The 144,179-nt window shown below is 45.4% G+C and overlaps 3 protein-coding genes and 1 long non-coding RNA gene across 4 annotated transcripts in view; 2 read left to right on the top strand and 2 right to left on the bottom strand.

Moving 5' to 3' along the window:
• Window positions 1–2,026, top strand: part of FIGLA (folliculogenesis specific bHLH transcription factor) — a 17,657-nt gene extending 15,631 nt beyond the window's left edge. The window contains exon 4 of the mRNA XM_061211259.1: window positions 1,760–2,026. Within this exon, the coding sequence (XP_061067242.1) occupies window positions 1,760–1,818 (59 nt within the window). The 3' untranslated portion in view covers window positions 1,819–2,026. The remainder of the gene's footprint in view (window positions 1–1,759) is intronic.
• Window positions 2,027–30,855: 28,829 nt separating this feature from the next.
• LOC133074722 (uncharacterized) lies at window positions 30,856–77,944 on the bottom strand. Its single transcript, XR_009697218.1, has 4 exons — window positions 77,848–77,944; window positions 65,024–65,118; window positions 32,128–32,229; window positions 30,856–31,082 (listed from the first exon to the last, which is right to left on the bottom strand). It is a non-coding gene; the product is annotated as an uncharacterized LOC133074722 (long non-coding RNA).
• LOC133074703 (kelch domain-containing protein 10-like) lies at window positions 49,290–64,637 on the bottom strand. Its single transcript, XM_061168652.1, is given in 3 exon segments — window positions 49,290–50,310; window positions 50,312–50,526; window positions 64,605–64,637. Coding segments are annotated over 3 exon segments (1,269 nt in total).
• ADD2 (adducin 2) lies at window positions 71,958–115,503 on the top strand. Its single transcript, XM_061168663.1, has 15 exons — window positions 71,958–71,970; window positions 77,821–78,037; window positions 79,767–79,905; window positions 86,798–86,949; window positions 87,398–87,478; window positions 89,364–89,513; window positions 90,786–90,929; window positions 92,893–92,991; window positions 97,388–97,564; window positions 101,351–101,608; window positions 102,996–103,115; window positions 103,945–104,034; window positions 105,986–106,133; window positions 107,813–107,938; window positions 114,417–115,503. Exons 2-15 carry the CDS (start codon window positions 77,855–77,857, stop codon window positions 114,722–114,724), a joined length of 2,175 nt encoding a protein of 724 aa, XP_061024646.1. The 5' UTR covers window positions 71,958–71,970; window positions 77,821–77,854; the 3' UTR covers window positions 114,725–115,503.
• The last annotated feature ends 28,676 nt before the right edge of the window (window positions 115,504–144,179 follow it).

Genomic DNA, 144,179 nt, shown 5'->3' with positions numbered 1-144,179 from the left:
ACTTCTCACAGTTCTGGAAGCTGGGAAGTCCAAGATCAAGGCCTGAAGAGTTTAGTTTGCTTTTCCTGGCTTGCTGACAGCTGCCTTCTCTCTGTGTCCTCACATGATGGAGAGAGGGAGCAAACTCTGGTCTCTCTTCCTCTTCTTATAAGAACACCAATCCTATTGGATTAAGGCCTCACCCTTATGACTTCATTTAACCTTAATGACCTCCTAAAAGCCCTATCGTTGAATACAGTCACAGTGAGGGCTTCAGTGCATGAATTTTGGGGGAACACAGTTCAGTCCATAGCATTCCACCCCTTACTCCCCCAAATTCATGCCCTTATCACATGCAAAATCCATTCATTCCATTCAAACAGCCCCAAAAGTCTTACCTCATTCCAGCATCAACTCTGAAGTCCAAAGTCCCATCTAAATATCATCTAAATCACTTTTGGGTAATACTCGAGGTATGATTCATCCTGAGGCAAGATTCCTCTCCAGCTGTGAACCTGTGGAACCAGACAAGTTATGTGCTTCCAAACTATAGTGGTGAACAGGCATAGGATAGACATTCCCATTCCAAAAGGGAGAAATTGGAAGAAAGTTGTGATGGGTTCCAAGCAAGCCCTGAACTTAGCAAGGCAAATTCCATTGTATTTTAAGGTTTCAGAATAATCCTCTTTGGCTCAGCGTCCCACCTTCCAGGTCCACTGGGATGGCAGCATAACCCCACACAGCTCTCTGCAGTGGCCCTGCCCTCTGAAGCTAATAGGAAACAGACTTGCCCTCTGAAACTAACAGGAAACAGACTTGCCCCCTGGGCCTGCGGTCAGAGTGGCAGCCCAGATGCTCTCTGAATCGCCTGTGGATCATTCTTCCCTTTCCTTGAAGAACAGTGCATGTTTGCCACTGAATAGCTCTGTGGTCTTGTCCTGACAACCTTCCTTCATTCTGTCCTGCTTTATCTTTCCCCTTTAGTTCAAATTGGCAGTGTCTTTGCTGCTCTTAATCCCATCTCTCTTCCTGGCCTCTGCTGAGATAGTTGATTAAGTCTATGAGTTGCACCCATGATCTCTTTATCAAACGGTTGTTCAGCCACACCCTTAGTGCTCTCTTCAGAGCAGGCTTTCTCACCTTTTGCAATGTAGATAGGCTGAGAATTTTCTAAATTTCTAAGTTCTGGTTCCTTTTTGTTTAACAATTCTTCCTTTAATTTATCTCTCACCTCTTGCATTTTGCTGTAAGCAGTAAGGAGGACCCAGGGTGCACCTTCAATATTTTGCCTAAAAGTCTCCTCTGCTAAATATCCAAGGTCATTACTTTCAAATTCTACCTTTGACAAAACAGTAATACACAATTTAGCCAAGTTCTTTGCCACTTTATAACAGGGATTGCCTTGCCTCTGGAGTCTGGGGCCTCTCCACAACACTCGTGTGTGGTGCCTCCCTGCCCTGTGTGGTTCTTCCCTCATGTGGGTGGGGTTACCGTTGCTGGTGGCCTCATTTTAATCAGTGATAATGAAACTGAGCAGGACCCTGTGGGGCTCCTGGGCACGGAAGTCTTTCCGTGTTCCCCGTTTCTTGTAGGGAACAGACTCCAGCCTCCAGGACCTTCCCTGAGTTCCAAAGGGCAGATTCGAACAGTTGGTCCTCCAGGAAGGGAGGGGATGCAGAGACAGGGGAGGAGCAGCTAAGAAACAATAGTGCAGCCTTGGGGCAGGGTCCTGGTTCCACCTCAAGGGATACACATAACAATATCTTTAAATTCTTTATAGAATTAAAACCCAACAAATGGAAGATGTCAGCATTCTTCATACCAGAGAAGACCACCTGAGGCCAGATCAAAGGAACCAGAGAAGCTCATCAGGAAGATTACCTGAGACCAGATTAGAGGAGTGCAGGCCTGGCACACACCCTAATCTTGTCAGCAACCCCACCCTTGAACTATTGCTGTAAAACTCCTCACTAAATCCTCCTGGGTTGGGACACATAGTTTTGGAGGGGCACGAGTCCACTGTGTCCCCCTTTGCCTGGCAAAGCAATAAAGCTATTATTTTCTACTTCATGCAAAACTCTGCCTCTGAGATTTGATTCGGCACCAGTGCACAGAGGCTGAGCTTTTGGCATCAATAATAAGACTGTAAGTACTTTCACTTGTTGTCCCATTCGGTCTCCATGACAACCCTGGGTGGTAGGAGACTATTCATTTTCTAGGGCTGCCATAACAAAATACCACAGACTGGGGGGCTTGAACCACAGAAATTTGTCTGAGATCAAGAGATGGAGGTCAGCAGGATGGTTTTCTTGATGCCTCTCTCCTTGGCTGTAGATGGCTGTCTTCTCCCTGTGTCAGTCTGTATCCACATTTCCTCTTCTTAAAAAGGCAGCATCCTATTGGATTAGGACTTACTCACATGACCTAGTTTTTTAATCTCTTAATTGTCTTATTAATTTACCTCATTGTCTCTGTGAAGACCCTAACTCCAAATACAGTCAGTCATATTCTGAGGTACTAGGGGTTAGGATTTCAACATAGGAATTTGGGTTGGGGGGCTCAAGTCAGCCCATAACAGAGGGCAAGCGCTGTTACCCTCACTTTACAGCTGGACCCGGGGGTCAGAGTCTTTACTGAGGCCACACAGTCCATGGGACCAAGACTGGAGTCCCAGGCCCTGGACCCAAGTTTCATTCTCTTTCCACAGCAGGCCTCAGCCATGGGGTTGGCTGACCTTTTTCTTGTTGGGAGAGTGGTGTCTTCAGGAGATCTAGACTTAGAATTTACCATTGGTCTTGCTTTGAAAGCCCTGTCTTCCCTGCTCTCTCCTGTCTTAAATTTGATTTCCATAAATGAGGCCATAATTTATAGTTTATCTGGGAGGCAATTCCAGGAAGTACCAATAGGGGAGTGGGAAAATGATATAGGGAAGAAGAGCCAGACAGTGAAAGATGCATGCTGAGCAGGTGATGCTGTGGGCAGCTGGGGCTCAGTCCTGCTGGGGCCTGCTGGGAGACTATGCACAACACGCCTCAGGGGGTCCTCCCCACACTTACAGAGGAGGGAGCCGGGCTCTTTATCCACTAACTCCTGATGGTCATAGGTTGAGAGCCGATTCCCCGGGGTGTCAGCTCCTCCAGCACCTCCAGCATGCCCTGGGGAAGGCCGTTGATAAGAATGTCTGGCCCTGGAGAGTGCTAAGGTCCTGTGTTAGTTATCTATTGCTGAGCAACAAATTACCCCAAACTTTGCAACTTTAAACAACACATTTATTATATCACAGTTTCTGTGGGTCAGAAGTCATGCTTGGGCATGGCTTAGCTGGGTCCTCTGCTTCAAGGTCTCTCTCAAGGCAGAAATCAAGGTGTCAGTCTGGGCTGGGGTCTCAGCTGAAGTCTTGGCTGGGGAAGGATCTGCTTCCAAGCTTATGTGGTTGTCTGCAGAATTCATTTCCTCTAGGACTTCTGGACTGATGGCCTCAGTTTCTAGCTGGATTTTGGCCAGATATCACCCTCAGTTCCTTGCCACATAGATCTGTTAGACACTGCAGGTGTCTGTTATACCTGCTCTCCTTACAAGTTATTGCTGGCTAGAAACATTTTTGTCAAGAGACTTGGAGATTAGAAATAATTTTACTGCCTAACAGAAAGTCTAATTTTATCTGGCTATTGGAGGCTAGCCAAATGTGATTTTCTGGGTCTGACATGGAGTCTCCTATGCTCTTCTGTCCCTTGTCAAGGGCCAGGCAACTCGAGCTTTCTGCAAGTGAGAACTTTGAATTCTGATGATATTTGATGGAGCCAGCTAGTTCTGGTTCCTTCTGTTGGATTTCAAAGTGAATCTGGAATTGAGTGAGAACTTCTGGAACTTCAACTAAAATTCCATATAGGCTATTAATATGGAAATTAATACAATGAAGTCTTGTTTCCCATCTGACATTTAAATAATTCCTAAAGCCACAGAATGGCACAACTCTTCCCAGCACTCATCATATTCAGATGGCATCCGGGAGAAGCTGGAGGGATTTTTTTTTTTTAAGATTCTGTGATGGCTAGAAGAGCAAAATCAAAGCAGAATCAGTTTTTTCTTTTTTTTGGTGGGGGGGAAAGGAGAGTGTATCAGCCTTATGGACTTTATCAGTGTCTTGTACTAGTTCTGCTTTTTAAAGTCAAATTTTTTTTCCCCTCTGAGAGGGCATGGGCAAGGTAATAGTTAGAGCTCAGCTCTGGAGCCATGGTGCTTAAGTTTGCATCCTGGCTTTGCCACCCACTAGCTGTGCAACCTTGGGAGAGTTACCTAACCTCTTTGTGCCTCAGTCTCTTCATCTATTAAATTGGGTAATAATATTTCCACCCCATAGAGTCCTTGTGAGGATTAAATGAGTAAAATGCATGTAAAGCTCTCAGAACAATGGCAGGAGCCAAAATGAGTTGGCTATTATTAGTCTGAGAATGCTTACACACCAGGAAGAGAAATTTTTTTTTTTAATTAATTAATTAATTTTATTTTTTTGGCTGTGTTGGGTCTTCGTTTCTGTGCGAGGGCTTTCTCTAGTTGCGGCGAGCGGGGGCCACCCTTCATCACGGGTGCGCGGGCCTCTCACTGTCGCGGCCTCTTTTGTTGCGGAGCACAGGCTCCAGACACGCAGGCTCAGCAGCTGTGGCTCACAGGCTTTGTTGCTCCGCGGCACGTGGGATCTTCCCAGACCAGGGCTCGAACCCGTGTCCCCTGCATTGGCAGGCAGACTCTCAACGACTGTGCCACCAGGGAAGCCCAGGAAGAGAAATTTTTGAGAGATGGTGATGACCAAGGGGATTTATGAAACCTGCTATTTCTGGACTAAACAAAAATTCTCTATTCCCTTTTTGGGTTCTATTTCAGAAAAGGGCCTACCATACCTGTGATTTCAGGGCCACAGAGAAGGAATTTCCAACTTCCCACATATTATCACTCGGCACCAGTAGTGCACAGTTGCCTGAAGTGTCTCCATAAACATATCATTTCCTGGTTCTGACCAGACAGACCTCGGGTCCTGGTGGCTGAGCTACTTGTAATTCTAGTGGGTTTTGATGGGAGAATGGGGAGAGGACTTATGGACTCTGATTCTGAAGATGAAGTGGGAATGGATGAGGAGCTCTGAGTGGGAAGGATGGGTAGAGACCAGGGGATGGAGGGCTGGGGGAGCTAGAGCAGAAAGACAAAATTTACTCCGGCATCTGAAATGAAATGCCTGCCAGGTGTCCTAGGGTTGTTGTGGTGGGCATTTTCTCCTTTTCTATGTCAGTAGTAGCTTGCATACAGTGGCATTTCTTATATGTTAGTGTGCAAAGGAATCCCTAGGAATGCTTGTTAAAAGTATGGGCCCACCTCCAGGGATTCTGATTCTGCAGCAGCACTGTGGTGGAGTCTGGTGACTTTTATGGGACTGTGGTACCCCAGAATCTCGAGGGAGCAGAGGGGCTATGATCTGGTTGGGGGTGGTGACCAGAGGATTTTCTGGAAGCTGTACTTGCCCTGTCATCACATTTAAAAAAATACATAGTGTAACACATACAGACTGAAAGTGAGGGGATGGAAAAAGATATTCCATACAAATGGAAATCAAAAGAAAGCTGGAGTTGCAATTCTCATATCAGACAAAATAGACTTTAAAACAAAGACTATTACAAGAGACAAGGACACTACATAATGATCAAGGGATCAATCCAAGAAGAAGATATAACAATTGTAAATATTTATGCACCCAACATAGGAGCACCTCAATACATAAGGCAAATACTAACAGCCATAAAAGGGGAAATCGACAGTAACACAATCATAGTAGGGGACTTTAACACCCCACTTTCACCAATGGACAGATCATCCAAAGTGAAAATAAATAAGGAAACACAAGCTTTAAATGATACATTAAACAAGATGGACTTAATTGATATTTATAGGACATTCTAGCCAAAAACAACAGAATACACTTTCTTCTCAAGTGCTCATGGAACATTCTCTAGGATAGATCATATCTTGTGCCACAAATCAACCCTTGGTAAATTTAAGAAAACTGAAATCATATCAGGTATCTTTTCCGACCACAACGCTATGAGACTAGATATCAATTACAGGAAAAAACTGTAAAAAATACAAACACATGGAGGCTAAACAATACACTACTTAATAACCAAGAGATCACTGAAGAAATCAAAGAGGAAATCCAAAAATACCTAGAAACAAATGACATTGAAAACATGACGACCCAAAACCTATGGGATGCAGCAAAAGGAGTTCCAAGAGGGAAGTTTATAGCAATACAATCCTGCTTTAAGAAACAAGAAACATCTCAAATAAACAACCTAACCTTACACCTAGCAATTAGAGAAAGAAGAACAAAAAACCCCCAAGTTAGCAGAAGGAAAGAAACCATAAAGATCAGAGCAGAAATAAATGAAAAAGAAAGGAAGGAAACGATAGCAAAGATCAATAAAACTAAAAGCTGGTTCTTTGAGAAGATAAACTAAATTGATAAACCATTAGCCAGACTCATCAAGAAAAAAAGGGAGAAGTCTCAAATCAACAGAATTAGAAACGAAAAAGGAGAAGTAACAACTGACACTGCAGAAATACAAAGGATCATGAGAGATTACTACAAGCAACCATATGCCAATACAATGGACAACCTGGAAGAAATGGACAAATTCTTAGAAAAGCACAACCTTCCAAGACTGAACCAGGAAGAAATAGAAAATACAAACAGACCAATCACAAGAACTGAAATTGAAACTGTGATTAGAAATCTTCCAACAAACAAAAGTCCAGGACCCAATGGCTTCACAGACGAATTCTATCAAACATTTAGAGAAGAGCTAACATCTATCCTTCTCAAACTCTTCCAAAATATAGCAGAGGGAGGAACACTCTCAAACTCATTCTACGAGGCCACCATCACCCTGATACCAAAACCAGACAAAGATGTCACAAAAAAAGAAAGCTACAGGTCAAGATCACTGATGAACATAGATGCAAAAATCCTCAACAAAATATTAGGAAACAGAATCCAGCAGCACATTAAAAGGATCATACACTGTGATCAAGGGGGGTTTATCCCAGGAATGCAAGGATTCTTCAATATACACAAATCAATCAATGTGATACACCATATTAACAAATTGAAGGAGAAAAACCATATGATCATCTCAACAGATGCAGAGAAAGCTTTTGACAAAATTCAACACCCATTTGTGATAAAAACCCTCCAGAAAGTAGGCATAGAGGGAACTTTCCTCAACATAATAAAGGCCATATATGACAAACCCACAGCCAACATCATCCTCAATGGTGAAAAAGTGAAACCATTTCCACTAAGATCAGGAACAAGACAAGGTTGCCCACTCTCACCACTATTATTCAACATAGTTTTGGAAGTTTTAGCCACAGCACTCAGAGAAGAAAAAGAAATAAAAGGAATCCAAATCGGAAAAGAAGAAGTAAAGCTGTCACTGTTTGCAGATGACATGATACTATACATAGAGAATCCTAAAGATGCTACCAGAAAACTACTAGAGCTAATCAATGAATTTGGTAAAGTAGCAGGATACAAAATTAATGCACAGAAATCTCTTGCCTTCCTATACACTAATGATGAAAAATCTGAAAGTGAAATTAAGAAAACACTCCCATTTACCACTGCAAGAAAAAGAATAAAATATCTAGGAATAAACCTACCTAAGGAGACAAAAGACCTGTATGCAGCAAACTATAAGACCCCGATGAAAGAAATTAAAGATGATACAAATAGATGGAGAGATATACCATGTTCTTGGATTGGAAGAATCAACATTGTGAAAATGACTCTACTACCCAAAGCAATCTACAGATTCAATGCAATCCCTATCAAACTACCACTGGCATTTTTCACAGAACTAGAACAAAAAATTTCACAATTTGTATGGAAACACAAAAGACCCCGAATAGCCAAAGCAATCTACAGATTCAATGCAATCCCTATCAAACTACCACTGGCATTTTTCACAGAACTAGAACAAAAAATTTCACAATTTGTATGGAAACACAAAAGACCCCGAATAGCCAAAGCAATCTTGAGAAAGAAAAACGGAGCTGGAGGAATCAGACTCCCTGACTTCAGACTATACTACAAAGCTACAGTAATCAAGACAGTATGGTACTGGCACAACAACAGAAATATAGATCAGTGGAACAGGATAGAAAGCCCAGAGATAAACCCATGCACATATGGTCACCTTATCTTTGATAAAGGAGGCAAGAATATACAGTGGAGAAAAGACAGCCTCTTCAATAAGTGGTGCTGGGAAAACTGGACAGCTACATGGAAAAGAATGAAATTAGAACACTCCCTAACACCATATACAAAAATAAACTCAAAATGGATTAAAGACTTAAATGTAAGGACAGACACCATCAAACTCTTAGAGGAAAACATAGGCAGAACACTCTATGACATAAATCACAGCAAGATCCTTTTTGACCCACCTCCTAGAGAAATGAAAATAAAAACAAAAATAAACAAATGGGACCTAATGAAACTTAAAAGCTTTTGCACAGCAAAGGAAACCATAAACAAGATGAAAAGACAACCCTCAGAATGGGAGAAAATATTTTGAAATGAAGCAACTGACAAAGGATAAATCTCCAAAATTTACAAGCAGCTCAATATCAAAAAAACAAACAACCCAATCCAAAAATGGGCAGAAGACCTAAATAGACATTTCTCCAAAGAAGATATACAGATTGCCAACAAACACATGAAAGAATGCTCAACATCACTAATCATTAGAGAAATGCAAATGAAAACTACAATGAGGTATCACCTCACACCAGTCAGAATGGCCATCATCAAAAAATCTACAAACAGTAAATGCTGGAGAGGGTGTGGAGAAAAGGGAACCCTCTTGCACTGTTGGTGGGAATGTAAACTGATACAGCCACTATGGAGAACAGTATGGAGGTTCCTTAAAAAACTAAAAACAGAACTACCATACGACCCAGCAATCCCACTCCTGGGCATATACCCTGAGAAAACCATAATTCAAAAAGAGTCATGTACCAAAATGTTCATTGCAGCTCTATTTACAATAGCCAGGACATGGAAGCAACCTAAGTGTCCATCAACAGATGAATGGATAAAGAAGATGTGGCACATATATACAATGGAATATTACTCAGCCATAAAAAGAAACGAAATTGAGTTATTTGTAGTGAGGTGGATGGACCTAGAGTCTGTCATACAGAGTGACGTAAGTCAGAAAGAGAAAAACAAATACCGTATGCTAACACATATATATGGAATCTACAAAAAAAAAAAATGGTCATGAAGAACCTAGGGGCAAGAGGGGAATAAAGACACAGACCTACTAGAGAATGGACTTGAGGCATGGACATATATACACTACCAAACGTAAAATAGATAGCTATTGGGAAGCAGCCGCATAGCACAGGGAGATCAGCTCGGTGCTTTGTGACCACCTAGAGGGGTGGGATAGGGAGGGTGGGAGGGAGGGAGACACAGAGGGAAGAGATATGGGGACATATGTATATGTATAACTGATACACTTTGTTATAAAGCAGAAACTAACACACCATTGTAAAGCAATTAGACTCCAATAAAGATGTTAAAAAAAAAAACATAGTGTGAATGTTGATTTAGGTGAGCTTTGGGGAGTTGATGGAGATTATGGGGTCTAAAGTCTAAAGACTAAAGATTATGGGGCCTAAAGTCTCAAGCTAGCACTTGACATCCCTACTTTCTGAGGGCCCCACACTGAGAAACACTATCAGAAAGTAGAAGTGGGAGGTGCCTTAGGTACACTGTCATTTTACAGAGTAAGACAATAAGGCCCAGAGAGGTTAAGTGACTTCATCAGGGTCACACAGCTAGTTAATGGCACGTCTGGGACGTAACCAAGTATTCTGGTTCTCCATCCAGTTGCACGTTCACCAAACACCTGTTCCCGCTGGGGTGGGAGACTGTGGGAGGGGAGGGGGTGAGAGGAGGAAGTCGTGAGAATTGGAGGGAGCTGGGCCCATAACCTCAGAAGGTAGGGCAACAACAAACATTTTGCCTTTGTGGAAAATGGAGTCAGCATTAGAATAGGTATGATTTTGGCTTGGAATTCAAATGGCCAAACAATTGCTATTAAAATTACGAATAGAATTAATCTTCTAAAGCAAGATGTCCTTCCTAGACAAAAAAATATTACAAATACAAGACTTTGCTTCTATTTAATCCCAAGGGGATACAACCTCTATCGGAGCTCAAGTTTCAGATTTTCTTCCTAGTAACCACATCCTCACACTGGCTCTTGGCTGTTCCGGTCAGCTCGCGGTGCGGAAGTGGCGGTGGGCAGAGGGACTGGGCGGCGGGACTGCGGCAGCGCGGGCGGCGAGGCTGCGAGCGGGCGGGGGCACTGCAGCACCGCGGCCCTCGGGCGTCCGGGCAGCGGCCCGCTAGAGGGGGCGCTGTGGGCACCTCCAAGCGTCCTTTTGTCAGCGCACAGGGCCCAGAGAGCTCTCATTTCCTCCTAGCCTCGTGCTGGAAATGGATTTAATTCTGACATCAGGGCTGTAAGGGACGAGCGGGAACGAAAGCCTTTTGTCAAGGAGTAGCAGTCTCTGTTGTCTGTAATTACCACTGACGCGGAGAAGCTGCGTTGCTGGTGGAATTCCAGGCAGCTCTGGCAAGTGCGGGGCTGCAGGATGAGTAGAAAACATTGCTCTGCCGATTAGCTGGGTGCATTTATCAAGCAGCTCCCAAAAAGAAAAACCAACCAACAAAACAAACCCCCAACAACCCGCAGCGGAAGACCAGAGATGGATTAGATGCCTTGCAAGAGGTAAGCCCGTCTTGGGAATGGGCGCCATGGGCTGGCCTTGGTTTTGTTTATTTTAAGAGAATTTGAGACCCCCCTACAGCATCCTTCTACCGAACGGGAGCTGGTTGGTCCAGATCGGTGAGCGTCTGTTAGTGAGTGCGTCTGCGATGCAGCCCTTCCCCTCGTCTGTGCTTTATGCCTAAAGGTTTCTGTTGCTGATGTAACATTGGAGGTTCTTTGGAAAGCGGGCTGCCAAGAGCTGGCCTCTGCCTGGGGAAGATCGAACCCACCCGCCCCGAGCGCAGCGCCTCACAGGTGGGGCTTTCTTCTCGGTCCCGGCTGGCTGGCGGGCGGCAAGCCTGGCCTCGCGGGGCCGCCCCTCCCCTCCGCGCTCCGCCGCCGCCCTCCCGGGAAGCCGCGGGACCCGCTCGGCAGGGCTGGGCGCGCTCCCCGGGCCTCGCCATCGCCGTGGCGCCGCCGCAGCTGCGGGGCTAGCAGGTGCGGCGTCGGCAGCAGCTTGCCTTGGGAGGAGGGCCGCTGGCACGTGAGCGGACCCCAGGGGGTTTGAATTTTTATGCGACTCCACCACTTTGGAGGGAAAAAAGGCCACTGTCCCTGAGGAGATCGGGCCAGTCTGTTCATCTCTTAGATTTCGTCTTCCCTCCCGTCTCTTCCCCTGTCTCCCCTCCCCTCCTGCACCCGGGAGGAGGCCACGCTCCACCCGCGAGGCTGGGGCCATCGTCTGCTTGTTTTGAAATCGCGACCACAGCCAGCCTACCTAGTGTTGGGGGGAAGGGAGGGGCAGACTGCTTTAGGATGCTGATCGGGCGCTCGGGTCTGGCCTATTGTCTTGCCTTTTCTCCCCCTTTCTTTTCTTCTCTAATCTCCACGCCCTGACAAAAAAGAAAGAAAAAAAAAAAAAGAAAGAAAGAAAGAAAAAAGGGGGGTGGGTGGGGAGAGATAGAGAGAGACCGAGACAGAGAGAGATAAGAAAAGAGGGAAAAAAGCCCCCAAGCCCATACCCTATCAAATTCTTTTGAAAATTGTCCTTTATCTTTGACACATGATTATTACCCATCTGTTTCTTCACGCCTACTCCTCCCTCCTCTTGCAGTTTGTCAGCTAAGATTCAACTGACTCATTAAGAGCCTTATTAATACTAGAAATCAAATCTCAGTTTCCTAAAGGGACGTTTTGTGCTTTCTGACTAACCCCAAATGAGGGGTTTCCGGCGTCCTGGCAGGAGCAAATGATGCGGAAGGTGGACTCCCTCCTCTCACATCTAGGGTGTGGATCTGGTGGAGATACAGGAGATGTTGAACTTGTGCGGTGAGGTATGTCCTCGTTAATGGGATGTGAAAATGATGTTTTATTTTAAGGGAAAAATAGTTGGTAACATTTGAAGTGAAAGTGCTTTAAATTTTAAATGAGTATGACCAGGGAAGAGAGCTGTGAAGCTTCAGACTTGCAAGTCACCCCTCTCACTGACATATGATGAGTATATGTTACAGATTTTAAAAGGGGCTAGGCCATTTAATATTTCTACTTTATAATGTTCTACCTTCATTCTGCCTGTGGACCAAGATCTTGCTCAGACCCCCCCACTTACCTTCACTCCCCACCCCCCCCACCCCTAGAAGGGCACAGTAAAAGCAAACTTTTCATTATTAGTATGATGTCAATACATTTGGGAGAATCACTCTTTGATCCAAAATCCATACCATTTTTGTAGCAAGCCCTGTGCTCTTTCTTGTTCACCCAATTGTCTCGCCTGATTAGAAATGTGCTTGTCACATACAAAGTATACAACACTGCCAGAAATGATGCACTGCATGTGGTTTCTAGGTTTGAGTTGAATTTACTTTAAATATCAATATGGTGCTGGAATTAGTAAATCTCAGCTATTCTTAAGAGTTTACAGGTGATCAAGTGTGTTTGTTGGCAGAGGGTTTAGGGTTAAGATTTTAAATACATATAAAAAAGACTGATAAATATATTTATCACCTACTGTGTTCTACAAGGGATTTAAGACAGTTTACAGGGATTCATAAAATATAGCAAGGCAGACTAAGAAGTAGATGGGAAGAAAAAGAAAACGAAAGGTAGAGACATAAAATTGTATTAAGAATGAGGCTATTGCAAAAATACAAACATATGAGAGGCAACCAAATCCAGCTCTGAACTTTCTAGCAGCTCATACAAAAAGGGAAATTGACCAGCCTACGGTTCATATGCTTTATTTATTCACTGACTCATTCACTCACTTGTTCACTCAAGAAACATTCACTGAGGACCTACTCCGCACAGATTCTGTGAGGGGTGCTGGGAACAAAGGGGTGAAGCAGACAGACATGGTCTCTGCCCTGACAACACTTACAGCCGAACGCAAGAAACCGACAATCACGAAGCAGTCTCGCAAATGAGTGTCTGATTACAAGTTGTGATAAGAGCTGTGCGGAGTTCATGCAGCTCATTATTAAAAAACAAACAACCCAATCCAAAAATGGGCAGAAGACCTAAATAGACATTTCTCCAAATAAGATATACAGATTGCCAACAAACACATGAAAGAATGCTCAACATCACTAATCATTAGAGAAATGCAAATGAAAACTACAATGAGGTATCACCTCACACCAGTCAGAATGGCCATCATCAAAAAATCTACAAACAGTAAATGCTGGAGAGGGTGTGGAGAAAAGGGAACCCTCTTGCACTGTTGGTGGGAATGTAAACTGATACAGCCACTATGGAGAACAGTATGGAGGTTCCTTAAAAAACTAAAAGTAGAACTACCATACGACCCAGCAATCCCACTGCTGGGCATATACCCTGAGAAAACCATAATTCAAAAAGAGTCATGTACCAAAATGTTCATTGCAGCTCTATTTACAATAGCCAGGACATGGAAGCAACCTAAGTGTCCATTGACAGATGAATGGATAAAGAAGATGTGGCACATATATACAATGGAATATTACTCAGCCATAAAAAGAAATGAAATTGAGTTATGTGTGGTGAGGTGGATGGACCTAGGGTCTGTCATACAGAGTGAAGTAAGTCAGAAAGAGAAAAAAATGCCGTATGCTAACACATATATATGGAATCTAAAAAAAAAGAAAATGGTTATGAAGAACCTAGGGGCAGGACAGGAATAAAGATGCAGACGTAGAGAATGGACTTGAGGACACGGGGAGGGGGAAGGGTAAGCTGGGACAAAGTGAGAGAGTGGCATGGACTTCTGTATACTACCAAATGTAAAATAGATAGCTAGTGGGAAGCAGCCGCATAGCACAGGGAGATCAGCTCAGTGCTTTGTGACCACCTAGAGGGGTGGGGTAGGGAGGGTAGGAGGGAGATGCAAGAGGGAGGAGATATGGGGATATATGTATATGTATAGCTGATTCACTTTGTTATAAAGCAGAAACTAACACACCATTGTAAAGCAATTATACACCAATAAAGATGTTAAAAAAAAAAAAAGAGCTGTGTAGGAAAAGCATGAAACACAAAACGTCACGTGTCCAGACATAAAAACATAAAATAAAAACTTCTTTAGAGAAGCACAACAATTCTTGATTCTAAGAGCAGAAAGGAACTTTTTTCAGATATGATGCAGTGTTTGGAAAGATGTCCTAAATCATGCCCTCATCAGACACATGGGTTTCACTCAGCCTTTTTTAGAGTGTCCCTTAGTGTGAGGGATCCTGCTGTTACCCCACAGGTCTCTTGGACCCCTGGGGTTCTGAGAATGTATGTATTTTGAGAGGTCTGTGTATTCCCTAAAATTCAGTGGTTTTATTTCAGTGATAATCTTCAATAATAGATATTAAAACCATGTTCTGGATCATTTTGATGGCAACCTCCAAAGCAATGCTGGGGCCTCTGTTTGCCTCTGTATCTTCCCATGTGGGCCAGGAGCAGGCCTGGTGGCTGGGGCCACAGCACAGATGAGGGGGAGGGGAGTTTAAATCGAGACACGTGAGGAGAGTGGTGAGTCCACCCAGGGCACAGGCTCGCCAGACTCAAAAAAGAACAGCATCTGGTGACCGCTGCTATACAGTCAAGGAATGAAGCTCTTGGGCCAGCTCCACCTTTGTATGCACCAAGTTGCAGCAATTTATTAGCAGCAGGTGTTGTAGTAAAAACACAATGAAAAAGTTGCTTTTGCTGGTTTTAGAATACTTGGATTAGATCTCCATTTAGTGCAGATTTAGCAACCTCCCAATAAGTACCTTATGTCCAAAGCAATGAGACAGGCAATTTGGTGTAATGGTTAAGTGGAGCCAGACTGCCTGACTTCAAATCCATTTTTCCACTTACTAGCTGTGAGACTTTGGGCAAGTTACTCAACCTCTCTGTTGCTATGATAATATATGGATAAATATGCGTTATTGATTTCATAGTAAGATTGTGAGGATTAGAGGTATTACATGTGAAATATTTGGAGCATATCTATGTTCAATAAATGTTAGCAATTAATACTGTTTCTATTAGTGTGAAATGGCACTTCATTTATGTAGGTACCCCAGGATGGTTTGATACCAGCATTTTAAATTATGATATCTGAATTATCTTCAAGTAGCAAACACGTTTTTGAGGTTATTAATATTGTTTTGCATTGTTTATGTATTGTTTGCATTAGTATGTTGAAGTAAAAAATTCAGATAATGGTAATATGTAGTAACTAGACCTGCAGCTACATCTTTCTATTGTTAAACCCAAATGGTATTTTAGTTTCAGCAAAACAATATTATCTGTTGCAGTAAATTAATTTTATTAACTTGACCTTTTAAAGTTGGAGAGTTGTATTTATTTGCACATTTGTTTTGGCCTTCTAATTTTATAAAAGTTATAAAGTGTAAGTATTTGAACTGGTCTTTATGAGTGTACATACTTAAGTTATATTTTAATAAAAGTGACTTAGGTCAACCCTCGGTCCATGAGATATTTTTTTTCCTTCAAAAGGGATTTCTATATAGTTCAAGCATTTTGAGCTATATAATTCAAGCATTTTGACAGACCCAAGATTCTTGGAATAGAATTTTGAATCTCTAGACGAGAGATTGCAGCCCCAAGTTTGACTCTATATACCTTAACTGCCATAGATTTAGTCTGAAAGAATTTTAAGGCAGTAATACCAAAACTTGCCTCTGTCTTCAACAGCAATAGCAAAATCCCCTGGACTCAAAGAATGGCAAGCTTCCAGCAAAAATTCATCCTGGTCTATCTTCCAGGATAAGCTACAAATGAAAGGTTTGCCAATGTTATTGAATGAAGTGAAAAGAAAGCCTATTCTCTGTGGAGTACAACGTTTGATTGTATGGACTAAAACAAGTTTACTGATTATATTGTTCAAATCTGTTTTAAAATTTTCTTTGTACCTAGGTGATCTGTCAGAGATTACAAGAAGTATGTTAGTCTCCCACTATAATCATATTTTTGATTGCTTTCCTTTTGATATACACTTATCATAGACATATGCATGTATATAGACACACACACACACACACACACACACACACACAGAGTTATTTGATGGTGTGTTACTTAGGAACTGGTTGCCCAGGACTGGTGGGTTTCCTGGGATGGGGGCTTTCAGTGCTAAAATTGGGACAGTGCCAGGCAAAGGAAGACAGATCTATTTTAGTTTTAGAGAACAGCAAGAGAACAGACAATAGGCTTATATTCTTTAAGAAGAAGATATGGTACAAATGGTGCCAACCAACAACAGCCAGCCCATGATTCAATAAGGAACTCTCCTGGGAAGAGGCAGGTGTGTGCTTCCAGTTGAGACCTAGAATAATCCTTAAGCTCCAGGCCTGAAAGGCCTGGAAGGGCTGTGATGTGGTCAGGGAGAGGGTGGGTGTATAAATCAAAAGGCTCTAGGAACTCTTTCAGCACCTTCCACCTTGAGTGCCTGGACCCAGTCTTGACATGTGCCCAGGGAGCCCCCAGTAAAGCTTCAAACCAGGTTGGTTCAAGTCAACCCAACAGTTGTGGCTAAAAATAAAGATACATTAGTATATAAATAAATGCCACTTGGCCCACCAGTAAATACCCCTAAAATACTTGATCTGACCCAGGACCTCAACCGTCAAGCAACCCAAGCAGGACCTGGAGGTTAGGGAGTTTAGGAATGTGGTAGCCAGAAAACAAATTTCAGTGCTCTATACAATATTTAGAATGGTCTTCCCTGGGCCCAGCCTTGAAGTGGCTGGAAAGAACTTATCAAGCCAAGTAGCAAATCCCTCTGGCTTCTGTGAATGGCAGCACTAAGGACCACTGGACACCCTCCACCCCATCCCCACACACAGACAGCTGATTGGGCCAGGCATGAACCTGTGAGGACTTGGAACCTCAGGGCTGGTAGCCATATTAGGCCAAACAGGGGAGGGCGTTAGGGTGAGGATAGATCATGGGTCATCCCCCTACTCCCCTCGCCAATTTAGAGAAGCCACTTGGCTCCCTTGAGGTGGCCACAGTGATTCCAGTTCTAGTAGTTTCCATGAAGTCCAGCTAGACCTTGGTCCCTATGTTGATGAGGTTGCCCTCCATCCTGCTAGTCTAGTTTGCTTGGTCTCCTGTTTCAGACAGCCATAATGTCCGGCTAGAACTCTGGCTTACTCCAGAGCTTCCCGCTTCTCTTCCCTACATGGAGCCCAACCTCCCTTCATCCATCCACAGTGATCTTTCCAAAACAAAAATTGAATCTTGTCACTCCTCTGCCCTCAGGATAAAGCCGAAATTCCGTACCTACCTCTACTGCTTTACATCTCCTTCCTTGGAGATGTAGGCTGGACCATCTTTCTGGACATTCCCCCTCTCCACAACAGACAAACTTTTAGCAAGCCTTATTAAAAGAAAAACGAAAAAAAACAAAACAACACTAGAGATGATATATGGAGTGAAGGGGAGAAGAAGAGATTTGAAATCATAAGAACACTATGCATTATTGTATCCTAACATGTGAAAGTCTTGATGAAATGGACAACTTCCACAGAAAATAGGAACTACCAATATTTACTCCAGAAATCGAATGTCATGTTCCTGGATGGGAAGAATCGATGTTACAAAGATGTCGATTCCTCACAGATTCTGCCGCGTGGATTGCAGTCTTTCTGGTAACCAGAAGTGATGCAGATTTGTTCCTATTTTTATATTCCTGCAGTAATTTTCTGTGGAATCTTGAAAGGGGTAGTTAACTACATATGCTCAATTGTGAATCATTTTATTGAAGGGAAAGCCAATACATGTGCATTTAAATGTCATTTATAAATTGTTTTTCTCGAAGAACAAATGAAGTTATTAAACTTTGAAATGCATGGGGACTTTATGGAGACAGAATTTCATTTAATGGACATGATTTTCCACCCAAATTATTTTATTGAGTATGAATTTCATCGTGTTTGCTTTCTTTACTCTGCATGGTGCCGATATAAGGATCTCTTGGCTTTTACTTGTAAAAATCTATGGTGAAAAGACACTGGAAAAGTGAGGGCAGATTCAGTTCTTTCCACCTTTATTTGTGTCAGGTGACAGAGCATCTATCCTGGTTATCTCAGCATTCCTTTATTTAGAATTTATTCTTCTTCCCTTTTCGCACCACCTTTCTCTTAGATCCTTCCAACACCCTCATTTGTGTCCTAAATTAGCTACATCTGTTACCATAGTTATGCAGCATCCAGCTTAACCCATTCCATGCTTGTTCCGACCATATATTGTGTAAGACTTCCTTTATTGTATTTCATAAAACATACCATTATTTTTCCTTCTTCGTCACCTGTCCCCCAATTTTTATTGTTTTTAAGGCAACGCACGTGAATAGTTAAGAAATCAAATAGGACTGAAGGGCTTCTAACAGAAAGCAACAATCCCTGCCCTGCCCCAAATGCTTTCTCCACAGGCGAACCAATTTTAGCTGTGTTTTCCATTCTGCTATAGTTACTTTTGTATCTCAAAATAATATGTGTGTACTGCTGTTTCTGAATTTATAGACTTTGATCATCATCTAGTGACTTTCTGCCATGAAAGTCAAGGATGTAGTTTATTTACACCACACCTACATTCCTTCACTGCCTTCTGGTCATCCCTGCCACACCAGACAATGCATTTATTAAAACCAGATTTCTCATTCCATGGACTGTTGGTTGGGTCACTTGACTCTACTCTGTAAGATAAGGCTATACCATCACCTCTCCTTGCCTGCTTCCTCCTTCCCTCTAGCTGTACATTTACTTTTGCATTATCAAAATTGATAAAATATTCATTCTGTTCCATAGCCATAGTTGGTTTCTATGATTAGTCTATAAGGGAATTCGAAATGATGAAAACTCTTAATGTGCTCATTATCCAACTGGGTTGCTGTTTTTCACTGTTCACGGTAAATAATATGCTAGGATTTCATATCCTTCTCAGGGGCTCCAATATCTCAACCTTTGGACCACTAAGTGGAAAATGCTTCCAGGGTGAAGTTCGAATGGATTCTGTTACCGTGAGGGCACCGGCACTGTCAGAGCTGCTCTAGTTCGCCCCCTGCAGTGCACGCAGTTTCTCTAAGAAGACTCACCCAGAAGTCAAGTTGGTAAATTCAGAAACAGCAGTATATATATACTGGTTTGAGATACAGAGGTAACTACAGCTGTCTGCCTGGCTGTGAACCACTGTGTGCTGGGGGTGGGCAGGGTCCACTGCTCTGTATAGAGACTGCAATTTGTGCCCTTGTGTTCATTCTTTTCTTAATTCCTCCCCTCCATAACACCTGCCATCTCAGAGTCCAGGACATTTTTAGGGCTCTGCCAGACAGATCATCTGCCTCCTGGGTTCCAACATCCTCTGCCTGAAATCTAGGCTGAGGCTTCTTTTGCTTTCAACCATTAGTCACCAGTTCTCCATCTGCTTTTTGTCCTCCAGAAACTTGTTGAAATCTCTTCTCTGTTAATGATCTGCTTTTACTTTGTCATTGTGGGATTATGTATTTTTATTCCCTTATTATCAATTTAATGGAGTCTAAGAAGAGAGAAAAACATAGTGATAGGTGGGATTAGGCCTGCCATCTTGAATTAGAAGCCAAGGTATTAATTTTCAATCAAGCCATGCATAATAGTGATAAAACAAACTATTGGCATGGCCATGATTTAAATTCAGACACTGGTGAGGTTTGCTTTTCTCTGCTATGAAAATGCTTTCAAATAGGTGCAGCACCTATCAACTCAATTCCAATATGTTCTCCCAACTAGAATAGTCCAGAAACACTGAAGCATTCTTCTACCCCTACTCAACGATGATTAACTTTTAGTTTATATACAATTCTAATGAGCTCAGTTGTTTCTCTTTAGACACTCCAGAAAAGTGGTAATGGCAAATTAGAACAGTTTGGCTAATAGTCTAAAAGAGATTGGGATAAAAATGAAAATTAAGAGAAGATGAAAAGTTCTCCTAGGAACCTGGGTCACACTTTTTGCCTGAGTGCTATGGAAGATCATTTGTCAGAGTTGACAGTACCTTTCATTTAGACCTAGAAAGTAAGGAACTCACAGAGAAAGTAAGTGAACTAACGGATTGTATTCTCACAGGGGAGGGGCTGCTGGATTTTTTTTACCTGGATGAGAAGCAAGGATTTGTGAGTGTCAACAGTTCTTTGTTCAGAAAGTAAATCTGGAGTTATGATGCACAAGAAATTTCAGTTGTCTCTATGTTTTCATCTAATTTGGAGATTATTGCTTCATTTTTCAGTCTTAGCAATGATCATTAAGACTGAAAACAGTTTTGGGGATCCTGCTTTATATATCTTAACTCTGTTAAAGTCACAGGTCATAAAACTGTTAGCAGCTTTTTTTTTTTTTTTTACAGTTTTTTTTTTATTTTTTTAATTTTTATTTATTTTATTTATTTATTTTTGGCTGTGTTGGGTCTTTGCTGCTGCACGCGGGCTTTCTCTAGTTGCGGTGAGCAGGGGCTACTCTTTGTTGCAGTGCGCAGGCTTCTCGTTGCGGTGGCTTCTCATTGCGCAGCACGGGCTCTAGGCGCGTGGGCTTCAGTAGTTGCGGCACATGGGCTCAGTAGTTGTGGCTCACGGGCTCTAGAGCACAGGCTCAGTAGTTGTGGCACATGGGCTTAGTTGCTTTGCGGCATGTAGAATCTTCCTGGACCAGGGATCGAACCCGTGTCCCCTGCATTGGCAGGCGGATTCTCAACCACTGCGCCACCAGCGAAGCCCTGTTAGCAGCTTTGAAGCCACTATTTGTTATATTTACTTCTGAACTGAAGCTATATCACGTTAAGGCTGTCAAAGAATTAAAATCTCCTTTTCAAAGTCTATCATACTTATAGAGGAAATGATACAATGTCTAGGATTTGTCTCAAAAGAATCTTTTTCTTATTGGGGGATGAGTGGGGTTGGAGGTGAACTAAAATAGCCCGTGAGTTAACAATTGTTGAGGCTGAGTGTAATCTATCACATCACCTAAACTGGCACTTTTAGAGTGAAAGGAGGTGCTATTAATAATTACTTGGGAACCGGAGGCATATGCTGGACTCTCCCGGGCAAACTGCAGTCTACTCTGAAGCTAGGTGATGGGTGCTTGGAGTTCCTTATGGTGTGCCCTCTAATTTTGTATATTTTCAACATTTTTCATAATTAAAGAATGTCTACTGTTTTGTACTGTTTGCTGCTTTATTAAAATTGGAGCCTTTCATCTTAACCATGATGTTAATCATTAGTCAACTTCAAACACAAAATGGAAATAGCTAGAGAATACTGTTAAATGACAAATCTATTAAGTTGACTTATAATAGTGGGACAAAAATCCATGAATTCTGCAACTGGGACACCCAGATGGCAATACTTAATTAAGCTAACAATATTCTAAAGCAGATCTATAGCTTTAGTTATGTAAGGGAGCTTTGTTTTTATTGCTGTGAATTGGGTTCACCAGGATTTTACGGATGGGTGGCTGCAGCCCCAGAAAGGTCAAGTCCGTTGGGAAATGAGGAGCAGGGACAAGAAAGAGGGGCTTTGATTTGCAGAGCAAGTCCACAAGCTGATCTGTAACTATCTTGGTGTCTCTCCTATTTGAGATTCTCCATTACCTTTTACCTGCTAAAATAGTCTTTCAAAGTTACTGAGATTTTGAGAAGAAGGTCTCCATTCTTGCTTTATAATCTCCATTGTACACACTGCACACCACTACCGTAGGATCAGAAACCAGTTCTTTAAAAATGACTTTTTCTGGTGCTGTTTGTATTGCTGGTATTATTTACTATTGTGTCCCCCAGTATTATACAGAGGGTCACATTTTAATTTGTTTACTTGTGCTTTTTTTTAAAAAAGTCAAGCTTATTAAGATAATATGTTATATATGATATTATATTCTATATATAGTAAAATTCACCTTCCTTAGATGTATAGTTCTATGAATTTTTTAAAAATTAATTAATTAATTAATTTTTGGCTGCATTGGGTCTTCATTGCTGTGCGCGGGCTTTCTCTACTTGTGGTGAGCGGGGGCTACTCTTCGTTGCGGTGCACGGGCTTCTCATTGCGGTGGCTTCTCTTGTTGTGGAGCATGGGCTCTAGGCATGCAGACTTCAGTAGTTGTGGCACGTGGGCTCAGTAGTTGTGGCTTGTGGGCTCTAGAGCACAGGCTCAGTAGTTGTGGCGCATGGGCTTAGTTGCTCCGTGGCATGTGGGATCTTCCCGGTCCAGGGCTCAAACCCGTGTCCCTTGCACTGGCAGGCGATTCTTAACCACTGTGCCACCAGGGAAGTCCAGTTCTATGAATTTTGACAAATATATACAGTCATGTAACCGCCACCACAATCAAAGTAGAAAAAGGGCCCTCATGCCCCTTTGTAGTGAATCTTCTCCCTCCACCCACAGCCCCTGACAACCACCCATCTGTTTTTGGTTTTGCCTTTTCCAGAATGTCATATAAATGGGATCATACAGTGTAGCTTTTTGTGTCTGACTTCTTTCACTTTGCCTAATGTTTTTGAGATTCAACCATGTTGTTACAATATTAATAGTCCCTCCTTTTTATATATTCCTTTGGATGGCTGTACCACAATTTGTTTAGCCATTCACTCACTAAAGGACATTTGGGTTGTTTTCAGTTTTTGATGACTGTGAATAAAGCCACTATATGTATATTGGCCTACAGGTTTTTGTATAAACACAAGATTTCAATTCTCTTGGGTAAATCCCTAGGAGTGGGATTCCAGTGTGGTTAAGTGTACGCTTAACTTTATAAGAAACTGCCAAACGGTTTCAAAATGACGGTACCATTTTGCATTCCCACCAGCAATGTATGAGAGTTCTCGTTGTTCTGCACTTGGTATTGTTAGTTGTTGTTGTTGTTGTTGTTTAAATTTTATCCATCATAAGTGTGGGGTAGTATCTCATTGTGTTTTTAATTGGCATTTACTTAATGATCAATGCCACTGAGCATCTTTTCATTTGCTTATATGCCACAGTATCTCCTTTTTGTTGTTTCTTGTCTTTTAAATGGCAGGAAGGCTCTGCCATTCTGAGGTAAACAGGGAAAGGATTTTTCCTTAGTCTCAAAGGGGGAGCAGAAGCGTAACAGGGGGCGTGGAATGGGAGACTAGGGGGGAGTTGCTGAGAGGAAGGTGATGTCAGGGGGCTGATTTCAGGACCGGGGTACCTGATCCTTCCCTCCTGCACAGGCTGCTTCTGGAGCTCTTCTCTGGAGGATGCTGTGGTTTGTACTATGAGGGGCTGCTCCCTTAGGGAGGGAGAGAGGAAGGGAGGAAGACAGCTTTAATACTGATTCCATTTTTAAACTTTGCATACTCCAAGTTCTGGTCTTTATACTTTTAGTCAGTAAATACCTCCTTATTTTATTTTATTTTTTAAAGAGGAGTTGTTTTGATGGTAGAGTAGAGGGATAGTAATTTTATTTATTTATTTACTTATTTGTTTGTTTTGGCCGTGCTGCACAGCATGCAGGATCTTAGTTCCCTGACCAGGGGTTGAACCTGGGTCCTTGGCAGTGAAAGCCCAGAGTCCTAACCACTGGACCGCCAGGGAATTCCCCAATACCTCTTTAAAATAGATGTATTTGGGGCTTCCCTGGTGGCGCAGTGGTTGAGAATCTGCCTGCCAATGCAGGGGACACGGGTTCAAGCCCTGGTCTGGGAAGATCCCACATGCCGCGGAGCAACTGGGCCCGTGAGCCACAACTACTGAGCCTGCGCCTATGGAGCCTGTGCTCCGCAACAAGAGAGGTCGCGATAGTGAGAGGCCCGCGCACCGCGATGAAGCGTGTCCCCCGCTCGCCGCAACTAGAGAAAGCCCTCGCACAGAAACAAAGACCCAACACAGCCATAAATAAATAAATAAATTTAAAATAGATATATTTGGCCCAGATAGCAGCCCTACTGTTAATTTGGGGGGGGGGTGAAGGGAGGGGAAAAAAGGTTAAATAAAAGATGTTCAAGAAAATGTATATTTAAATTTGATTGACATAGGGACTTGAAGAGATATTTGTATACCCATGTTCATAGCAGCATTATTCACATTAGCTAAAACAAGGAAGCAACCCAAGTGTCCATCTATGGACAAGGAAAATGTGGTATATACATACAATGGAATAATATTCAGTCTTAAAAAGAAGGAAATTCTAACATATACTACAACATGGATGAACCTTGAGGACATACACTAAGTAAAATAAGCCAATCACAGAAAGACAAATACTATATGACTCCATTTATATGAAGTACTGAGAGTAGTCAAAATCATAGAGGTGGAAGGTAGAATGGTGGTGGCTGGGGGCTGGGGTGGGGGAAATGGATGGTTATTATTTAATGGTTATAGAGTTTCAGTTTTCAAGATGAAAAGAGTTATGGAATGTATGGTAGTGATGGTTGAACAACATTATGAATACATTTAATACCACTGAACTGTACTCTTAAAAATGGCTAAGATGGTAAATTTTATGTTATGTGTATTCTACCGTAACATTTTTACCATGATTGAGGTATACTAGCAGCAATGAGTAATTTATTACAGTTGTAGGTAGGTTTGCGTGGTTTAACTACGAATATCAGTCAGTCAGTTGACAAGGATTTACTGAACACCCTCTATGCACAGCTACTGTTCCAGGTGCTGGGAATGCCAGGGCAAACTAGGAGGTCACCCTCTAGGAAGAAGAGAAAGATGCTAAACGTGCAAACAAACGAATGGTGCCAGGCACTGATACTTGTTATGCAGAAGATAAATTCAGGTAAGCAGAGAGTGACAAGAGGAGGCTGCTTAGCCAGAGTGGTCAGGGAAGGCCTCTCTGGGGAGGTGACACTGAGCTGACTCATGTGGGTTAGTGGGATTGGGTCGGAGGATGAGGTAGCGTGGGCTGATTGCAAGCGTTTCATTATGCTATTTGAGACGATGCCATTGGCTGAGAGTGGGGGTGAGGAGGGTATGGGAGAGAATTGAGGAGAGATGAGAAGGTGGGAAACGATCCTCTTGAAGAGTCGACACGGGGGAAAGGCAGGTTGCCTGGCAATGTTAAGAAATCATTTGAAAGGTGTGGAGGGAATTTTGAAATGAATCCAGTCTGCACGGTTGTGTGCAAGGGTCAACTGCTCAGATGCACACTGGAAGCAAGGTCATGTAGGGTTTGACCAAAGGTGGGGTTCTGCATGGTGAGAATAGTGGAGGACAGAGGGACAGAGGGGTTAGAGGTGTTTTGCAAAGTGGTTACCCAGCTGGAGTAGTTAATTTAAGCTAGAAAAGAAGGGATGTGAAGGGTGGATTTGGGGGTGAGAAAGTGAGTAGGAGGTCTTGGAGACACTGAATTCCTAGAGGAGGGATATCTGAGTAGGTGGGCTGGAAGGGCATGGTCAAGGAATAGGATGTGAACTCCAGATGAGGGAGGTGGTGGTCTTGCTGGTGACAGCAAAATCTAGGGTATGTGTCCATGGGAGTGGGTGGATGAGGCTGGATTGAAAGGAGAGATCATTGGCTCTAGAGGCCAAGAAAATGTGAGGTTGGGTGTTGGGTGGATCACTGCATGGATGTGGAGGCTGAAGTCGGCATCATCAGGAATGAGAGGATAGTGATGGAGGGGAAGATGGTCAGCCAGGAAGGAGCTGAAGTCATCAGTGATCGAGAGGAGTGACCAGGAGAGCGGTAGAGGCTAGCCCAAAGGAGGGGTGATGGGAAGTCTAGTTGGAGGGTGTGTACTCCCAAGGCAATGAGGTTTTTGAAACAGTGAAAATAGAGGTGGCTGTAGGGCGCGAGGAGGCCATGTACTCTGCGTGCAGGTGCTGAGTGTGTGAGGTGTGTGCTGTGAGTGCCGTGTGCTCCGGGGAAAGGCAGGCTTTAGATTTTTGATTTTGGGATCACAGAAAGGGGCTGTATGTAGCTGGATTAGTGGGTGCTGCAAAGAATTATGTGACTGTTCAATGAGTTTGGTTTCCAAGCAGGAAGGGCGGTAACCAAGGAGGCATTATTGACTTGGGGCTTGTTCAAAACTCAATTAAAGGCCATTCACAGTAGCTGGTGTTGTTTACCAAAGTACTAGTCTCGTGAGGGATCTCCTAGCTCTTCTTGTGAATTGTGAGATGAGGAGGAAAAACTTCCTCTCTTGAGGCATCTCGTGTTTTCATGTCATTAATTCCTGTGTCACCCCCAGCCATAAATCTCAGGGAGGGGACAGAAGGCATCTGTCCTTTTGTCTCACCGTCTTGCTGTGGCTCTGCAATGACTCCTTGTCTAGCCTTGCTCTGCTGATGGTGACCTTTAACTAATAAAATGCTTACGAGAATAATGAGAATGGATGGAGAAGATGCACTTTCTCATAATTTATGGCTCATGCATTAGGGTAGGACGTTTTTGGAGGAATGAAGCATGTTATGGGAAAGCGTGGGTTTTCTTAAACGCATAGCCAAAAATCTCAAAAAAACTCCCTGACTACCTGGCAATCCTGAGGCACTTACTTTCCCACTCTCCAAAATGACTACTTCACTCCTACTTTCTCTAAAACTCCTTCCATCCCCACCCCACCCACCTTGCTGGGTGCCTCTGAGTTCATTGAGAAACAAAAGCAATGAGCTGAGTTCTTCTTCTGTCAGAGGCTGTCCTTCCTTCTGGGTTCTGGGCCCCTTCCCTCTCACCTCAAAACACTACTCCAGCAGCTGGTCTTTCCCTTTTCTGAATATCGCCTTCCCTCTCTGCCTCTCTCAATTACAACATTCCCCTTGGTAGTCAGGCATGCTCTAGTATCTCCTACCTAAGCATCTCAACTACTACCCCATTTCTCTCTTTATGTGCTCAGCAAAACTTGCAAGAGTTGCCTTTGCTCCCTGTCCCCCTTCTTCTTCCTCACTGTCTGCACTTGGGATTCTGTCCTCTCTATACCACTGAGATTGCTCTTGTCAAGGTCATTGATGACCTCCACGTTGCCAAACCTAATGGCCTCTACCCTGTTCTTATCTTACCTGACCCATCAGCAGCATTCAACACAGTTGAACACTTCTTGAAACATTCCATTTTCTGGCCTTCTGGAACCTTGTACTCTCCTGGATTTCCCTTAGCCTCACTGGCTGTTCCTCCTCTTCCTCTGTGTGGTTCCCCTCATCCCTACCAGACCTCTAAATGTGGGGGAGCCCCACGGCTCTACCCGGGGCCACCTAGTCTCCTTACGGACTCTACCTAGGAGAGCTCATCCAGGCCTTAGCTTCAGACTCCATTTAAATGCTGATGACTCCGAAGTCTCTCTCTCACCAGAACTCTAGCTTAGTGCTTCTCAAACTTTAATGTGCATACTGACCACCTGGGGATCTTGTTAAAATGCAGATTCTGATTTCATTAGTCTGGGGCCTAAGATTCTGCATTTTCAACCAGCTCCCAAGGGATGCTGGTGCTGCTGGTCTTGGGACCTTACTTTGAGTGGTGAGGCTGCAGACTTGTAATCCCAATGACCTCCTTGACATTTCCACATGGACGTCTTACAGGCATCTCAGACCAAACCTCACATGACCCTGTTATAGTTCTTGAGATCCTTCCTCAAACCCACTTTTCTCTGCATTACATCATCCTCCCAGTTGCTCATGCCAAAAATCTTGGAATTGTCCTTGGTTTCTCTCTTTCCTTCACTTTCTTGTCTAATCCATCAGAAAATTCCATTGGTTCAATTCTCTAAAACATATCCCAAATCTTTCCACTTGGCTCCATAATAATAGTAGTAACTGGCATTTATTGAGTACATTCTACATGTCAGACTATAGTAATGATTGCTATAGACTGAAAGTTTACATCTCCCCTAATGTGATGGTGTTTGGAGGTGGGACCTTTAGGAGGTGATTAGGTCAAGTGGGCAGAGCCCTCATGAATGGGGATTACTGCTCTTATAAAATAGACCTCAGAGAGACTCTCGAGAGCTCTCTTGCCTCTTCTTCCATATGAAGGCACAGCAAGAAGACAGCTCTCTATGAACCAGGACATGGACCCTCATCAGACACTGAATCTGCCGGTGATGTGATCTTGGACTTCCCAGCTTCCAGAACTGTGAGGAATAAATTTCTGTTGTTTACAAGCCACCCAGTCTAGGGTATTTTGTTATAGCAGCCCAAGTAGACTAAGACAATGCTATACATTTATACTTATATGTATTTAAACCTAGTTATCATGACAACCCTATAAGGTAGATGGGATTATTAATTTCATTTTTTGGATGAGAAAAACTTATAACTAGGTAACCCTACATAGACCAGCAGCTTATGACTTTAAAAAACTTAATTCATTATTTTGACTTATTTTTCTCCTTTGTTGTCAATGTAAGAGTCAATAGTGCTGTTGATATAATTAGATAATTAGGGAGACAGTGTCTTATTTTAAGGTGTCTGTGTCCTTGGTAAGCACAAATCACATTGCAAATGTCCACAGGCAAATGTCCAAATTGTGTGTGTTACGGAATTTATAGTCTCTTTGACTTCCTCAAACTATTTTTGACAAGGCCTATTTGCATTTAAAACATTTTAAAACATTTTTGTCTGATAATTACAATATCATGATGTACCTTACAAAGACATTGTATCTTGTGTGTCCTTGTGAAAAGCAGGGATTCTTTCATTTCTCATGACATCACTGCATTTTCTGTAACCTGTGGGATACATTGAGAAAATGACCTTCAGGCTCCAAGATGCATTCTTTTCCTAAGCTTTCTGTGCATTGTTCAGTTTTGAGAGTATTGTGCTCTGTGTTGGTTATCACACTTACAGTGTATGATGAAAAGTGGCTGGGGTTCAGGAAAAAACAAAGTACATGGTCAAGTAGATGCAAAGTAGTTCAGATGAAGAAAGTCTGAAGAATCTTCGGTTGTTTAGATTGGGAAAGAGCAGGTGAAGTCACTATTTTGTGCTGTTGTTTATTTTAAAGGAAATCTTTAGTAAACTTGTTCATAAAATAACAACATATTTTGTAATGTGAATAATTCATTTTGTAAGTGTGAGTTTCTTTTAAGGGTAGGAAAGGAAGACTCACCTTCATTACCTAGCAATTTCTATTACACCTTTCTCTAAAGAATCAATATGCCAAGGCAAACATTACCCCAGACATAAAATTGCATTCCTTTCTCTAGTTCAGCTCAAAGAAATAGCCTAGGAAATAAGATTCTTATATACAAATGAACTCATCTGTCTTTATGTTTCTGAGTAACATGTGTCAGATGTCACATACGTGAAACGTTGCCGCCGGAGTTCCAGCCTGTCGAGGTGGAAAGGCCGCCACCCTTCCCGCCCCTCCCCCCCCCCGACCCCACCCCGCCCCTAGTCATAGGTTCAGGCAAATGGAGCTGAGAGAAGACAAGGCACTGACCCGGGTGTAGCCGTCCGTAATAACTGCAAATCCGGGTTCCTGACAAGCTGCTCTTCAGGGCATTTCTTTCTAAATGTCACCTTCTCCCTTTTTTAATGGCAGAGTTTTCAAGAGGCTACTTGATTTCAAGGAAAAGAGACAGGAAGAATATAAATTCCTTTCAAGAATCTAAAATATGGTAGAGGAGATGGGTGGGGCTGAGGCAGGCTCTCTAGAATCTAGGCCTCCATCTATCCTTAATTCTCAGCCCTGGATACAGGGGGAAAATTACAGCTATTTAAACTTTGTTATAATGTTACAAAGTATATTAGTTTCTTAGGGCTGCTTTAACAAAAATACTACAAACTGGATGCCTTAAAACAACAGAAATGTATTCTTTCATAGTTCTGGAGGGTGACGTCTGAAATCAAGGTGTCAGCAGGGCCGTGCTCCCTCTGAAGGCTCTAAGGGAAGAAGTCTTCCTTGCTTCTTCCTGCTTACTGCTGATGGTCCACAATGCCGGGTGTTCCTTGGCTTTTGCAGCTGCATCACTCCCATCTCTGCCTCCACTGTCACATAGCCTTCTCCTCTGTGTCTGTGTGTCCCTTGTGCCTCTCTGTCCAAATCTCCTTTTCCTTATAACAACCCTGCCGCTGGATTCAGGGCCCATCCTAATCCCTATGACTTCGTCTTAACTTTCTGCAAATACCCAATTTCTAAATAAGGTCACAGTCACAGTATGTGGGGGAGGCACTCACTATTCAACCCAGCAAGCAAAGTTACGACGATTTTATGTTTTAACTTTCGCTAAGAATTTATACTTGTATGCCCTACAAAGACATGTTGTTTCCTTAGCCCAGGAGGGAGGGAGGGGGGAGAGAAGTGGGAGGAAGAAGGCACCTTGAACACTGTTTCCCAAAGTATGTCTGGTAGAGCACTATTCTCAGGGAATGTAACATGAAACAAAATTTTCCATGGTCAAGAGTGTTTGGGGGACCCTGTATTTTATCCTCCTCTCAAAGCATCACCAGGCATCTAGGATATAAATGGTTGGGAAAAGTCCTGTTACAAGGACCTGGGTTTACCCTACCAATTCCAAAGTTTATTGGACAGGGAATTCTTTGTCTGTGTTAATGCGCTATATTGATTAAGTATTGCCTCCAACTTCATGAAATAGAAAACCAACTGCAGTAGCTTAGTCCAATAGGGGTTTATTTCCCTCACTTAGAAAGTTCAGAGTTCGGCAACCCAGGGTTGGCTCAGTGGCTCACGATGTCATCAACATGCCAGGCTCCTTCTGTCTCTCTGCTCTGCCATGCTTCGTAGGTGGTGTTCTTCCTCTTGAAAGTTTGCAGACCAGCTACTCCGTTTCCAATCTCCCAACAATTCATGTTCCATCAGATGTTACAGAAAAACCCGAAGGAGCTTTTTGGTCAACCGAATACCTTCTAGACAGAGAGAAGGAGGAGGAAGTGCTGAGGGAGAAGGGATAGCATTTCTATCAGGAACTTACACTTGCCCAGAAATTCCCTGCTGATTTCTGCTTACACATTATTGACTAGGACTGTATGAAATGGTTGCTTCTAGCTCCAGGGAAGGCTGAGAAATGGAGGTTTTGAGGGGGCACACTGTACCTTGGATAAAATTGAAGTTCTGTTAGTAAGAAAGAAGGGGTGAATATTGCATGGGCAGCTGGCAGTGACTGCCACACACACAATTTCCCATGGCATTAGTGACCAGGAGATCACCCTTCTTAAACATTTGTCCCCACTGTCCTTCACAAGAGAATGCTTCCTATAGAATTTCAGGTTTTTCGCATCAGTCTTCAAGTTTAGTCCTGCCAAACATTTTCACTTAGAACATCTCAAGCAGTTTAAGAGTGCCTGTACTTATATGGTTCCATGCTACGCTAAGTGCCTTTTAAATTATTTAATGGCTTGATGTGTATTTGCACTCCTAAACTAATTTCATTTTCTTCAATATGCTCTAATGGATTTTGGACCTTCCCTCTCTAACAACCCGAAATCCCTTAAATATATAGCTGCCATATTTAAAGTAATACACTTGGGATGCACTATAGAAGTATCGCCAGTTCTTCTGGCCAACATTTAAAGCAGCAAAAAGACAGAGGCTTCCACCTTCTTAGAGGCAATAGATGCTGCCTTGTGGCCCAGGAAACCTCGTCAGTGGCAAAGGTCTTCAGTGATCACCACTGTGGCCACACATTCTAATCACCAGGAGAGCTAAAGCGCATTCCTCCATTTCCAGGTAGGGTCTACAATGACGAGCCTCCTGTAGGAGAAGGAGGGTTCTCCTTTACTTTGTGTGGTCAGGGAGAGCACAAGCAGGGGGAAAGAGGCGTTACTGCAGCATAACCTAGCTTAGCCTGACAAATACAGCAAACAGTAATGTCAAAGATACAGAGACAAACAACAGATTCCAAAAGGCTTCTTTTTTGATCTCTGCGTCAATTTGTGACATTTCTAATCTTACCTCTGTGGATGAGTGAGGAGGAGGAAAGGACCCACGTGATAAGGCAATCAGGTCATCAAACCTGAGCACAGGAATGTTCTTCACAAGTGAGGGCCTAGTGGCCTGGGAGGAAAACAATCATACAGATTATGCTATTTTCCATTTTCTGCTATGAATACAAGCTGTCTCCTTCATTCTGGGTGGAGGTAACCAATCTGGGATGTCAAAACACCTGTTTTTCCTATCAGCAAAAACATGTCACGATTTTTTTAAACTCATAAAAATTTCATGCCATTATGAATTTCTAAGAAAGCACAGGTCACAGTGGCCTCCTATCCAGTGTGATATGAAGGCAGAGGCTGAAAGGAGCAAATGCCCTTGTACCACTTTGGTGGTTGATCTAGTGTACAAAAAAATTGAATTTCAAATTGTAATGCCCCTTAGTGCAAAGGAAACAATTTGTTTATCCTTGAGTAATGTTTCAGAAAGGTCAGTCAGTCTGAAATTGTAAGTGGTTCGAAGCCACCGACCCATAAAGAGATACTATCCCTGGAACATAAAACGTGTGTAGAAGGTATAAAGAAAAGGGTAATGTAGCAGAAGACAGAATGAATTTCTCTTGCCTGAGTGATCGTGCTGTGGCATGATAGGAGAGCACGTGGCATGATGGGAGAACACGTGGCATGATGGGAGAACACGTGGCATGATGGGAGAGCATGTGGCATGATGGGAGAGCAAGTGGCATGATGCGAGAGCACATGGCATGATGGGAGAGCCCGTGGCATGATGGGAGAGCACATGCCATAGAGCTCTAGATTGTAATCTTGAGGTTTGGCTTCCTTGTTTGAATCTACTTCTGAATTCTTCATTCCTGGACCATTTGCTATGCCTTTGCTGCATCTTAGCACTTGGCCCAGCCCCTCATTTGGTCTTTAAAAGCTATGAGTAAATTCATCAGGAAAGCACTGATGCCCAAGTACATCCACCCAAAAACATATGTCTCATCAAAAATATTTGGCTCAGTTGCTAATCCAGAAGCCCCAGGCTGTGCTCAGTGGTGGGAAGCCCAGCCACGGGGCAGTTGCTGTCTTGCAGGTAGGTGTGGATGAGACCTGGAAGTCTGGGATTGCAGGCCAGCGGGGCTCAGTGGGTATTCGCAGGCTGGTAAACTACCAAATAAAGACTTGACCCCAGGTATTTTGACTCCCAGGCCAGTGATTTCTCATCTCACCCCCATCTGGGAGGTGGCAGAGTAAGAATGCCTGAATTAGAATCCTGATTGTCCCCACTTACTAGCAGTGTGACCTTGGACACATCTCTTCACTTCTCTTGCTCAGTTTCCTCATCTTGGTGGCACCTACTTCATGTAGGTTATTGTGAGGATTAAAAGAATGATTGCGTGGAGTTAGTGCCTGGCCCCACGTACTGTTCCCTAAGTGCTAGCAGCTCTATTACTACTAATCCTTTTCATATTTGTATCGTCTTTAAGGCTCTAGAATGAGAAGGAAGCTGAGTAGTATGCTAGGTACTGAAATTGAAGAGACTCCTCAGAGAGACTTATCATGATGAATAATTCCACTCCCCACTGATGATGCTGGAAGGGCTTGGAGGAGAGGCCAGTTCATTCTGCTCGAGAGATCAGAGAAAACTTCACAAGGGGTTGACATTTGAACTGGGCCTCAGAATGCAAGTAGAATACTCCTGTTTGATTTGATTCCTTCTTGGAAGAATCCTTTTAAGCACAAAAGCTATTTTTTTATTTATTGGGTGCTATTTTATAAGTGACAATCACAGTTGCAGACTCCCCAGCTCATTATTATTTGAGTTGTGTCAAGGGGATATTTATTATTTACAACTTTCCCCCCCAATTTACAAAACCTTTAAAAAAAAAGTTTTAAAAATAGATTTGTTTCATGGTGAATTTAGGTTAAAATAGTCCTTGTTTTGGCCATAGTCTACATGGAGAGATATTTGTGTAATATACCCAGTTAATCTGTCTCTCTAACTATCAGCTATAGGGCTGCATTCATTTTATCTCCTCTTCGCAGGGTCTTTTGTTGTCCTTGGATACCCACCTGACATATGTCCCTGAGTATACACTCAGCAACTGATTAATCATAAAAATGATGGCATTCCTCGGAGTAATTGACATTATAGAAAAGCATCTGCTGTCTTTCTCAAGAGGGAGGGGTAGGCAATCTCCAGGTCGGCACAGACAGCTGCTGTCCCTGGGTGGGAGTGTTCCGAAGCAGTGGTCTGGCTGTAGAGGGGGATCTGGTCTCCAGCACATGGCACTTCCCTGCTTTGTGCTGGGATGTTAGAAACACCATGCTAACCTCGGAGATGGGGCCTGTGCCTCTGGAGGAGACCAGTCGCCCTTACATCTAAGTATAATTTCCATACTCCTGAGGGCTCCTCCCACGGTGGCAATCTGCTCTGTCCCTGGTCTGTATTTTGTGGCACTGTCTGGAAAAGGGGCGTGGGAATAATAAAGAAAACAAAACAAAACCTATAGCAAGGATGGGTTAGGGGCACCTTACAGTTCACTTGAAATCTTAGGTTCAGTTCCATTCAGATCCAAAGCTTGAAAGAAGAGAACCAGAGGGCACGTCCAGGTCACCACCACATCCTGTTTGATTTTTTAATCTCCTAAACAATCCCAAATGCATGTACTTTTCTCCATCTACCCCATGCTCTGGTCCAGTCCCCATCATCCCCATCCTGTTTAAAGCACATTAGTGCTTCCTGTTATTCTTAGAAAAAAGGCAAAACTCCTCTCTGTTCCCATCTCACAGCACTTGCTCCCTCGCCCACTCAGTCCAGCTTCAGCCACACCGGAGTTCTTTCTGCTCCTTACACTCACCAAGTGCTTTCCAGCCTCAGGGCCTTTGCACTAGCTGTTCCCTCTGCCTGAACTGCCCTTTCACAGGGTCTTCCTTGGCTAGTTCCTTCTTGTCACTTATAACTCATCCTAAGTATTGCCTCTTCCGAGGGCATTCTCTCTCTCAGTATATATGCATTTACATACATAATATACATACATATATTTACATCTGTACACACACATAATTTTTTTAAACTATTTGAGAGTGAAGTGCAAACATAATGCTTCCCATCTACCTCTAAGTACTTCAGTGTGTGTTTCCTAAAAACAAAGACATTCTCTTATATAACCAAATACAATTATTAAAACCAGAAAATTAACATTGGTACAGTCCTATTATTGAATCTACAGACTCTTAAACTTTTGCCATTGTTCCACTAATATTCTCTTAGAGCAAAATAAAACAATTTTTTTCCTGGTCCAATATTCCATCCAGGATCATTTCTCTTTGGGATCCTTCAGCCTGGAATAGTTCCACAGTCTTCCTTTTTTTTTTTAAAAAAAAATATTACTTTATTTATTTATTTTTATTTTATGGCTGTGTTGGGTCTTCGTTTCTGTGCGAGGGCTTTCTCTAGTTGCGGCAAGTGGGGGCCACTCTTCATCGCGGTGCGCGGGCCTCTCACCATCGTGGCCTCTCTTGTTGCGGAGCACAGGCTCCAGACGTGCAGGCTCAGTAATTGTGGCTCACGGGCCTAGTTGCCCCGTGGCATGTGGGATCTTCCCAGACCAGGGCTCGAACCCGTGTCCCCTGCATTGGCAGGCAGATTCTCAACCACTGCGCCATCAGGGAAGCCCCACAGTCTTCCTTTATCTTTCGTAACCTTGACATTTTTTAAGGATCCAGGCCAGTTCTTTCACTGCATGTCCTTCAGTTTGGATCTGTCAGATGTGTTCTCATGATGAGATTCAGACCGTGCATTCTTGGCAGGTCTAGCAGTGAGCTGGTGCTGTGTTCTCTAAGCATCCTCTCAGGTGGTACACACTGCCAGTCTTCTCTACTGTAACGTTACTATTCATCTCTTGTAATTATGAAGTACCTTGTGGGGATGCACTCTGAGACTGTATAAACATCCTGTTTGTCATCATCGTTTTGCCCAGTAGATTTAGCATAGAGTGATGCTTCTTGCTTGAAACAATTATTACCATGTTGGTTTCCAAATGGTGAATACACCAACCTCTTTTTTTGTTTGTTTGTTTAGAGCCCATTTTCCTATTTTTTTCAAAATTTTTATTGTGATAAAATATAAATAACATACCGTCTTAATCATTTTTAGGTGTACAGTTCAGTGATTGCCCTCTTTTAATTCTCTTCATTGCTCTTATCACTCTGAGTTTTTAAAATTTATTTTATTGAAGTAGAGTTGATTTACAATGTTGTGTTAATTTCTGCTGTACAGCAAAGTGATTCAGTTATATATATATATATTAATATACATATATACACATTCTTTTTCATATTCTTTTCCATTATGGTTTATCAGAGCATATTGAATATAGTTCCCTGTGCTATACAGTAGGACCTGTCATTTATCCATTCTGTATATACTGGTTTGCGTCTGCTAATCCCAAACTCCCAATCCATCCCTCACCAATGCCCTGCTCTGAGTTTTAAATAGGGTGTTATTTATGATCTATCTAGGATGTAAACTCCATGAAAACAGGATCCTTACTTGTCCTATAAACTAGTACATCACCCCTCGTACCTGGAACATTGTCTGACACCTAGAAGGCTCTCAGTAAATATTGATTCATGAATGACTAATTGTAAATGGCTGAATGGAGAAATATGACCCAGCAGCATTTGGCTCCCACGTGTCACCCCCTCTGGCCTCTCCAGGCTCCTCGGCTCTGCTCTCACATTAGCTTTCCTTTGATTCCTCATACTGGCCGTGCTCTGGTCCACCACAGGGCCTTTGTACATGCTAATGCCCCAGCCTGGAATACTTTCTCCTCCCTGCTTCATTGTTGACTCTTATTCTTCCCTACAATGTCAGCACAAATGTTGCTTTCTTAAGAGATGCTGTCCCTGACCTGCCTGACCTGCCTTACTAGGAGGCCAAATTCGCTAATGATAGGGATGCCCAGCACGGCGTGCCCCTCCTACACAGCAGCTGTCACGGGTGCAGGTACAGTTGTTTCTGTGGTTACAGGTCAGTGCCTGTTTCCTGCACCAACCTCCACCTTCCATGCTTGCCGGGACGTTGCCTGGTTTTGCTCACCATTCTACCTTCTACACGGCATTTGCTGAATGCTTATTTCCTCAGCTGAATCACGCAACATCTAACAACAGCGTTCGTCCCTTTTCTGCAAGAGTGGTCCATTTGGATGGAGTTGATTGAATGAGTAACTCGGCCAATTTAAATCTTCAGTGTTTGGTAGAAAATTCTTGTCAGTGTTCTTTTAATACTGTGAAATGTTCAACAGTGCTATTAAGTTATTCCTTAGCCTTTACTACTGTCAGATACTTACTCAGAGTTTTAAAATAGTCAAATGCATTTTGTTTGGAATGTTCAGTCCAAATGCTTTCATTTTCAATGCTGAATGATTTGTAAGCATGTAATATTGTGACCCTAAATTGCCAAATGAAGCTCATTTGATTTATTAAAAATACCAACGTGATCTGCAAGCTGGGGTAGTCTTGTTATGTTTCAGAGGAATCTAGCTAAGTTTCTTATCAGAAAAATACACTCAGAATAATTTCTTGCTTCATGTGAAATGTTTAAACCACCTCTTTGCCTTAAACTTTGTTATGAAAAACCAATATTCTGGAATTCACTCCCAAGGTATTATGAGTAATTCTGAGAAGGGAATATTTAAAGACAATGTCTTCATTTTCTTGGCAAATTAAAACCTTGGTTTGAAAGGCATTGCCACCTTCTTAATAGCTTGTGCTTGTCTTTGCTGTGCACAGAGATGGCTTTAAATAAGCTACAGCCACAGCTTCCAGAAGGCCTTACTTCTGGGTTTTTAAAACCAGGTTCTTAAAAAAAATAAACCTGACAAATCTTCCTGAATTTTACAAACTTATTTGCAATTTTACACACTTATTGAGAAGAAAAAACATTTCTTCTCTTCTTGTATCAATGTTAAGTTTTGAAGTGGGCATCCTCTCATAAATTACCTGGGTGATTGTAATGTACAAAGCAGCAGCATAAAGATAACCACACGTTACCACCGTCAATGACACTGAACATTTTCTGTAGAGCAGAGATGCCTCATGTTCACATGTATCTCACGGCAATCCCACTCCCAGAGAGACAGGGTAAAAATACAGACACATTATACTTTGCACTTACTCTTTTATGAGTCATACATACAATGTACATATTATACAATTGCACATACACATTACTGTGTTGGGCGATACATACAAAACCTTGCTCTCTTTTTATGGGTAAATATTTCACTTCATCTAAAAGAGACAATAGGGGGCTTCCCTGGTGGCGCAGTGGTTAAGAATCCGCCTGCCAGTGCAGGGGGACACGGGTTCAAGCCCTGGCCCGGGAAGATCCCACATGCCGCGGAGCAACTAAGCCCGTGCGCCGCAACTACCGAGCCTGTGCTCTAGAGCCCGCGTGCCTAGAGCCGGTGCTCGGCAGGAGAAGCCACCGCAATGGGAAGCCCATGTACCACAGTGAAGAGTAGCCCCCGCTCACCGCAACTAGATAAAGCCCTCGTGCAGCAATGAGACCCAACGCAGCCAAAATAAAAAATAAAAAAATAAAAGAAACAATATATATACAAATATTAGAAGTTAGAGAAGAACACCCAAAACTTAGTTTTGTCCTGTCAAGAGCTGGCTCCAAGCAGGTATAGCTGAGCTGCTTGCGGCGTTTCGTTCAGCCCAGTGCATGCATCCACTGGTGATGTACCTGATGGCACATTTGCATGTGAGCAGACATGAATGGGCTTTACTTTCCAAAAAACTACCGACTCAGAAATAGAATTTTCCTATTCAGGGACATGTTTTAGGCAGTTCTCAAATCTGCAGAAGGAAAAGAAGTCATGGAAAAGAAGAATTAACCCAAGATATTGGTAGTCTCAGATGTATTTAAATTAGGAATATTAAAATGCATGGCTTATTATAGTTTTTCAAATAGTTAGAGAAGGTGGAATCAAATGCCTGTAGAACCCCTGTTGCATTTCTTTAGAATCTTCAGGGTTCTCAGAACACAGTTTGAAAACTTCTAAACCAGATCAACATCTTCATTTTATTGCTGATTATAGAGGGATGTCAAAACTTGATCAATTCATTTGCCTGCAAGCCCGTCGCTGGGTGGGGTGTGTGGTGGAGGAGCTGAGATTATGATCCTGCCCTCCTGACTTTAGGGTGGTTAGGACTGGTCTGAAGTGAGAGAGGAAGAGGCAGAGAGAAAAAAGAGAGAGAAAAGAGGAGAGAAGGAGAGGAGACGAGAACGAACCAGTTAATGTCAAAGGCGGACAATAAATAGTGATTACCTAGTTAGAGCTGCAAATGATGGTTACTAGTTAGATTTTTAAAAATAGCCTTAATTTTTTAAAGAGCATTTTTAGGTTCACAGCAAAATTGAGCAGAAGGTACAGAGATTTTCCTCTTTACTCCCTGCCCCACATACATAGCCTCCCCCCTTGTCAACATGCCCATCCAGCATGGTACATTTGTGACAATCCATGAACCTGCACTGACACATCATTAGCACCCAACGCCCGTAGTTTACATTGAGGCTCAGTTTTACTAGTTAGATTTTACGTAAAGGTTCAGGTTGGAGGAGGGGCTTCCCCCGGCCCTGGAAAGAGCGGTAGGGCCCAGATTGTCACCACCCACAAAGGTGTGGCACATCCCTATTGTACCACAAGCTGGGGGCAGGTTGTTCCCCTGTGGGCCGTGGCTCCCTCCCACTTCTCCAATAACTTGTGGCACTTTGTACGCCAGTCCTAGTGTGAGGTGGCTGTCCTGATCCAAGGCAGGGTGATACACCAAGAACCAGTCGCGAAAATGGATCTGTTCCTTCCCTCCTGGACAACTGCAAAGCCAGAACTGGATCGTTTTCTGTGTTGAGAATTGTGCTTCTTATAGGCTTATTATGCCTGGGGCTTGTGGAACCTATGACTTTCCCTAGAAGTTGCCTCATTAAACACTAACATCTAATGCAAATAAGCAGCCATTTTCTAAAATGGGGCCGTTGCCGAGTAATAGCACATATTCTTCCCTTCCTCCTATTACTTCTTCCACCCCCCCCCGCCCCCCCACCCCACTGGCTGGGCTGGCTTCGCTTGCAGGTAACCTCCTCCTGCGCCCTTCCCTTGCCTCCTCCAGCCCTCATAGATTCTTAAATAAATTTATTTTATTTATTTATTTTTGGCTGCATTGGGTCTTCGTTGCATTGCGTGGGCTTCTCATTGCGGTGCCTTCTCTTGTTGCAGAGCACGGGCTCTAGGCACGCGGGCTTCAGTAGTTGTGGCACGCAGGCTCAGTAGTTGTGGCTCACGGGCTCTAGAGCACAGGCTCAGTAGTTGTGGTGCACGGGCTTAGTTGCTCCGCGGCTCATGGGATCTTCCCAGACCAGGGCTCGAACCCGTGTGCCCTACATTGGCAGGCGGAGTCTTAACCACTGCGCCACCCGGGAAGCCCAGCCCTCATACATTTTTGTTTTCTGTCTCTATACTGATACATTCTCTTTCCCAGTTTTACATATTTGCTATTTCTCTCCTTTATTGAGTTGCTAAGAATGCATCTATTTATTTATAAACAGCTCTTAGATTAATCAGTTTTGTTTCATTAATTTTTATTATCTTATTTAATTCCTTTCCTCTTTCCTTAGGTTTATTCTCTTTTTCTAACCTTTAAAGCTGAATGCTTAGCTGTTTTATCTTCATTCTTGTTAATGGAAGTATTAAGGCTATAAGTTTGTTTCCAAATGTGGCTCTGGCTACAGCTCCTAATTGTCAATATATCATGTCCTCTGTCATTTTCTAAATAATATGCGATTGCAGGTTAGACTTCCTCTCTGAACAAACGTTATTTTGGGGAGAGTTTTAAGATTTCTAGGTGGCAGTTTTTTGTTGTTAAAATTTATTAGCTGGTTTTAATGTTTTGTGGTCAGAGAATATGTCTTTCTCAGTATTTAAGGTTTACTGGAAGTTCCTTTGTATCCTAATTTGTAATGAATTTTTATAAATGTTCCATTAAGGTACAATACAAATATCTCTAAGACCTCCTGCCTGTTTTTAATATGCAATTTACCTTTTCTTTTAATACGCAATCAAAATGGTTCAAGCCCCTATTCTACAAACTGTGGGAAGGCCTGTGCCTTTCCCAGATTCCCCAAGACTTTTTGCGTGGAGGGGTGAGCATTTCTTGGTCCACCTCTTACTCCATGCTTTTGGTGCTTCTGACCATGACCTTACCCAGCAGGCTGTTGGTCATGACAGGCCCATTACACTGCAGTATCAAGTCACGCCATGATCTCAGTGGCTGAACGCAACAGAGATTTCTCTCTTGCTCCTGCTGTATGTCCACTGAATTTTGGTGGGGAGACCTGTCCCATGTCTTCCTTACTCAGGGACTTAAGCTGGTGGAGTTGTCACCATCTGGAAATTGCCGGTAGCTGCAGCAGGAGGAAGGGTTCTAAAATACTTCTTTCCAGATGAACACCTGTCCATATTTCATTGACCACAAAAAGACACGTGGCAAGACCAAACTGGAAGAGAGTGGGGAATTACCATCCTCTCCTATACCTGAAAGTAGAGAGGAAACAGATCCCAGTGAGCATCACACTTGAGAGCTTGCCTTCCAGAGGAGCTGCCCTCTTTGTTAATACATTTGCTCTCACCGAACCTGTCCTTTCTCCTTTATTCTCCCAAAGCACCACTAACCCAAGGCTCTTCTGCATGTCAGACTTTTAATCAAAGGGTGAGACAGACAGAAGGCATTCATAGTATAGGGCTGGAGACAACTTTTACGTTCAATGTCAGACATCAGTGATTCTCGAAACGGGAATTTTTCACTGCCTGCTTCTGTCTACAGGCCTCTGTTCTTCGCTGTGTTCTGTCCCTGCATCTCTCATCTTTCCCCATTTGCTGTTGGTGCACTAATTACTTCCTCTGTAGGGCAATTTATCCCCCTGTCTCACCATCTTTTTCCACATCAAGGCTGGGGAGGGTTGGCAAATAAAAGGAAACATTTGTTTCCTTTACCAACTGCACTTCTGACACCAAATGTCTGATTCTTTTTCCCCACACTGACCAATTCTCCAACACTAGCTGGGTGTCCCGTAATTCAATTCAATTCTGACGCTATTTACCTGGAGTAAGATCCTACAAGTTAAGGGCTCAGTCCCGTGAGGTTGACCCCATTTCAGATACCAATTGCAAGTCCAGGTCTTTGCAACTTCTGACTGACTGGCTATAAACCAGGGGTTCCCACTGCCCCCTCCTTGGGTTCAATAATTTGCTAGAACATCTCACAGAACCTGGGGAATCACTTACTTACATCCACCAGTTTATTATATAATAAAGGATATAATAAAGAATAAAGATGAACAGCCAGATGAAGAGGTACTTGGTGAGGTCTGGAAGGGTCTCAAGTGCGAAAGCGTCTGTCTCTGTGGAGTTGGGGTGCATCACCCTCCCAGCACGTGGGTGCGTTCATGCTCTCCAGACCCTGTACTTTAGGGATTTTTATGGAGGTTTCATCACATAGGCATGATGGATTGATTATTATCTCAACCTCCAGCTCTTCTCCCCACCCCAGAGGATAAAGGGTGGGGCTGAAAGTGCCAAGGTTCTACTCATAGCTTGGTCTTTCTGGTGACCATCCCCCAACCAGGAGCCTACCAACAGTTACCGCATCAGAACAAAAGATGCTTCTATAACCTAGGAACTTCCAAGGGATTTAGGAACTCTGTGTAAGATGCGTCTATCACCCCCTCACTTAGGAAATTACAGGGGTTTTAGGAGCTCTAGGACAAATATCAAATATTAGAACAAAAGTCACTCCTAGAACCCCTATTATGGAAATTTACAAGGGTTTTAGGCGCTCCAGGTTGGAAGTGGAAGCACTGACTAGTATATATATTTCTTATTACTTCACAGCAAGGGAGGCAGGAGCTCACTTTTCATTTTTTTTTTTTTAATATGATTGTTCCTTTTTTTTTTTAAGAGATTGGAGTTTATTTATTTATTTATTTTTGGCTGTGTTGGGTCTTCGTTTCTGTGCGAGGGCTTTCTCTAGTTGCGGCAAGCAGGGGCCACTCTTCATCGCAGTGCGCGGGCCTCTCACTATCGCGGCCTCTCTTGTTGCGGAGCACAGGCTCCAGACGCGCAGGCTCAGTAGTTGTGGCTCACGGGCCCAGTTGCTCCGCGGCATGTGGGATCTTCCCAGACCAGGGCTCGGACCCGTGTCCCCTGCATTGGCAGGTGGATTCTTAACCACTGCACCACCAGGGAAGCCCTCACTTTTCATTTTTTAAGGGTCCCATCAAAAAATTTCCTAGGCCAAAAAAACAAGACAGAACAACCCACCCCCTCCACGATCTCCCTGAATAAATGATGCTTTTCTTAGAATAAAGAAAAGCTTTGCTGAAATGTTTGTTTTAACTGGCATTTTATTCTGCTCTAGATGCTTGCAGTGAAATTCTTTTTTATAATGTTACGTTCAGTATACACCTTGCTATCTAAATCTATTGGGTTCCTGAGTTTGTATTGTGAGGACGTGGATAGTGAGGGATTCTCTTAAATTTAATTAATCAACCTATTCAGGTTCTTTACCTCCTTGCCCATTTTTTTAGCCTCTTTAATTTGTCATGACTGAGAAGCATATTAATGTCATCCATTATTATTGGGATCCTGTTATTTTCTCACCAATTCTCAATAGATTTTGCTTTATATCTACAGTCCAATACTATGTTATGTGATGCATAATAGTTCAATATGATATTTTCATTGTGGGAATTACTGTTTTCAAATATAAAATAATCTTTGTATCATCTAGAGTTTTTTACCTTGAATTTTATTGTTTTTGATATAAATATTGCAACTCATAGATTGTTTACATTTATTTCTCCCTGGTGCATATTTATCCAGCTAATTACTTTTAGTCATGTTGTATGACTTCATCAAATACATATCTTTTTTTTTTTTTAGATCTGGATAAGATTTATTGATCAGATTGTTTTAGAAAGCCAACAGCAAAACACTGACAAGATACATAAATACAGATTGGACATTTTAGGGTAAATTCACCATATTTCCTACCTGCTTGTAGGAAACCAGGTAAGGTGGGAAAAGCTGTCCTGATCATACGGCATGCACACCAGAGTGCAAAAGGACTTCCACACTATTTAACAGGACTGTGGCAAATAGTTTTAAAGCAAGGCAAGCATCGTGTGTGGCCTAAGCATACCCTGTACCAAGAGCCAAGCCCAGGCTCGCCTCAGAGACTGCATGTGAGTGAGGTTTCCCTTTCTTGCCTAGTTCTTCCAGTAAAATCCTCATTGGCAGGTGCCTTTACAGGGAGATGCCTGGCGCTGTCCCTGCTCAGACTCTGTGTACAAGGAAGTGGCTTTAGAGAAAGTCAGTGTGTTTCTGATGCCTCCTTTGTATTCTAAATGTGCAACTAGTAAAACAGCAATTACTACAGCTTGGTGAAACTGCCTCTGACTCACCCTGTACAGTGACTAAGCACGGCCTTTTAAAAACTTCTAAAAAGTGAAACAAATAAAAGATAAAAGCATGAAAATTATATTAAAAAGATGGTACCACTTTTGAAGCACAACTCAAAACTTCTTTTTGTAACACCAGATGAGGGAAGAGGTCGCTTTCCACCAAATCTAACGACCTTAGAAGGGAAACGCCACTGCTGGGCATGATCTGGTGGCAACGCACACAGAGGTTACAGAACCCTACCAAGCCTACCTCAGGCCCTGCCAACGCTCCTAGAGCCCCCGAGGCATTTGGGGAACCTAAGCAATTTAAGCAAATGCTGACCAGTTTTGGAAGCTTATGATCATAGGACCATAATCCCTCATCCATCCTGCAGCTCAATGCTAGAACAATGAAGAATAAGGAAATTGACTTTTTGTGCTATATCAGAGTGCTGGCAGGTAGAAAATTCAGTAACCCATGCCACCTTCTAAACATCTTTAAGACCACATAAAGACAAACTGGTTTTACAGAATTAAGACCAAGTAGTCTTAGAGGATAATTCAACCTTTTCTACACGCCAAGCTATATGGGTTACAGGAAAGGTTGAGGCTCATTCAAGAATAGTGGAAAAGCAAGTATTTGCAAAGAGCCAAAGAAATGTATTCAAATGATGGGATTTCCTCTGCATCATACACAGCTTTTTTCTTCCAATATGTGCTAAGAGTTCTTTGGTGGTTATAGGAGAGACAGCCTAGAACTCAGGGCAGGAGACTATGCCAAAGCAGAAGAGTGAAGAGTGACATCTAAACTCACCATTAACCGCTGTCATCAGGTTGACCGCCTACAGCTAACTGGGCTGCTTATATGTTTGCTGGTTTCTAGCCCCTCCGTGATTCCTGCTTTTCAATTTCTAACTACACATTAGCCCCACTCCATTGAAAAGGAGGTGCTTGTGGGAAAGGGTAGGGAGGAGGAAGAACTATAAATGAATCAATTGTTTGATAGATAAGTTGAAACACTGATTATCTATGGATTTCAATGATCTGTGCTTTACTCTGGGTAATGAAAGGTCACTGTTAATACACCTTTTGCTTAGAAATGTTAATGTTTATTATTATATTTTTAAATCTAGCTATGTAATGGACATGAATAGCTTAGAGCAAATTTTTACATCACGTCACCAGGGCCCTGAAAAAAGAAGATTTGCCAGTAGAAAGGGTTTCAGTTTGGCCCCTGAACAGTTAAAATTTCAATCTATTCTATACTGGTTTATAGATTTTCCAGAATATGGAAAATACTTTATTAAATGAAGAAAGCATCAATTTCTTCATTTAATAAAGTATTACATTCACAGATAAATTAGTATATACATGGGAGAACTGATAGTATTAAATATTAGGTTTTAATTCTCCATTTAGAAAACTCCTTACAGGTAGACTTCCTTGTTCCTAGGCAAAGAAATGTAAGGTATGCAAACATGAGATAGTACAAAGATGACTGGGGAAAAGTCTCAATTCTAACAAACCCAAGAAACAATAAATCTCTAAGAGTTGGAGTAAGGAGACACTGGACTTGAAAGTCCAGCTTTACCAAGGGTTGGCCTAAGCCAGCCAATCACATCTCAAATTTTTGGTATAATTTGACTCTAAAGTAATGAGCTGGCTTCCCCAAGACAGATACAAAATAGTAGTCTACCTGCTTTATAGTCACACCTTATATATAATCTGTATATATCCATATGTGTTTCTATATATTACACTTAAACTTACAGGACTGCAGTAAGATGTCTGGGAGTACCTCAAATAGGCAGAGAAGCAGCAGGCTTAAACTTTCCTAAATCAAGTAACAGTGTCAGGAATTCAGAGTGCTGGTTTTGGATATACTAAAATGCCTGGTGACTCCCTATATAAAATTCTAGTCATCTACATTTAAGTCATCATATACACAGTCTCATTTGGCATCCAGAACATGTGCACATGTGTGGTTCTATAGCACTCAGAGCTGATCATACTACATCATTTTCACTAGTGTTATATTAAAAGAAGACACTTTAGACCAAGGATATGTACTTTTATGAAAACGTCACACACAAGGTCTTGGATGTCAGGCCTCCAAAGTCTACCTCAAAGAAGACCGCCTTCTGGGCTTCCCTGGTGGCGCAGTGGTTGAGAATCTGCCTGCCAATGCAGGGGACATGGGTTCGAGCCCTGGTCTGGGAAGATCCCACATGCCGCGGAGCAACTGGGCCCGTGAGCCACAATTACTGAGCCTGCACATCTGGAGCCTGTGCTCCGCAACAAGAGAGGCCGCGATAGTGAGAGGCCCGCGCACCGCGATGAAGAGTGGCCCCCACTTGCCGCAACTAGAGAAAGCCCTCGCACAGAAACGAAGACCCAACACAGCCATAAATAAATAAAAATTAAGAAAAAAAAGACCACCTTCAGAAGGTTTTAAAAAGGATGCTAGCAAGTGTGGATTGAACCAGTCTCTCTTTCAGCTCTCTGGTGTCGTAGAACTAGAGACCTGCTTATATCCCAAGGACTATGGAAGGATAAGCACAGAGGCTGAGCTTTCAGTCTTTGGTCCCTATAAATCCAGGACAAAGATCCTTTTGCCACCCTGGGTAGTGTGACTTGTTTAATTATGGATAGTTTCCCCCCAAACTTCCAGAGACTAGATTGGAGTCAAGCAGCAAAGCTTTGTTTTGAACTAATGGAGCTGCTAAGACTGACTTGCTCTGGAGAGAGCTCCTCATTGGAACAAGCCTAGCAGTGGGTGGTAAGAAGTTAAAGGCCTGACTGGTCATGGCAAGAGGGGGATGGGCCTCTAGAGGAGTTGCTCCTTTTCCTGCCTCTCCCCTAGCCCCTCACTCCCCCAAAAGGACCCAAACTCACAGATGAAAGGTTGTTACAAGACCTTGCAGAACACAGGCTCTATGAAATCAACCCCACATGGATGGGAGGTTATAATAAGGCCTGGAAGTTAGGAGTCCAAGTCTAGAGGCCACATTTTTCTCTTCCCCAGAACTGAACACTAGATGGTAACTTTTTAGCCATAACTCAAAGGTGATTTTAAATCCACACATGAGCCTAAGAGATTCCCTTCTGGGACAAAGGAAAAAGAAGAATAATTTTAAAAGCTAAACGAAAAGGAGGCACTTAAAGCAAAAACATGTCCCTAGTCTCCCATCTGAGTCTCCTGTTATGATGTAACCAACGGGATGGTCAGCTCTGTGCCCTCCTGCACACCTTTAGCACCTTTCATACACCCAAGGACTTCCAGCTGCTCATGTCTCAGTGACCACTCTAGCAGCCTGATGGCAAAGCAAGTGAAAATTTAGGTCATTTCTTTTTTAGAATTAAAATACAACACAAAACAAACCAGAACTAAAATTTCACACCAAAGTGAATGATCCTCAGTTTCATTCTTTCCTCATGCTAGTTTTTAAAATGACACTTAGTTCATCAGGAAGAATGACCTGTGGCTTTTCCCCAAGACCTTTTTTCCAGTTAGTAGGCAATTAGTCACAGCACCATGCACATTAAAGCAGACAGAAAACGAGGCAAAAAGCTAAGAGAAAAATCAAGGGCCAACTGGCTTTCTAGAGATAAAACCCATTGCCTGAGAATATGGCAGGTGCACGGCCCAGAGTGAGAAAAGAAACAGTTCTGAAAAGAAATGGCCAATATGACAGTCAAAGCTCACAGCCCAGAGCAGAAGCCCTCCCTGCCCTGCTCTACTCTGGCCTCTCACGAACTTACATTTATGTCCCACAGCATTTATGCCACACACTTGGGGTCTGCAATTCCCCACAATGAAGTCAAAAAGATACTTGAAACCATTAATAAGCGTAGGAGAATTTCAAAACTGCCCAGAACGAAGATCTTTGACCACCATAAATTTCTTGATTTGAAATGTTCTTGGTGCCATAATTTCTAAGAGCAACAACAAACAGCACAACTACAAAACACAATAAAGTCTTGAGACAAGTCAACTCTAACCGCTGCTGGCACCACAATGATGAGAAAAGAAATCACTCATCAAGAGCTGCTGAGCTGCTTAACTTTTCTCCAAAGTCAAAGGATCGGTTTGGGTACCTAGGCAGCAAGACATCAACCACCGCTGCCATTAGATGGCAGCTACTCAATTAGATGTACCTTTGAAAACAGGAAGTTAAACATCTAGCTTTCCCTGTAATCTGCAAGACTCTCAAGGTTAGCCTTCTTGTTCTATCCCCAAAACTTCTTGTTGTTGTTGCTGGATTTAATTTTTTAAATTTTATTTTTGTTTTTATTGATGACGTTGCTTTAATTTATAGAGCACTTCCTGAAAGGGTCATATGTTTATAGAGTTCCTTTAAAATTTTCTTTATCTTATCTTGATTCATCACATTATTAAGGTACTTTCAGACTTTCCCTCAGCTCCATCAAGGAAGAGGGAGTATGTGAGTATGTGTGTGTGTATTGGGGCAGAAGGGAGAGAAGCAAAGAGAAAAGCACAAGGGAAAGTGAGATTCCATAAACTTAAAACAATTTACAGAAAGGCATCTGATGTATTTTCTGAATAAGGCCTTGATCAGAGTAACCAATCCTCTCTGTAGCACATTCTACACTGCCCATAAATAAAGGAGTCTCTTTAACATTTCCAGTATCAATGAACAGTCCAGAAATCCTCATTTCAAGCCCTCGATGAGTCCCTGTGTGAGTCCAAGGTGCAGAAGCTGTGTTCGGGAGAGGTTTGCTAGGTTGGGGGAGGCCGCAAGCAGCTTCTCCCACAACAGTTCCAGCAGGCTAGGAACCACCACCAGCCAGATCTTAAACAACGACCCAGTCCGTTTATTTTCGTGGATGTTCACCACTCCTCCATGAACGTACATGCAACCAGCTGGTGTAACAGCTGCACCGTGAAAATGAACTGGCTCTGGCATGGTAGCTGTGAGCTTTACCCATTGAGAAGTCTGCAGATCCAGCTTCCAGACATCTCCCAGGATCACTTCTCCATTATAGCCCCCGCAAATAAACACATCATTTTTTATCTGAACACAACTGTGACATCTTTGGGCTGCAGGAAAACCTATTGTTTCATGGGGTTTTGTTGCAATTTCCTCCCATGCATTCGTTTCAAGGTTGTATGCATGAATCTTGTTTAAGGAATAAGCTGTCCAAGAAGTACCGCCTCCCAAGATGTAAATCCTCTGCCCATCATGTGCAATTTCATGTCTGTATCTCTCTTCTGGTAGATCACAGGATAGGTTGTTTGGTTTCAGTTGTGTCCACTCTCTGGTACTGAGATCTAATTTGTGCAGGTCTGTGCTGTAAATATAGCCAGTTGTCCCTCCAAAGACATAAAGGAAGCCATTGATGATAGCCATGGCCTGTCCATATGTATGACTGGGTTTCTTCCCCAGACAGCTGGGTAAAGCCCATCTCTTATACTTCACGTTACAGACATGGACGTCATTGCCGTTGCTCTCACCAAGTGGGATACCTGTTCCTCCAAACATTAACAGGTTGTTTCCATGCAGCACAAGTGACATAGATGCCAATGCTCGGGGCATGTAGCCATCTGTGCCCATCTGGTGCCATACTCCTGTAGCAAAATGATACCTCCAAAGTTCCCTGAAGAGAGGATAGTCTTCATTATCTGGCCCTCCTGATTCATCATAACCTGGGTTGTAACCTCCAAACACATAGATTGGTATTAGCTGCCACACAACGATGTCCGCCTCGTGCTGGTGGAGGTCTGTGGCCTGGCAGGTGCGGCCACCCGGAGAGTTGCACGAAGCAGTTGAGCTGGCCGGTCCCCCGACCCCCCCCCCCCCCGCTGTCCCCAATGCCCCCGCCGGCCCCGCTATCTCCGCCGCCGCCACCGCCTGCGGCGCCTCCTCCCCTCCGGCGGTTCACGACCCGCTAACGACTGCGGCAGCCCGGTCGCTGCAGCCCGTGGCCCGGCGGCCCTAGCTGAGCCTCCTTCCTGGGCTCCTCAAGAGACCCCACATAACTTTTTATGAGTAGTCTAGCGGTGGATTTTGTTGGACATTCCCACACCTATCCTGTCATAACCACTTTATATTTGTGTCTTCAAATCTCTGGCTGCAACATAGCATGGGAATCCATGTCTGTCCTGGCCGTGTTGCATGACTGACACTGCAGACCTGGTACAGATGTAGCATGAGAGATGCTCACAGGGGTGATATGTGTGTGAAATGGCTCTGGCCACTGGAGGAGCACCTTCCACATCATAGTGGGAAGTTTGCTAAATTTTCTGGAGGGTATAGACCCTGAGGGGAGGCATATAGTTGGGGAAGAATAAGGCCTCACCTTCCAGCTAATGAGCTTTCTGTCCTGCAGGTGACAAAGACAAGTGCCCATATCAGTCACTATTTGTGCCTCTCCTTCAATCTCACAGATCTTGTGACAAGTAAATATTCATCCATTGTTTTAGCTCTAGTCTAATTGTCAGCCTTCATTTTTGGAGTTCTTATGAGTTATGATCTGATTTTGTATGTGAGTTGACATTGGTTTTTAGTGAAAAGTTGGGGGAGGGTGAGTTATGGATCACTAGCCAGATACCATCCTAAATTGGAATTTCTTAAAATATTTGTAATCATTTAAAAAATCCTGGTCTTCCCTTACTGGATTCTTGTTTTCATTTACAGATAAGTCTCACAAATAGTGTTAGTTTAGAAAATAAATGAGTAAACGAGCTATAGAAACAATTGGAGGCCTTGTAGTATCCTGGACTCTGGAATCAGATGAATGCAGGTCCAGTGTTCAGTTCTGCCACTTATTAGCTGTGTGTTCCTGGGCAACTCACTTAAACTCTCTGGGCCTCAGTTTCCTTTTCTGTAAAATGGGGATAATCATTTCCACTCTAAAGAGTGGTAGTGAAAATCAGAGGCAACCTGTGGCGTGTTTGCCAGAACGTGCTCTCTTTTGGCCTCACATGGGTTTGAGGAGCTGAATCACAATCGGAAGAATTCTTAGGGAGATGGAATCAGAGCAGGGGAACTTGGATGAATTCAATGTTTCAAAACAGTATGAAGCCTGAAGTATCCTTTTTATAATAGGGATGGTCTCTCTCCTGAATTGTACTTTATGAGCATCCTCGACGGACTAATGATTCTGCCTCCCTCCAAGCTGATGTTATTTAAGTATTCATTTAACTTTTATATAAAGGAGGAGTGAGGAGAAATAAATTCTCCTCATGTCCAAAATAAAGAAAACACTCCTAAGATTTTCTGAACTGGGCAGCTTCTCAAAAGGCATATGAAAAGTTCTAGAAGTTATATAATAAGCTAAATAGCTTATCTCAGTACAGAGCACTCTATCCTGTCTTTAATTTAGAAATTTCAGCTGAATGTGGTGTCAGACTTCAGGGGACTCTCATGCTTCTACCATGAGAGCTGGAGGGGCATTTTACAAAAATATTTAAAAATTGTAAGTCAGCACAGTCAAGGAGCTGTCCTAAGTCTTCTGTCTGCTCCAGGGGAGCAGAATCCGTTTACGTTTCACCATAATGTGAGGAGTCATGTACGGAAATCTTAGTTAACTGGTGCTGTTTCTATGAACACCTGGTTAAAACTGGCACTGTGTCTCTACATACATGACAATAGTGATACTGTAATGCTGCTTGATGATGGGTGCTCCAGGTGTGTGCCCAGCTGGCCCACCTTCAATCCAACTACTGCCCCTGTGACACTCTCCTTGATACCTTTGTGCCTGTCTGATGTTCCTTCCTCCTGACATAGTCTTTCTTGGGTGATGGGACAGAAATCATCGCTATCTGACTGTTCTCAGCCTTTCTGCTCCCCTGGCAGCTGAAGAAGACACTGGTTTCGTACACACAGCTTCTTCCCTTGCCATCTTGTACCCTCCTGAGGAGGGAAGGCATGACTGCTCAGGCAGACACATTTGAATAAGTTAGCTGCTTTTGTAAGCCACGGTGCAAGGGTCATCTTTATTAGATCTGCCACAGGCCTGTCCTTCTAGCTTCTGTGATGAAGAGTGGTTAATAGAGGCAGGTGTCTCACTGTAGCTTCCCTATGCTGACAAGAATCAGTACCATCACCATCATTGTTCATAACAATAAAGCAATCGCAATAATTGGGGCAGTCGGATAAAGCACCGCTAGAAATGAAAACCCAACTAATACTCTGAACTCTAGAGATAGAAATCATTAAATTCTTCTTATAATCACCTCAAAATTGTGAACACTTTGGGTAGGTAATTTCACAAGATCTAGAGTAAGAATTCATTCATTCATGAAAACTCAGCAGACCCTCATCAGTCCTAGTTTGTGCAAGCTGTCCTCCCAGGGCTGTGGAGGATGGAGAGACGGGTCAGAAATGGATCCCTCAAGGATCTTGGTTTAAAAAGGCAGATAAACCATGTATCCAGAAGGTATAGTTCAAGGTGGAGGCTGCTCACTTCCTTTTTTTAAAATTGAAGTATAGTTGGTTTATAACGTTGTGTTAGTTTCTGGTGTACAGCAAAGTGATTCAGTTATATATATTATATATCTATATATTATATATCTATATAGATATTATATAATATATATAATATCTATATATATATATTCTTTTTCATATTCTTTTCCGTTATGGTTTATCACAGGATATTGAATGTATTGATAGTTCCCTGTGCCATACAATAGAACCTTGTAGTTTATCCATTCTATATATAATAGTTTGCATCTGCTAACTCCAAACTCCCAATCCATCCCTCCCCGCCCCACAACCACAAGTCTGTTTTCTCTGTCTGTGAGTCTGTTTCTGTTTCGTAGATAGGTCCATTTGTGTCATATTTTAGATTCCACATATAAGTGATATTATATGTTATTTGTCTTTCTCTTTCTGACTTACTTCACTTAGTATGATAATCTCTAGGTCCATCCATGTAGCTGCAAGTGGCATTATTTCATTCTTTTTTATGGCTGAGTAATATTCCATTATATATATACATATATATATATATATATATATATATATATGTATATGTATATATATACACACACACACACATACACACCACACCTTCTTTATCCATTCATCTGTTGATGGACATTTAAGTTGCTTCCATGTCTTGGCTATTATAAATAGTGCTGCAATGAACATTGGGCTGCATGTATCTTTTCAAATTATAGTTTTGTCTGGGTATACGCCCAGAAGTGGAATTGCTGGATCATATGGTAGCTCTACTTTTAGTTTTTTGAGGAAACTTCATACTGTTCTCCATAGTGGCTGTACCAATTTACATTCCCACCAACAGTGTAGGATGGTTCTCTTTTCTCCACACTCTCTCCAGCATTTGTTATTTGTAGACTTTTTAATGATGGCCATTCTGACCAGTGTAAGGTGGTACCTCATTGTAGTTTTGATTTGCATTTCTCTAATAATAAGTGATGATGAGCATCTTTTCATGTGCCTATTGGCCATCTATATGTCTCCTTTGGAGAAATGTCTATATAGGTCTCCTGAGGTGCTCACTTCTGAAAGGGGTACTGACACAGTGTTGGCTCAAAGAGTTCAGAGGATCAAGCAGATGGGTTGTTTTTTGGGTAAGACCGTCCTTAACAGATGTCACCTCAGGGCCCTTTAATTTATCCTCCACGCTTGCTTCTCACAGAGAACATCCCTAAAGATGCTGGTGGTCCTCTTCCCCCTCCTGCCAGCAGCCGGTTCCCTCCTGTCTTTCCCTGTTTCTTTTGCATCTCAGATACCCCCTCTCATGGTGGCAGCAATATTGTGGTTCTCTCCCCTCCTCCTAGGCCCTTGTCCTATCTCTGACTCTCCAAATGCCCCCAACCACCTGGGACCATTTTACCCAGTCCCCCTACCCCAAAAGGCTTCCCTGGACCCCCCTCCCTGCCTCAGGTGGAGCACCAGGTTTGAACCATTGGTGGACGCCAGTGGGGTGACCCTCCTGTTTGGAGAAACATGGGGGTGGATGTTTTGGAGGGAGAAGTGCTGGGCTGGCTTGGGGTGGTTGATCCTGCTTCCCGAAGCCATTCCTGGTAACATGGGTTAATCACTTGGCACTTGTTACCATTCCTGGTAACGTGGGTCAATCACTTGGCACTTGTCCCAGGCCCTTGTCAATTGTCCTCTCCCTTTCCATGTGGATAAACTCATTTTTTCGCATGGATTTGTTCATGTGGCCTGTACAGCTGCCAGCGGGCCGGTTTGGACCGTCTGTCGATGGAGCACCCACTCTACAGGCCAATGCTAGCAATTTTGTGAAAGGGTGTCCCTGGTGGGGAAGAGACGGCAGGCCCATCAGAATAAGTGGGCAGAAGGCACTGCTGAGGCCAGGCTCAGGCTTTCTAAATCTAGAGCTCAGAACAGACTGGTTTCCTTGACAACAGGGATGAAGTCTGCTCATCTGCTCCTGGGTGTGGGTTTTGTGCATGTGTGTGTGGGGGGGGGGGTGGGGGGGGTGGAAAGTACGGGGACTTGGGGACAAGAAAGGCGATCCTTTCTTTATCAATGTAGCAGCCCATTTCTTAAAACTTGCCAACTCTTACTGTATTATTAACAATATTAACAACTTCCCAGGTGGCACAGTAACATCAGTTATGTAATTTGCACATTAGGAATCCAGATATAGAATCTTCTCTTCCTTTCCACTGCATTGCCTCTGATCCTTGACATATTTTACCAGACTTGCAACACCTTTTTGATAACTTTTTGACACGTCAGTCAAATATGTATTCACCCCTAGAACTCTTGAAGGCTAAATGAAAAGCATTTCTCGTTTGTCCAGCTAGCAATGATTTGTGTGGCCAGGCTGCTGGGAGGAAATGAGAATCAGCTCCTGACAAGCTGATGTTGGCTCAAACCTACACTTGTCAGATGGCATCCTCAGAAAAGGCTTTGGGATCCAAACTCCCATTCTTGATGCAAACCAGAGGACTCAGGCTAAAAGCAGGTCCATTTGCTTTGCCCACCAGCCTGATTTCAAGCAGCACGTTTCATCTTGGTGGAGGCTTGGTGTTTAATTCATGCACCGCCCTGCCCTTCCTATGCATTATTAAAGTCTCTTTAAAAAGCAGTCTATGGATGGCAGGGGAGGAGCGTGCCAGCAGCGATTTCACATCTCCTGCAAGAAGCAACGCCTGCTGCCAAAAAATCTCAGAGAGAAGAATTTGCAAAATTGTAGCCGATGGCAGATCTAATAAAGGTGGCCCTAGGACCCTGAGCTTGTCAAAGCTGCTCATTTGTTCAAATGTGTCTTATTTTTTGTGTGTCTGTCAGTGCCTGGAATTCTTGAATGCCAGGTAATATAGATGGGAAATTGTAAGCGGGACTTATGGGCCAAGAGTGACTGTGACAAGATGGGAATTAATTAGCAGAGGAAGGCGGATTGAGAGAGAGGGAGGTCTGAAGCCCGTACTTCTCCATGAGGCATTTCAGGGACTCTTTCCTCTTGTGAGGTTCCCGGCTCTGTGGCTCAAATTTAGCTCCTGCCGGTCCCCCTCCCCCAGGAGCCAGGGGATGAACTGTGGCCTTCAAAGCCCTCTGCCAAGCTCCTTTGTTTCCTTCATCTCCCCAAAGGAAAGCCATTACCTCCCCCATGCAAACAGTGGGCTCTCCCTAGGCTGAGTTCTTTGTTTGGAGGCAACCTGCCTGGCCCTGGGCCCGTGTTGCTCTGACTCTAGATGACACAGGATCCTCCTCTCTGGCCTCCCCTCCCACATCCCTGAGGGCTATCTGAGGATGGCTGCAGAGGGGGTGAGCCCAGGGGGGCTGTGTTTCCGGTCTCAGCTCTTCCCCCACATGGACCAAGCAAATCACAATCCTGTGTTCAAATCACAGACTCAAAAGAGCACCTCTGGGGCTTCCCTGGTGGCGCAGTGGTTGAGAGTCTGCCTGCCGATGCAAGGGACACGGGTTCGAGCCCTGGTCTGGGAAGATCCCACATGCCGCGGAGCAGCTAAGCCCGTGTGCCACAACTACTGAGCCTATGCGTCTGGAGCCCGTGCTCCGCAACAAGAGAGGCCGCGATAGTGAGAGGCCCACGCACCGCGATGAAGAGTGGCCCCCACTTGCCGCAACTAGAGAAAGCCCTCGCGCAGAAACGAAGACCCAATACAGCCATAAATAAATAAATAAAAATTAAAAAAAAAGAAAAAAAGAGCATCTCTGAACTGGGAGGAACTTCAGAGGCTGCCTTGTCCTGCTCTTTATTTTACAGTTGGGAAAACAGAAGCCCAGAGAGGTTAAGAGGCTTGCTGTCGATCACAGAGTGAATTAGTTGGAGATCCAGGACCAGACCTGTGGTCTCTTGAGTCTGTCCAGTGCTCTTTCCCCAGGACACAAGCCCCTGGAATGTCCACTTAGTGCCCTGGTTTCTCAGTATGGTGTACACATCATGTGTACCCAAGGATCAGGAAGGCTTTCTGTTTCATACACATATGATCTCGATGGGGCCAGATACACATTGCGTTCAATTGTTTCTCGATCGCACAGAAATTAATTGAGAACTTACTGTGAGCCTCGCATTGAGCAAGATGCTTCTGTGTGTATCTGGATTTTTGTAGATGGGCTTTAGGTAGGAGTGTCACTGGCTAAATCCAGTGCTGTTTTTGATTGATTGACAAAAGAGGTTTGCAGGTTGTAAAGATCCATAGTCTTCATACTATATATTTTTGTATTGCTTCATGGTTACAAAACATTAACCTTGTTCCACCTTCCTCCAGAATCATGGCCACGTCCTCACCTACTACCTGTGCCACTTAATCCTCTGAACCCAATGAAGGGAGGGAGAGATTGAAAATATGGGCATAAACATCACCTTGGGGCACTGGGTCTAACAGAATATCAGCAGTTTTATTTTTCCTGTGGTGCCTCAAAAATGAAAGGTGGAAAATACTCCCAAGAATTTCCCTTCAGTCCCTGCTGGTGCAGAGCCTGCCGCCCGTTGAACCACAGGTTTGGTTCAGGGAAATGTAAGTTTGGTTGGTGCAGCATCTACCTCCTGTGGTGGGCGTCAGCAGGAAGATGCCTGGGCTGCTGGATGTGACGGGTGGGCTGGCCATTTAGCAGATGCTGCCTAATGAATGCAGCGACCCAGGCGGACATCAGAAAACCAGCAGAGCTCAGCGTACATCTCTGTAGGGGTCTGCAAAGCAGGCTTCCTCTTCCCCAGAGGCCCATCCATAACTCCAGCAAGAGACGGTGCAGCCACGGATGGTTGGTGGGCCTTCAGACATGGGATTGGAAGGCCTGGAAGAGCTCCCATTGTGTGTTCGTCTGTCCCACCTCATTCACGTAACCAATTCCTATAGAGCACCTGCCATCTCTCAGGCACTGTTCTAGGTGCTGGGATACAGTGTGGAGCAAAATCAGGCAGGGCTTCCCTCTGAGAACTTCCAGTCTCGTGACAGGTGGAAGCCAGTTCTAGGTCTTTATTTTTAGATTTTCAAGAAAGACGTTTCCACACAACGAGCTTTTCTTCCATCACACGCAGTCTTTCCTGTCATTTTTATCCCTGGCTGCATTGTCAACCTTTTGCTCACATCTTTTCCTTTTCCCCCAGAGAAGCAGCATCCTGAGGCTGTAATGAGCATGGTAGGTGGGAGCCTGTCCTAGACAGAGCCCTGGGTAAGCAGACGTTCCCTCCTCCCTCCCTCTTCGGTGCCCCAGCAACTCCTAGGTACCCCTTTTTCTCCACCCCCAGGTGCCCAGGGTCCCTTTTACAATAAAGTAAGGCAGCCTGCATCCTCCCAGTGGGCATCCCTGAGTGCGCCATGTCCTTCTTGGGGGCCTATGAGCCCTGGATGTCTGCAAAGCTCCAGGAAGAAAGCCGGCTCATTAGGTCACAGTGATGTATCGGTAGAAAGGACAAATATCCAATTGAATCTCCCAAGAGGGATGGCCTTTAAAAGGAGGAGACATATTAGGCAAATAAACCTCTAAATGATGGAACTTCAGGCACAGAGAAGTAGGGTAAGGATGTTTAGGCAGCCTGGTGAGATTTGGGGGAAGAGCGCCCCTCGCTCCCACTCTGCACCTGGGCTTAGTTTGCCCTGCCTCTCAGGCTTACACAAACTGGGCTCATTTTGCCCTGTGACTGGGTTTTTCATACAAGTGCTGTGTTTGCATCTACCTAGGTGCACGTATGTCCGTGTCTGCTTGTCAGGTCACTGTTTACCTTAGGTGCATCTGTGTAACGAATCGTGGCCCATCGGCCCTTTTGAAGAACATCATTGTTCAAAGCACCTGAGGTGATGCTCTGCTCACATGTCCCCATCATCCAACCCCAGGGGGTCACACTCGTCTTTTCCCACCACTCCGTTCACACCGGGCAGAAGAGACGAGATACTGCACATAGACTATCCACGGGCTGCAATTTGGAAAGGAAATAGGGTTCATTTTCTTGATACTATCTTTCACCAGTTAAAAGTGGTAACAATTGCCTGTGGGACTCTGGAGAAATTATGAAGTGTTAATTAGCAGAAGCTCTATGTATTTAAAATATATGGCATATTTAAATAATTATTAAATTAAACCTACTTTTCAGAGTTGAGAAACCATCTGGTCCAAAAAATCTGAGGAGTTGAATTTTGCTGCATGTATTAAGAGAGGTGTTTAAATGCTTCTGGAAATGGTCATTTTGTGTCACTTTTAATCCCTTAGATATGGAAACTGAGGCACAGGAAGCAGGAGGTGACCTGGCTGTGGTTACCTCCTGGGCTATTCTAATTGATGTGTTTCCATCTCCCACAGTAGAGGTTGAAAGCACTCCTCATGTCCAGAGGGTGTGTTTAGAATGTGAACGAATTACAACCGTGGTTGTTCCTTAGAAGTCACATATTTCACACTTGATCCCAATGACTCGTGACTCTTTGGGCTTGAAAGTGAAAAGCAAGCACCCCCTGCCATATTCTGCAGAGACGAGGAGGACAGAGCCTGGAGACCCAGTCCAGTCACAGACAACTAAGTATTAGTGTGTCTTTCTTTGGACACATCCCACCCTCTTGGGCTCAGTTTTCTCATAGGTTTAAAGATGTGGGAGGGGAGGGTTGGGCTGTGTATCAGTCAGGGTCAAACAAGGAAAATAGGAACTTCTTCAAGTGTCTCAACAGAGGGAATTGAATGCAGGACAATTACACAAGTAATGGAGGAGCTGAAACAGATAGGGTATGAGAAGGTAGCCCCAAGGTTAGCCCCAGTGGGATGTCTCTTCTTCCTCGAAGCTGGAGGGAGAAGGGGAGGAGGGGGTGTCATTCAAGCCCAGGGGCCAGGGCCACTCTGTGGAAGCTGGAACATGGGGGCCTCTGGGGCAAGAGCTGGGGCTGTGGAGGGGATGCTACTTGAGGCAGAGAATGAGCGAGGAAATACTCTGGCATCTTCCCCCCACAAATCTTGGGTCAGTGCCTCCTACTGCCCCCAACCCAGCAGGAAGCCAGATGACGTGGAGCCTGCAGGCATCGGCAGGGAAGGCTGAGAAATGGTTAGGCTGGGAGCAGCCCAGGCCAAGCTGCTGTTGAAGTCCCTGTAACTCTGACGTTCAATGAGAGAGAGAAGTTCAGTGTATCCTCAAGGGTGTGCCGATGGGAAAATCAGGCCAATAAGGCCACACTGGTCTTTAATGAGACTCCCCATCCCAGCATCAGAAACAAATGTTCTCAAGGCACACCTGCCTTGTTCTGCGCTGGGCTTGCCTTTATGGGGGGAAAACGTGGCAAGACTTCAGGGAAGGTGTTTGTGGGTGTGGGGAGGAGGGGTAGGTACAAGAGGGGGAACAGAAGAGAAAGAGGAGACAGAAAAGGGTTCATACCTGTGGGTGGAGAGCTGAACCCAAAGGCAAAGGGGTCAAAGGGCCTCACCCATGACCAGTGATGGTCGCTGTCTGTGCAAAACGATGCTTCCCATCATAAAATAATTCACAACAGGGCAGTGTCCACATCAGGCTTTTCTAGAATGTTTAACAGATTTTCATACAAGGCACCTTTTTCATGGAGTGTCTTCAATCAGTAGCTGTCAGACTGGATTGGCTGGACATCCCCTTGCCTATGGTGTTCTCTTCCCAAAGAAGGGAAGTGGTGTTAGCTCTGTCCTCACCTTGGGACAAACCGCTCACACAGATGTCAGCTGCGGTGGAGTTTGAGGTGCTAACAGTCCCCCATCTCTGGGCTTCAGGCTCTTTACCTGTGAAGTGAGGGGTTCTCCCAGCCCTGCACTTGGGACCTACCCCAGTCCCTGGCAGACAGGGGCGGGAAATTGTCCTTCCGCCAGGCTGGGAATAGGACACTCACACAGACGTGTCCCAGGAGGTCTGAACCGAGAGCACGGCTGTGGCTCAAGGGTGGACTAAGTAACCGGAAGCCCTTTGTAACAACTCCAGGTTTTGCATTTCCTGTGAAACGGGGAGTGTGCAGAGCGCGGCAACGCTTCGCATGAATCCACGCTTCTCTGCCCGCTGCCCTCAGGCCTCACGCGCTCTCCTCTCCGGCTTCCTTGAAGGGCTTCCCTCTCGTTCTCTCCCCACTTCCCTTCGTGTCCATTCTGCATTATGAAGCCCAAAGAACCAAGGAGGTGAGGCAGGCTCTTGACATTCAGGGAGGGAAGGCCCGTGGGAGGCGGGGGGGAGAGCTGGGGGCACTCATGCGTTAGTCATTTTTGTCCTGACTCATATACAGAGATGAGCAGTAGCTGGAAAAGATGCCAGTCTGGTGACAAATGAGAGGTCCTGGAGCTGAGAAGAAGGAGAGAATAGAAAGACCTTGACCAGCGGAAGAGGAGAGGTCTGGCCTGAGCCAGGCTGCAGAGGCAGGGATGCATGTGCTGCGTTGGGGTGGAGAGGGAGGGCCTCTCTGTTGGGCTGGGCTGGGCCTTTCATGTAGAAGGAGCGGGAAGATGGCACCTCAGTGCCAGCCTGAGGGGCTTGAAAACCTGTCCAGAAAGAAATGGCATGGTGCCACCCCCCTGCCCCCAGCCCACAGCAGGTGCTGGAAACCAATCCCCACATTCTTTCTGACTGAAGGCAGAGGAGGACTCAAGCTCTCCTAGGGCAGCGCTGCTGATCTGTGGGAGCTGGTACATGGTATAAAGCCTGGGGACCATCTGGCTACGGACAAGACGACATGGATGGTTTTTGTGAAGCATTTTAGACATATAACCATGGGTGTGGAGTGGATTGAAGGAGCAAGTGCTGGAGAAAGAGATGAGTGGGGAAATGAATGTAGGGAGATTTCAGGCCAAGGGACATCTGTATCTTCTTCTGCCCATTCTTACATTGGACTTGGTGGACCAGCCTTTTTTGTTTTCATTTTTAAACCTAGGCCCTTTTATGGGGTAAAGCTCCTCCACTCCCACCCTCATCTGGGGCATCCATGCAGCCGCCTTTCCTCTCTTGTCTATCAAACTGAGCTTCTAGGTACTCAGTCATGGAAGAGCTCAGGCTATGTTAGAGGCACATTCTTGCCTTCTTTTTGGACCAGGTGCTTTTCACTCCATAAAACATTATGCCAAAAGTACTGATGTAGGGACTTCCCTGGTGGTCCAGTGACAAAGAATCCGCCTTCCAATGCAGCAGACGCGGGTTCGATCCTTGGTTGGGGAACTAATATCCCACGTGCCACGGGGCAACTAAGCCCGCGCGCCACCACTACTGAGCTAGCGCGCCTCAACGAGAGAGCCCGCGTGCCGCAAACTACAGAGCCCATGCGCTCTGGAGCCTGCACGCCACAACTAGAGAGGAGCCCGTGTGCTGCAACGAAGAGCCCACACGCCACAATGAAAGATCTCGCATGCCTCAACGAAGATCCCGCGTGCCGCAACTAAGATGCGACACAGCCAAAAAAACAAAGAAAATAAAGAAAATAATTAAATATTTTTTTTAAAAGTACTGATGTAGAAGTCTCCTCAAGTTCATTGAAATTAGAGAACTGGGATTCTGTCATCAAAGTTTCCATTCTCCCAGGAATTGTTCTGGGCCCTTCGTAAGCCAGAGATAATCTGGTGTTTTGTTTGTTTGTTTTTCCATCCAAAAAGATGAAACCACTTCTTGGTTGACCCTGTTAGAGAGTGATGAACTGGAGCAGTCAGAAGCCATTAGCACTGGCCCAGTGAGCTGCTGTTCAATTTAGAAGCATCGGCTAAGCCCAGGGAGACGTATCATCAGAGGTCAACGACTTGCATCCACTCTTCATCCTGCAGCTGAAAGCTGGGCTCCTTCACTGCCACGGTGGCCCTGCATGGTGGCTCGCTGCATCTACAAATTCTGAGCTTTTGGTTTTAGGAGTCTCCTTTGCCATCGTGGTGCTGCTGATGACAATAGGCTCTTATACCCTCGCTGCTCAAAGCATGGTTTGTAGACCAGCAGTATCAGCCTCACCCAGGAGCTTTTGAGAAATGCACAATCTCAGGCCTCACTCCGGACCCGCTGATTGAATCAGCATCTGCAGGTTAGCGAGATCCTCAGGCAGTGTGTGTGCACTTTAGCATTGGAGAAGCCTGAAACAGCTGAGGAGGCCACAAGTGTGAAATCAAGGTGTCAGCAGGGCTGAACTCCCGCCAGAGCTCTAAGGGAGAATCTTTTCTTTCCCCTTCCAGCTTCTGGTGGCTCCTGGTGTTCCTTGCCTTGTGGCTGCATCATTCAGATCTCTGCATCCATCTTCAGGTGGCTTGTAAGGACAGTTGTGATGGGACTCAGGGCCCACCAGGATAACTCAGGATGATTTCATCTTGAGATTCTTAATTTAATTACATCAGTAAAGATCCATTTTCCAAATCAGGTCACATTCGCAGGTTCTGGGAGTTGGGACATGGACCTATTTTTTGAGGGGAGGGGCCACTGCTCAACCCCCTGCAGACCCCTCTGGAACATTCCCAGGCAGATGCTTCCAGCCCCTTGCCCTATCTCACCCTCCACAGCTAGTCCAGCCTGGCGTTCTGATTTAGCCGTACTGCTGAACACTGCCAAATAGTACCAGCGTTACTGATGCCTTTTCTACAACAGACATTGCCCTACATGTTTCACATGGACGAATCCATTTGATTGCAACACCCCCTCAGGGCTGCTACTGTAATTACCACCCCCACTTTACAGATGAGGAAACTGAAGCTCGGAGTAGTTCAGGAACTCGCCTAAGCTCTCACAGCTAGTAGAGTTGAACTTGGCCTACAAACCAAGCAGTCTGCCTCAGAATCTGTGCTTTTTACCGTATGCTTCACCATTCAGAAGCATTATTAAATGCTTCAGAAATTATGGAAGGTTCAACAGGTGGAGGAGAGAGATGGCACCAGGACTCTTTGTCCCACTGCCCAGGGAGGCTGGGCCCAAAGAAAGCCAAGATCCAGTGTGGGCCCTCCTGCTCCCACCACACAGTGCCTGGAGGTCGGGGGACCCCCAGTTGTTGGTGCCCGGAGGATGGGGAGCACATCTTACTCAGCAGTGAGTGACTGACACAGTGCCTCCCATCTGTGTCAAAGGACAACGTGTATAGCCATGGCTGGGGACATTGCTCAGGGCAGGGATTGTTGGGGACTCTCTCCGTGGACCTGCCCAGGATGGATGCTTAGCTCTCTAAAGGGCACGGAGCTGAGTCCTGCAACCCCAACATGGGGCTCCAAGTCAAGGGGAGCCAGAAGCAAAATCCAAGAGTCCAGGAGGGGCCAGAACCACAGGGGAGATGTTACCAGGCCACCTCCTGGTGTGCCTGGGTGAGCAGCCCAGGGAGCATACAACCGGGCTTGAGCTCTGAAGGCCCACGTGCATGCTGTGTGTTTGTGGGGGGCACGAGGCGGCAGAGGCAAATGTGCCCTGGACAGGTGCATGATTTCATTAGGATGCTGGCAGCTGAGCCAAGTTCTGAATCCCTCATGAAAAGGTCACCCAGAAATGCAGGTGAGACATTCTCATGAGAGAGGTACTGCTATGGCCGCCATTTAGAAATGAAGCACACAGTGCCCAGGGTCACACAGCTGCTCAGTCCCTCACCCCACAGCGCAGCATGGGCTCTGGAATGTCAGGCTTACGGCAGGGCAGCACTGAGCACAGTGCCCGGGCATAGCGGGCACTTAAAAAAATATATATATATATAGATTCCACTCCAAAATCTTTTTCATTTAACACTGTATAGGTAACACGTTTCCATGAGACAGCCTGCATGGCTAAGTGCCTTGTGGGTGTTTGCCATTAAAGAAGGTACTTAGATGAGTATTTAGTATAGTTTCATCACTTGGCACTTTTGATCTGCCTCCTGCCTTGGGCTCACACATGCCATTTGTTTACTAACCAGCATGTGAAACCTCATTTAATTTGCTTTAACTACCCCTGCTTTGAATGCTGAGAGTGGGATCTCCCCTTGCATTCATCCTCTTTATACCCTTCATGATTTTCTGCCTTGGTTTGCAATCTTTTGCCACCTTCATTTTTCCCAGATAGAGAGACTCACCCCTTTCTCTTGAGTTCCAAGCTTGACTGCCAAGAATCGCCAGAAGCCCTTCCCAGGGCACAAGCATGGTGATGACTGGATACAGCCTTTTGTACCTACAATAAATGTCGGGTTGAGAGGGTCAGAGAATTAGCAGGAAAAGCCCACACCCAGTCCAGGCATTCTCAGCAGTGGTGCAAGCAGCATCGCAACCAGCGGTGGAAGCTCTAGACTACCCGCTCAGATGGAAAAGTGGAGCCCACCATTTAAAAATGCATAATCAGCCCCAAATCTACCTGTGTCTTTAGTACAGAAATGCAGCAGCAGACATAACCTGCCTAATTTTATTAAGCTCAGTTTCACAGATTCTTTGACATTCCCTTGAGAACATTTGATGGGGCAGTCAGCTCAGATGTACTCTTGATGGCAAGATGGAATCCAGACTGTGATTTAAAGATTCAATTGTTACACTGTCATAGACCACATGAAGACTGATTGAATAGTAGCATGTAACATTTATTGAGCACTTATTATCTACCAGGCCCTGTGCAAAGCCTGTCCTCACATAAATTGCCTCATATGATCCTCTGAGGAGGTACTGTTCCTGTCTCCATTGTACAGATGAAGAAACTGAGGTTTAGAGAAACTAAGTAACAGTTGGAAAGGTGCAGAGCTGGGATTTGATCCTGGGCCCTTAATGCTCTCCAGAGCCTGGATCTTAGCGACGATGTTGCATGGTAGAGCCAACTCCCTGGGCTCTTAATGTAATGAGATAGCTTTGGACTCCTTTTGAGTAATTTACCATCCCATCCCATCCCCACTCCCTGTAATAGTTCTTAATTTTCTCTCTGCTTGCCTTAAATCTCTCTACTCCCAACATTGGGAAAATGCAGGGCAGATCCCAAAGGCAGATCTGGGAGGGTTCTCGGAGTGAGGATATAGGGGATTGGTCGAGCACTTACTATGTGCTAGTCCTTCTGGAGAACACTTCCAGCCATGGATGTTTTCATTGGCTCAGTGAATCAGAAATCCAGGTAGTGGATCTATTTCCATTTTGTCTCATCTTGATGTCTTTAAAGTTTGGCCTTCTCATCCTAGTCTGGTTCTGCCTGATGACATTATGGTCCTGTTTCACAGAGGAGGAAGATGGCTCCTCAGCAGAATGCGGATGTATACTGTTTGGGAGCCGGGCATGTCAGTCTGCCTTGCTCTGTAGATCTTGGGACAGCGAACCTGGCAGAAGCAGGTTTGATAGCCAACAAACCTCGTCTGCCGAGGATATGGTTCATTCTATTAGACAGAGAGGACACAGCATCCAATAGCTGTTCCCTGGACTTCTTGGCTGGAGGTGGAGTTGGGGGCAAGAGTAGTCCTGCCACATGAAGGACAAATGCTCTCAGATTAGGCCCCAAAGCAGAATCAACTGTTTTGTGTTTGAATTTGACCAAGGTGAAACTTTTCAAAATATGGCTCCATTGGTTTTTGGGTACAGTCTTTCCTGAAGGCAAAAGGTAGATGAGATGACCGCTTAAAAGTACCTGTGACTGGATGCTAGGACAGCCTGAGGTGTGGAACAGTGAATCAGAGGACGTGTCAGTTCAATTAGACGGGCTTTTTGATGAGCTTTCATCCACATAGTATGCAAGTTTGGCTGACCTCCTCACTGAAAGGACTGAGTATTTGAAGGCTGAGCCCAGCCATCCTGCTAGTTCAGGACTGTCTCTGCATCACCGGGGTTTCCTGAATCCCCCTTTCTTTCATTTCACTGAACGCATGAGGTCTGCATGGTTTTGTGACTGGTGGCAGGGATACCTGGCAAGTGTGTTAAAGCTCATGCTGGTGCATCAAGGTTGAGACCTCCCTGGAACCCCGTGGTTCACGAGCCTGTACTGGAGCACTGTCCCCCACCCCCAGTGTTGTAATGATCTATGTACGTATCGCTCAGTAATGCGACGATCCCCAATAGCTCTGTGATCCTGGTCAAGTCACTCCATTTCCTGAGCCTCAGTTTCCTCACCTGAAAACCAAGATGATGGGCCCTTCACCGCAGCACTGATGAGAAGGGCTGGGCACGGCTCCAATACCTATTTGGGTTTAAAAGCCCCAATTTTGTGGATTGAATAATGTCTTCCTTCTTAGGCCTGCAGCAGTCAGGGGGTTAAAGGATTCTTCCAGCCAAGGGGGTTTCCGGAGATGGACAGAGGGAGACTCTCTCCTTCCTCCTTTTCCCTTTCTTCTTTGAAACTATTTTCATCCTAAGTGGTCACAGCAGTTAATACCTTAGGCAGAACTGTGGAAAATTCAGAAGTACGTGAAGAAGCTGATGATAAGCTTCAGCCGTAATCCCACCACCCAGGGGCGTGAGCTTTCTCTTTATCCAAACAGACCAGGCAGGGTGTGGTCCGGTCCCTTGTTCAACGGTCTCCATTTACTCTGCAAAGTAACAGCAGCAAGGCCTTGACCAGCTCCTCCCTCACTTCTGGAAGTTTCATTCAGGGATCGGTGAGTTTGGGCTCTGACTTTAAGTCTCAGGCAGGAAGCAAATGCCATGCTGTCCTTGTCTGGAGCTGACCTGTGGGGCTGGGAGCCTGGGGCTTTAGAGGCTGGCACCACCCAGGGGGTGGCCGTGCCCATGGCAGCAGTGGGGACAGCTGCGGAAGGACAACTTGCCATGTCTTTCTGCTTCGGGCTTGGGGTGCGAGTGATGCAGACTGTAGGCTCCTGTCTGGACACCTCCCACTGAAGTGGCAGGAGACAGGCACTCGGCTCCCTTGTGGGCTCACGGGGCTGAAACAGATTTTAACAAAAAGTCGGACAACTCGAGCATCCTCTTCGAGACCTTCTGTTCCTTTTATAGCTACAAGGAACGACCCACAGAAAAGTGATTTCATACTCCATTGGTGACATATACCTGGTCTTCAGTGGGACAGGGAAGAAAATGACCTGTGACAGGGAGCGTCTTTCATGATTTGTGATCCCCGGCTGCTCTCCTAGGAGGGTGAATCCCAGCAGAGTCTTCGCTGAGTAGTCTCGAGTGTGAGGGTGCAAGCTGGAGATGCCCAGAGGGAGTTCCAGGGCTCCCCTGAGCTGGGAGCTGAGCATCCTGTGGTGGGGGAGTGGGGCAGAGGAGGAGCTACTGGAGGGAAGAGGTGAGAGGGATGGATAAGGGGGTGGTGCTGAGCCAAGGGTGTCTATTACCTTCTCCTCCATGTGGCCACAATCGGTGCTATATTGTGGAGTTGGCTTTGTTAGAGTTCCAATCAATTACTGGAATTCTGTCTCAAAATAGGCAAGAAGAACGGCTGCCAGAGCAGGCCCAGCCATTTGGGTTACATAAGAAAAGAACATGTTATTTTAGAGGAGGTGATTTAGGCTCTAGGGTGCCTGCCACTCACGCCCCATTATCACCTTACTCTGAAATGGGCTGCTCAGGGGTCTGTCTCCCCACGCTGTTCCCTGGACTCCCCTAGGGCCTTACTCACCTCTGGGACCCCCGGGCCTGGACCGTGCTGCTTTGCTGAACCATCCTAACTCCTCCCAATTCACCGTTAGTTGAGCTTTAGTTCAAATAACATTTATTCAGCACCTACCTGGCACCAGGCCCTATAGCAACATGAGGAATAGAGAAATGGCAAAGACACAGGCCCTGCCTGCTAGGAGCTTATGGTAATAGACTGTTGCTGTCGGATTATAAGTGGAATGAAAGAGGAGGGTAAGAGTGATGGGAGAGCGTGAGGGACAGGGGTGTGGAGGGAAGGCTTCTGGGAGGAGAGGACAACCTGAGCTGAAGGGAGACGATGGCAAAGAAGAAAGAGTGCTCCAGGAAGAGACGAACAAGGACAAAGATGGGGACCAGCCTGGTGCCTTCTGCGTCCTGGGAATAGCCCCCAGAGCACCAGTGATAGGCAGGGAGGGTGCGGGCAGGCTCTGGGAGGCCCATGGGGCTGTGTACCAGCTGAGAGGGACTTCATCCTGCAGGGTGCAGTCCTCAAGAGGAAGGGAGTGGCCAGAGAGAGAAAGACATGATCCCCGGTCCCCTGGTCGGGAATGGGTGGGTTTGAATTTCCAACATGGGCCACGCATTTGGTTTAAAAGAGCAAAATCAGAGTTAAAATTTTATTTGATAAGTATAAAAAGGATAGCTGTCACTTTTGTAATACAGTCTAAATTTGACTAAATTTTGGATAGAGGAGCAGAAATTAGAGAAAAAGGTGCAGGAACACTGCCCCAGGTGGCGGGGAGCCATGCATGAGTTGGGTGGGGGGGGATACAGGGCAATGACAGACATGAGCCAGATTTGTGTTATAGTGACTCTGGCTACTGATTGGCTGGAGGGTGTGAGAGAGGAAAGGCTAGGCAGAGACCATGAAAGGGATGGGGATGACACTGGCTTGATTCAGGGCGTGGTACTCTGGGTGGGGAGATATTTAGGACACAAAACCAGAGAATTTGGTGACAGAGTAGGTACACAGGGCATGAAGAGGGAGGAGTCAAGGCTGCCTTCTGGGGCCCTTGGTGGGTGGCCAGCTGGGTGGGGGACAGGAAGGAGACGCTGGCTGGAGGAAGGAGGCTCTGGTGCAGGGTTGGCCAGAGTGATGGTCTGCTCCGACGGGTCATTTTCAAGGTGGCTGTGGGACATACGGGTGGGCAAAGGCCACAGTCTAGTGAGCAGCCGGCTAGGGCTGAGATCTCGGGTCCCAACTCCTGCCTTCCAGCCGGCTTGGTTGCACACTGAGAGTAGTGAGCAGGTGGCCCCGGGGTGGAGGGGGGCGCCTCCCAGGAGGGGTCTAGCATTCTCACTACATGAGGCACCCCTTGCTTCTCAGCTCTGCCCACGGGGCCTAGGTGGCTGGAAGCTTGGGTGAGCTCGCCTCTTGAAGTACATGCTGGGGAAGCCGAAGACTCAGTGTATCATGATCCTGGCCTCAAAACCACAGCAGGCACAGCTCAGAGGGTTCTGTCAGGCCAGGATCCCCCAAGGCCCACCCAGGACCGCAGCTCTGCCCCAGGTGCTGGACCCTCCTGAGTGGCCCTGGCATCAGACCTCTTTTGCTGGTCTGGTACCTTTCCTGGCCCTGCCCAGCCTGACTGCAATCAGAGATTTGACAGATTTGGTAACACAAGAGAATGTTTAAAATAATGCCTTTGCCTGCAATACCTCTCAGGGCTATTTTCATTGCAATCAGGGGTTAATGCTATAACCCAAGGAATGGAACTCTAATGGTGGAATTTCAACACTGATGGAGATCAGGAGGGAATGATTCAGCATTCAGTGTATACTTATCTGTGGGACAGATGTCTCTCTTCTTGCCTGAATGGCATAGGTTCCTTCTGGGGACAAAAGTTTAATTCTCTCAGTGGACATAAGAAATAGCTCAGACTCTGAAAATCCAAGCCTTAACAGGGACGGGACAACCTCACATCTCTGTGGCAGGGGTTGTTGGTGAAGGGGAGGGAGCTGGAGCTTCATGTCAGACAACTTATCTGGCTACAGGATTAGTCTTTAAGGTGGGTCAGTGGCCACCCATACAAAGAAGAGCATCCAGAGGTATGTCAGCAAACCCCGGCAGGGAGGGTTCCCATATTGGTAGGCAATAGACAGAAGCAGCATTAAGTGGTGGCAGTGACCCTGTTCTAGCTAAAAATGAGGCCCATGGGAGGAGAGCCCCAGCTGGCAGCTGGACACGTAGAGCATAGAGAAGAGCTTTTGGAAGCGACTGCCAGGTCCCTAACTAGAGGCATGACCACTGGGACTGGGCTCAGGGGCCCTCTCCGCAGTGGAATGCTGAGCCCTGCGTGTCCGGCGGGGCTGAGAAGGCAGCTGTGCCTCAGGGGCCACGCAGCATCTTGGATTCCCTCACACACACTGGACCTGCTGAGATGAATTGTCCTTGCCCCTCCTGGGTGAGACTAGTCTTCCCAAGTGCTCCTTTCTGGGCAGTATGGGGTCTGGGGTGGAGCTGAGCTGCTGATGAGGCAGGACAGGCAGGGCCAGGCCCTCAGAGCCGCGGAGCGGGTGGGTGTGGGAGTGGGGATGGGACACTGGCTCTGGGTGAGACAAGCATCCCTGGGTCTAAACAACAGGCACCCAAGTGAAAAAAAAAACCTATCACTTGTCTTTTTTTTTTTTTTTAAAGCATTTTGATGATTAACTCTTTGATGACCTTGGTCCCCAGGAGTTTTGGACTAGTAACTCGCCCTTGTTAATAAGACATTAACAACTTTACATTCCTCCTTCAGTAGTACTTTATGACCTGTTACCCAGGTATTAGCTGGGGCCTTTCTTCCCCTTGAACAGTAGGTGACATTGTCTTGAATCCACCATTCATGGTCTGTGTAACTTCAAAACCCTCCCACTTTCCTGGGGTTTGAGATTCTTCAGGCTTTTTCTGCCTCTTTGGACTGCATCCAAAAATCAGTCACACCAGCATCTGTGAGTTTGGTAGCTGTTAGTGAAGTATTTTGGGGGGGGTGTCAGGAAGGGGCCAGTCCCTTCTAGCCCAGCAGCATGTGCTTTCTGGGCTTGCGCGGAGTTCCGTATTCTGTTCCCTGCACCGGACAGAGCAGCCGCCCTCCTCTGGGCTCCCTTGGCCCACACTCAGCAAAGGGATTTCCCAATTCCTCTCTTTGAAAGGAATTTTGATCCTGATTGTAAAGATAATGAAGCTTTCTTTACCTTTTTGTAGACATAATTTGCTTTTAAAATAAAAAACTCAGCTTCAGTTCATTTTCAAGAATTTCCCAGCAGTCCTTAAAATAAATCAGCACCTAATGGTGCTGCAAAAACAGGGTGAAGAGTCATGGTGGTGCAGACAACACCCTGATACCTGTCGTGTTTTGTGTCTTCCAGTTTCTACCCGGATGTTTGAGATCCTGTAGATGCAATCAGCGACCCCGGGAGCGGAACGGCGTGTGCAGGCTGAGCGCTGAGAAGAGGCAGCCTGGGGCAAGGCTGCTCCAGCCTCCTGGTAATTAGTGGGTAGTTTTCAGTGGTGATGGGGGGTGAGACACACTTTTTGATTGGGTCCATCTCACCAGGATGAGCTTCCAGACACTCAGGTCATCGCCACAAACTCCCCCGATCCTGCTGACTCAAGAGCTACCATGTGCAGCTAGTGATTATCATGCTAAGTGAAGTAAGTCAGAAAGAGAAAGACAAATACCATATGCTACCACTTATATATGGAATCTAAAATATGGCACAAATGAACCTATCTACAAAACAGAAACAGACTCACAGACATATAGAGATCAGACTTGTGGTTGCCAAGGGGGAGGAGGGAGGGAGAGGGATGGATTGGGAGTTTGGGGTGAGCAGATGCAAACTATTACATTTAGAACAGATAAACAACAAGGTCCTAAAGTATAGCACAGGGAACTATATCCAATCTCCTGGGATAAATCGTAATGGAAAAGAATATTAAAAAAGAATGTATATATGTCTAAAACTGAGTCACTTTGCTGTACAGCAGAGATTGGCATAACATTGTAAATCAACTACACTTCAATAAGAAAAAGAGCCACCATGGAATCAGAAGGACCTTAGAGGTCACTGGTCCAACCCCGAGCAGGGCAGAAGCCCCACTATAGCATCCTGTAGTCACCCTGACTCCAAGGAGAGAGCTCACCACCTAACGAGGCAGCCTGTCCCATCTTCTCGTTACTGAGCAGCTCCTGCTGGTGGAAGGCTCACCCTCGCAACCTTGGCTAGAATCTGCCTGCCTGCCTGCAATAACCACTCGCTTCCTGGTTCTGGCCCCTGAGGCTCTAAGGAATCAGCCTAATCCCTCTTCCACATGGCAGTCCAGCAGATATTTAGGGACAATTGGAGTGGAGGAATGCAGGATCTGGGGCCAGAGACAGGCCTGGTTGAAATCTTGACTCCACTGTTATCTGTGTGATCTTTAGCAAGTTAGTTAACCTCTCTGATTCAGTTTTTTTTAATCTGTAAAGCTGGGACAATAATGTCTGCCTCATAGAGTGGTCCTGGGAATGAAAATAAATCACAAATAGAAGTCGCTTGGTGTTATTCCGTCACCAGTTCTCTAACACCAATTGAATGTCCTACAATTCAATTCAGTTCTGACACTACCCTGAGTTCAAAGGGCACATAAGAAAAGGCAAAGTCATGGACAAGGCTCCGCCCTCTTCAGAGGCCAGCTACAGGTGTGAACCCCAGGCCATCTGCACTTCTGACCGACTTGACTGTAAATTGGGGGGTTCCCACAACCTCCCTTTCAGTTTCTGTAATTCCCTAGAATAACTCACCGAACTCACTGAAAGCGCTGTAGCTGCAATTGCAGTTTTATTATAAAAGATCCAACTCAGGAATAGCCAGACAAAAGCAGGGTAGGGTCTGGGGGTTGAGGGCGTGGTGCAGAGCTTCCATGCCCCCATCCAGCCCAGCAATGTGCTCACCAACCAGGAAGCTCCCCCAGGCCTCGCTGTCCAGGGTTCTTTAAAGGGGGTGTGCATTATTACCAGGCACAACTGATTCAATCATTTGCCACTTGATTGTATGCAATCCCCAGCCCCTCTCCCCTCCTCCCTCTGTGGGTGGGACGGGGGTGAAGTTCCAACCCTCTAGTCACGTGCTTGGTCTTTCTCAGTGGCCAGTCCCTCCCTTGAAATATCTAAGTGCCCACCATAAGTCACCACATTTGCATAAAAACTCAGACTTGGTGAAAGGGGCTCATGATGACTAAGAAAAGACACTCCTAATGTCTTTTGGACCTTTTAGAAATCCCATGTGTTTTTGAAGCTCTGTGCCAGGAACTGGGGCCCGAGGCCCCATATATTCTTTATGACGCCGCACCTGGCCTCACAAGCGCCGGTATCCTGTGATCTTCAGCACCCTGCTTACCCCTTTTTTTTTTGTGATCTCTCAGTTGACATGTTCCCACTATCTGGTCAGAGAACGAGGCATTCTCGTCAGTCTCTTTCTGGATTTTCTTTTTGTTAATATAGTTCAAGATTGAATTAGTTTGGGGACTAAAACATGTAATTACAGTTATTTGGTGTGCACCTGTTTACAATTGAATCATAAGCCTGTCATTACTCGCGTTCCTCATGCTACGATGATTCTAGCCCCTAAACGACACATAATAAGAGCAAATGCTAATAGCCCTTGCTATGCACCAGGCGCTTTTTGAACTACTTCACATACATTAACTCACCCAATCCTCACAACAACCTAAAGAGGAGTTAAATAGTTGCAATCCCTGTTTAATATATGGGGAAACTGAGGCACAGAGAGGTTAGGTAACTTGCCCAAGGTCACACAGCTAATAAGGGGCATAGCTAAGATTTGAACTCATGGTCTGGTTCCAGAGTCCTTGCTTTTAACCACTAAGCTGTGCTGCACACAACTTTGACCACCTCCCAACATTTTGGGAAGGGAAAGAAGGAGCACAGAAGAATGCCTTTGGTTCACAAAGCCGAAGAGTTTGCCCAGGCCCCAGCTGTCGTGGTGAGGGAGTCAGGGCTTCTGTTTTCTACCCACCCACCCCCCCCATCGGAGCACCTGTGGAGCAGCCCTGTGGGGCTGGGCTCTAATGAGTGAAGGCAGACTTGGACGTTCCTGTCCATCAGGCCTGGAAAGTCTTCGTTCCTCATGCTTCGTGGGCCAGAGCTACTTCAGAGACTTCACAGACTGATTCCTGGGAAGTGCAGCCACTCCAAAGGGAGGAGAGAGGACCAGCTTTTTCCTGCCTGGATGAAAAGGATTTAGTCCAGGAGGGTTCAGTACCAGGCTGTGCTGGTCCCAGAGAAGCTGACAGCTCAGGTGGTTCTGGAGCTAGTGGGATTTGGCGTTGTGAGGAGCACAGAGATCTCCACGCCCGCATCCAGTGTATCCATTGGGGGATTGCTTGTTGCTATTTTAAAAATAACATCAAAGATTTGGGGCTGTGAAGGTGCCAAAGAGAATTAAAGGGGACGGATGCAGGGGGGCGATGCCTCTGGAAGAATTTTGGTCTGCAGCGGTGTCTGCCCAAAAGAATCTGGGTGGTGACCCCATGTCTGCATGGCTCCGATGCATTCCCATTATGTTTGACCTTGCGGTCTCTTCTTTCTTCCCAAGTTCCAGAGATGAAGCTGTTTGGGAGCATCATGGGGGTGAAGTATTCTTAACTCATCCCATGTGCATGGGATTGGCTTGAAAGCACAAGGCAACAGTCAGTAGGTCATATGTGCTCTTTGCAGATGTTTCTCTTTCAGCATTTGGCTTGAGGAAGAGGAACTGGGGAGATGTAGGAAGAAGGTCTCTTGCTTCAGGAAACCTAGATCCTCCATCCTTCTGCCTTTTCTACATGAGTCTGTCTCTCTCCATATAGTGTCAGAGCTGGAAGGGGCCCCAGAGGTCCATTCTGTCCACTCCCCAATTTAGGGATGGGCAAAGTGACACCCAAAGAGGGAAATTACTCGCCCAAGTCCATGAACTAGAGAATGTCAGAACTGGGGCAACATTGTAGATGCTAACTTTTAGTCCAGAGCTAATTCAACCAGAAACGTCCCTGATGGACTCAATCACTCTTCACTTAGATGAAGAATCTGCCTTTACATGTCACTAAGTACAACCTCAAACATTCTAGCAAGCTGCCAAATATGTCTCAAAATATTTCTTTAGAGACCATTGGTTTGTTTGTTTGTTTTTGGCTGCCACTCCAAGGTGACTCCTTCTTCCCTCCTCCATCCTCCATCCCATCGACATGGCTGGTAAGGGTGGTGCTAACTGGGGGAGATCTGGTGAGGGCTTTCACAAGGAGCTGACTAATTAGTGATGGGATTAAGATCAGAGGTCATGGTTTTGTAAACTTGTAAAAGCAGGAGGTGGTGGCACTTGGAGTCCTCTTGCTGCCCCAGGTCAAGTGTGTGGTGGCAGCTGGTGAATACAGTGGGAGGAGGAGGCCTGGACAGCCATAGGAGGCAGTGCCCGATACTAGCGTTAGAGGCTTTGTGCCATCTTGGCAGTCTTGCTAGAAATGGCCAGCACCTGGAATGGATGCCTTCTGCTGCATGATACAACCACTAACATCTAGCCAGTGGTATTTCAACCCGGCTGCCCATTAGAATCACCCAGAGAACTTTTAAAAATCCTGATGCTCAGGTCACACCCTGGACTAATATTAAAATCTCTGATATCAGTATTTTTCAAAGTTCTCCAGGTGATTCCAACGTGCACCCAAGATTGAGATCCCTGCTCCAGGCCAAGGGTTCAGAGCTTCAGCTGACCCTTGAAGGACCTTGTCCATGTGTCTTCCCTTGAACTTGTTACTTGCCTTCCCCAAAGGAGAATGCAAATAATAATAATAAAATCAATCAATCATCTGAGTGTTCTGGGATGATGGGATGGACCTCCACTTCTCATGCCTAGTGCCCCCGCCCACCCCACTCAGAGGAACTATAAAGTGGAGGGTAAAGTGCTGACAGAAGATGGAAGAAGAGGTCACAGACAGCTCATGGACAACAAGAATATGCTTTCCTGGTTGTCAGCAAGGCCTCTTTCGTAATGAGCTGTTGGCTGGAATGAAGGCTAAGGCTTGGGCTAACAGGGTCAGCTGAGGGGTCAGAGCAGATCAGATCTGGGGAGGCCAGGAGCTGCTCTGAGAGAACAAGAGGGGCTCCACCTCCTCCTGGAATGGGAGACCCCAGAGGCAAAGTGAGGGAGAGTCAGGTTAAGGATGAAAGCCAGGTGCCCTGACCCCAGGTAAAGCTCTTTCGTTGGTATCTCCATACTTGTGTTCAAAAACTAATTATTGTTCAGTCAAGGCACTTGCCTTCTTTTGCTGAGAAGGGGCTCAGCCAACTGGGAGAAGGCTGAAGCTCTGTAAGCCTCCACCCACTCTGGATGTTGAAGGGGCATAACCCAGATTTGAGGGCCTAGCAGTGCTGATACAAAGGGAGGCTGTCATGGCCAAAGTCCCACAGCTGGGAAGCAGAGGCTGAATGGCAGCCTCCTTCTTAAGAAGGGCTCCAATATGGCCATAGAAGCCATTCCTTCATTCATCATTCAGGCATTTAAAAAAGCCTGCTTGAGTAGAAAAAATATATGGCTTTTCCCCAGACCACCTTTCCAAACACTGCCCTAGCCCTCCCTCCAGGGACCAGGTCAAGATATACAGGCCTCTGGGCAGCCCGGCAATGTGGTGCCCTTCAAACGGTGTTTATTCTTTTACTGTTTCTCAATATTTATTTACTGGGGTTTAGGAGAAACTTATTTTCCATTAATAAAAATTGCACACCTCTTTTAAACTTGGAATAAGAATCTGATTCTCCAGTGAGACATGTTTTACAGAAACCGATTCACCAATAATTCTTTTCCAGAGACCAAAGTCAAAGTTGTGAAGAAAAGCACTGCCCACAGCGTTTCCCGCCTTGTAGAAGTTACCCGTTCTCTTTTCAGTTTTGTGGATTTCCCACCGAATGTTTTTAGGAGGCTTCTTAGAGGGTTTACATTTTAGGTCAAGTACGAATTCCCAGTGAATAGCTTTACACTGTGTAGATAAGCATCACAAGATGCCCCCAGAGGTTTGCAGGTCGCGCTCGCCCTGGAGGACCAGTCTACTTGAACCCGAGTGTGGCCGCCGAAGCCGGGCGGGTCAGGAAGGGAAGGGCGGGGGACCCCGAGCCGGTGACATATTTTCACTTCGTTGGACGCCCTACAGGCCGGCAGCCGCGGCGCCCAGCCCTCCACCCCGCGGCCCCGCTCACACCCTCCAGGGAAGAGCCGCCTCCCACCGCGAATCTCCCCGAATCCAAGCCCTCTGCCTTAGGAAGCGCGTACCCCGACCGGGAGTACCCTCCTTTTTTCTCTGCAGGGTTCCAGGAGTGGACTGTAGACCCACCAGGACAATGAGTGAAGAGACTGTCCCCGAGGCCGCCTCCCCGCCGTCCGCGCAGGGGCAGCAGTACTTCGATCGTTTCTCTGAGGACGACCCCGAGTACCTGCGCCTTCGCAACCGTGCAGCGGACCTGCGGCAGGACTTCAACCTGATGGAGCAGAAGAAGCGCGTCACCATGATCCTGCAGAGCCCGGTGAGTGGGGCCCGCCCCCGGCGGGGCGGGGGAGGGGAAAGGAGGCCGCAGGGGGTGTGGCGAGCGGGGGATGAGCGGGACGCTGATTCAGCCGGTGAACCTGAAAGATAAATAACTCCGCTTCCGCTGGCTCAGGGTCGGAGCAATTTTCAGCTCTCTGAGCAAGATGCTCTGGCAACGTGGAGGGCACTAGTCCCTAGTCACTGGCGGAGGGCAAAACCTGGTTAATCTGCAGTGGTTCGGCTCGGTGCCGGGAGGAGGTGGGTCTGAGAGACAGGAGCCCCACCTCAGTTTCTTGTGCCCCTTCTGAGCCTCGCTTTCCAGTCTTCCTTTCCCTCTTCACCGAAAGCTGTAACAATTCGAGTAAACCAGGGGCCACCGGGGGGCGCCACGTGGGAGCTTTGGGGCTCCCTTTTCTGAACGCCACAAAGAACTCTGTCCTGGCAAATAAGGCTGTGGAAACCCCAGGAGGTGGGGGAGTGGAGGGCACAGCGGGCAAGACCGGCTCACCCAGCCGTGGCCGGAGTCTGGAGGTCACTTGGCGCCTGCCTGGCATGGACACAGAGCTCTTCCTTGAGGCAGGTGGTGCGTTGAGAAGGATGGAGGGTGGGCCTACTGGACCAGCGAAGCAGGAGGGTGGTGCAGGCCCTCGGAGGGGGAGGAAGAGCAGTGTGGACAGAGGCAAGGGGGAGTCCCAGGGCAGTAGAGCTGGGGGGTCCGCAGGCAACAGTGCATGATCTTAAGTGTTGGGAAGCTCAGGGGTGGAGCTGGCATCTCCAGGTACTTGCCAGGATGAGATCTGCCTCAGCCACTCCCCGGCTTTTCTGAGACCCTGGTTGAGAGCACACAGTGAATGCTCGGGCCTCACAGAGGAGTGCTAAGGAGGATGGGCCCGAGGTCTTGGTGACAGGTGACACCATGTTGGGGAGTGTGGAGGAAAATGGCAGGTGCTAAAAACGTTGGGATGACAGAAACTCTGAGGGACACTAGAAGGGATGGCGGGTGTGGTAGGAGAAGTGGCAGAGTTAGTACCAACCCAAGTTTGGGGGCCTGAAGGATGGGACTCTATTCTCAGGCGGGAGATGGGGACAGGAGGAGGTCATGCTTCTCCTGTCCTTTTGTAGATTCCCCAACACCTAAGTGGCTCCCTATTTCCTCCTGAGTGTTCCCTGCTGCCACCTGGTGGACAGGCATGCCTTATTTGTGGCCTGATGGTCTGAAAAGCCAGGCTTAGAGTAGCAGGACATCAGAAGTGGAAGTGACCTCTGAGGTCATCAAATCCTGAATATGAAGAAACTGAGGCCCAGAAGAGCCATCGGCCTGGCTAACAGACAGGAAAGATGGCATACTTTTTCATTCAATTCTGCTTTTTAAAATGTCTTTTAATTACTAAAGTGAAGTCCTGCCATGTCTGATGGGGGGGGGTGGTGGCGGGAGGGGGTCTAGGCTATCCCTAAGACACAGGAAGGACCTGGAGTCTGGAGTATTGCCCATGAGGCAAAGGGAACAGGATCCATTCCCAGCATCTCCTTATTGCTCCCCACACAGCAGTCTGGGGAGGATCCTGAGGTCCCAGTGGGATTGCCCGGTGCCCCCTGGGACCCAGATATCCCACATGTGGCCCTGGCCTAGCTGACCCAAGGGCTAGGGGTGGGCACTTGGAAGAGGGGCCCTCCGTCTCCCACATGAGGCACACTGGGAGGACCAGCGCCTCGGGGGCCTGCTTCAGTCTTTCAGGGAGGAGCTGGAAGGCCTCATCCAGGAGCAGATGAAGAAGGGGAACAACTCCTCCAACATCTGGGCCCTGCGGCAGATCGCGGACTTCATGGCCAGCACCTCCCACGCAGTCTTCCCAACATCTTCCATGAGTACGTGGGGAGCTGGGGAGCTGCCAGGAGCAGAGGTGGGGGAAGTGGGGGAGGGGAAGGCGCAGTCAGAAGCGGCTTGATTGCCCGCCTATGCAGTGAGCGCTGCAGCTGCAGTAGCAGACCTGGGGGAGCTGCGCCGCAGCCAGAGAGAGACCTGCCTCTGCTTCTGATGCTGCTGCGATTTAAAGACCCCAGGAGGATTATCCCTGATGCCCAGAAATCGGAGGGCAGGGGGTGGTGGAGACTTAAGGGAGAACCTAGTTCGGGTTCTGCTGGGGGTGGGCGGAGGATGACACAGTGTCACTGCAGGGAGAGGAAGGGCAGCCTATGTATGATCCCTCCACCCCCACCCCTCATAAGCGGCTTAGCATGGAGGGAAGAGCTTTGCAACTCAAGGTCCCTTGCACGGCCGCTGCTTGAGGCCCAGGAGTGGATAGTGGAGAGTTAAGATTCTGCTCTCTGTTACTCGAGCTATGGGCACAGAACCAAAGAAAATCCTTGTGTCCTCACAGCATCCAGCCCTCAGGCTGATCTTCCCTCAGTCCCCTGGCGTCACTCCCTTGGAGATGGAGTTGGGGGGGCAGTTGGGAGGCCATTGGAGCCATTGTCTCCTCACCCCACTGGACAGGCCAACCTGACTCCGTAGACAAGGGCAAGAGCAGCCAGGGCTAGGCACGAACGCATCTTCCTCGGCTCTGAAGCTCTGCCCACAACCTTTAAGAAACAGACATCGAAAAATACTTCCCCTCAGCAAGATGAATATAGGATTATAGTTGAAAATTAGGAAAATAGTTGAGAAAGGGTAATAAAAATTACTGTACTGTGTTCTTACAACCAAGAAATTACTATTATCAATATCTTGGTGTATATCCTTCCAGCCTTTTTCTCTTAACGTATACAGACTATGCCAAAAAAAGTGGAATCGCATTATACATACAAATTTAATAGCCTTAGCATATCTTGACTAATTTTTCACATAATAAAATATGGTTCTATAGCATAATTTTTGGTGGATGTGCACTCTTCTGTACATGGCTGAATATGCCACAGTTTATTCAGTTTTCCATTTTTGGACTTTTAGGTGGTTTCCAACTTTTTGCTATTATGAATGACAATGCAATAAACATCCTTGTAAATAAATCTGTGATTATATCCATGACTATTTTCTTAAGATAAATTACTAGAAGTAGAATTGCTAGACTGAATTATACGCATGTTTTAAGGGCACCAATGCGTGATGCCAAATTACCCTGGAGAAAGATGGAATGAATTTACATTCCTACCAGAAATGCAAGAGTACCCATTTCCTCCACCCTGATCTGTAGTCTGTGTTACCATTTGTTTCATCCTCATGATATGATGGGTGATGAATAGTACTTTGTGTTTTAATCTGCATTTATTTGATTACTATAGAGATTGAATATATTTTCATATCCATATTGGGCATGATTTTATTTTTGTAGTAAATTGCCTGTCACATCCTTTGCCAATTTTTCTACTTGCATATTCTTTTCTTACAGATTTAAAAATCATAAAGTAAGGCTAGTTCCCTACTATCTGTCAAATACATTGCAGATTTTTTTCCAGTGTCTCCTTTGCCTTTTAATTTTGTTCATGATATTTTTGTGTTGTAGAATTCTTTAATTTCCATGTAGTTGAATCCATTATTATTTTCCTTTACGTTTTCTGCTTTTGATTGCATACTTAGAAACACCTTCCCTATGTTTTATTATCCAATAAAATACCCTTAATTATTCATTTGCCAATTTTTCTCAACCATTGTTTAAGTTGATCCTTTAAAATAACTTTAGAAGTATTTTGTCAGGTCTCTCCATCCACCTCAAAAAATTCCTTTTGGGATTTTGATTGGGATTACATTAAATGAATAGATTAATTTGGTGGAGAATTTATAAATGTACAACTTTATATTAGAATGTAAACTCCATGGCGGGGAGGATATATGTATGTTTCGTTCACTGTTAGAGTAGTGTCCTGGACTTAGAAAAGTAGCACCCGGCATATAACTGGTGCTTAAAAAATATTTGCATGAATGAATTTTAAATCTTTTCAGAAATGATGTGTGTCTTCTATTTATTTAAATCTTTTAAAATGTCCATCAGGAAAGCTAGTAGTTATTTTCTTATAGTCCTTACTAATTTCTTGTTAAGTTTATCCTGGAAATTTTATGTAACTTTGTCATTTTAAGTGATTCTCCATTCAACTTTTTTTCTGGTTATAGCTGTCATCTAGGGAAATCGTTGGAGATATATGTATTTATATATTATTTAAACTAGCCGCTTACTGGACTCTTAAATTCTAGTATGTTCTCAACTCTTTTGGGCTTTGTATATAGAAAAATCACATAATCTGCAAATAATGGTCATTTTGCATCCTTCATTCCAAAATTTACCCTTTGGTTCATTTTTCCAGTTTTCTCATTGCATCCGTTAGAACTCTCAGAACAATATTTAATAATAGATTAGAGAGTAATCATCCTTGTCTTGTTTCTGACTTTAATGGAAATTTTTTTACCACAAGAGTTTGAGATAGTTATTCTTTATCATGTTGAGAAAATATCTTTGTATTCTAGTTCAATATGGGTTTTTCTCAGAAATGGATATTGAATTTTATAAAATGCATTTTGGGCATTTATTGATTTTTCTTTCCTTGATGTGGTGAATTATATTAATAGATTTCTGAATATTAAACTCTTTTTTTCATTCCTGAAATAAATCATTCATGGTTTTGATGCATTCTTTTAAAAATACTCTTCTGGGTTTGATTTGCTGGAATTTTATTAATTTTTGCATCCATAGTCACACATGATAAAAAGCAGTTCACTTTTTGCGCAGCCTTTGTTTAGTATTGGTATTAAGACTATAATTTCCTAAGATGAATCAGGGTGATCCCCACCCATTTCTTTGCCCTAATGGAGTTTAAATTAGATAGGAAGTCTCTGCTCTTTTAAGATTTATTATTCACTTGTAAAGCTATCCAGATATGGAATATTTGGATAATATGGAATATTTGGATAACATTTTTTTTCTGTTTCGTATAAAGTTCTTTAAAATTTTATTTTGCTGCTTCTTGAGTAAATTTTGGTCATATTTTATATAAAATAATCCATTTCATGTGGCTTTAAAAGATTATTAGCCTGATTTACAATATTATTTTTATTACTTAAACCTTCTACTGTGGATATGACATCCCATTCTCATTCCTGGTGCTGTGTATTCCCACTTCCTCTTTATTGGCCAATCCAGATGTTGGTTTCCTCATAGATCTTCTCACATAAGCCAATTCTTGGATTAACATATTGGTTCTACTAACTTTCTTGTTTTCTGATTTATTGATTTTGTTTTTATACTCATTAATTCTTTTCCATAACTTTTCTTTGGTTTATTTTGTTCTTTATGTTTTTCTACAATAGAATAAAATGGATTTGATTATTTTCATATTTAATTCAATAATAAAGACATTTAAGGCTATGAATTTTTTTCATAGTATAAATTTGGTCTTATCCCATAAATTTTGACATGTAGTATTTCCTTTATTGTTAATTTCTAGGTAGTTTGCAGTTGCTGTTTTGGTTTTATTTTTATTTTAAAATAAAATAAACATACTCCGAGAGTGTGTTTTCTCATTTCTGTGTTGGAATTTGTATTCTTTTAAAGATTTGTTGATAATGTCTAGTTTTATTGCATTATGTTTAGACAATGTAGCCTACTTAATGTCTGTGTTGGGGATTTATTGAGATTTTCTTTGTGCCCTAATAATATCATACTTAAATGATATATGGGTGTAGACGCTATCTCTGGGATATAGTATTTAATCTTCATCCTCATTTATTGTTTTTGATTTTATAAAAAATTAATGTCTCCCACTGTATTTGATTTCTGTTCATTTCTCTCTGTTTCTGATAGCTTTTGCTTTGAATATCTTGAAATGCTTTTCAAAGTATACATGTTTTTATAGCTATATCTTCATTATGGATTATGCCTTTAATCCATGTAAAATGACCTACAAAATGATCCTTTTTGTCCAAAAGAATATTGTTTTCCGTGGCTTCTACTTTGATCATGTTATGGCTCTATATATCTTTTTGTTTATATTTGCCTTGGCATACTTTTGATGGTCCCTTGATTTTTACCTGTTTTGTGTCACTTTATTGTAGTATTTGTTAGTTTTTGTAAATCTCCTATAGTATTGTCTTTGGCATCTGTTGCTGTAGCAGAGAAGTCTGAAACAGTCTATTATTGGTTCCTTTATAGGTAACCAATTTTTTTTTTCTAGGTGCTTGTGGATTTTCTCCCTTACCCTTGTATTTCAAGACTGTGTCAGGAAGCATATAATTGTAGGCTTTTCTTTTAATGGACTTTTCTCCCCTGAAATGCAGTAAGTTCTTTCAGTTTATATATATATAGGTCTTTTTTTCAATTCTGAATTTTTTTCTTCTATTATATCAACACTTATAACTTATATGCCAGGTCCTCTGGTCTTTGTCTCCCATATCTATCATATTCTTTCTCATCACTTTCATATCTCTGACCTTATACTCTTCCTTTTGAGAGAGAAATAGGGCTGACCAGCATTCCTATCACCTCACTGATCAGCAACTGCCAGGAAAACAGTTGGATGCCTGAAAATCTTGTTGGTGCACGGCAGGGTATATCTGAGTCAGGGAATGTGGAGAGGGAAACTTTCAAGTGTCCTGAGTTCAAGCCCGGAGAGGTTGTTCTTTGTCCAGCTCCATTTGCCTTAGAATTTTCTTTGCCTGGTTAGTTTTGGGTTTTTTTGGTTGTTTTGTTTTTGTTGTTGTTGTTTTTTCTAAATAGTGTGTCCTTCAGTCTTAGCTTTCAGGGGGTTTGGTGGATTTTCATCTTTTTCTGTGTTTTCTGAGGCACTTTGAAATAATGGCCCAGTTAGATTTTCACTTTAGTGAGCCTGGTCAGAGTAAGCGTTCTTTCTATGAAGACCCTGAGCACAGAGGACTGGGGACTCCTGTGGATCCCTCTGGTCTCTTCTGGGCCTGTGGGTGGGTAGTCCTCATGGGGAAGCTCCACAGGGTTGGGGAGGGGACTCTTTGATACAGGACACAGAGGACATGACAGACTGTGTGTTTTCAGTCCTATTCTGGCCTCCTGCCATCTCTGGGGCTCCATAGTTATTTCTAAGAGAAGGATTCAAAGGACTCTGGGTCTGAAGGCTCTCCCAACAACAGCCTCCCTCCTCTCCAGCTTTGCCTGGGGGCCTTATGCTTTGGATATGCCTCCCAGCTTGCTGCAAGGGGTGAAGCAAAGAGGTAAATACTTATCTGGGGAACTAGAGAGGAGGCAGGGATCCCAGATTGGTCAGCTTGAATTAGAAATCCTAGACTCTTGGGTTTCGTTGTTGCTCTTCTTGCCAGTTTAGCTGGGTCTTTGGACCACTTCTGTCCCTGTCAACTTCGTGTACTGGACACATGCACTGGAGGCGTACCACCGTTGGTGGGCACAGGCCCTTTGGGGGCATCTTCCTGACATGGGGTGTTCAAGGCTTGCTCTGCTTGCTTTATGCCCCCAGTCCACCCTCATATTTGCAGACCGTCTCGTCATTTCAACTAATGGCAAACCTGATAGAGGACATACATCACATGGTGTGACAGTGAGGTTTATAGAGATGGTGGAAGCTTCCAAAGAGCATTTTAATCCATTAACGGTTTTAGTGGGATGCTGGGAGAGACAGCATCAGGAGGCTCCCAGCCAGACATCATTTTAAGCCAGAACCCTTTCCTATTGATTCTTTTATTGTTTCCTAGACACTGATTAATTGGAGTTCTGGGGGTCAGATGCCCTCTTCTGCCTTCCTGAGGCATGCAGGCAGCGGTCATCGTGGTTAATGGGACAGACTGAGCATCAACTCCTAGACCCTCTGGGTGCCCTGACTATCAAATGCTCTAGGCTCATTTCCATATTACTTCCACATCCCTCTAAATTCCCCAAAAGAGCCATAACTAACCAAGGGACTGCATATCCAGAGGGGACCAGATGTGGCCCACCAAAGGCCTCCAGCCCCTCAGCCAACCACAGCCACACTGACTTCTGGAAGTTCATGACTTGTCAGAAAAACTTGAGGAATTTACTTCCTGGTTGACTTGGCTTTCTGTCTGCCCTGTTTCCAAATTAGAGAAAAAGTTATATTACATGGTATAGTTAAAACAATATGATAGGGGCTTCCCTGGTGGCGCAGTGGTTGAGAATCTGCCTGCTAATGCAGGGGACACGGGTTCGAGCCCTGGTCTGGGAAGATCCCACATGCCGCAGAGCAGCTAGGCCCATGAGCCACAATTACTGAGCCTGCGCATCTGGAGCCTGTGCTCCGCAACAAGAGAGGCCGCGATAGTGAGAGGCCCGCGCACCATGATGAAGAGTGGCCCCCGCTTGCCACAACTAGAGAAAGCCCTCGCACAGAAACGAAGACCCAACACAGCCATAAAAATAAATAAATTAATTTTAAAAAAAACAATATGATAATGATTAGTAACTTCCTCATTAAAACTGATAAAATATACTCATATTTCCACTCAGAAATTTATTTATGCTTTTATTCAATGTCCATCTCTAGGGTTTGTGGTCAGCTTGGCCTTCTGAGAAACTTTCATTCTGTGGCCTTGAGTCTGGCCATGATTTTTGACCCAAAGCAATGCCATTCTTCCCTGAAGGAGCAGAGGACCTTATTGGGCACAGCTATCCATTCTATGCATTTTCTCCTCTGGAGTCAGGGTCAAAGAATGTTGAATTCCCTGAAGTCTCGTGTGTGGTTGTAGTGCCAGTGAGAATTTGAGAGGACAGGGGCAGGGCAGGGGAGGGCAGACGGGAGCCTCTGACCCAAAAGCTGCCCTGTGCCCCTGCAGACTTCTCCATGATGACGCCCATCAATGACCTCCACACCGCCGACTCCTTGAACCTGGCCAAGGGGGAGCGGCTCATGCGGTGCAAGATCAGCAGTGTCTACCGCCTCCTGGACCTGTACGGCTGGGCCCAGCTGAGTGACACCTATGTCACGGTAAGGAGAGCCTCTGGGGGTGAGGTGGGGCAATGTGTGTGGCCCCCACCAAATCCAAAGGGAGAACTCCTGATCCTTGGCATGGCCATGGCACTGCTGGTGGCCTTTGGCCAAAATTCAATGAGCCCTTCCAAGGTTTCTAACCACTGTGGTTTCCTGAGACAGATAACCTGCCCAGTGGGCACTTCTCTGGATGAGGAGCCAGGAATTTCTGGATCCTATTTCTAGGGCTACCCTTGACCATTGGGAGATTCCTCTTGTAGTTCCATTTCCCCAGCTCCAAATAAAGCTGAGTCCTCTACATCTCTTATGGGTCAGGGAGAAGTAAGGGTTCTTGGGGGGAAGATTTGGGTGCAGTGGATTTAGGGAAAGAGGGGATTCAAGCAGTATGTCATTGGAAATGACCCCTCTCCCTCCTTGCCGCTGAGAACACGTGTCTTTCCTCCAGTTGAGAGTCAGCAAGGAGCAGGACCACTTCCTGATCAGCCCTAAGGGAGTTTCTTGCAACGAAGTCACAGCATCCAGCCTGGTGAGTACAGTCCGGCCTGTCACTACCCATTTCTTGCTGAAATGACAGTATTCTTTCTGCTCCTACGATGAGAGGTCATCTCCAAGGTAGCCACTGCCATCCTGTCCTTCTTGCAGTTTGCAATCTAGTGGGACAGAGAAGTCACATGGACACCAAAACAAACTGAGAGCGCAGAGCATGATGTGATCAAGAGACGAAATGGGAGGTGCAGGCTGCAAGCGCAGTGGGAGGGCGAGGGGAGAAGAGATGAGCCTGGAGGCCTCTGAGCCTGGGATTGGACAAAGGCTGGGAGTCGGGAAGCCTTCCAGCTGAGGGGATACATTAGAACAACAGCCAGTGCTTTGTCCCAAAGCAGTGCAAGACTCTTCTAGTGCCGGTGCCATGAGAGAGAGCTTCTGGGTCCCCTTTCTGTCCTCCTGCTCCTTTTAGGCGTGGTAGGAAGAAACTTCCAGAATCGGTTTCGATCAGGAAAGATTTCTGGGCGCGGGGGTGGGGGGAGAGGAGAGTAGTAGAGGGACTGGCTTAGAAACAGAAGAAGTTGAGTTCAGGTGCATTTTTGCATTTACACAAAGTTGTTTTTGTCTGTGCTTAGACATGATTAAGGAGTGGCTTTTGTCTTCTGTGTCACAGTCAAAAGTGGCCGTCTCTGGTGATGATGTTCTATGAGATTGTTAATGTTAGGCAGCGCCATGACTTAGCTGTGTGCCAGGTCAGCCACAGCCACCAGCAATTGTGTGTGTGTGTGTGTGTGCACGCGCGCCCGCCCGTGCGCGTGTGCGTGTGTTTTCACCATGACACGCACAACCCCTTGGAGTCAAAAGCAGATTGTAAGACCAGTGACTGCTCTCCATTTGTCCTTTAAGACCTAGCTTTCAGGTGACTGGTAAATGGGTGTTCATTATACTATCCTCTTTACCTTTGTGTATGATTAAAAATTTTTCAAAATAAAAAGTGGGAAAAAAAGGAAAAAGGCTCAGTTTAGATGGTACTCCCTTTAACAGGAGGAATTAAAGACTCCTCCTATCTGCTTCTAGAGAATTCTGTGAATGATTCTCCTCTTGCACCTTGGTACTCAAAGTGTGGTCCGTGGACCGGCAGCAGGGGTATCACTGGGATCTTGTTAGAAATGCAGGCTCTCAGGCCGAGTTCTTAGCCTACTGAATCCGAATCTGCATTTTGACAGGATCTCCAGGTGATTCTTTTTTTTTAATCAATTTTTAAAAATTGAAGTACAGTCGATTTACAATGTTGTATTAATTTCTGCTGTACAGCAAAGTGATTCAGTTATACATGTATATACATTTTTTAAAATATATTTTTTCCATTATGGTTTATCATAGGATATTGAATATAGTTCCCTGTGCTATACAGTAGGACCTTGTTGTTTATCCATTCTATATATAAAAGCTTACATCTGCTAACTCCAGCCTCCCACTCCGTCCCTCCCCCAACCCCTCCCCTCTTGACAACCACCCGTCTCTTCTCTATGTCCCTGATTCTGTTTCTGTTTCATAGATAGGTTCATTTGTGTCATATTTTAGATTCCACAGATAAGTGCTATCATATGATATTTGTCTTTCTCTTTCTGACTTGCTTCACTTAGTATGATAATCTCTAGTTGCATCCAGGTGATTAAAGTTTGAGAAACTCTGCTCTAGCATTTTTCAATGCTGAATTATAATCGCCTTTGTTTCCCAGTAGCCTGTGTGCTCACCCTGCAGGCAGGAATGGGGTCTCTTGCCCCCCACATAAAGCACATCCATTGCCCGCGGTATGGTGGAGAGTGGACACAGGTGGGTGGGCGTGTGCCTGGCCCACCTGCGGGGAGGGGAATGAGGGGCCTCTGCCTGCTAGTGGCCGGAAGTCTCTCTTCCCCCCGGCCCAGATCAAGGTGAACATCCTGGGAGAAGTGGTGGAGAAGGGCAGCAGCTGCTTCCCAGTGGACACCACGGGCTTCTGCCTGCACTCGGCCATCTACGCCGCCAGACCCGACGTGCGCTGTGTCATCCACCTGCATACTCCAGCCACGGCGGCGGTGAGTGTCAGCTCTTCAGCCAGCATTTCAGTCCCCGAGGCTGGCAGCAGACCCATGGCACCTGTCTCTCTGAGGGTCTCCCTGAAGAAAGACATAAGCCCCCAAGCTAGGAACAAACTCGCCATATAAAACAGTTCTGGAAAGATTCCCTGGAACTCAGAGCAAGGTGAGGAGGGGACACCCAACATGGGAACCTCCTCCTCTGCATTTTCTAACTATGGAAGTCTAGGTGAGGGGAGACAAGGTGAAGATGTGTAAAGTCTTCCCTGCTGCACCCCGCACCTGCTACATACGCAAACCGGCGCCACAGACCCAGGTGACGGCACCTTCCGAGTGTCTGGGGACTGGGAGAGAGCAGAGGGAAGACCCTCAAGGAGCAAGCTGTCCCCCAAGGGCCTCTGGGTATTTCTCCATGTCTACCTGAGATGCTGCGGTGCACCTGGAAAGACAGCAGACACCCAGTCTGGGTGTTCCCTCAACCCTCACCCCCAGGCCACATGCCTACAGGGGCAAAAAAGACCGGTCACTGGCCTGTGGTTTTCTCCGCAAATCACACTGGTGATTTTAGTCACTCAGACCTTCCAGAATTCGGACTAAGACTGCATGTTGTATTCGTGCCAAGTATCCATTTCTGCAGAGCCGGGGCTTACACGAGGGGCAAGATGAGTGAAGGGGGGCAAGCGGCTCTCCTAACCTCTCCACGCTCCTTGCTTTTAATAAAAGGCGGGGTTTGGGGCATGGCCGTTTCAGCCTGTGTTTTAACCCTGTTCTCTGGCACTTGCATTGCTCCGTTGCCAGTAAAATGGGGGCTTCTCAATGGGCCTCATGTTAGTGAAGAGTCGTGGCTATTGATGCACTGACCCAAGGCTGAGGGTCTCGCGCAACCCACCCCAGGGACCCTGGACCCTGCTTCAGCCCTGCCTGGTGCCAACTCCACCAGCCCTGCCTCTTCCCGGGTCCTAGGACAAGAGCCAGGCAGGGGTGGGCAGCAGCACGCCATCCCTCGAGCGTATTCTTTGCAGCAGTTTTAGAAGGTGATGTCTTGACATGGCAGCTGGGAAAAGTGTGATGAAAAGGCTTTAGGGGAAGCAGTGAGAAAGCAAGATCCTCGCCAAGGGGACGGGGTGCCTTTCTCCTGCGCTCGCTCCCTCCCCTGCCACGTCCCCAGACAGAACTTGACTGTGGGCTCTGGGGAGAGGGCGACTGTGACAGAGGGGTGAGGAGGGGGGTGGAGCTGCAGCGCTAAACATTCGTTCCATCGTCTCCCTAAAGGTGTCAGCCATGAAGTGGGGCCTCCTGCCTGTGTCCCACAACGCCCTGGTTGTGGGGGACATGGCCTATTATGACTTCAACGGCGAGATGGAGCAGGAAGCCGATCGGATCAACCTGCAGAAGTGCCTTGGACCCACCTGCAAGGTTCGGCTCAGCTGTTCTGGGAAGATGCTCTGGGTGGGATTGTCAAAAACCGACATCACAAAAGCGACAAATGTTCATTGGAGAATGTTTATAAGTTGCAGATAAACAACAATAACAACAAATGACATAAAAATCTTTCACCCTACCCTGCGATTTGGGTGCACACCCCCATAACTATTCATATAGATTTACAAAACTAGGATTATAAAATATATTCTCCCTTTTCCCCTTAGCGATATACAGTAAACACCCTTGTATGTTACTAAATACTTTCTAATCACTATTTTAAATTATACCTCATTGTATGAATGGCTGTGCCACTATTTACCTACACAGTCCTCTGTGGTTGGACACTGAAAAGTTTTTCCCACAAATTTTCTCTTAATATGAACAACTCTGTGATGAAAATTCTTTCAGCTACATCTTTGTATTTGCTTGGGATGATTTCCTTAGGATAAACTCCTAAGGATGCACATTTTAAAACTCTTACTTCATAGTACCAAATTGCCCTCTCCTCCGGCCATGACTAGTACTTGAGAATGCTGTTTCCCTACAGTCTCCCCAAACTTGACTGTTATCACTATTTTTTTTTTTTTGCAAACTTGATAGAGATAAACAGAATCTCATTATTATTGCTTGATTTAAGTCTGAAGGCCTCTTTTATAACAGCATGTAATTAGGGCTGTTGAGCTTAGAATGGGAAGTTTCATAGCCAAGCCTGGGTGGATGGGCGCTTGCCCCCTTCCTTGAAAGGCACTCACTCCCGGAGTCATTTTCCATCTGGGAGTCCCTGTCTTCCCATCTCTCACATACAGCAGAAATCCCTGCCACCCTCTCCTGCCATTCTCTGAAGCCTCATTAGCAGTGCCAGGAGAGGCGTGATGTTCACATTTGTGAAATGGTACAAAAATTTAAGAGATGGGGCGTTCACAAGAGATCTGCAAAATCCTGTGAGCAAAAGTCATGGTCTCTTTCCATCTCTCTGGCTCTTGAGACGAAAAAACTCCAGCTGTTTTCAGCAAGAGTGGATGTCATGATTAGGCCACTGGGCCTCAGCCCAGGTGCTGCAAGGACAGATCTGATACATGGGTCTGTGGCCCGGCTCCCAGGTGGGTGTCACCTAGGTATCTTTCAGAGAGTTCTCGAGGATAAAACCAACCAAGAGGAGTTTCCAACAGGGAGGGTGCACCTGGACCTTGGTATAAATTCATTTCTGTTTTTTCGCCCCTTTTAGATCTGCCTGCCCGTCTTGAGTTACAAACATCGCTCCATCAGGGACAGCCTGTGTTCTGGTTCTGACTCTGCCCCTAATTAGCTGGGAGACTTTCAATTTCTTTAGGTTTCTCTTTCCTCATTAGTAAAACTAGTGAGTTAGATTAGAAGGTCGCCGTGGCCTCTTTCATGGAACTGTAGGATCTTAGAGCTGCCAGGGCCTCACGGAATTCATGGAGAGGAAGCTGAGGGCCAGAAAACAGGGGACCCAACTCACCTGTGCCTGCAGAGACACCTCTCAGAGGGCCACCCCCTTGGGTTTGACTCACAAGTTGACTGAGTTACAGGGGGGCAAGTGATTGCTTTTGAGGTTGGACCCTTGTATTCAACAGCAAGTAATTTCATTCACTTTAACACAAACATTCGTTTTTCAGACTTCTAAGCTCTTCAGGGCCTAAAAACCCAGGCCTTGCCCAAAGAAATCCACCAAGCTATTCAGTCTCAGTTTTAAAAGGCACCTTCAATTTTTTAGGGTGGATGCTTTAAACGTTCGTTTGGGTGGATATTAAAACTCATGGGGGGGTGGGTAGCATTCGGTGTTTGTATAGGGAGAATGAGTAAGGAATTGGGGGAGGGGGGCGCGTGCTCCAGGATTGGTTATGAAATTGATCTGAATAAAATGAAAAATCTCTCCCTCTTAACTCAAGTTTGGAAGGCTTAAAGTTTTAATTGGCTGTCTGCTCCTGTGCAGATCCTGGTGCTGAGAAACCATGGAGTGGTTGCTCTGGGTGACACCGTGGAGGAGGCGTTTTATAAGATCTTCCACCTGCAGGCTGCGTGTGAGATACAGGTGAGCAAGTTCCTCTGGGGTGTGGGCCCAGGAGGGACCCTGACAGGGGCCTGGGGGCAAAGGTGGCAGCCCCATGGGCCGTGATTTAGGGAGACCTTTGAGTGGGGCCCTCTGAAAGCCTCACCCTATTTCTCTGCCTTGGCACCACCTGATTCTTCTAAAGTTTCGCATTTGGAATCAGTTTTGTAGCTTTAAAATTTTCTACCGCCATTGTCTAACAACCAGCACCCAACTCTTGGGGATCAGTGCTCAGGACGGGGAGCTGCCTGGGCTCATCAGTAGGACAGTGGGAGGAACTGTACTTCCCATGCTCCTGTATAACCTGGGGTGTACCTGTTACCTCTAGCTGTGCCCCACAGACACCACACAGGTAAGTCTTCTTTCCTTTCTTTGTTTGGAGAAGGGTAGTTTGCAAAGACCATGAATGTGGTCAAGTCCAGAAAGAGAAGTGGAAAGCAGGCCAAAGTAGTGTGTTGACATGGCAGGCCTGACCCCAGGGAAGCCCCAAGGTGATGTCCAGGGAGCCCATGGTGAAGTTCTCCTAACTGGTAAAGGATGAGATAGAGGGTGGGTGGGGAGTGTCAGTAGTCATGGGACCCCTAGAAGAGTTGTTGGAGAAGCAATAGGAAAACACACATCCTGTAGTTTTATCAGATAACCAGGTAGTATTGGATAAGCCAAGCATACGTTCCTTCCAGTGTGGCAAGCCGTCGGGTGAGTACGGGGGTCTTGCACGACTGACTGGGCTCCATCCTTCCCAGCCTGCGCTCTGTGCTCTTGGGTCAGGGACCTGCCCTCTGCAAGCCTCCATTTCCTCAACCTCAGACCTGGGTCTAGAGAGACCTTGTGAGGATGGCCTTTCAGACAAGGAGAAGTGTTGCTGATGGTATTTTTAGGACTCGGTTGACAGAGGGAGAGGCTAGCTGCTCCAGGGTGAGTCGGCTCTTTGCAGGGCCCTTCTGGTGTCCCATCTGCCCTCTCCTGGCTGGTCTGGGCAGAGCAGTGCCCCGAGGAAGACGGCCTGCCCCTCTCTTGGGCATTATGGGGGAAGAATGGGATAATCCCAGAAGCATCACTAGTGGAGGCTCTACAAGTGGGACCTTTCTCAATGGTTTTTGAAGGATATGTTGAGAGGACAGTGATGAAGAAATGTTAGAGGAGGTGGTGTGAGACCCTCCCGACTCCCCATCCCCCATCCAATAATGCTGGCCCTGAACTCTGACCCCTGAGTGTTGTTAGAACCTGGCAGAACCTCTGATATGCCTACTTTCCCTTCTCCACATCTGAAGAGTTCCCCATCTTTTTTCTGAAGAAGAGGCTTCCATGAGAAAATATCTCATGAAAAAGCCTTATCTCTTTGCAAAGATAGCACAGCCCTAAGAATGAATGGAGAGAGGTTCCCGGGTGTCCCCCCAACACAGTGAAGGATGCCTTCCCCAGGCTCCAGATCCCCAGAAATGGCCACTGCGCAATTTAAGCAAAGGGAGGATGGCCATCTAGCAGCTGGGGAGATGAAGGGCAGAGCTGCCACCCACTTTCCTGGACAGCTCCAGCTGCTTCTCTTGGCCCTGTCTGCTGTCACTTTCTTTTCAGTCAGGACTGGTTTGATGTAACCTTTTAAAAGTGCATCAGGCGATGGGGACAGATAACCCCAGGAAAGCGCCAGTGGATTTTTTTCAGCAAGTGGAGCAGGAAGGCTTCTAGAGGGTGAAATGAAGCTGGAAGTTGTGGAAAAAAAACAGGAGAGATTAGACCAAGAGTGTGGGTGGATTAAGGCTCGAAGAGCCCAGGTACAGCAGCCTGCAGATGCTGTTGGGACTGCAGTCCCTGGAAGGGTCATTTCTGGTCAAAGGACCAGCACCGAAATTGTTTCCATCATGACTAGTTTTCTCCCTCAGTGGCCTTGGCAGACAAGCAAATGTGTCCATGGTCATTTCACTGGTTCAAGACTAAGAGCATATTCCATTCTCCTGGGGACAGCGTTCTCTTTGCTCCCCATCAGTTTGGGGTTCCAGGAAACTGGGTCATCCTCTGCTGAGAGAGGCAGCTCCCTGCTCTGTTCACAGGCAGATGAGAAGAAGCTCAGGCAATTCTCCATCTGCTACCCATCGCCATGGAAACGGATGGGGGGAAGGGGGAGGTGAGAGGAGGCAGCTCTTGCAAGGGTGTGGGCAGTTTTCTCCTCCTCTATGAATGACCAGTCTCCAGGGGGTATTGCTTCTCAGCCTTTCATGGTAAAACCTCAGAATTTATTTATCATAAATGTTTCTATGGCACTCCGTATGCACCAGGTGCTATTCTAAGTGCTTTACAAATGTTACCTTAAATAATCCTCACGAGGTAGATACTATTTTCATTTTACAGACGAGAAAGCTGAGGCACAGGGAGGGTAAATAGCTGCTCAAAGTCACACAGCAAGTAGGTGGCAGAGCCAGGATCCAAACCCAGACAGCCTGGTACCCAAGTCCTATGTCCTAAACACTACATTGCCCTGCCTCTCAGGAAAGCAAGCGTCGGTGGGAAAGGTCAGCTGACAGGTTGGGACCTCTCCTCAGGGAGCTGGCACTTCAAGTCAGGGTTTCAGGGTCCCAGAGCTGGAGCCCTGCCTTGGCCGGGTAGGGGTCCAGGATGAACTTGGTAATTGATCAACCAGCTGGGGTTCACTACCTTTGAGAGTGCGTTTCCAGGCGCTCAGCCTCAGTGCCAGGTGTGAGGGACTTCAGAATTAGAAAACACGGTCAGCAGAGGGCAGAAGTGGGACCAGTGAATGAACATAATAAAAAGGTAGATTTCAACTCAGGGTAATCTATATCAACTCACTGTAACCCTTCTAACATTTGGACAACAGTATAATAGGCTGCCTTCCCAGGCATGGAGCTGACCACTTCTAGGGATACTAGACAAGGACTCATTTTTGGTGAGAGAATGGAATAAAAGGCCTCGAAGTCTCTATATTTGTAGGGTGTGGAGTCGTCTTTTTAAGATAAAAATGGAGGCTTCCGTAGGACACATGCCTTGGATGAAGAGGGCATGGAAATGCTTGTTCTTGCTTCTTCCTCTTCACAGAGTGATGGGGGTCACCTTGGAAAGGCTGCCTGGCTGACCTCTAGGAAGTCTCACAGGGGCCATGTGTTACACTGGTGAATTTAACACACTCTGGAGTATGTCCAGGATCCTCATGGGTTCATAGACCTGTGTTTGTCAGCAAGCTACATTGGATTCTTTTCATTTTCAGTAAAACAATAACTGGCACAAAAACTGGAACACTGAAAGTTTATATAATCAGAGCTGTTCCCCCATAACAAGCAGGTTTACATGGGATATCAAATATTAATCAGAATACTGGGGTCTTGATGTGCAGCATAAAACTCCAGCTTCACTACTTACAATACTTGGAAACCACCATCTCTCTCTGGACTTACCCAGGAAGCCAAACCATGACCAATTATATCTGAGTGGCAGATACAGGGAGTAAATAGAATGTGCTTTTAGATGAGCATGGAATTAGAAAATAAGATTAGTTGGATTCATGAATGTTTTTAGGATCGTTCTAAAATTGCCTGCTTTATGCACACACCACTTGCCCTAAAAGTCAGAGTCCGTTGCCTGTAGCCACCTGTATTGTCCCCTCTCCATGGAGCCGTGACAGTGGGACAAACGCTCTAAGTCTGCGGGTAAAAGCTTCCTAAGCCCTACACAGTGCCCGGCTGTGACTGTCAGCATTTCATGTGTGTCCTCTTTCTGGGCTTCCTTGACTGGCTAACCTTATCATGGAGGGTCTTCTGCCTTTAGACCTGTTAATTCAGCCCAACATGCAGCTACACTCATATTTCACTGGCCTAGAAGGCAGCTTATTTCTTTCAAGTGACTTTTTTTTTTTTTTAAGGGGAGATATTTCAGACACACAGAAAAGTGCAGAGAGTCATATAATAGACACCTGCTACCAACCAGATTTAACAAATATCAATGGCATTTTCCTCTGGAAGAAGTAAAATATTACAGACAAGAATTGAAGTCCCCTTTTCTCATCTTCCCTCCTTCCCCAGAAATAATCACAATTTGAGGTTGGTCTGTGTCCCAGGTACTTTTTCAGTACTCTGCATTGTTTTATTCTTAAGGTTTAACACTTGCTATGTCCCCCTAAGAACTGACATTAGGAAAGAAATACTAATACCTCTTTGCCTGGAAATGGGCACATGCCCTACAAGTTTGGAGGGGCTTTCCTCTGGGAGGAAAAAACCAACTACAGCTCAGTTTTCCAGACATTTCTGTTTCTAATCTTCCCCGATCTCCATTCTCTGTTACACCGAGGAGCACAGGTACACGCGCAGGGATGTGTGTGTACATGTGCACACACGTGTGTGTGTGAGCTGAGCGTTCTCTGCCCTTTGCGCAGGTGTCTGCTCTGTCCAGCGCGGGGGGCGTGGAGAACCTCATCCTGCTGGAGCAGGAGAAGCACCGGCCTCACGAGGTGGGCTCCGTGCAGTGGGCGGGGAGCACCTTCGGGCCCATGCAGAAGAGCCGGCTGGGGGAGCACGAGTTCGAGGCCCTCATGAGGATGCTGGACAATCTGGTGAGTCTCCTGCCGTTGTCCTCCCAGGCCAGTCCTTTGCGGCTTAGCTCCCCCAAAACCAGTCAGTATGAAGCATTCGGTGGGCGTGAGAACTGCCAGCGTCACAGTTAATTTGTTAAAGGCCCTTGATCGGCCACTTGACTTAGAATGTGTGGTCATTCTAATAGTAGTTGAGTATTCTCAAGTGGTGGCCTTTGCCACCGCTTTTCCAAGGGCTGTTGGAAAGGGCTGATGTTATTGTACCTGCAGGGTGCTCTTTAGAGAAGGGATAGGAAGCCCTTGGTTGTGATGAGAGGTGGTAATCCAGGAAAAATCAGGACCACAGAGCCTCTCTCATGCTGTGGCTTGGTTCACTCCTCTTTTGCAGTTAGTTCTGCCTTTCTTTCTAATCTCATGACTTTAACGCGGAAAACACATAATGCCATTAATTTCCCTGTTCCTGGTAAGCAGCATTATAACAATACCCTTTTGTAATGAATCAATCAATCAATCAGGTAGGGAGTTAACTGGTATATGTCCAGGAGTGGGCTTTAAAGGATCCAAAGAATTATAAGACATCCTTCCTTCTGGAGCTAACAATTTAATGGATGATATATGACGTAAATAGGAGACAATTCAAAAATAAGAGGAAAGCATATACAATGAGGAGCTAATTGCAGGAAGAGACTCTGACTTCTTAGATTGCTCAGAAAAGCGAAGATGAAACCTATCTCTGTGACATTTCTATATCATTTACCACCCCTCCCCCTCACTGCTACTACTTTGGACCCTCTCTTTGTTGTGTCTGGGTCATTGCAATAATCAATCCTTTTCTTCTGCCCCCAGTTCCTCCAAATCATTTCCACTTTAGTACCAGGCTGAGCATGAGGGTCACTTTATAATGGTGAAAGGTACACTCCACAATGGAAATACAACCCCTGTTAACATTTGTGTGAGTCACTATGCCTAAATAAAGCACCAGGACCAAGTGGTTTCATGCAGAAATTCTTTCAGACCTTTAAGAGACAGACTATTCTTATGCTATTTAAACTGTTGCAGTTAAGAGTGAAAGAAGGAAGCCAAATCATAACAATTATAACACATTCAGACCAATCTCACTTTGAGTTGATGAAAAATGCTGCATGAAAACTAGCAAATAGTATCCAGCATAACATTAGAATAATAATACACAATAACCAAGTGAGGGCTCATTCCTAGTATTGAAGGATGGTTTAATATTATAAATCTTTTAAATATATTTCATGATATCAATGAGTCAAAGAATATAAACCTTCTGATCACTTTGAGATCAAAAGTTATTTGATAAAAATTTAATATTGATTTATAAAAATAATAGATGTTAAGTAGGATAGGAAGCCATTTATTTAACATGATTAAAATGATTTTTTTCTCAAAACAAACACCAGTATCATGGTGAAACCCTAGAAGAATTTCCATTAAATTTTGAAACAAAACAATGAAAATATAATGAGAAAATAATCCTATTTGCAAATGCAGCAGAATCAAACTTTAAGCAGAACCCCTTTAAAGGCAACTGTAAAATTTTACCAACAGACATCAGAGAAAACCTGAAATCAGTGAAGAGCTATAATTTATTCTTGGTTAAAAACTTCAGTAGGGTAACTTTTCCAAATTAATCGATAAACTCAATGTAATTTCCTCAAAAGTGGGGGATGGTATAAGGACTTAGCAAAATGTTCTTTCAGGTGAAATTCAGAATGGCTCGGAAAATCCTATAAAAAGAAGAGTGATTACCACCACATGGTAAAGTGTGATAAGGCTTGAGTCACTAAAGGGAGGAGCACTAGTCCAGAATGGACAGGCCAATCAATGCTACAGCTTAGAGAATCCAGAAATAGATCCCAAATGCATGAAAATTTAACACAGGATGAACAGCCATCTTATAAATCTGTGGGAAAAAGATAGACTGTTAGCCATCTGGGAAATAAAACTAAGGTGGATTACTACCTTGTCCTTTCAACAGATAAATCCCTGATTTGTCAAAAATTTAAACATGGAAAGGAAATTCATATAGGTATTTAAAAACATAGATTAATAGTTTTAATGCTCTTGTGTTGGGAAAGACCTTGTCAAGCATGGCAGGAAAGTCTGAAATCGTGATGCCAAATATTGACAGATATGATTAAATTAAAATTCAGAATTTGTATTTTTATAAACCACCCCACCCACCATATAAACAAAGCTAAAAGACAAAGAAGTATGGGGAAAATATTTGCAACATCTGTGACAGTCAAAAGATTCATATCTTTACTGTAAAAGGAGGTATTACAAATCAATATGAAAAAGATGAACATCACAATAGAAAAATGAACTGAGAACCCAGTTTACAAAGGAAGATATTCAAGAGGCCATTAAATGTAATCAAAAATATCCAGTCTTACTAGTAATCCAAAAAAGAACAAAACAAAAGTAGAGGATTTTACTTTTAACCCATCTGATTGCCAAGGATTTTTTTTTAAACCTCAACAATATTCAGTGTGGGGAAAGGAGACGAGAACTGGGAACTCCAGCACAATTGGCAGAAGTGTAAATTGGCTCAGTGTTTTGGGAAGACGGACATGATAAACACAGCATGGTGACTATAGTTATTAATACTGTATTATATATTTGAAAGTTGCTAAAAGAGTAGATCTTAAAAGTTCTCATCACAAGAAAAAAAGTGTAACTATGAGAGGTGCTGGATTTTAATTAGACTCGTGGTAATCATTTCACAATACATACAAATTTTTTTAAATTGAGGTATAGTTGATTTACAATGTGTTAATTTCAGGTGTACAGCAAAGTGATTCAGTTACACATATAATACATACAGATATTGAATCACTATGTTGTACACCTGAAACTAATGTAAAGTTACATGTCAATTATATCTCAATTTTTTTAAAAGCTGCTTATGTGGTACAGTCCATTTATATACTGTTTTATATATATTATAGGATGCATTAATTATATAGTCTGTATACTTACATACATGCATTTGTGTATGTGTGCTTAGAGATATGACTGAAAGGATTTTTAGTGGTTGTCTCTGGGGATGAGATTTTGCATAAAACCCACTTTTTCCTTATGTTTTTTATATTGCTTAATTTTTCTACATGGCTCTGTACTTTTTTTGTAATCCACTTTCTTTTTAATGCCACTTTAATTTTAAAAAAGATGACAGGCAGAGCCGAGAATTGCTCCAGCAGCTGTTAAGATTCCCGAGTGTTCATTCTCAGTTAACAGTCCACCTTTGGGGGACATGCTGGCTTAGGAGACAGGGATGTTCTTGAGTCAGAGTTAGGGCTCCCAAGAGAAAAATAGTCAAGAAGCCTCAGAGTCGAGGAAGGGAGGGCTACTGTTAGAATCAGCTGGGAAACTTTTTAAAATCCTGTAGCCCAGATTGCACCACTGTGCAATGGAAATGGGAAACTCTGAGGTGAGCCCAGGCATCCACATTTTTAAAGCTCCCGCATGATTCTGTTGTGTTGAGAACTACTGGACCAGACCAAAAGCTGGAGCTCTGTCTGGTCCACAAGATTCTGGGGACTTTCTCATCCCTGATCAGAGGGCTTGTTGGGGTGGAGGAGGGGTGGGGTTGGGGGACCAAGACAGGGAACAGTTCTGAAATACACCAGAGGCGCGGCAAGGCCTGGGTTGTATTACAGAGACTTTGGGTTAAACTGAGTCCTTTAGATGGAAGGGGGTAAAGCGTGTGAGTGGGCGAGCAGGCATGTAACTGACCATTTTCCCCACCACATGTGGTTCTATTTTTGTCCTCTTTAGGGTTACAGAACAGGCTACACCTACCGCTACCCCTTTGTTCAAGAGAAAACCAAACACAAAAGTGAGGTGGAGATTCCAGCCACGGTCACAGCCTTCGTGTTTGAGGAGGATGGCACCCCGGTGCCCGCCCTGAGACAACACGCCCAGAAGCAGCAGAAGGAGAAGACCCGCTGGCTCAACACGCCCAACACCTACCTGCGGGTCAACGTGGCCGACGAGGTCCAGAGGAGCATGGGCAGCCCCCGGCCCAAGACCACGGTAAGCAGGGCAGAGGGGGCTCCGCTGGGGAGACTGGGGTGGAAGGAGAGTGCCCGGCTACCTGTGTGGGCTCAGCCGCTTTAAAAGGGAAACAGCAAGTGCAGAAAATGGAAAAATAATGCCCTGTTTGTTTTGTGGAATTCTCCTACATACAGTTGAATGAGTCAGATAAAATTATCACTCATCTAGTATGCAGTGTACTTTTCCCCATTGGGGAATGAAGCTTTGTTGCCCAAGGCTTTATTAAGGTTGTTTAAGCCAACCATTAGATTCTGTAATAAACTTTGACTTCTTTAATCTAATTTCCCTGGACAGAGAAACTTGAAGCTGCCAAAATCTGTACTTGGAAATGTCATACATGCACATTGTGAAAACAACAAAGATTTCTTAGGGTTTTTTTTTCCCTCACACTATCCAGTATCTACTCACAATACAACGTCCATGTCTGCTATACCAAACCAACCTAAAGTGTCCATGTGATTCTGAATATGCACATTTCGCAATGTTCTTCAATAAAACAATCAGCAAATCTAAAAAAAAAAAAAAAAGGGAAACAGCAAACCTCCCCTGGGCCTGCACTAGTCCTGTCTCCCCTTAAGGCTTCCTATTGGGCATCTGGGAGCAGCTTCTCATGCCCGTGGAGCAGATCACCTGTTTCTTGCACCCCTGTGCTGAGTTTTTGGTCCAGAGGGTGGCTGGACCAGGTCACTCCCAGCAGCGTGAAAGCTTTTTGCTCCCATATCTGGAAGGGGCTTCTGGGAAACTCAAGGGAGGGGTACCCAACATTTGAACTGACCATCTGATGTAAAACCAGAAGGTGCGTGGGCTACTTGCTTTATTACGTTGTCCACTCCCTTTATAACCCTCTTCTGTAGATAGGTGCTTGCTTTAGACGTTAGATGTGTGAGACCTGCCCACAGATTGAGTTTTTACATATTGTATGCTCTTTTCTTCTCTCTCCCTCATCACACACCCTGGCTCTTAATTTGATTTTCACTAACAAAGTAGCTGGCAGCCAAATAGAATAGCTCTTCGTTAAAAAAAAAAAAAAAAAAAAAAAGCCCTGCAAATTAACATCCATGAATCATCTAATACTACAACACCAGTGGCTGCCTGTCTGTCAAAGCTGGCACCAAGGCTCTGTCCCTCCTCTTAAGTGTTCTTTATGGCCATTGATCTGGGGCCTTTCTTTGGTTGCTGGGTCATTTGCTGCCCATCTCTGCTCTGGGAGACAGACATCAAAGAGGCCCAAGAGGAGGGAACGTGTTTGTCTAGGCTTGCTGACTTGCACGTAGGCTGGTCGGCCCAGATCTCATGGGGTGGACCACTAGGGGGGACGGTGAGCCATATGCCTTTGCCTTACCCACCGGGCCTTGTGTGTGTTCAGTGGATGAAGGCCGACGAGGTGGAGAAATCCAGCAGTGGCATGCCCATACGGATCGAAAACCCAAACCAATTTGTGCCTCTGTATACTGACCCCCAAGAAGTGCTGGACATGCGCAACAAGGTAAGGTGATAGCTAATTACCTCCCTTCTTTTCTCCCTCAAGGGCGTAGGGGGGGGGTCCCCAGGATGCGCCTGACTTACCAACATCCCAGATGCCTCTTATGGAAAAGAAACTACCATTTATTGGCCATATTCCAGGCACAGTGCTAAGCGCTGTGCTTTTGTAGTCCTGTGTAACCCTCTAATAGAGAGGTGCTAACTTTAGACATTAGATGTGTCTAAGAGACCAGCCCGCAAATCGAATTTTTACAAATTTTATGCTATTTCCCTTTGGCTCATTTTCAAGATTGCAAAATACTTTGTGTTTATTTCTCTACCTTTGCTTTACAGTTCACTCACTTATATTTCTAATGTTACTTTAAAAACTTAACTTGTAACAGACCACCTTCAATAGGTCGGGTATGTTCCCAGAACAGTGTTTCAGTGTGTGGTCCTCTGAAGGGCAGATTCCTGGGTCACTCCCACCCCTCCTCCCATGGGACTGAGATTCAATATGCGTGGGGTGGCCCCCCAGGAATCTGTAGTTTAAACCAATTCCTCAGGGACTTCACAGGAATATTAAAAATTGAGACTCTCCCTCAAGGATCTACTATGCCTCATTTCACTCTTTATCTCAATGACCTGCTCATGGTTAATGAGAATCTGGTGCTCTACATAAACTTCTCATTCACTCTGGAGCAGACGTGGAGACAGACTGTCTCAGATTGGATGTGATGCGTTACATCTGCACCCCTGGGCGGCCTTTCTAGTGTGCCCTGGGGATGCTCCCTCCCAACTCCACACCCTGATGCTGGACAGCTAGCTCACTCTCTCCATCCCTTTCCACACAGATTCGAGAACAAAACCGACAGGATGTGAAGTCAGCAGGGCCTCAGTCCCAGCTGCTGGCGAGTGTCATCGCTGAGAAGAGCCGAAGCCCGGTACAGCAGACGCTGCCCTTGTCTGGAGGGGAGACGTGTTTGCCTTCTGGGTCTGCAGTGCCTGGGGCTGGGCAGCAGGACCCCTGAGTCCTTATATGCCCACCTTCCCCTGTGATCTTGGGCACTGGTGCTCTTGCTGCAAAACGGATGCTGTGAGGACTGGGGACAGTGTATCATCGCCCCCCCGTGGGCGACAGGCAGGGGAAGAGCAGCCCAGCCTGTCCACGGGAGTGATGCGGCTTCTATGCCTCCCCCATGGAGCTCCCCTCTGCCCTCTGTCAGTACCCTGCAGAGTGGCCTCTCAGGAGCGCGGCTGGCCTCTCCCAGCGGCTCCAGGCCTGCCTGCCCTGAGGGGTTCTGGCCTCTGTGCGTGGAAACAGCATCATCAGGCCATAGCTCTGGGAAGATGGTCACAGGCTCTCAGAGGGCAGACATATATATAAGGACTGGTACTCCTACAGGATGGGAAGGGGCAGTGAGCTGCCCACACAAACACACGTAGAGTTAGAAAATATAAACTTGTTTCCCTGCTTGAGATAGAACAGTTTTTGTTTAGCGCTTAGCAAAAGGGGTGAACGTCAGACTTCTGGCTTGTGTTGGAAACCATTGCTGCTCATTGCAAAGTAGCAATGGCATCTTTCTTAGCAGTAAGGGCAGGGGTGGGGGATACAGGGACCATTCCTCTCTGCAGAGCAAACTGAGGTGATGTCATGATTTCAGATCAGGCTGCAACCCACCAGGTGGGTGCCCCTTGGCAGGGGGAAGTGTGAAGGTTATGTCATCACCTCCACCCCACCTCAGCTCAGCCAAGACGAGGAACATCAAATGTGCTACAGGGTCAAGGATAGAAATACCCCACGATAATGGGGGGGGGAGGTGGGAGTTCAATACTCTGAGCAAAATTGTTAAAAACTCTGCCATTTATACCGAGTGCTCTCCTTGGAGTCCCTCTTCTTGGGATCCTGGTCTTGGACTCTTTTGAACCCCATGATTCCTTAAGATAGGCCCAGTGCTGCCTTCTTTTGGAAGGAGCCCATGGGCCCATCATCAGAAGACTTGATGAGCCAGAGACAGATGGCCTGGAGTGTGTGGTGTGGGCCAGCTGCCCAGGCTCACATCCCCCCCACCACCACTTTCTTTGGCTCCTTGGCTCCAGAGCACTGAATTCCCAAAGGCCGAGATGAGGATGCTGAGTTAGGATAAAGGACTATGGAGTCTGAACTGTCCTGAGCTAGAGGGATCAAAGGATTCCCGAAGCTTACACAAGGCCCAGCTGGTGAGCTCCCCAGAGCCAGGGGCTCCCCAGAGGGGGTGAAACACAGTGATTTTGCCAATGTCCCTTCAGGGACCTGCAGTACAGGCGGGTTGAAGATCCAAGGTTCAGGACCTTGGCCCCCTTGTTATTTATGACTGTGTGCAAAACAGGACTAACAGTTTGGACTGAGAATGCCAAAGCCACTGTGTGTTCTGCATGTGACTTACTGCTGGGTGCTGTGGCTTGTGCTGCTGACGCGGGATGGTGGGGTGCATGGTGGGGAGCGGCTGGCGGGACACTGGTTGAGCCAACGCTTTGCATGCTGGGTTTTGGCTGACTGACTGCGGGCCGCCAGCTGTATTTGCACAGTGACGGCTTGCAAGCGTCCACAGGAGAGATCGCAATAAAGGTGTGTCTTCCTTCTGCTTGGGAGCATTCTTCGATTTTATTTCCGGGGCAGAGGGAGGACCCCCTGCGTTCATTCAGGCGGTTCCAAAGAAGCCGGGTCTGGGGGTGAGGTAGCCGTGGGACGGAGTGAACAACCCCTACCCCGAGGCCCCGAGCTGGTGCCATGGAGCTGCATGCCACGCTGTCGCTAGCAAGACCACTGGCAGCCCCATGAGTCTGAAAGGAAGCTCGGGCCTGGGCCCCGACTGCGGCGTTCAGAGAGCGACACACTCTGTGGTTAACTTTCAGTCCACAGAGAGCCAGCTGATGTCCCGGGGCCAGGCGGATACCAAAGACGAGGCCGAGGAGATAGCGCCCAACCCCTTCAGCCAACTCACGGACCAGGAGCTGGAGGAGTACAAGAAAGAGGTGGAGAGGAAGAAGCTAGAACTTGATGGTAAATAACCCCGGGATGCTGGTGCTTCAGGACCTCCCAGGGCGGAGGAGAGAGCTCGGGGCACCCAGAGAGGCAGCAGAGCAAACCATGGCCCTCACTCCCCGCCAGCAGCCTGGACCCCCTTCCTTCCTGCCCGCCAGGGCCCCCAGGGCTCAATCCAGCCTTGTCTCGCTTTCCTTTTCAATCTTCATTTGCTTCTCTCTGTCTCTTCTCTGTCATGTCCTCAATTTGACCTTCCTGCTCCATCACCAAATAATATTCTTATCAGCATGATTTTATTAATCACAACAATGCCCCTCATGGCTCGTGCCTGACAGTTACACGGTGGTGCCGCCGTGACCCCACTGACCCTCTCACCCGGGAATAAGGAGTTAGTCCGGGAGGAGTGCTTAGGATAGCGCCTAGGAATAGGGCCTAGGTCAGTAGACACCGGACAAATGTTAGCTGTAATAATATGTTCATTGTAATAGTGATCGTAATTATTTTTTTATTTTATTATTTATTTATTTATTTATTATTTATGGCTGTGTTGGGTCTTCATTTCTGTGCAAGGGCTTTCTCTAGTTGCGGCAAGTGGGGGCCACTCTTCATCGCGGTGCGCGGGCCTCTCATCATCGCGGCCTCTCTTGTTGTGGAGCACAGGCTCCAAACGCGCAGGCTCAGTAGTTGTGGCTCACGGGCCTAGTTGCTCCGCGGCATGTGGGATCTTCCCAGACCAGGGCTCGAACCCGTGTCCCCCGCATTAGCAGGCAGACTCCCAACCACTGCGCCACCAGGGAAGCCCCTGATCATAATTATTGATGATCTATCAGATGTGGTATAAACCACTTAGCCTGGCAATCAGAACTGAGTCCTTTATGTCAGAATCCAGCAGCTGAGTCCTTTCTGTCAGAATCTCAGTCAAGCCCATCTCTCCATGCTGAGTCCTAAGCAGTCATACTCTTGCTAGCTTGTTCATGCCTTTGTCCCTTCCTGACAGAGTTTCTCTTCTTTAGCCTGATTCAGTATTATCTACACTTCGGCCTCTGTGGCAAACCCCCTCCAGCCAGGAAGCCCTCTCTGTCCCCCATATGGAGCTGTCCCTTCTCTTTGCTTCAAGTGCACTTGGGGTCTGAGACACAGAATTCAGCTCTTGGTTTTGTCCACCAGGCAAGGCTTTCATTCCCTCAGGGCAGGGCCCTCTTCCACAGCCCCGGTCCCCACCCAGAGTCAGCCACCTTCCTAGGAACAAAGACACTAGAAGAATCCTCGCCGGCTTTCTTGGGGTTAGCTTGCTTGGAGTTCTCGGTGCCAATCGAAAAAGTGGATAGAAAAATATGGTGCTTTTTGTCTCTAGAGAGTGTTTGGACCGGACATGTAAATTAGATAAATAATAAATAAGCTACATGCAAACAAATCGTGGGCGGGAGTTCCCCTTCAGTCTTGCCGTCCACATCAGGGGTTACATAGTCCATCCAAAGATGTCCTGTGATGGAGGAAATGGAACAGGACTCCGACTCCTCCCATTTACCTCCCCTAGGATGTAGCAGAAATTTTTTTTTAAAGTTAGAGGAAGCAGCTAACTCCAGCCAGGAGAAATGAGGACCAAGCAGAAGAAAGCAGTTGTTTTAAAGCACTCTCGGTCTGCCCATCTCTCCTCTCCTTGACCTCTATCCTGAGCTGGCTTTCTGTATTTTCAGGAGAGAAAGAACCCGCCCCTGAGGAGCCTGGCTCACCTGTAAAGTCTGCACCTGCTTCTCCAGCTCAGAGTCCGGCCAAGTCAGAGACGAAGAGCCCCGTGGGCTCTCCCTCCAAGTCTGTGGACGGTGAGTCGAGCTGAGCAGCTGGGAGGGAGGAGGTGTCTCCGCAGGCCGAGAAGGGGGTCTGCGTAGAGGGTGGGCAGGTATGCACTGCAGGGCACCTGCCTTTCAACAGGCGTTGCGCTCCTACAGGAGACTCTCCCCTCTGCTGTTTCTAGGGAACCTGAAACAGGGGTTACCAATTTTAAGCTTGTTCCGTTCACAAGCTGTGACAATACACCTTACAGGTTAAGCCGAGTCTAAGCAATGCTGAGTAAGTTAATGATTGACCCACAGTCTTCTCATCTCTCACTCAGACCAGGTTGGCTGATGGGCCTTTCTAGATGAACCAGCCCAGTGCTCAGACTTTAATGTTCACAGGGATCACCTAGGGATCAAATGTTAAAATGAAGACACAGTAGGTCTGGGGTGGGACCTGAGACCCTGCATTTCTAGCAAGCCCCCAGGTGAGGTTGATGGTGTCATTCTCAACCTTGGCTGCACATCGGGATCACCTGGGGAGCTTTACAATCCCTGACGCCTGCTGGGGTCCCACCCCAGCGGTTTCTGGGTTCAGTGGTCTAGGAGTGGGCATGGGGGGGTGCAGCCTGGAGTTGTAAGATCTCTCCAGGTGAATCTAATGTGTAGCCCAGGTTGAAAACCACTTTATTAGATACTAGTTTAGAGAATTGAGTTCTAGGCCCAACTCAACTGTTGATTTTAGAAAATCAGATAATCTCCGTGCCTCAGTTTCCTTGTCTGTCAGATGGGGCTACTAATATTTTCCCCTTTTAAGGTTCTTATATATATAAGGGAAGGTGTAGATGAAGACATACTTGGAAAGAGTAAAAGCATGATTTAAATATAAGATCTAATTATGGTTATGATTAATAATATACATATGATGGATAATAATATGATAGTCCAAACCTCCTAGATCATGCAAGTGTCTTTAATGAGCTCCTGGAATCGCTCCGGGGCATGAACGCTCCTCCCCTGGGGCACGCCACCCCAACTGTGAGCCCTCACCAGGGAGGGCTGAACCCCAGGCAGACAGTAGCAGCTGGGTGTCCTGATAGAACCTTCCCCCTCCTGGGTAGAATGGCCACACGTGTGGATGCAGCTCGAATCCGCAACCCTGAGCTCCCTCCGTAAGTGAACTGCTGCCTTGAGCGCAGGCCCAGCATTGGCAGAGGAAACCCATCTGCTTGAGGCCAGAGCCCCAAGTGGATGTCCCATGACTGTGTTCATCGTGTCTCATCGTGGTGTTGTCAACCTGCCTCCACAACGTCTTCCTTTCTCTTCCCGTTTGTGCCTTCATCAAGGGAGTTTCCTCTGATTCTGAATACTTGTCTCTGTAGTAATTACAGAGAGGCTGTTTACTAACTCACTCCAATACGTGCAATGGGGGAGGGACGACAGTTACAAAGGAAATATGTTGCTCCTCAGTTTTTTCTTTTGCCGCTCACAACCCTGCCTTCGGGAGGTTTCCTGACCATAAAAGTCATGACCAATTCCACATGTGCTGTGCATGGTTTAGGCATCCCTCTAGGATAGACACACATAGGTCATACCCGTGCACTAACACACTCCCGTACTTGCATGGGACATGCCACCCACAGTGAATGGGCCTTGGGCCAGCTGCTGGACGCCCCCTTTGGCGTAGGGCTTGTGGCCCTCGGGAGCACATCTGCACCCCCCCTTTCTAGTGCATGGGCTCCTCTAAGGAGCCCATGACCTCTTCTAGTGCTGGGGGCCAGAGCCTGAATGGCCTTGGGAACCAACTGCCTTATCTGGATGCAGAGAGCACCTGGCCTGACTGCCGTCTGCAGCATCCCTGAACCAACTGCAGGAAGGCGAGCCCACTGGAGAGGAGGCTGGTGGCAGGAGTGGGACAAGTGGTGGCAATTTCATTTAGGCTGTTGGGAGCCCCTTGGAGTGACCTCTGCTACTCAGTGGGACAGAAGGGGGGAGGAGAGGGGTGTGAGGGATGGGATCACTGCTTTCCCACTGCCTGACATCGTTCCCACTGCAGCAGGATTCCTGCTTCTCTCTGGCCCAAATCTATGCTCCATGGAGAGGCACACCCTAGGTGAGTTGTTAGAAAAGAGTCTTCCTGTAACACAGGCAGAGCTGGGGAGCGTGGACCTCCTTGGTGCCTTCCCCGTGTGAAGAGGCACCAGTTGGAGCTGTCTGGGGTGACCGGTGTGAAGTGGCGCTGCGTGGCCTTGGCCAGGCTGCCCATTGGCTTGCCCAGCTCCTCAGGGCAACAGGGCTGACCCCCCTGAGTAGCATCTGCACTTTGACATGTAGCTCACCCATCGGATCAGGAATGACTTTTTCACCATTTGTCACCATGCTCTCAAATCCTCTTGTGCTAATTCACCTCAATGTCACTCCTCATCTGTCTGCCTGACTCCTACCCCCTCAGCCTCTCTGAAGGAGTCCTTCCAGTCCTCTTCCCTCACATCTGGCCATCTCTGTCATCACCTGCTCTGTGACTGGCTCCTGACTGTCCCTGCCCCTGCTGACTCAATCCCCCCAGGGGCCCCTCAGGACCACTGGCTATGCCTGCAAAGAAATAGTCCTGCATTCAACATCAGAAGATCAGCTCTGTCACTTACTAATTGAGCCATCTCAAATAAGTTGCATAAAAACACTGCAGAATGGGGGACTAACATGAATCCTTGCCTTTCCTAACTTACAGCATTTTTATCAGGATAAATTGAGCTCATAAATATAAAAGGACCTTGTATTGTGCTTTCATAAATGAGTTCTCATTGTGTACTGTGTTCTCAGGATTGTGAGAGATACTACGCTGCTTGCTGTTTTAAGCCACTGAGTTTTGGTGTGGTTTGTTACGCAGCAGTAGATAATTATTAAATCATAGTGCCTAATGAGAACTGGTTTATGGAAATTAGTTCTTCTGTGGGTTGACTAGGCTCAGCAGGGTGGATCTTCTGCTCCACTGATGTCAGCTGGGGCTGCAGTCATCTGGTTGCCTGACTAAGCTAGAACTTCCAACATGGTGCACTCACATGTCAGGTGCCTTGTCAGGGGCAGCTGGAAGGCTGGGCTCAGCTGGCACAGTGGAATGGCTGGGCCTCTTTCTCTGTCTCTCTGTCTGTCTGTCTGTCTCTCCATATAACTGTAGGTCCTTTCCATGTGGCCTCTCCATCTGTGTTTCCATCAAGGCAGTTGGACTTTACACATGGTGCCTCAAGGCTCCCCAAACTATAGAAGCAGAAGCTGCTGAGCCTTCTTAATTCTTCGGCCTGAGGCTGGCTCAGTGGCACTTCCTCTGCATTCTGTTGGTTTCTCCAAGCCACAGGGCCAGCCCAGATTCAGTGTGGGAGGGGACCACACTCAAGTGTAAAATTAATATATTGGTGGTAGTTTTAGAGAAGGGCAAAATCATTGTCAAATGTCAAGGGAGGCTGGAACCAGACCTTGGGGAGATATATGCTTGGACTGGCAGATAAGAGTAGAGTGGGCTGTCCAGGGAGTGGGCATTTCTGGAAGGGGACATCGGAGGACTGAGAGACAAGTGTCTGGATACTGAGGGATAGTGAGAAATCCAGTCTGAGAGGTAGGTACCCAAACAAGCTCGGCATCTCCCTACCAAAGCACCTCCCTTCCTCCTCCAGCCTCTTCAAGCCTTTCAGCTCTTCCCAAGCCACAAGGGTGTGGCTATGGACCCGGGCTGCCAAGTCCAGTCTTGTTCCAAATCCACTCTCCTTATTCCCCTCTGCTTCCTGGCCACCATCCTTGGATAGATCCCCCGATTTTCCAGCCTCTACCCCATTCCACCCACCCTACACCTGTCTCCTACTCCCAGAGCTCCAAGTGCCCCATCTAGGAGAGAAAGCCAGTGGTTCATCTTAGGAGATGCTAGAAGGTGAGTTCGCATCTGCTGCAGCTCCTGGGGCCCTTTAAATAGCTGAAGACCCAGGTAGTTCTGACCTTAACTGTCGTGGGCTGTTAACCAAAGAGGGATCTGGGCTCTCAGAGCTGGTCTTTGATACTTTCCTTACTGGGGCCCAATAAGTATTTATTTCTAGAGCCTTGACTGCTGCCCCTTCTCTTGGCCAACTGCACCCTTCAGGAGTCTCTGTCCCCTCCCGCTGAGGGAGTGGTGACCTCGATCTGGAACCCAACTCCTCCAAGGCCCATGGTGCCTCCCAGCCCCACGTTCCGTTTGCTGGTGCTCCCCAGACAATTCATGGTGCGGGAGCTCTGCGAGATGCTGGTGGCATGCCCGGTGTGGCCTTGTTTTCTGGCTGGGGAGAAGAATCCTGGTGTGGTCTCCTAGAGCAAGCCAGCAGGGGCTGCAGTTGCGGATGCAGTTGAAGGGGCGGGCGTAGGTGAAGGCCACTGCTAGGGCGAGGATGCCTATCACCACAGGGCAGGAAATGGCACCTGGGCAAAATGGGGGGTCCTCTGATCCATAGTTGTGTTCATGGAGCTAGAAGGCAGGTAACAAAATCATCTCAGAGGGTGTGACTTGAGAAACACGTCCTCACGGGTCATCCAAGTGAGGGGCCATTGGAGGTGCAAGAGCCCAGGAGGCCGAGAGTGGGAACAGGGGAATAGGTACAGGAGACAAAGGCCAGCATGCAGGGCTGCTGTTTGTTTACAAGGTTGGTTCCAGTTCAGCGTAGAAGGCTCAGGCTGGGACAGACAAGAAAGAAGATGAGGTATGGTGTTGGCTTGGTTAGAATAAGACCATTCACACGTTCATTTGTTTGCTTATGCATTCAACCATTCATGGATTCCACAACCATTTTTTGAGTACCTCCTATAAGCTAGTCGCGTAGATAATTAAACACAGTCTTGTCTGATTTATTTCAGTTTTGAGGGGAGAGATAGGCATAAAAAAGAAGTGATTGTTTTACAGTCACTGTGATGGAAATTTATCTAGTAGGGGCCGAAAGGAAGGAGTGACAAATTCTACCTGGAAGCAGGGATGGGACCAGGAAAGACTTTAAGGGGAGGGTAACACTCAAGCTGATTGACTGTGTGGGTGAAGGTTGGGGACACAGAGAAGAGAGAGAAGGGTGGTCCAGACAGAGGGAAACAGACTGCAATGGCAGGGAGGGGTCCAGGGACCAGAGGGTTGATGAGGCCAAAAGCAGGTGAAGAGAGGAGAGGGGAGCAGTCAGGGGGAAGGCTGTGTCTGGACTGCTTTTCTGCGTTCAAGAGAATGGCCAGTGATGACCATGGGAATGCATGGTGGGCGGGAGGGCAGTAAGGGCCATAGGAGTCAAGGGCATTAGAGGACTTGGTAGCTGGATGATGGCAGGATGCGGGCCAGAGAGTAGGAAGAATAGGAGTCAGGGCCAAGGTCTTCAGTACTAAGAGGGGACAGTCCTCAGGAGTTATTGGAGAAGACGTTTGCTTACCCAGATAGTTAAACTAGCCCATGCTAACTGTCCCCAAATTTACCCCCCTCTGTCCCATCTTCCATGTAACCAGACATTTCTCCAGTCTTTACCCCGTCAAGAACCCTAGCCTTTTCCCAAGACATCTATCTTGCCCCACTCTGTCTGTAAGTGACACCAGTCTCCCACCTTCCCCAGCTCCCACACTCCCACTTTCTTGTGGTGTGATATCCCTCACACTCACACACATGCACACTCACACACATGCACAATCACACACACCCCTCTCAGTTTCACATAGTGAAAAGAACACTAAGCTGGGATGGCAGGAAACTGAGGTCTGCCCGCTTTTACTGCTTTACTCAGTTTTCCCATCTGTAAAATGGGGAGGAGCTAGATGATCTTTACCTTCCTTTCTACTTTTCAAAGTCTACGGTTTTAGAGTTTTCCCTCCTCCTTCCCCATCCAGGCACTTCAAAGCTTGAGTGGAAGCAGGGTGGGATGAGAGTGGGAAGGAGGAGAAAGGGCGGCAGGAGGGTTTCATTCCTGGCCTTGAATAGGGTGGCAATCTGTAGGGTCCATGCCACTTAGGGAATTCCACCCTCCCTCTGCCTGCCCCTCTCTGCCTACTGGGAAGATACTCTCCATTTTTGAAAAGTTCCTCAGTGGTGTAGGAAATGAAATGGGTATGAAAACATGTCATTTCCATATTTTTACTAGTGAAACTGAACCAGTTACAACAATTCTTAGATGCATCCCCTGAGTTGCCCATGACACTGCCCTCCCCTTCCTACAGCCCCTCTGTAGTCTGCGTCTGTTCCCTTGTTCTGTCCGTTCCTAGGAAAGCTCCCAACCGGGCCCTTGCTGGGCCGCTGCCGTGTCTGGAGATCATTACCTGTTTACATTTGTAGGCAAGAGCCCAGAGTCCCTGGCCTGCCAAGGGCCTGTTCTCTCCTGTTTGGGAGAGAGCCCTGCCTACCCCTTTCCCCTTACCGTGTCAGCCCGCCCCTCTCTTTGCTCTAGACTTCCTTTATATAATTGCCTAGAAATGGTTCTCTTAGCCCCAGGTTGAAGCTCTCGCCTGAATGAAATCTTATGGGTCACGTCTTTGGATCTTTTTCTAGAAGACGCTAAGAAGACGGAAACGAGCAAAGCCACCACAGAGCCGGAAGCGACGCAGCCAGAAGGAGTGGTGGTCAACGGCAGGGAGGACGAGCGGACGGCAGAGGACATCCTCAGCAAAGGCCTCAGCCAGATGACCACCAGCGCCGACACGGATGTCGATACCTCGAAGGACAAAACAGAGTCAGTCACCAGCGGTCCCATGTCCCCAGAGGGCTCGCCTTCCAAGTCTCCCTCAAAGAAGAAGAAGAAATTCCGCACCCCGTCCTTCCTGAAGAAGAGCAAAAAGAAGGAGAAAGTGGAGTCCTGATGCGCAGCCCCCTGGGGCTCCCATCTGCGTCCTCCCTCCCCTCCCTCGCCGTCTCCCATCTCTGTCCCTGGAAGCACGGGGCCAAGGAGGGGTCGAATAGGCCCTGGATCACACTCTGATGGGAAACTTAGAGATTACCCCACCAACCCCTCATTTTACAGTTGCCCCACAGAAATCAGGTGACTTCCCCAAGGTCATGCAGCTGGTTCGTGGCGGAGCCTGCCCTGGAAGTCAGGTCTTCTGGCTCCCAGCCCAGTGCTCTTTCCACTACACGACACTGCCTCGCTGTGGGCCGCCCTTGTGAGGATGCTGCCCCTGATCTGAGCCCGGGGCAAGGGGCCAAAGTCAGCCGCAAGCTCTCACAAATCAGACCCAAATCAGACAGGTCGAGGCTTCCCTGAGCAAGGTCCTTGTCCTTGCGTGAACCCAACCTCCTGCTGATGGAGCTGTCACTATGTTTAGAAATCTCTCTTCTCTTTCCCATAGGGTAACTGCCCTGCTGCCCACAGTAGCCACACAAGTGGACCCGTCCCCTCCACCAGAAGTTAATCCTTGTTCCCAAGGGCTGATGGCTTAGCTTGTGCTCCCCCAACCACTAACCCCGAGCTTTCTTCATGGAACCTCTGGAATGACGGCCGGAATTGTTGTAAGAGCAGGCAGACGTGAGGGCAGCCAGATCAGCCACAGCGTGGAGGATGGTTCGATCAATATAAGAAGCCAGGAACTTGACCCATTTGAATTGTGCATCTCAGGCGCTTCAAAACTAAAACCAAATTTAGCTTAGGAAAAACTTCTGTCATGAGCAGGGCCGAAATTCGGGGAAATTTCGATCCTCTGTTGGCTTTGGGCTGTACAAGGAGGACCAGGACAGCGCGGATATGCGATGCCTTTCAAGCATTGCCTGACTCTCAGGGCAGCGTGGCTCACTCTGTCCCCCTCCGGTCCAGCATCTGGGATCCCCTGACCTTCCCTTAAACCTAGAAGCCCTGGCTCACAGCCTGGAACTGGCATCTTACCCTTGGCCCCTTGACCTTGGCTCCTCTGGCTTCTGACTCAGTCACTCTAGATCCAGCAGAGGAGAATGAGGTGAGCCCTTCAGGATTAATCCTCTCGGACCAGCTCTCAGAGAAAGGCTTGGGTGTCCCTGGCCCTGTCACTATCTGCCCATCAATCCTGGGGCCTGTAAGAGCCACAGCTATTTTTTTAGATGCCGTCACTATCTTTTCATACTCTTCCCTGGGGCTTTGATTTATGAGCATCATTGACTCCTAAAAAATAGACAATCCATTCTCTTTAAAGCACAGTGTCTTCAAAGAATATTTTCCCTTTCTGTCCTGATATTGTCAAAGTATTTTTGAAAGTTCTTAATCATAGTTTTCCATTTTTGAGCACTTACTACACACACACACACACTCACACACACACACACTGTGCAGGCTTCACATACACTATATCCTTTAACCCTCGTGATAATCCTGTGATGTGGGTCAGATTATTCCCATTTTATGGGTAAGAGAACTGAGCCCCCCAAAGGATAATTGACTTGTTCCAGTGACTTGGCTAGAAAGATTCAGAGCCTGGATTTGAACCCAGGTCCGTCTGAGTCCAGAGCCTTTGCACTTAACAGCTATGATGATCAGAAAACTTTAATCTCCGAGGGTGGTTGTTTTAGTCCTGGACCATTTCGTTTCTGTGACTGGTCTCCACTGCATAATGTTAGCACTTGAAGTGAAGGTAGGAAACCACCTGTGTTCTCCCCGATCAGTGCACAGTAAGTTCCTGGTGAATGTGGGCTGTGACAGGGCCAGTGTGGACCTCTGACAAAAGAGAGGCCAGAGCCTTCTGGTTGGGGCAGGAAACACCATCATCGTTGGGCTATTTCTTGAGAAGGAAGGAAACGGACACATGACTAAGGAAAACACAAATACTGTGCGTCCCTGGAGCAGATTCCTAACTGCTACCCAGACCCATCTCTCTGTTCTGCTTCTGATTGAGTCAAGTCTTGTGATGGACAACCCAAGGCAGAAAAGTCTGTGATATGGCAAATGCCTTTCAAAGCCACTCCTTTGACGCCTTCTTTTTTTAAAAAAAGATTTCACATTCATTCATTCATCCCAATATTTGTGAAGCATCCACTAAGCAGCAGGCATTATGCTGACATTAAAAGAAAACAATCATTGTGACTAGAACAGTCAGCGGCAGGCAGTGTTAAGAGAAAGGTAGAGGGGACCCAACCACTGATGCAGCTTTTTATGTTTGAGTGGTTGTCGCTCAGAGATGACGTCAACAGACTCTTTGCTTTCAACACATTCTCTTTATTCCCTTTAAAACAGGGAGGCCTCATTTAGGTGAACATGCCAGGGCCTTGCAGGAGTTTATGCCATGGGGCCACCTCATATCCATCCATCTGTTCTTTCCCCATGCATGAGCTTAGGTCATGGACCAAGCTTGAGGGCAGGACATGGTCCCTGCCTGAAGGAGGTTCCTAAGTCTAGGAGGCATGTAAACCAGTTACAGAACGGGCAAGGGTGCAGAGGAGGTGTAAGGAAGCGTTGATTGGCTATCTTCCAGGCCAGAGAAACCTTCCTGAAAGGAGTGAGGGTTGAGTTAGGTTTTCAAAACAAAGAGGAATTTTCCAGGAGGACAAGAGGATTAGTAGGACACTGGTGATGAGGGAAGAGCACGTGCAAAGGCACGGAAGCATGAAAGGCCATGACGCGTCCGTGGAGTAATTCAGTGCGGCCGGGACGGAAAGTGTGAGTCAGGCGATGAGGTTCACTTCACAGGTGGGCAGGGGTGGGTCATAAAGAAACTTGTAGAAGGTGTGGGGGAGTGGGACTTTATCATGAACGGGGTTTGGAGCTGCTGAGGGCTTGTGGTCAGGGTAGATCGTGAGCAGGTTGCATCTTAGAAAAATTCCTTTGGTGACTGAGCGGAGAACTGACTGCAGGGGGCAGCGCTGGAGGCATGGGAGGTCTCCGCAAGGAGGCCTTTCGGAAACTGGAACGGATGTGGTGGCCTGCCTTACACTGCCTTTTCCTTTATAGCAAATAGTGAGCTGGGAGCACAGAATTCATTCTCATGACATTCTGTGGATAAGGCATCTTAAGAGAGCTTTTCAACAAGGAGAGGGAACTATTCAGAGCGCTAATGCTCAGCACAGCTTCCAGTTCTGTTTTGTCTTGGTGTAGAGTTGCTGGGAGAGCTGTCGAGTCACCCTGCCCATTTCTCCTCCTCTTGCACGTAAAGGATGCGGCTGGCCTGGCTCCAGGCTCGAGGCCAGTCGCTGAGTGCTGCTGAAGCAAATGTGCCATTCAAACAAGACCACAGGCTCTTAGGGTGAGAGGAAGGGACTTATTCTTTGGCTCTGAATAAAAGTTGGCTGAATACTTTGGCCAGTGTCTGTCTGGAGAAAAATGTACATGTGAGGAGCTCAGCATTGTTAGGTGATAGGATGGTTTCTAGTAAAGCTTGGATATGCTGTGGAAAAGGATGAGAAAATGTGGACAAACACGTTATGTTATAGATGCTGAGCTGGGGAGTAGAGAGGTTTCTGAGCCTGTTTCCTTGGGAAGATGGGCAGGGGTGGGAGTGCGGAGGCAGAGGTTGTTACAGAGATGCAAGCTTGGTGCCAGTGACTCCCCCTGCACTGGTGGCCGGTACCCAGCAGTGATGTGTGAGGACCATCCACACCACATGACCTTTCCTCAAACTTCGCAAAAAACACCGCCAAGAGACCAGCCCAGATCTGGGCTCCATAAGAGCCTCCTGGCCTGCAGGTGACCCAAGTCACTGTCCGACTTCAGCCAGATTATACAGATGAAAATAACCTCCCTCAACCCTCCTGTAAGGAAAATGGGGCTCTTCCTCTGCAGACAGATAAATTCTTTTCAAAGAACTTGAGTGGATTTGGATGAGAAGTCTGGTCCAGTAAGAGCCCCACTGGAAAGTATCACCCTTATACCACGGATTGTGTGCTCTGAGCCTTGCATCCTGCTCTCTGTCCAGTAGCGTCACTCACTCCTGAACGTGGCGAGACAGTCATGCAGATGTCATTTGGCACTGCCATCACAGAGGGCTACTATCCTTGTCAACACGGGAAGAAGTGCTATGAGGTCACTTCTCTGGTTGCCGTGGATTTGAAAGAACCATTCATCCAACATCACAATTCACTTCTGAAAGCCTAAAAAATGAAAAGGAAGTGTGGATTTCTCCATGGAGGTAGTCAGAGGGGCAGATAGACACACCTACCCTCGGCCTCTGTGCCATCTTTTGTACCGGTGTGAATTTTATGCTCTAGCTCCAGGCAGGAATACTCAGTTTTTGACTGTTGAACAAATGAGAAAAACTACAGCCCTTCCCCTGGGTACTGGTGCAGGTCGGCAGCAGTACTCGAGGTGGCTGCCACATTGCATTTGCCTCTCCGAGCACAGAGGAAGCGGGTCTGTTAAAATCTTCTCTACCATATGAGCCCAAGCGAACTCTCTAAGACAATAACATTCAAAGAGTCTGAGAAGAAATGAAGGAGGGGACAAATCTATGCAAATCTATGCTCTCCACCCCCGCAGAAAGGACAGGGCTCCCCACAATTCAAAACGTGATGGGACATTATATCATCACTGATCCACATCTATTCTGAGAGGGATACTTTAAAAAGTCAGAGACCTGAAATGACTCATGAAATATGCTCATTGGATGTTTATCTGTGGGCAGTTCCACTGGTGCCACAATATGAAAAAGCGTGCACAGTACACAGTAGAGTGATGAGTTCCAGACGTCCCATCTAAGCAACCTGTCCAGTTGGACGTGGATTCCTTTTTGCCGGAACTAAGAGTGCACATGTAGAGCTCTGTCGCCAATGCACACCCAACCCTGTTAGCCTCCCACGGTGAGAAGTCACCTCACCCAGGCCTCAGTGTGGGGTTTCAGGCGGGGTGTCTCTCTTGAGTGGAGAAAGCGCCTTTCATCATTTTTATGTAGAGAGGCTTCTCTTTTTAGGAACAATTAGGAAGCATCTCTGGTTGGGGGTTTTCTTAAAAATACAGAAGCTATGGTTTGCGTTGGTTTGTACTTACGTGGTATGAAGTTTTGCCAAATTGATGTTTGGTGCCCTTTGCCTTCAAGCTTGCCCCTAAAGTTGGGCCGTCACTATGAGACATTGGGGCCTGAAGATGGAGAAGTGGCCACCGTTACTGGCACAGGGAGGGACTCAGGTGGAGCTGGAGGCAGAGTCTCGCTGTGGGGACTTACCAGCCAGTAGCTTTGCCTGTGTAGTCGGCCCTTGATTTTTCTCACCCACTGTTTCCAAGCAGCAGGGTGAGGCCCGCTGTGACGTGGCAAATCCCTATCTTTAGTGTGAAGAAAATGTTTTGAGGGCTTAGGGGGTGGGAGGAGAATAGCAAGAAAAACCCTAAACCCTTCTCCCCTCCAACAAATTATCTTGCATAATTTTGAGAAGCGCAAAGGCCAGATCTTCTCTGTTAAAGTGAACCAGAAGGAGGAAGACAGTTGGACCAAGGACAGAGGGGCTACATTTAAATACATCAAAGGCTTCCTAAAATGGGAATATATTTGGGGGACCTCACCCCCAGCTTTCAACTGCACCCCATGCCTATCGGTCCCGCTTTGTGGGTGATTGTTTGATCTCCACCGGCTGCTCCACCTTTAAATTCCTGTAATCTACGCTACACCACTGAGTCCCACGCCCTTTCTCAGGAAGAGGTGGGGTGGGGAGCAGAAATGGTCCTGAGCCCGGCTCACCTGGTGGTGGAGCACACGGGGGTCTAGGTAGAGTGCTGTGTTCTCTAGAGCTGTGGACGGTTTCGGTGAAATGTCTGTGTCTGACAATCGTCTTCCCTTGTACATACATGGTCTGTGTTTAGCTTTTCCTAGTATTGTGAAGTTTCAAATAGGGGTTCCATGCAAATACTCTTTCTGCTACTGAAATGCCAGCCCCCCGGATTGTGCATCTTCCCCACGAGTGGTTTTGCCTTTACGCTAACACTTTTTGAGCCACTGATGTGCAGATTGATTCGTTTCTTGGGCTTTTATTTTGCAATTTTATATATATATACACACATTATATATATAATATATATATATATTTATGGGTTGGTTTTGTACAGTTTTCTGTTTGAATTTCTGAGCACCAAAGCTGCCCTCGGATTGTCAAGAGAACTTTCCAAAGCCACGTCCTGAGCCCCCCGCTGCTTTGGTGTTTGTGGTGCCGAGCGGTATCTCTGGCTGTGGATTTCTGTATGTACGTGCTGTCTTCTCACCCGCAGATATTACCCTAGTAAATCTACTGTGCTTGGCTTCCCGGTGTGTGACCCATCTCTGTCGGCCACCCAGTTCTTCCAGCTCCCTGGGGAGCAGAAACCAGAGAGGGGCTCCATGTATGGAAACTTTTATCCTGGAAACCTCACGCATGGAAACCTGGACATACGAATCATTGAGTTCTGACTGGGGAGGGAGGTAATAAAATACTACGGTCCTCTGGGAAGGGAAAGGCCATGTGGATTTGCAAACAGATCTGCGGAGGAAGGTCAATTTAGATGGGTTGGGGTGGGGAGGGGTTGCAGAAACAAACATGTGGGTGGGCCCCGTAGGGAAGCAGCAGGAGCCGGTTCACAGGCTGGAACGGAAAGAGGTGTCAGGCCAGGATCAGAGGGCTGGGGAGAGCTAAGATGTCACCCCAAAGGGCAAAAGGGGAACAGAGATACTAGAGGAGAGGAAGAAGAGGAGGAAAGAGCCATTTTGCCCCCTCCCAACTCTTCTTTACTCAAATAAGGAGCCCAGTGTTTGTGGAGGGTCCACACACATCAGTCAGGTGCTGTTTAAGTGTGTTATACGTAGCACCTCATTTAATCCCCATAAAACCAGAAGGGCGATCCTATTATCATTACCCAGTTTACAGATGAAGAAACAGGCTCAGAAATAAGAAAACTGTCATGAACCACAGGTTAACAAGTGGTGAAGACCAAATTCAAACCGAGGTCTTCTAGGTAACCAAGTTCTTCCCACTACTGCCCATTGCCCAGTGTCCTGAGCAAAGAGACCTCTACAGAAGCAGATCCCATCATCACTCCCAGGCCCACCTGTTCCAAAAAATGCAGTCTCCTGCTGCATCCAGGTGCCCCAAAGCCCCCACAGGCTCCCGCCAGGAGCCGAGATTCTCCCCTGCCCCAAAGCCATCAGTTTCTCCTCTCCTGAAGTCACCAGGGAAACTGCCTGTAAGCAGCACAAAGTCTCAGCTCTTGTCTTCTCACAGCTGTGTGCACTGATCAGGCCAGGGACCATAGTCAGTGTGCTGACAGCGCTTTATAAGGCTGGCTGCAGCTGAAGGTGCTGATGCAAATGCACAGGTTGAACAACTCCCCACCCCCGCATCCTCCTCCTCCTCAATTTCTACTGCAAGGACAAAAGGGATCCAAACATGGGAGCAGAGTGCCCTCTACCGGCCAGAAACGCTGAGGAATTTCTTCAGAGAGTATAGTGCAGGAGGGAAGATTTAGGGTCCACCAATCGCGTGAGAAAGGAGAGCCTGCCTGGAGAGGATGGTGAAAGGACCCGCAGTGGAAGCCAGCTAGCTGATAGCAGTGAGGGACACCTGGGACACTGGGGAAATGCTGGGGGAGGGCAAGCCTGGCCTCAAGGCAGAGAGCCAGGTGCAGGATTCACACAGCTGGAACCCTGTTTGCAAGGTCTAGGTAACAGGGGGAGAGAGGGGATGCCTCAGCACCAGGATCCTGGCAAGGGTCAGAGTGCCAGGACCCCCCACGAATGCCGGCTACTCTCATAAATATGAAAAAGGAAATTTTCAGCCAAGTTTTGCGGATTCCACTGCTGCCACACAGATAATCTCTAATCTGACAAAATGTAACCATTAGAAAGGGAAATCTTTCCTTCTCTCTTCCTTTGGACCTTCGGACGGGCAGCCACACATCTCTGACGGGAACCATCTTTAATCTGGTAGAGATCGAACTCTTTCAGGAATAAGCATGGAGAAAAATAGTGCGGTAATGATTTAGTAGTTCAAAAGCAGGAGCCAGTCTGAGAAATGGGGAGAGGTGCCCCTCAATGTAGCTGAGTTACTGCAAAAAACAAGAAGAACGTTAAGAAAATCTTTATTAATATCCACTTATCAGAAAAGACCAGCCAGTCATGAAAAGGGAGCACTTTAAACTAAGAAAAAAATTTTTTTTTGATGATGAGAAACAATGCTGTATTTTAAAACGAGGCATGGGCAGTCAACAGCAGGTTGAATATTGTTGATGAATGAGGAGAGTATAAAGATATGTTTAGACAGGTAAAGATCCCAAGCCCAGCACCGGAAAAAATTAGCCAATCATGTGTCCAGTTGATTGGGAAATCAATCTAAGTAAATGAGAATGGGAAGGACATGGGATTAAAAAATGGTCATGAGCAATTAAATCAAACAAATTTATACCTAAGTCTAGTTTTTCATTGTTAATTTAAGAAACTTAAAGCAATTGTTTAAAAAGTAGTTACTGGAATACACACACACACACTTGGAACAGCAGAGAAATAAAATATGCTAAATTTATCATTATTGATGAGAGGGATCTAATAGAGTTTTCTTTTTTTTTTTCCACACACACACACTGTATTTTATTTTTAAAAGAGATAAACTGACACGAAGCATTGTAAATGGATGACCACAACAAAAGCAACAATGATTGCAATTACCAAACACGAAACACACTCATACTATGTCATAATATTGACATTCAGTCCAGTAATCCTCCACTGTAACAGCTCCTTTACTTTGCAGTGAAAATTGATTTGTATATTTTTTGCCTCTGAGTCCTTGTGGGATATTTTTTTTTATTCAAACAGAAAGTCACAAAACTTATAATCATCCTCATCAGTTCACTCAGTCCCATGTAATTAATTTTTTTATCTCGATCTTTTGTTAGCACTTTTATGAATTCATCAATTTTCCATTAGAGTTCTGAAAATGCTTATTCATTCAGTTCAGCAGTACAGTCAGTTACCAGAAACCTGTACTTGTCAGAGTCTTTTCCATGAATTCCTTGAAGATGAACCCCTTTTATAGAAACATTTTTGCAAAAGCATCAGAGTACACCCAGAACTGTCTGTAAATGACAAAAGACTTAAAAATGACCACGGTTAAAGTTTTGATGAAAGTTCATAATAATGCAATTGACAAGGAAATTTAGTTATTTCTGAGATATACATTTTAAAGTAATAACTAGAATTATGACTTATAATATTATACCAGAACATATAAGATTTTTAGAAATTTCATGTAATGCCTGGAACATTTATATTAACATATTTCCATACAAATAACCCAAAGAAAGTTTAGTATTAGTTGTTTTGTTTGTTTGTTTGTTTGTTTTATACTGCAGGTTCTTATTAGTCATCAATTTTATACACATCAGTGTATACATGTCAATCCCAATCGCCCAATTCAGCACACCACCATCCCCACCCCACCGCAGTTTTCCCCCTTGGTGTCCATACGTTTGTTCTCTACATCTGTGTCTCAACTTCTGCCCTGCAAACCGGTTCATCTGTACCATTTTTCTAGGTTCCACATACATGCGTTAATATACGATATTTGTTTTTCTCTTTCTGACTTACTTCACTCTGTATGACAGTCTCTAGATCCATCCACGTCTCAACAAATGACTCAATTTCATTCCTTTTTATGGCTGAGTAATATTCCATTGTATATATGTACCACATCTTCTTTATCCATTCGTCTGTCGATGGGCATTTAGGTTGCTTCCATGACCTGGCTATTGTAAATAGTGCTGCAAAGAACATTGGGGTGCATGTGTCTTTTTGAATTATGGTTTTCTCTGGGTATATGCCCAGTAGTGGGATTGCTGGATCATATGGTAATTCTATTTTTAGTTTTTTAAGGAACCTCCATACTGTTCTCCATAGTGGCTGTATCAATTTATATTCCCACCAACAGTGCAAGAGGGTTCCCTTTTCTCCACACCCTCTCCAGCATTTGTTGTTTGTAGATTTTCTGATGATGCCCATTCTAACTGGTGTGAGGTGATACCTCATTGTAGTTTTGATTTGCATTCCTCTAATAATTAGTGATGTTGAGCAGCTTTTAATGTGCTTCTTGGCCATCTGTATGTCTTCTTTGGAGAAATGTCTATTTAGGTCTTCTGCCCATTTTTGGATTGGGTTGTTTGTTTTTTTGTTATTGAGCTGCATGAGCTGCTTGTAAATCTTGGAGATTAATCCTTTGTCCGTTGCTTCATTTGCAAATATTTTCTCCCATTCTGAGGGTTGTCTTTTGGTCTTGTTTATGGTTTCCTTTGCTGTGCAAAAGCTTTGAAGTTTCATTAGGTCCCATTTGTTTATTTTTGTTTTTATTTCCATTACTCTAGAAGGTGGATCAAAAAAGATCTTGCTGTGATTTATGTCAAAGAGTGTTCTTCCTATGTTTTCCTCTAAGAGTTTTACAGTGTCTGGTCTTACATTTAGGTCTTGGATCCATTTTGAGTTTATTTTTGTGTATGGTGTTAGGGAGTGTTCTAATTTCATTCTTTTACATGTAGCTGTCCAGTTTTCCCAGCACCACTTATTGAAGAGACTGTCTTTTCTCCATTGTATTCTTTGCCTCCTTTGTCATAGATTAGTTGACCATAAGTGCATGGGTTTATCTCTGGGCTTTCTATCTTGTTCCATTGATCTATGTTTCTGTTTTTGTGCCAGTACCATATTGTCTTGATTACTGTAGCTTTGTAGTATAGTCTGAAGTCAGGGAGTCTGGTTCCTCCAGCTCCGTTTTTTTCCCTCAAGACTGCTTTGGCTATTCAGGGTCTTTTGTGTCTCCCTACAAATTTTAAGATGATTTGTTCTTGTTCCGTAAAAAATGTCATTGGTAATTTGATAGGGATTGCACTGAATCTGTAGATTGCTTTGGGTAGTATAGTCATTTTCACAATATTGATTCTTCCAATCCAAGAACATGGTATATCTCTCCATCTGTTGGTATCATCTTTAATTTCTTTCATCAGTGTCTTATAGTCTTCTGCATGCAGGTCTTTTGTCTCCCTAGGTAGGTTTATTCCTAGGTATTTTATTCTTTTTGTTTCAATGGTAAATGGGAGTGTTTCCATAATTTCTCTTTCAGATTTTTCATCATTAGTGTATAGGAATGCAAGAGATTTCTGTGCATTAATTTTGTAACCTGAAACTTTACCAAATTCATTGATTAGCTCTAGTAGTTTTCTGGTGGCATTTTTAGGATTCTCTATGTATAGTATGTCCTCTGCAAACAGTGACAGTTTTACTTCTTCTTTTCCAATTTGTCTTCCTTTTATTTCTTTTTATTCTCTGATTGCCATGACTAGGACTTCCAAAACTATGTTGAATAATAGTGGTGAGAGTGGACATCCTTGTCTCGTTCCTGATCTTAGAGGAAATGCTTTCAGTTTTTCACCATTGAGAATGATGTTTGCTGTGGGTTTGTTGTATATGGCCTTTATTATGTTGAGTTAAGTTCCCTCTATGTCCACTTTCTGGAGAGTTTGTATCATAAATGGGTGTTGAATTTTGTCAAAAGCTTTTTCTGCATCTATTGAGATGATCATATGGTTTTTATTCTTCAGTTTGTTAATATGGTATATCACATTGATTGATTTGCATATATTGAAGAATCCTTGCATCCCTGGGATGAATCCCACTTGATCGTGGTGTATGATCCTTTTAGTGTGTTGTTGGATTCTGTTTGCTAGTATTTTGTTGAGGATTTTTGCATCTATATTCATCAGTGATATTGGTCTGTAATTTTCTTTTTTTGTAGTATCTTTGTCTGGTTTTGGTATCAGGGTGATGGTGGCCTCATAGAATGAGTTTGGGAGTGTTCCTTCCTCTGCAATTTTTTGGAAGAGTTTGAGAAGGATGGGTGTTAGCTCTTCTCTAAATGTTTGATAGAATTCACCTGTGAAGCCATCTGGTCCTGGACTTTTGTTTGTTGGAAGATTTTTAATCACAGTTTCAATTTCATTACTTGTGACTGGTCTGTTCATATTTTCTATTTCTTCCTGGTTCAGTCTTGGAAGGTTATACCTTTCTAAGAATTTGTCCATTTCTTCAAGGTTGTCCATTTTATTGGCATAGAGTTGCTTGTAGTAGTCTCCTAGGATGCTTTGTATTTCTGCGGTGTCTGTTGTAACTTCTCCTTTTACATTTCTAATTTTATTGATTTGAGTCCTCTCCCTCTTTTTCTTGATGAGTCTAGCTAATGGTTTATCAATTTTGTTTATCTTCTTAAAGAACCAGCTTTTAGTTTTATTGATCTTTGCTATTGTTTTCTTTGTTTCTATTTCATTTATTTCTGCTCTGATCTTTATGATTTCTTTCCTTCTCCTAACTTTGGGTTTTGTTTGTTCTTCTTTCTCTAGTTCCTTTAGGTGTAAGGTTAGATTGTTTACTTGAGATTTTTCTTGTTTCTGGAGGTAGGCTTGTATAGCTATAAACTTCCCTCTTAGAACTGCTTTTGCTGCATCCCATAGGTTTTGGATCATCGTGTATTCATTGTCATTTGTCTCTAGGTATTTTTTGATTTCCTCTTTGATTTCTTCGGTGATCTCTTGGTTATTTAGTAACGTATTGTTTAGCCTCCATGTGTTTGTGTTTTTTACGTTTTTTTCCCTGTAATTCATTTCTAATCTCATAGTGTTGTGGTCAGAAAAGATGCTTGATATGATTTCAATTTTCTTAAATTTACTGAGGCTTGATTTGTGACCCAAGATGTGATCTATCCTGGAGAACATTCCGTGCGCATTTGAGAAGAAAGTGTAATCTGCTGTTTTTGGATGGAATGTCCTATAAATATCAATTAAATCTATCTGGTCTATTATGTCATTTAAAGTTTCTGTTTCCTTATTTATTTTCATTTTGGATGATCTGTCCATTGGTGTAAGTGAGGTGTTAAAGTCCCCCACTATTATTATGTTACTGTCGATTTCCTCTTTTTAGCTGTTAGCTGTTGCCTTATGTATTGAGGTGCTCCTATGTTGGATGCATATATATTTATAATTGTTATATCTTCTTCTTGGATTGATCCCTTGATCATTATGTAGTGTCCTTCCTTGTCTCTTGTAACATTCTTTATTTTAAAGTCTATTTTATCTGATATGAGTATTGCTACTCCAGCTTTCTTTTGATTTCCATTTGCATGGAATATCTTTTTCCATCCCCTCACTTTCAGTCTGTATGTGTCCCTAGGTCTGAAGTGGGTCTCTTGTAGATAGCATATATATGGGTCTTGTTTTTGTATCCATTCAGCAAGCCTGTGTCTTTTGGTTGGAGCATTTATTCTGTTCACGTTTAAGGTAATTATCGATATGTATATTCCTATGACCATTTTCTTAATTGTTTTGGGTTTGTTTTTGTAGATCATTTTCTTCTCTTGTGTTTCCCACTTAGAGAAGTTCCTTTAGCATTTGTTGTAGAGCTGGTTTGACGGTGCTGAACTCTCTCAGCTTTTGCTTGTCTGTAAAGCTTTTGATTTCTCCATCGAATCTGAATGAGATCCTTGCCGGGTAGAGTAATCTTGGTTGTAGGTTCTTCCCTTTCATCACTTTTAGTATATCATGCCACTCCCTTCTGGCTTGTAGAGTTTCTGCTGAGAACTCAGCTGTTAACCTTATGGGAGTTCCCTTGTATGCTATTTTTCGTTTTTCCCTTGCTGCTTTCAATAATTTTTCTTTGTCTTTAATTTTTACCAATTTGATTACTATGTGTCTCGGTGTGTTTCTCCTTGGGTTTATCCTGTATGGGACTTGCTGCACTTCCTGGACTTGGGTGGCTATTTCCCTTCCCATGTTAGGGAAGTTTTCAACTATAATCTCTTCAAATATTTTCTCTGGTCCTTTCTCTCTCTCTTCTCCTTCTGGGACCCCTATAATGCGAATGTTGTTGTGTTTAAAGTTGTTCCAGAGGTCTCTTAGGCTGTCTTTATTTCTTTTCATTCTTTTTTCTTTATTCTGTTCTGTGCCAGTGAATTCCACCATTCTGTCTTCCAGGTCACTTATCCGTTCTTCTGCCTCAGTTATTCTGCTGTTGATTCCTTCTAGTGTAGTTTTCATTTCAGTTATTGTATTGTTCATCGCTGTTTGTTTGTTCCTTAATTCTTCTAGGTCTTTGTTAAACATTTCTTGCATCTTCTCGATCTTTGCCTCCATTCTTTTTCTGAGGTCCTGGATCATCCTCACTATCATTATTCTGAATTCTTCTTCTGGAAGGTTGCCTATCTCCACTTCATTTGGTTGTTTTTCTGGGGTTTTATCTTGTTCCTTCATCTGGTACATAGCCCTCTGCCTTTTCATCTTGTCTATCTTTCTGTGAATGTGGTTTTTATTTCACAGGCTGCAGGATTGTAGTTCTTCTTGCTTCTGCTGTCTGCCCTCTGGTGGATGAGGCTATCTAAGAGGCTTGATGGGAGGGACTGGTGGTGGGTAGAGCTGACTGTTGCTCTGGTGGGCAGAGCTCAGTAAAACTTTAATCCATTTGACTGCTGTTGTGTGGGGCTGTGTACCCTCCCTGTTCATTGTTTGGCCTGAGGCAACCCAACACTGGAGCCTACCTAGGTTCTTTGGTGGGGCTAATGACAGACTCTGGGAGGGCTCACACCAAGGAGTACTTCCCAGAACTTCTGCTGTCAGTGTCTTTGTCCCCACAGCCACCACCCTCCTCTGCAGGAGACCCTCCAACGCTAGCAGGTAGGTCTGGTTCAGTCTCCCCTGGGGTCACTGCTCCTTCCTCTGGGTCCCGATGCGCACACTGCTTTGTGTGTGCCCTCCAAGAGTGGAGTCTCTGTTTCCCCCAGTCCTGTCGAAGTCCTGCAACCAATTCCCACTAGGCTTCAAAGTCTGATTCTCTAGGAATTCCTCCTCCCATTGCCAGACCCCCCGGGTTGGGAAGCCTGACGTGGGGCTCAGAACCTTCACTCCAGTGGGTGGACTTCTGTGGTATAAGTGTTCTCCAGTCTGTGAGTCACCCACCCACCAGTTATGGGATTTGATTTTACTCTGATTGCGCCCCTCTTACCGTCTCATTGTGGCTTCTCCTTTGTCTTTGGATGTGGGGTATCTTTTCTGGTGAGTTCCAGTGTCTTCCTGTCGATGATTGTCCAGCAGCTAATTGTGATTCTGGTGTTCTCACAAGAGGGAGTGAGAGCACGTCCTTCTACTCCGCCATCTTGGTTCCTCCCCAGATTTTTCATTTTTAAGACAATTATGGGAATACTGGTTCAATTACATATAAAGTTATGAACTTAGAGATGATTTATAAAAATTTAGAGATAATCTTCATTAAAGGCAATATAGTTTCCAAATCATTGAAGAGAAAAACAACAATAGAAAGTGAGTCATTAGGAATCCAGCTAAGATGGAGTATCAGAGACATTTATCCTGCCTAAAAAAACAAAAAGAAATGGATAAAATATATGAAACAATGGTTTTTAAGACACTTGAAAATGATCATCCACTAAGACACAAGAAAGCTTCCTTGCCCCATACCTGCTAAGGCTGGTGGGCCTCCTACTGACACTACCAAAGATGTCCACCAGGAGGCGACATTTCCTTTCTCCACTTCCAATGCAGATACAGCCCTAAGCAGTACAGTACTGTTCCATGTGTTGGCAGGCAACCCCCAGCAGTGCTGTCATGGCCCTTAGTCCCTTTTAGTCACCAGCAAAGGGATCAAGGATGAGCAGAGAGCCTCCTTACTCATCCAAGACCTAAGAACCTATCTGATTTCTGAGTAGCCCTTAACACTTATCTAATATCCAGTATTCACTGCCTGGCTTCCAGAGTCCCCACCTTTTGAGCAGCCTGTACGATGGCCCAGCTCATTGGAATCTGTTCTCCCAGCCAAGATGCCACGCACAATAGTGAGCAGGGTTCCAAAGCTCTGGAGCCACCCTGCTTGGACTGAATCCTGGTCCTGTGCTCATGAGCTCTGTGCCCTTGGGCAAGTCACTCAACATCCCTAAGCTACAGTTTCCTCATCTGTAAAATGAAGAAATAATCAATATTGGGGGGGGGAACAGAATTTGGGGGGACTAATTTTTGGTAATTGAAGATTAATTTTGAATTATACAGTGAGGGACACCATAAAACTTTCACTACTTCAGACTTCTAAAGGACAGCTTCTACTATTCTTAAAACTAATGCATGGACATACAAACACACATGCAGACACACCCCCCCCCCAGGCACCCCCCCCCCACATAAACATGAGCACAACCACACACATCCACAGACACAGACACACACACACACATCGTTAGCATCATTTTAAATAAATTTAAACTTTTTTTTAAACATCTTTATTGGAGTATAATTGCTTTACAATGGTGTGTTAGTTTCTGCTGTATCACAAAGTGAATCAGCTATACGTATACATATATCCCCATATCCCCTCCCTCTTGCGTGTCCCTCCCACCTTCCCTATCCCACCCCTCTAGGTGGACAAAGCACCGAGCTTATCTCCCTGTGCTATGCGGCTGCTTCCCACTAGCCATCTATTTTACATTTGGTAGTGTATAAATAAATATAAGCTTGATGATCTCAGTTTCCATCGTTTTATCCGTTCAGAAGATCCTGACTGCAGAGCGTGCAACAGGAGCCCCTCCTCTCTAGAGGTGGTCTTTGCCTCCAACAATCTCGGCAGGGCCAACAAGGGGCGTACCTGACCAACATAACTGCTCTGGACCTTCGGGAGTGCAGGGCTAGAATACACCGGAAGCTCACATCCTATATAGCTAAACATTTTAAGTTAAATAGGTTCTAAATTCCTGCCTTTGTAAATATACATTCATAATAGGATGGAAGGCCAGGGTCAAATTTAGACTTCTCAGACTCACTGGAGTCCCACAAAAAATAAAAAATGACAGTGTGGGGAGAGCTGATCCCCAGTCTCTAACCACTAGGCTGAGCCTTTTCTTCCCAATGTGGGGTCCATCCCATGCCACAGGTGGCCTTGTGTGCATACGTGTGGACACCTAGACCTCACGTCCAGGCTCTGGCCATACCCTCCGTACAAACAGCTGCCCTTTGGCCACGCTGTAAGTCCTTGGGAATATGAGCATGAGCTCTGGGAAGAAACTGTGTAGACACCAGAAGTGGGTCAGGGGCTGCTGGGGCATGGAATTCTGGGCTCCTGGATTTCCAGAGCATGGGGTAGCACCAAAGGGCATGTTCCTTTGGCCCTGCTGACTCCACCCCCATGGAGGGCGTGGCCAGAGAAAGTGTCAGTGCAGGACCCTCCATAGGGCGGGACCCAGGGCAGCGGACCCCTTGTTGGGGTCTGAGGGCAGAAGCCCTAAGGAGGGGCTGGGAAGTAGCACTCCCCTCTGCAAAGTTCCTGAGAGGGCTGTAAGGTATCCTCAGTTCCATTAATTAACAAAACAAAAGCTCACCACTGGCTTGGTGGGAAGTGTTTTGTTATAACAGAGAAGACAGACAGTTGTCAAGGTCTGGTCTAAGAGGACTGGTGGATTTGCCGGGTTGTTGGGGAACCAAGGGACCTTTGCTTTCCCTGGGGTCTAAATACCACCTGAGTTTCTTTCGGTGATACTGAAACGCAGTGAGACTTGGAAACCTCTCATGGCGTTAAAATCTTAATGGTGAGCATTTCAATTCTCTCCCTCTCGTTCTCGGTTACTGAAGCATGATAAATACAGTCAGGAAACCGCGCTGGCTTGGTGGTTGGTTCACTGCCCATCTGGTGCTCCCCCTTGTAGGAGAACAGAACACTCCCCCAGAACACTGCTTTTATCAGATCACCCAGGGGTGATCCGGCCCAGGATTACAGCTTATTTTCCACAGGTGGCATTTTTGGGTGGCTACTTCCTTGGTGACGCGTAGGGAGGCACCTTCATCTTATCGTTTAGCCGTCTCCCCAACACCGAGGCTCCTTCTGGGAGGAGACTGGAGGCCTCGAATCCCAGCTTCCATATGATGAGGCTTGTTAGTGCCACTACCAGCAGCGGCATTTGCTGCCCTGGCCTCTAGCTCTGGGCCTAAAACCTCACTGGATTGTCTATAAATGTCACCCATGAGCCATAGCTAAGCTTGGGGTACAGATGTGACCACGTCTCTTATTTTCTTTCCATTGATTATTTAGTCTACACATAATCGTGTTGGCAGAAAGGCCAGCATTGCCCTCTTCAGGACGCCCCCAGCCGCCTCTATCTAGAATTGTCCTAGCACCCAGGGCAGACTGGGTTTGAAGCCTGGCACTCAAACACGAGGAAGACAACTGGAGAGACATGACTCTACTTCCGCCATTTTGACTTTCGCTGAGGCTCGACTTGGCTCTGATGTCACTTTACTTCAGCTGCGGTGATGCTCCCACACTGGCCCAGTCCCCACAGAGGTCAAGGGCTTTCTGCTTGTTCCTGAAGGCTCTACCCCAGGCTGGGGAGCTGGATCCATGGAGCATCCAGCCTCGGCCCCCACCAGCCCGCTGGGCTCTCATGGGGCCTGGAACACGAGCCACACTCTCTTTAGGGGTCCGCTTGTCCTTTCCAGCCAGCAGACCTAGATCACACTTTAATCCCCCTACGGGTGCTTTCCTCACTTCAAGAGGCAGGGAGAACTGGTGTGTCTTGGCTTCTTCACTCTCCAGGTGCCCTGGGTCTTGATGCCAACAGCCCCTGGCTCTCCGCACCACTGACATATTCTGCAGATCATGGGCCGCACTGCTAATCCCTGGGTCTGTGTTGTATTCTCTTCCCAGGGCAAGAGGTGCACTCTGCCCCCCATGTATACGGCTGGAGGGACCACTGGAAAGTGAGTTTCCTCCAAATAACAAAAATCGGTCTTGCTGTGACTTGCCTTCTGCACTTCTAAACATGGAAGAAGGTGCCATGCTTCTCTCTATCTGGGCTGGGCTGCTGTGTGGTGGCCAGATTGGAACGGGAGAGAGCGACTGGGATGACAGAAAGGCGACGGGTTCAGGGGTCTTGGTGAGAGGTGACAGCGCACCAGGGTGGAGAGGAGTGGGTGGATCGAGGGCTGGGCAGGAGCCTGATGGGCAGTGGCTGTGATAGTTCGGGGGAGGGGTCGTGGTGGTCAGTACCCTCTAGCGGCCAGTGACCAGAACCTAACAGAAACTAGCTTAAGCAAAAAAGAGGGGTTACTGGGTGGATATAGAGGTGCTCAACAAACCAAGGGCAGCAATGCAGGAAGGCAGGCAGGGGCCTGGGGGACTGGAATGAGCTTGCAGCCCCAGGACCCTCGATTTTGCCTGGACTCGCCATTTTCTTTGTGGCAGACAGGTTTTCTCTAAGACCCCGATCTCATACGCCTGCGGCTTTCACATGCAAGAGGTCAGGGAGTTTTCTCCATTAGATCCACTTAGAAAAATCCCAGGGGAAGGCTCCAGTTGTCCTGGCTGAGGCCCATGCTCATTCCGGGGCCACTTACCAGAGCTGGGGGGCAGCCGGGACAAACCCAGCAGGGTCTTTAGCCCATCCTGAGACAGGGAGCCCTGGAGAAGGGTCGGCCTAGAGAAGGTCAGGAGTTGAGTTTGGAGGTGCTGACATCCCAGCAGAGCAATCAGAGGGATGAGTCTAGAGCTCCAGGGAGATGTCTGGCTGGAGAGGCCTCCAATAACCGATGACCCAGCTTAGGGTACAGATGAGGCCAAGGAAATGGATGAAGGAAGAGAACAAGAAAAGAGCCTTGGATGGGATTTTGAGGAACCTCCAAGCCACAGCAGAGGAGATAGTCTGCTAAAGGAGGCTGAGAAGGAGCAGCCAGAGAAGTTGGGGGAAAGAAAAGAGTGTGGCCCATGGAGACCAGGCGAGGAGGGGGCCAAGAAAGAGGGCATCTCAGCAGCAGCAGAGGCCGCGGACAGGCAGGCGAGCTGAGGACCGAGACCGCCCACTGAACTCAGTGACCCAGAGGCTGCTGGTGACCTCTGGAGGGACGATGGGGCAGAAGTCAGGATGGGATGGGAGGAGGAGGAAGGTTCAAGATAGGGAAATGAAGATGGGAGGATGGACAACACTCGGAAGAACTTCAACAGAAAGGGAAGAAAAAAGGACAGTGACAGCTGGAGTGGTGTGAGGGCTAAGGGGTGTCGGTGTTTTTACTTAATTTTATTAATTATCATCATATATAATAATATATTTTATATTAAAGGTTAAATATCATATCATATAAAATAACATATGTTATTATTTATTAAATAATACATAATAGTATATATACTAACATGTCCTATTTTATTTATTAGTAGATAGTATATAATACATATGTATGTGTTTATATACATAAAATATAATACACATGTCTACATAATATATAATATGTAACACATAACATATATAAGGATTATGATTAATAGATTTTACAAGATTATGTAACAATAATGATGCAATATTATTTTTTTATCCTGATGAATAATTTTATTTATTTATTTATTTATTTATTTATTTATTAAAAGACCCTTGGTATTTTTTCTACGTTTATTTATTTATTTTTTGGCTGTGTTGGGTCTTCGTCTCTGTGCGAGGGCTTTCTCCAGTTGCGGCAAGTGGGGGCCACTCTTCATTGTGGCGCGCGGGCCTCTCACTATCGTGGCCTCTCTCTGTTGCGGAACACAGGCTCCAGACGCGCAGGCTCAGTAGTTGTGGCTCACGGGCCCAGTTGCTCCGCGGCATGTGGGATCTTCCCAGACCAGGGCTCGAACCCGTGTCCCCTGCATTGGCAGGCAGACTCTCAACCACTGCACCACCAAGGAAGCCCTAATTATTTATTTTTAAGAATATCTTTATTGGAGTATAATTGCTTTACAATGGTGTGTTAGTTTCTGCTTTGCAACAAAGTGAATCAGCTATACATATACATATACCCCCATATCTCCTCCCTCTTGCGTCTCGCTCCCACCTTCCCTATCCCACTCCTCTAGGTGGTCACAAAGCACCAAGCTGATCTCCCTGTGCTTTGTGGCTGCTTCCCGCTAGCTATCTATTTTACATTTGGTAGTGTATATATGTCTATGCCACTCTCTCACCCTGTCACATCTTACCCCTCCCCCTCCCCATATCCTCAAGTCCATTCTCTAGTAGGTCTGTGTCTTTATTCCCGTCTTGCCACTAGGTTCTTCATGACCTTTTTTTCCCCTTAGATTCCATATATATGTGTTAGCATACTGTATTTGTTTTTCTCTTTCTGACTTACTTCACTCTGTATGACAGACTCTAACTCCATCCACCTCACTACAAATAACTCCATTTCATTTCTTTTTATGGCTGAGTAATATTCCATTGTATATATGTGCCACATCTTCTTTATCCATTCATCCAGTGATGGACACTTAGGTTGCTTCCATGTCCTGGCTATTGTAAATAGAGCTGCAATGAGCATTGGGGTGCATGTGTCTTTCTGAATTATGGTTTTCTCTGGGTATATGCCCAGTAGTGGGATTGCTGGGTCATATGGTAGTTCTATTTTTAGTTTTTTAAGGAACCTCCATACTGTTCTCCATAGTGGCTGTATCAATTTACATTCCCTCCAACAGTGCAAGAGGGTTCCCTTTTCTCCACACCCTCTCCAGCATTTATTGTTTCTACATTTTTTGATGATGGCCATTCTGACCAGTGTGAGATGATATCTCATTGTAGTTTTGATTTGCATTTCTCTAATGATTAATGATGTTGAGCATTCTTTCATGTGTCTGTTGGTTACCTGTATATCTTCTTTGGAGAAATGTCTAAGTCTTCTGCCCATTTTTGGATTGGGTTGTTTGTTTTTTTGTTATTGAGCTGCATGGGCTGCTTGTAAATCTTGGAGATTAATCCTTTGTCAGTTGCTTCATTTGCAAATATTTTCTCCCATTCTGAGAGTTGTCTTTTGGTCTTGTTTATGGTTTCCTTTGCTGTGCAAAAGCTTTTAAGTTTCATTAGGTCCCATTTGTTTATTTGTGTTTTTATTTCCATTTCTCTAGGAGGTGGGTCAAAAAGGATCTTGCTGTGATTTATGTCATAGAGGGTTCTGCCTATGTTTTCCTCTAAGAGTTTGATAGTGTCTGGCCTTACACTTAGGTCTTTAATCCATTTTGAGTTTATTTTTGTGTATGGTGTCAGGGAGTGTTCTAATTTCATACTTTTACATGTACCTGTCCAATTTTCCCAGCACCACTTATTGAAGAGGCTGTCTTTTCTCCACTGTATATGCTTGCCTCCTTTATCAAAAATAAGGTGACCATATGTGCGTGGGTTTATCTCTGGGCTTTCTATCCTGTTCCATTGATCTATATTTCTGTTTTTGTGCCAGTACCAAACTGTCTTGATTACTGTAGCTTTGTAATACAGTCTGAAGTCCGGGAGCCTGATTCCTCCAGCTCCATTTTTCTTTCTCAAGATTGCTTTGGCTATTCGGGGTCTTTTCTCTTCCCATACAGATTGTGAAATTTTTTGTTCTAGTTCTGTGAAAAATGCCAGTCGTAGTTTGATAGGGATTGCATTGAATCTGTAGATTGCTTTGGGTAGTAGAGTCATTTTCACAATGTTGATTCTTCCAATCCAAGAACATGGTATATCTCTCCATCTGTTTGTATCATCTTTAATTTCTTTCAGCAGTGTCTTATAATTTTCTGCATACAGGTCTTTTGTCTCCTTAGGTAAGTTTATTCCTAGATATTTTATTCTTTTTGTTGCAATGGTAAATAGGAGTGCTTCCTTAATTTCTCTTTCAGATTTTTCATCATTAGTGTATAGGAATGCAAGAGATTTCTGTGCATTAATTTTGTATCCTGCTACTTTACCAAATTCATTGATTAGCTCTAGTAGTTTTCTGGTAGCATCTTTAGGATTCTCTATGTATAGTATCATGTCATCTGTAGACAGTGGCAGCTTTACTTCTTTTCTGATCTGGATTCCTTTTATTTCTTTTTCTTCTCTGATTGCTGTGGCTAAAACTTCCAAAAGTATGTTGAATAATAGTGGTGAGAGTGGACAACCTTGTCTTGTTCCTGATCTTAGAGGAAATGGTTTCAGTTTTTCACCATTGGGAATGATGTTGGCTGTGGGTTTGTCATATATCTCCTTTATTATGTTCAGGTAAGTTTGCTCTATGCCTACTTTCTGGAGGGTTTTTATCATAAGTGGGTGTTGAATTTTGTCAAAAGCTTTTTCTGCATCTATTGAGATGATCATATGGTTTTTCTCCTTCAATTTGTTAATATGATGTATCACATTGATTGATTTGTGTATATTGAAAAATCCTTGCATTCCTGGGATAAACCTCCCTTGATCGTGGTGTATGATCCTTTTAATGTGCTGTTGGATTCTGTTGGCTAGTATTTTGTTGAGGATTTTTGCATCTATGTTCATCAGTGGTATTGGCCTGTAGTTTTCTTTCTTTGTGACATCTTTGTCTGGTTTTGGTATGAGGGTGATGGTGGCCTCCTAGAATGAGTTTGGGAGTGTTCCTCCCTCTGCTATATTTTGGAAGAGTTTGAGAAGTATAGGTGTTAGCTCTTCTCTAAGTGTTTGATAGAATTTGCCTGTGAAGCCGTCTGGTTTGGGCTTTTGTTTGTTGGAAGATTTTTAATCACAGTCTCAATTTCAGTGCTTGTGATTGGTCTGTTTATATTTTATATTTCTTCCTGGTTCAGTCTCAGAAGGTTGTGCTTTTCTAAGAATTTGTCCATTTCTTCTAGGTTGTCCAATTCATTGGCATAGAGTTGCTTGTGGTAATCTCTCATGATCCTTTGTATCTGTAGTGTCAGTTGTTACTTCTCCTTTTTCATTTCTAATTCTGTTGATTTGATTCTTCTCCCTTTTTTTCTTGATGATTCTGGCTAATGGTTTATCAATTTTGTTTATCTTCTCAAAGAACCAGCTTTTAGTTTTATTGATCTTTGCTATTTTTTCCTTCATTTCTTTTTCATTTATTTCTGATCTGATCTTTATGATTTCTTTCCTTCTGCTAACTTTGGGGTTCTTTTGTTCTTCTTTCTCTAATTGCTCTAGGTGTAAGGTTAGGTTGTTTATTTGAGATGTTTCTTGTTGCTTGAGGTAGAATTGTATTGCTATAAACTTCCTTCTTAGAACTGCATTTGTTGCATCCCATAGGTTTTGGGTTATCATGTTTTCATTGTCATTTTTTTCTAGGTATTTTTTGATTTCCTCTTTGATTTCTTCAGTGATCTCTTGGTTATTTAGTAGTGTATTGTTTAGCCTCCACGTGTTTGTATTTTTTACAGTCTTTTTCCTGTAATTGATACCTAGTCTCATAGCGTTGTGGTCGGAAAAGATACTTGATACAATTTCAATTTTCTTAAATTTACCAAGGCTTGATTTGTGACCCAAGATATGATCTATCCTGGAGAGTGTTCCATGAGCAATTGAGAAGAAAGTGTATTCTGTTGTTTTTGGATGGAATGTCCTATAAATATCAATTAAGTCCATCTTGTTTAATGTATCATTAAAGCTTGTGTTTCCTTATTTATTTTCATTTTAGATGATCTGTCCATTGGTGAAAGTGGGGTGTTGAAGTCCCCTACTATGATTGTGTTACTGTCAGTTTCCCCTTTTATGGCTGTTAGCATTTGCCTTATGTATTGAGGTGCTCCTATGTTGGGTGCATAAATATTTACAATTGTTATATCTTCTCTTGGATTGATTCCTTGATCATTATGTAGTGTCCTTGTTTGTCTCTTGTAATAGTCTTTATTTTAAAGTCTATTTTGTCTGATATGAGAATTGCTACTCCAGCTTTCTTTTGATTTCCATTTGCAAGGAATATCTTTTTCCATCCCTTCACTTTCAGTCTGTATGTGTCCCTAGGTCTGAAGTGGGTCTCTTGTAGACAGCATATGTATGGGTCTTGTTTTTGTATCCATTCAGCCAGTCTATGTCTTTTGGGTGGAGCATTTAATCCATTTACATTTAAGTTAGTTATTGATATGTATGTTCCTATTACCATTTTCTTAATTGTTTTGGGTTTGTTATTGTAGATCTTTTCCTTCTCTTGTGTTTTCTGCCTAGAGAATTTCCTTTAGCATTTGTTGTAAAGCTGGTTTGGTGGTGCTGAATTCTCTTTGCTTTTGCTTGTCTGTAAAGGTTTTAATTTCTCCATCGACTCTGAATGAGATCCTTGCTGGGTAGAGTAATCTTGGTTGTAGGTTTTCCCCTTTCATCACTTTAAATATGTCCTGCCACTCCCTTCTGGTTTGCAGAGTTTCTACTGAAAGATCAGCTGTTAACCTTATCGGGATTCCCTTGTATGTTATTTGTTGTTTTTCCCTTGTTGCTTTTATATTTTTTCTTTGTATTTAATTTTTGATAGTTTGAGTAATATGTGTCTTGGCGTGTTTCTCCTTGGATTTATCCTGTATGGGACTCTCTGTGCTTCCTGGACTTGATTGAGTATTTCTTTTCCCATATTAGGGAAGTTTTCTGCTGTAATCTCTTCAAATATTTTCTCAGTCCCTTTCTTTTTCTCTTTTCTGCTGGGACCCCTATAATTCGAATGTTGGTGAGTTTAATGGTGTCCCAAAGGTCTCTGAGACTGTCCTCAATTCTTTTCATTCTTTTTTCTTTATTCTGCTCTGTGGTAGTTATTTCCACTATTTTATCTTCCTGGTCACTTATCCATTTTTCTGCCTCAGTTATTCTGTTATTGATTCCTTCTAGAGAATTTTTAATTTCATTTATTGTGTTGTTCATCATTTTTTGTTTGCTCTTTAGTTCTTCTAGGTCTTTGTTAAAGATCCTCATATTTTCTCCATTCTATTTCCAAGATTTTGGAACATCTTTACTATCATTACTGTGAATTCTTTTTAGGTAGACTACCTATTTCCTCTTCATTTGTTTGGTCTGGTGGGTTTTGCCTTGCTCCTTCATCTGCTATGTGTTTCTCTGTCTTCTTATTTTGCTTAACTTACTGTGTTTGGGGTTTCCTTTTCACAGGCTGCAGGTTCGTAGTTCCCATTGTTTTTTGTGTCTGCCCCCATTGCCTAAGGTTGGTTCAGTGGCTTGTGTAGGCTTGCTGGTAGAGGGGACTGGTGCCTGTGTTCTGGTGGTTGAGGCTGGATCTTGCCTTTCTGGTGGACAAGACCACGTTCGGTGGTGTGTTTTGGGGTGTGTGTGAAGTTATTATGATTTTAGGCAGCCTCTCTGCTAATGGGTGGGGTTGTGTTCCTGTCTTGCTTGTTGTTTGGCATAGGGTGTCCAGCACTGTAGCTTGCTGGTCGTTGAGTGGAGTTTGCTCTTAGCACTGAGATGGATATCTCTGGGAGAGCCTTTGCCATTTGGTATTACATGGAGCTGGGAGGCCTCTGGTGGACCAATGTCCTGAACTCGGCTCTCCCACCTCAGAGGCACAGGCCTGACACCCGGCCAGAGCACCAAGACCCTGTCATCCACACAGCTCAGAATAAAAGGAGAAAGAAAGAAAGAAAGAAAGAAAGAAAGAAAGAAAGAAAGAAACAATGAAAGAAAGAAAGAAAGAAAGAAAGAATAAAATAAAATAAAGTTATTAAAATAAAAAATAAAAAAATTATTAAAAATTAAAAAGTAATTAAAAAAAGAAGGAAAGAAAGAAAGAAGAGAGCAACCAAACCAAAAAACAAATCCACCAATGATAACAAGCACTAAAAACTATACTAAAAAAAAAAAAAGGACAGACAGAATCCTAGGACAAATGGTAAAAGCAAAGCTATACAGCCAAAATCATACAAAGAAGCATACACATACACACTCACAAAAAGAGAAAAACGAAAAAAAAAAAAATCCATACATATATAAAAAAAGGAAGAGAGCAACCAAATCAATAAACAATTTACCAGTGATAATAAACTCTAAATACTAAACTAAGATAAACATAAAACCAGAAACATATTAGATGCAGAAAGCAAACCCCAAGGCTACAGTTGCTCCGAAAGTCCACCGCCTCAGTTTTGGGATGATTCGTTGTCTATTCAGGTATTCCACAGATGCAGGGTACATCAAGTTGATTGTGGAGATTTAATCTGCTGCTCCTGAGGCTGCTGGGAGAAATTTCCCTTTCTTTTCTTTTTTCGCACAGCTCCTGGGCTTCAGTTTTGGATGTGACCCCGCCTCTGTGTGTAGGTCGCCTGAGGTGTCTGTTCTTCGCTCAGAGAGGATGGGGTTAAAGTAATAGCTGATTAGGGGGCTCTGGCTCACTCAGGCTCGGGGAAGGGAGGGGTACGGAATGCAGGGCGAGCCTGTGGTGGCAGAGGCTGGCGTGACATTGTAAGAGCCTGAGGCACGCTGTGTGCTCTCCCTGGGAAGTTGTCCCTGGATCACAGGACCCTGGCAGTGGTGGGCTGCACAGGCTCCAGGGACAGGAGGTGTGGATAGTGACCTGTGCTTGCACACAGGCTTCTTGGTGGCTGCAGCAGCAGCCTTAGTGTTTCATGCCCATCTCTGGTGTCCACACTGATAGCCGCAGCTCTCGCCCATCTCTAGAGCTCGTTTTGGCGGTGCTCTGAATCCTCTCTCCTTGTGCACCCCGAAACAATGGTCTCTTGCCTCTTAGGCAGTTCCAGACTTTTTCCCGGACTCCCTCCTGGCTAGCTGTGGCGCACTAGCCCCCTTCAGGCTGTGTTCATGCAGCCAACCTCAGTCCTCTCCCTGGGATCTGACCTCTGAAGCCCAGCCTCAGCTCCCAGCCCCCACCTGCCCCAGCGGGTGAGCAGACAAGCCTCTCGGGGTGGTGAGTGCTGGTCGGCACCGATCCTCTGTGGGGAATCTCTCTGCTTTGCCGTCTGCACCCCTGTTGCTGCGCTCTCCTCTGTGGCTCCGAAGCTTACCACCGCCCCCCCCCCCAAGTCTCCACCAATGAAGGGGTTTCCTAGTGTGTGGAAACTTTTCCTCCTTCACAGCTCCCTCCCAGAGGTGCAGGTCCCATCCCTATACTTTTGTCTCTGTTTTTTCTTTTTTCTTTTGCCCTACCCATGTACGTGGGGAGTTTCTTGCCTTTTGGGAAGTCTGAGGTCTTCTGCCAACATTCAGTAGGTGTTCTGTAGGAGTTTTTCTGCATGTAGATGTATTTCTGATGTATTTGTGTGGAAGAAGGTGGTCTCCATGTCTTACTCCTCTGCCATCTTGAAGGTCTCCCTCCGATGCAATATTATTAATCATTATGTCTTAGTTTATGACACATTCTCATCTTAGATGCATGTTGGAGATATTTATTTATTTATCTATCTATTTATTTATTAAAATGTATATTATAAGAAACACCCAATGTAAGAACAGGACTATTGACAATAACTTACTATGTATCAATACTCCTTCCCTATCCTGCCATTGGCCTCCCCCCATTGGAGGTACCAGCATCCTGAATCCCAGTTTATCATTCTCTTGTGGTATTTTCACACAGGGAACATTTAAGGGCATTTAAAACAAATGAACTGCAGATACATGCAACAATATAGATGAATCATACACTGTATATTAAATTAAAAAAGTAAGCCCCAGAAGGTAGCCTATAGTATGCTATCCTTTTAAGTTTTATATATAGGGGCTTCCCTGGTGGCGCAGTGGTTGAGAATCTGCCTGCTAATGCAGGGGACACGGGTTCGAGCCCTGGTCTGGGAAGATCCCACATGCTGCGGAGCAACTAGGTCCGTGAGCCACAGCTACTGAGCCTGCGCGTCTGGAGCCTGTGCTCCACAACAAGAGAGGCCGCGATAGTGAGAGGCTCGCGCACTGCGATGAAGAGTGGCCCCCACTTGCCACAACTAGAGAAAGCCCTCGCACAGAAATGAAGACCCAACACAGCCAAAAATTAATTAATTAATTAATTTTTAAAAAAGTACAATTGGTGTCTTTTAAAAAAAAGTGTTCAAGTACAATTGGTGTCTTTTAAAAAAAAACGAAGCTTATAAGTTTTATATATATATATGTAAAATTAATTCATCAAGTTAAGAACAACTACAGCTAGTCGGGCAGGGATAAAAGTAAGGTGAGGTGGGTGGGCAGTGTTTCTGCAGAAGGTGAGCAAGTTCCTGTCTGGTAAGTTGTTGTTCCCTCTGAAGCAGGAGGCAAAGCCATCTGCTGGGAGTCAGGGAAGAGACAGAGGGAAGGTTAGAGGTGTGCAGAGAGCTGAGAATGCTGACACTGAGTGATAAGTGGGAAAACATGCTCACTAGAGAAACCCCAGAGGACTGCCTGGCAGTGGCAGCATGATGAGCATCGATTTGTAGTCTTTGAAATCTGTGCTGGGAGTGCTGTTGCTGCCAGCTCTCAGCTGTTGCCTGCAGGCCCAGAACAAACAGAGCTGGGGGAACCGCGTTGGAAGTTGGCCTGGTGGGGCACTGAAAAGATGGAGGGTCGAGGGTGTTTGGTTTGCTGTGAAGACAATGCTGACATGAGGGACTGTGGACGCAGAACTGGAACACAGGCAAGTGAAGGTAAGAGGAACGTGGACAGGGAGGAAAGCAG

This window comes from Eubalaena glacialis, chromosome 14 (assembly GCF_028564815.1).
Source record: "Eubalaena glacialis isolate mEubGla1 chromosome 14, mEubGla1.1.hap2.+ XY, whole genome shotgun sequence".
NCBI lineage: Eukaryota > Metazoa > Chordata > Mammalia > Artiodactyla > Balaenidae > Eubalaena > Eubalaena glacialis.
This window is presented reverse-complemented; position numbering and strand designations above follow the sequence as displayed.

Excerpts from the sequence above, each read along its gene's own strand:
- ADD2 (XM_061168663.1), top strand. The coding sequence starts at position 77,855 with ATGAGTGAAGAGACTGTCCCCGAGGCCGCCTCCCCGCCGTCCGCGCAG. Across the intron at positions 90,930-92,892 it reads GCCTTGGACCCACCTGCAAG|ATCCTGGTGCTGAGAAACCA; the intron begins GTTCGGCTCAGC and ends GCTCCTGTGCAG. Across the intron at positions 104,035-105,985 it reads CTGAGAAGAGCCGAAGCCCG|TCCACAGAGAGCCAGCTGAT; the intron begins GTACAGCAGACG and ends GTTAACTTTCAG.